The sequence below is a fragment of the Delphinapterus leucas genome, chromosome 4 (assembly GCF_059928025.1).
Source record: "Delphinapterus leucas isolate spDelLeu-1000000601 "Yukka" chromosome 4, BTC_Dleu_Yukka2, whole genome shotgun sequence".
NCBI classification, from domain to species: Eukaryota; Metazoa; Chordata; class Mammalia; order Artiodactyla; family Monodontidae; genus Delphinapterus; species Delphinapterus leucas.
Genome location: NC_143132.1, coordinates 3,297,014 through 3,426,077, shown reverse-complemented (window position 1 = coordinate 3,426,077; position 129,064 = coordinate 3,297,014). Strand labels below are relative to the sequence as shown.

Genomic DNA, 129,064 nt, shown 5'->3' with positions numbered 1-129,064 from the left:
GCAGTGGTGCCCCTTCAGATCTCCCTGGTCCTCTACTTACAGTCACATTGCCTTCTGCTTCTGACCTTCCTGTCTCCCTTTTGTAAATTCCCCTGGGATTACATTGAACCCACCCAATAATCCCAATAATCTGGGACTATCTCCCCATCTCGAGACCCATAACTTAATCCCACCTGCAAAGTCCCCTTTGCCATGTGATGTAACATAGTCACAGGTCCAGGGATTCGGATGTGCACAGCTCTGCGGCCGCTCAGTCTTCAGCCCACCCCACCCCCAGTCCTTCCAAGCACTTCCAGCTGCTTATACAGAGGCCAGGGTGTAAGGATTTGTGACATCCCCCCCTTGGTGCAGGTCTTATTCAGCTTCTCTTTTTCTCCCTTTGATCAAGTGGAGGGGGGGAGGGGAGCTTTGCAAATGGAGGCAGTGGGTCCTGCCCTGACTAACAGGAAGGAAAAACCAGAGAGCCCCCAAGCCCACCAGGCACAGTGAAGTATCCAGAGATGGTGTATCCAACGGTGCTCTGACTTTGAAGAAGCTGGTCCAGGCAGTCAAGGGGGCGCCCCCAGCGATGTCCTCTCACCCCAACCGTGCTGAAGAAACAGAAAAAGTCCTCCAAGTGCTCAGAGGGAGGGCACAGTCGTGGTTGGATGTGCTACACCGGCACCTCGCAATCCCTCTGCACTCTCTCCTGGGTATCCCAGTGCCACACAGACCTTCCTAATCACGATGATGATAAAAACTTCACAAATCAAGCAAATGGGGTTTACATAGTGGTCACTGCTCTGGGGTGGCCCACAAGATGTCCAGGTTCACCCTCTCAGGGGGGAGGCTTCTGGGTCTCACGCCCCTGGGTGATGAAGGAGGCAGACAACGACCTCGTCTTCACTGGGCTGCTGATGGGGGTTTACACGGGACGACGAGATGGGTTTGAATCTCGGAGCTTGAAGTCAAGTGTGCAAGAAACACTGATTTCTTTGTATTCTCTAATTCTTCTGACTAGCCCCCCACTTCTGCTGCAAAGATAGAAAAGCCCACTTCTGTCATTCTCGGCTTCCAGAATGACCCTCACTGTGTGGGGCGTCCTTGGGCACAGAGCTGTCCTGCGGAGGGGCAAGGATGGAGGTGCCTTTGGAAGCTTTTCATTATTTGGTGTAAGTTTTCAACTCTATGAACTAATAAGGAACCAAAAAAGAAGGAAAGAGGGCTTCCCTGGTGGCGCAGTGGTTGAGAGTCCACCTGCCGATGCAGGGAAGGTGCCCTGGTCCGGGAACATCCCACATGCCGCGGAGCGGCGGGGCCCGTGAGCCATGGCCGCTGAGCCTGTGCGTCCGGAGCCTGTGCTCCGCAACGGGAGAGGCCACAACAGTGAGAGGCCCGCGTACCGCAAAAAAAAAAAAAAAAAAAAGAAGGAAAGAAACATTTCTGAGCACTCTCCTCTTTCCTCTTTCCTTTGGCCCTGCTGGTCCTCAGGTGTTTACAAGCCTAGTCTGAGCCCTGCTGACGTCATCTGGAAATAGATGTCCTGTGCCCACTGGCGCCCACCTCCGATCCCGCCCACATTATCTCTTTGATTCCCTCACCTGTGAGCTCGAAAACACAAACCTGGAAAGGGGCCCTCCACCGTGTTTTGCTTGCTGCCCCCCACACGGTGGAGGTTAACGTTGTTTAATAACTTTGCGGCACAGTGACTGGGGCTTCTCCTGGCCAGTACTTGGCTCCTTTGGAAGATGAGAGGAGGCTGAAAGCGGGGGGAGGAGCTGGCCTTGGGCTGGGCTGCAAAGGAATTGAGGGGCCTGAGCTCATGCCTGTGACAGAGAAGCCCTCAGCCACAGGTCTGGGGCCACCCATCCCTGCAAATGCTGCTAAGTTTCTCTAAGAAAGAGCCGTCATAATTTTCCACTGAAGCAAGTCTTATTTTAGCACCAAATTTGAGATGCTTTAGGTATGAGTCATGTTGGTGAATTTTATGCGTTGAATCATGTCCCCCTAAATTTTATAAGCTGAAGTCCTAACCCACAGCACTTCAGAATGTGACTTCTATTGGAGATGGGTCTTTAAAGAGGTGATAAAACTACAATGAGCTCATTGGGGTGGGGCCCTAATCCAAGATGACTGGAGTCCTTATAAGAAGAGGAGATTAGGACACAGACATACAGAGGGACAATCATGTGAGGACACGGGGAGAAGAAGGCCATCTACATGCCCAGGAGAGAGGCCTCAGAGGGACCAGCCCTGCCCACACCTCAGTCTTGAACTTCAAACCTCCAGAGTATAAGACTAAAATAAACAACGTTTTTTTGAGCCACCCAGCCTGTGGCACTTTGTCAAGGCAGCCCCAAGACTCTGTTACAGAGCATAAAAAACATTGATACAAACACCAAACATGGATACTTCTGAAGGGCTGGTTACTGGCCAGGGCACGCAGCTCAGCGCAAGGCCCATAATAAATGTCACCATCAACCGAGCCTGTTTAAAGCGTCCAGATCCATACACGACCCCTCCTGACTTTTTCTGTACTTATTTTCAGTTAACATAAAAATCTAACTCCCTGTGGGCAGGTCTTGTGAGGAGTAAAGACCAGAACCTTGGTCACCTAAAGGTCCTCCCTCCCTGGCCTTGGGGAAGAATGAGGTGCAGGGACATTTGTGCTGACCCCCTCTTCCCACCCCAGTTATTTCTGGGAGCCCTCTGGGGAGCACGAGTGCTCGGGAAGGGATCTGTGGGACACTGCCCTTCTCAGCCCCCAAGATCAAGAGCCCCTAGTGGCTTTGCCATCCTACCGTCTAGAGAAAGGCACCCACCTAGGGTCACGGCCCACGCTCCCAGAACCTCCTACACAGAGCCAGGCTGGGGGTCTCATCCTCTCCAAGTCCCTTTGTCACCCGGTCTCGGGGGCTCACAAAGGCCTACAAACAGCCCTAACTGCTTCTCCCACTCCATCAGACCCCCAGATCAGTCCAAGGAGCGTGGCAGAGGAAGTGGGGAACAGAGGCGTCCCTCCTACCCACGTGCAGAGACCCTGCACCCTCTGGCCACGCATCAAAAGCCAGTTGTCAGTACTTACAGATGCTAGGACCATAAGCCTGGAACCCCAAGAAATGGACTGAAATCCTCGTACTCCAGGAAGAGAATTCAGCAACATGGCTGAGCTCATGGGTAAGTTCAAACATCAATAGCTTTTGTTTAGGGCCACATCCTTAGGAGATACGACACAGAGAATGTCCCGTTTGCATGGCCATGACAGCACAACATGAAACACCTAGGAATACACTTACAGGACTCATGAGAATTTAACATACCACCGAGGGGCACAGAAAAAGGCTGGAATGGTTGGAAAGGCATGCCATTTTCCCCCATAGAAAGCAAGACTCAACATCACAAGGATGCCATCTCCTAAATTCATCCACAGGGTGATCACAATCAAATTCAAATCATGAAAATGACTTTTGAGGGAGAAACGAGTAGATTCTGAAGTTCATGAGGAAAAACAAACTTCCAGGAGGAATAACTAACAAAATCCAAAAGGGAGTGTTGGGATAACGAGGGGAATTAACCCCAACAGATATTAAACACAATATATTTTATTTTATTTTATTTTTTGCAGTACGTGGGCCTCTCACTGTTGTGGCCTCTCCCGTTGCAGAGCACAGGCTCCGGACGCGCAGGCTTAGCGGCCATGGCTCACGCGCCCAGCCGCTCCACAGCATGTGGGAGCTTCCCGGACCGGGGCACGAACCCACGTCCCCTGCGTCGGCAGGCGGACTCTCAACCACTGCGCCACCAGGGAAGCCCCTTAAACACATTATAAAGCTACTGTAGTTAAAACAGTGTGGCAGAAGCGCTGGATTTTAGGCAGAGCAATCAGAGGTATAAATAGAAAGGCAGGAATCAGCTCTGAAATATAGGCGTTTATGTATGTTAAACTGGGTAATGGAATGACTGGGTGGTGGGGCGGAAGATGATTAAGTCAGTGATGTTGGGACAACAGGGTCGCCATCCGGGGAAGAGAAGGTTGGAGTTGTCCCTCACTCATTGCAAGGAAAAAAAAAACAAAAAACAAAGGTTTAAATGTACAAAGTAAAATTGTAAAAGTACTGGAAGACACCATGTGAGAACTTTTTATGTGAGGACTTTTTAAAAGTATCTCAGAGTGGGGGGAAGGCCTTTGTAACCATGACACAGAAATCTGGAACTATAAAAGGAAAAATAGATAAATTCAACTAAAATATTCTTCAAATCTGCTTTAAAAAGCACCTTAAACAAAATTTAAAAGTACAAGCTGGGAAAGTACAAAATTTAAAAGTACTACAAGCGTAACCCTACCCCCAGCCCACCCAGCCTCCTCCCTCTGCACCGCAGGGACCCCGATGCCCTTAGCCATGCTCTGCCTCGCTCTGCTGTTTGCTGTCACTTATTTGTGTAGACATTGCTTATTTCAAAGGGTGCAACGGTGACCACGTGCCAAGTTCACCGCAAGCCCAGGACCTGGGCAGGGAGTGGCACCCCGTCACCTCTGTGACAGTGATTCACCTGCGAACCTGCTCCGTTTACGTGGTCCAGGGTTTCCCAACCTCGGCACTGTTGACACTGGGGAGGGATAATTGCTTCTTGTGGGGGCTGTCCTGTGCATTGTGGGCATCCAGCAGCATCCTTGGTCTGGACCCAGTAAGATGCCAGAAGCACCCCTCCTCCCCATTATGATAACCAGAAACGTCTCTGGACATTGCCAAATGTGTCTGGGGGAGCAAAATTACCCACCCCAGTTGAGAACCACTGATGTATCCCCTTCCCAGAGATGCCGAGAGCCCTGTCCCCAGGCGATGACACATGAAGTCACCCGGGCTCCCCAGGACCCACACACGTGTGCGGGTGGAACCCCTGCTGGGTACACGTGCTATTATGGAGAAAAATGCCTTAACCAATAGGTCCCTATCTTGAGCTGAGCAGCTTGTGTTGCTCTGAAGGGCAGGGCTTTGTGCATTACAGGACAGAGGAAGCCCGGGGGTACCTGTGAACAGCTGTGTGAGCCTGGGGGGCTGCACGGAGGGGTGGCCGAGACCAGCAGGGGAGAGCTCTGTCAAGTGGGTCTTTCTGTCCAGGTGGCCGAGACCTGGTGACAACCCAGCCTTGTTTCTAGACTTTTAGTCCATTTGACCGAGTCCCCCAACCAAATTCTAGAACTTGAAAGTCTGTTTTTGTTTTTTTTTAATTTTTACTTTATATTGGAGTATAGTTGATTTACAATGTTGTGTTAGTTTCAGGTGTACAGCCAAGTGATTCAGTTATACATGTACATATATCTATTCTTTTTCAGACTCTTCTCCCATATAGGTTGTTACGGAGTATTGAGTCCCCTGTGCTATACAGTAGATCCTCATTAATTTATCTATTTTATATATAGTAGTTATGTATATTAATCCCAACCTCCTAATTTATTCCACCCCCCACCTTTCCCCTTTGGTAACCATCAGTTTGTTTCCTAAGTCTGTTTGTTTTGTAAATAAGCTCCTTTGTATCATTTTTTTAGATTCCACGTATAAGTGATACTATATGAAAGTCTGCCATGAACGCCCAATGGCTGTAGAGTCTTCGGACACAGTGCATGGTCCCAAACCAGAGTAATCTTCTCAATCCCTATCCCGTACTTCCTCCCTCCCCCAGACCCCAAGGGCCAGCAGACAATGGATACACACAAAACTAATAGAATTGAAAGAAATAGTTTCCAATAATGAAGGAGACATTAATTATTCAACGTCACCACCAGCATTGTCCAGAGGAATTAAATTGGGTTTGGGAGACCTGGGTTTGAGCTCCAATTCTGTCTTTTACTCATGTGACCTCGGGTACCATTTCTGTATGTTTTGCGTGCGCCACTGTGACCTGGCATTGACACTTCAGGAGGAAGTGTCACCCTCTTAGCAGTGAGCACTGGGGGGCTGAGCTGGGGTGTCTGTGGCGTTTGCCAATTTCCATGATGCAAATGCTCCTCCCACCGTGGTTGATTCTGAGCCATCAACGTTTTAACAGTCGATTTACAAAATGCCTGAGAATTTCAAAAGCCGCTCTCCTGAGCTGGTGTGAGCCGGCTCCAGCCCACCACTGCTCTGTGGGGAGAGGTCAGGGTCAGTGAGAGGGGCTTCGACTGGCCTGTGGGCACCATCGCAGCCATGTGCTTCGGGCTGGTGCCCACTTCCTGCTAAAGAAAACAAGCCTCCTTCACAAAGAGGGGGACGGGCAGGAGGAGGGAGCCAGAACAGGAGCGTGAGGAGACTATGGCCCTGGGCTGGGAGGAAAGACTTGGCAGAAGAGCCGGGCCAGGGGGTATCAAGTGAGATGCTGTGTGCTGGGCTCTGGACAGACGTTTGGCTCCTAGGATCCCACCAAGGTTGTGTCTCTTCCGGGTTCCGGGTCCAACCAGAGACTCTGGTGCCTGGACCCTGCCTGGAGGGAGCCCCACCGCTTGCCTGTACCCAGTCTCCCTGTTCAACTGGGCACCACCTGCTTCCACCCCCTCCTGGCCTGCTGTCCCCCCACACACACACACACGAGAAAACCACACACTTCCTCCAAGGCAAGACAAAGCCTGCACACTCCACGCACTGAGTAAAGTCTGGAGGGTGGAGATGGCAAACTACCAAAGCTGAACTTGACTTTTAGAGATGTCACAGATTTTACAGGCTTCTCCATCACAAAGGGTAGTAGGAACTCAGCTGTGTCGAAAGGTCTTTGCAAGTCTCCGCAGAAAATTTCCAGAATCTTTAGCTTCTCATCCCTGTTTGGTTCCAAGTAAATGCCACTTCCAGTTGTTGAATACCATTTGCTTCTAAAACTGAAGCCCCCCAAAAAGCTAAGAATTAGACACACACACACATACACACACATGATCTCCTCAGTGGAGCAAAGACGTTCTTGAAGAAATCATTCCAAAAATGAATGATCTGGAAATGTCAGATTTCTCCTTCTCCCTCCAAAAGTGTTTCTTTCAACTGGTAACTCATTATCTTTCATTCTGTTCCACTCACAATAAGGTGAGAATCTGTTAGTGCAATAAGCCAAAGTGTTTTCCCAAGAAGCTACAGCACATAAATCCCAAAGGAGAAATGCTCTGAGTGAGCTGCAGGTAGGCTCTCCCCCAAAACCCTTCCCAGAAAGGCAGTCCAGCTGATTTTAGTGGTTGATTCTGGAAAGTACACGTTTTACTGCCTTCAGTGATACTTGGACCATTTTGCTCTCCTTGCTCAGGGTGCTGACAGAAGGGCGGACCCTCTACCCTGGCTCACGTCGACATTATTAAAAACCGGGGGTCCCAGAGCTTATTATCTGGGAAAACACAAGCAGTCTTTGAGGAAAAGCAAGGAACCCTGAATAAACCATCTATCAACTTGCTTCTCAAACATGCAGTGGGATGGGCATCACCTGGGAGTGTGCTAGAAGTGCAGAGTCTCGGGCCCCTCACTCACCTGCTGGGTCAGAAGCTGCATTTTGACTCAGTCCCCAGCGGGTCTGCATGAAGTGAACGTGAAGAGGTGCTGTCTGCCTTGAAGAAAATATATTATGTCATGTGCCATGAGAAGATGAAAAGGGACACAGCAGAGAAGGGAACACAGTGATGGTGACACAGCATTTGTGATAGAAATGTGCCACCATCCCCACGTCCTGACCCTCTGAGGTCCCAGTTGGCTGCTCTAACATCTTCCTAACTAGTCCTCTCCCTTTGTTTATTCCTTAAGATAAGTGAACCCAAAGAGGATGTGGTGCATGTACACAATGGAATACTACTCAGCCACGAAAAAGAATGAAATCATGTCATTTGCAGCAACGAGGATGGACCTGGAGATGATCGTACTAAGTGAAGTGAGTCAGACAGAGAAAGACAGATGTCACGTGATATCACTTATATGCAGAATGTAAAAAAAAATGATAGAAATGAACTTATTTACAGAACAGAAAGAGACTCACAGACACAGAAAACAAACGTATGGTTACCAAAGGGGTGGAGGGATAAATAAGGAGTTTAGGATTACTAGATACACACTACTATACATAAAATAGATAAACAACAAGGACCCACTGTGTAGCACGGGGAACTATATTCAATATCTTGTAATAACCCGTAATGGAAAAGAATCTGAAAAGAATGTATGTGTAACTGAATCACTTTGCTGTACACCTGAAACTAACACAACACTGTAAACCAACTTGACTTCAATAAAAATAAAAGATAAGTGAACCCAGATTTTCCCACTAAGCTTTCTTCCGCCCTTAAGACCTCCTCGGAAGCCTCAGAGCTTATGTGAGATGAACATGGGCATCATCTACGTGGGCAGCTGGAGGCCCTGGAGACAGAAACTTAGACTCAGTCCCCGCCGTGCACAGGACATGCATGGGTAAGCGAGCGATGGGACATCATCGGGGCGTGCGGGGGTCTGGGGAGCCCCAAGGAGACCGCCTCACCTGATCAAGTCTGAATGGGCACATCTCCAGTGTCCATTCACTGTTACATAAACGTCATCCCGGTCGTGTCCTCTGGCTCTGCAGCCCAGCCCCACCGAGGAGGCCTGAGCAGCAGCGGAAAGATAGCCAACCACGGGGCTGGGAGAAAACACTGGTCACTTCGTATGAGCTAGAGATGAAACGAAGCTCAAAAAGAGAGCCGGCCCCCAAATTGAACCCCGGTGAACTGAGTACTGCTGTCCACCCCAGGGGTTATAAAGAAAGAAAAATGGACCAAGCAGTCCTTGTTCACAGCAGACTGGTTCTCGACTCAGGATGTAAACCCAACCTGGTCCTGGGCCCTGCTGGGTGGATGGACTCATCTTTCAGGAGCAGTGCAGGGGACAGGGGCTTGGTTATCACACCTGACAGTCGCCTGTAGAGGCTCAGGAAGAAGGACACACTGGAATCTGTGGGCTGGATGGGTGGATGAGCTGGGCCAGGCCTGCTCCGGGGCTGGAGCGCTCACCCTGGGCTCTCACCCTGCAACAATCCAGGCCTCCAGCCACCCTGCCAGCAGGCGCAGGGGACAAGGGAGGGAAGCAGAGCTACAGCCCGGCCAGGACATCATCTGGGGAGGACATAAATCATCTTGCCACGTCTATGCTTCTTGAGTTTCCTGTTCCATCTCGCTTGTATAGAGCATGGAGCAGGACACCGGAGCTGGGGAACCTCTGTGGACTGTTTGCAGTCATGATTGGCGTGGGTGACGTCAGAGCACGTGAAGTGGCCCAATCTGGGCATTAGGTCACGGTGGTGCAGAGGAGCTAAAAGGAGCACAAGTTTCAAGTCAGAGAACTCTGAGTTAAGCCCACACTTGACACTCACCTACTTTGTGACCTGGAGTCATTTAATTCTCTAAACTTCTATTTTCTCACCCAAAAAATGGACATATGTTAGTACCTCCTTCATAGGATTGCTGTGAGGTGAAGCTAACCAATGTTCTTTACATAAAATAGTTAGCATAATGCCTAGAACACAGTGATCTCAATTTGTGTTGGAAGCTCTGTTATTTTTTATATCGCAGCTTCGATTACCAATAAAACCACTCAGGTTTTTTTCTAGATTCCCTCCTCCACTCTGGCCCTGTGAGCCTAGATGTGGAGTGTTTAAGGGATATTTACATGGGGTATTGTGAACCGAGAGGGAAGCAGGACCTAGAACTTGAGAAAATTGATTTAAATCAATTTTTCTATGCACTTGGATTTAAAAGAATTATATACAAAAAGGTAAAGTAGTAATTTGTTGTAATCAGAAAGTTAGAGCAATTTAGAAGAGAAAATGGCTCCTGAAAAGAGCAAGATGACAAATAACAGTAGCTTCTACAGAATGCTTTTTATTTTCTTGAATCATTTTCTATTCTTTCAGTTTATGCTTTTAACACTTTATAAGAGGATGAGTAATACCAGCTCAGTATTAGTGAAAGGGTGTGGCTTTTCAAGTCACATACCTCATAAGTGATGGAGCCCAGGTGAGAAGAGTTGGGTACAGGTTTAGAAACATTTGGATCCAGTATCAAAAGTGAAATTGGGTCGTGGAAGTAATTGCTATGGCACTTGCCTTCTCACCATGAACAATGAGAAGGCTCATCAAATATATGAAACAGGTTTTTTTCAGATGTTGGACAATGGGCTGTGCAGCAATTGTCCATCTTACTGACTGAAGAGAGGGTTTCCAGGTCAGAGTACAGAGAGCAAGAACCTAGGTAAGCCCAGTAGGCTGCCTGAGTAGATGAGGAGGGGTGAGAGTTTGTAGAGACAAGGCAGCAGGGATTCACCAGTACCAGAAAAGAGGGTGGCACAGAGGGAGCTCTAGGGACATGTGCATGGTAAACTTCAATTATTCAGCAGAGCACTTACTTAAGTCAAATTTCTTGAGATGAAAACTACAAACCCTCAGCCAAGAATCTCAACAAACTCCAAGCACAAGAAATATAATGAAAATTACATGAGAAAAAATATAATCAGATCGTTCAAAACCAGGAATTAGGAGAAATCTTAAAAGCAGAGAGAGTGAAAATATACAGAACAGACAGAGACACAAATTTAAGAATAACAGCAGACTTTTTGTCAGAAACAATACAGGTAATGTGGAGCAGCATCTTTAAGTACCGAAGGAAAAAGCTGCCAACATAGAGTTCTATACCCAGGGAACATGTGCGTCAAAAATAAAAGTGAAACGGAAACTTCTTCAAATATAAAAAGCTAAAGAAATATATCACCAGCAAACTCACAGGACAGGAAATCTTAAGAAAATTCTTCATCAGAAGGAAAATGATGCCAGATGGAAATCTGAATGTACACAAAGGAATAAGGAGCATCTACAACGTTAACTGCATGGATAAGTGCATAATATTTATTCTTATTGTTATTTTAAGAGACTATGGGATATATAAACAAAAATAATAACAATGTAGGATGGGGTTTATAATATCTGTAAATTAAAATATAAGACAACAATAGCCTGGGAACAGGGAAATAGGGTTCTTATACTACACAAGAACTGATATACTATTGCTTGAAAGCAGAGTGTGAAGAACTAAATACGTGTACTATAGACCCTAAAACAATGACTAAAAGAGAAGACAAAGATTTATATCTAATGATCCAAGAACAGAGATAAAGGGAACCATGAAAACAATCTAAAAGAAGACAAAAAGGGGGGGAGAGGGTAATAAAATGACAGTTGGTATTTAAACCTAGTCATATCGATGATACCATCAAACATCTGTAGTCTAAACATACCCATTAAACAGCATAGCTCAACAGAGAAGGTAAATAATCAAGACCTAACTGTGTGCTACCTACGTGAAACCCCTTTCGCCTATTTTAAAAAATTATTAGAAGTAGAAGAATGGAGAAAGACATACCCTGCTAACTCTATTCAGAATAAAGCTGGAATGGCTATATTGATGTTAAACATTTCAGAGCAAAGATTATGGCAACCCCAAAGATTTGTACTACAGGTAACAGAGCTTCAAAAACCGATAGAACTGCAACTGTGGAAAAATCCACAATTCTAGTCATGGATTTCAATCTCTCTCATAATAATTGATAAAAACTAGTAGACAGAAAATAAGTAAGTACATAGAATTTGGCAACACTATCAACCAACTTGGCCTAATCAATATTTATAGAACACTCCACCAAGCAACAGCAGAATTCACGTCTTTTTCAAGTGTGCATATGGGCCATTTACTAAGATAGACCATACTCTAGGCTAAAAAACAAGTCTTGGTAAGTTTAATAAAAGTACTCAAGTCATTAAATGTTTGTTTTCTTACCAAAAAGGAATTAAATGGAAATTGATAACAGGAAAATATCTAGAATATTTGGAAACTAAATAACACATCTCTAAATAACGCATGGATTAAAGATGAAATCAAAAGGGTAAACGGAAAGTTTTGAACTGAGGTAAAATGAGAATATGTGGTATCAGAACTTGTTAGATGTCATTAAGGCACGATTTGGAAAGAAATTTATAGCACATTAAATGTCATTCTTAGAAGAGAAGTAAAGTCTAAAAGCTATGAGCTTAGCTTCCACCCTAAAAACTAGAAATATAACAGCAAATTAAGCCCAACATAAGCCAAAGAAAGGAAATGATATAGATCCAAGGATTTATCAATGAAATAGAAAACAGAAAAACTAATAGAATCAATGAAAACAAAAGCTGGCTCTTCGAACACATTCAAGAAAAGGTATAAGCCTCCAACAGACTAACCAGAGGGAAAAAGAGAGAGAGAAAAGACAAATTACCACTATCAGGAGAGGTGACATCACTACTGAGTTGGCAGATACTAAAAGACAACATTATGGGGCTTCCCTGGTGGCGCAGTGGTTGAGAATCTGCCTGCTAATGCAGGGGACACAGGTTCGAGCCCTGGTCTGGGAAGATCCCACATGCCGCAGAGCAACTAGGCCCGTGAGCCACAACTACTGAGCCTGCGCGTCTGGAGCCTGTGCTCCACAACAAGAGAGGCCGCGATAGTGAGAGGCCCGCGCACCGCGATGAAGAATGGCCCCGACTTGCCGCAACTAGAGAAAGCCCTCGCACAGAAACGAAGACGCAGCACAGCAAAAATAAATAAAATAAATTAATAAAACTCCTACCCCCAACATCTTCTAAAAAAAAAAAGACAACATTATGAACAACTTTGTGCCAACAATTTCCAAAACTTAAATAGAAAATTTCTTAAAGACGCAAACTGTCGAAGCTCAACCAAGAAAAAAGAATCTGAACAGTCTTATACCTAATAACAAAATTGAATTTGTAGTTAAAAACCTTTCCACAAAGAAAAGTACAGGTCCAGAAGACTTCACTGGTGAATTCTACCAAACAATGAAGGAAGAAATAATACCAGTTCTAAACAAACCCTTCCAGAAAATTGAAGAGAAGGGAACGCTCACCAACATAGTCTATGAAGCCAGCATTACCTTGATAACAAAACTAGAGAAAGACATTTCAAATCAGAAAACTACAAATAAATATCCCTCATAAGCATAGTTGCAAAACGTGTTAACAAAATTTTAGCAAATCAAATATAACAATATATAAAAAAGGTGATATATCCTGACCAAGTGAGGTTCACCCCAGAAACTGGGTTTATCCCTTTGTTGATGTCCTTATACCCTATTGTTATTCAGTCTAACTTTGCCAGAACCTCTCCCAGCTTTGTATGTGATTTGAGCAGTCATTCAACATAAATTTAATCAATTCCATGAAATCCTACATCTTTTGCAAGATTCAAATTTTCATGTTGCCATCTGTTGGTAATAGACTTGTATTGTACTGTGGAAAATTTGACAATCAGAAAAACTGATTGCCAGAAGTGTGGGCATGATGGTCAAGGACAGAAAGATGCCAGCACTGACCAGGGCTGGGTGCTGAGTGAGGATGCATTCTGGAAGTGGCCGGTGCAGTGGCAAATACGGTCAAGGAAGCCAGACCCCTTTTGCTTCACTGTGTAACAGGGGGTCCTAGGAATAAGCATCCCACTCTAAGCCCCACCTCCAACACGCTACCTGGCAAGCAGCTGGCTTTCAGGAAGTATTTGTTGAATGAATGAATTGAAAATTATGAGACATGGCACAAAGAAAAACAAAAGAGTGCTAGGAGATAGGACATTAGGAGGGGCCTAAAAGAGATTGGGTCAAAGAAGGCCTTTGTGAAGAGGTGAAAGGTAAGGGTGGTGTGAAATAATAGAAAATATATAAATTGGTCTCTGCTCCTGGCACAGAGCTCCTGAAACCCTAGTCATTTCCTAGGTGATAAGACAAGGTGAACTTGTTGACAGTTTGTCAACAATTAAGACAATTAGAATTTGTTCTTATATTTGGTCTTTGACCGCAGAGCTCCTAAATCCCTTGGAATTTCCTGGGTGATAGGAGTGTCTTTTGTTCTAATGAGGTGACTCTGGGCTCCTGAATGGGGGCTGGTCTCACCAGAAAGACCAAGCCATGATTAGAACCTTGGAATTTTCAGCGCCTTCTCCTCAACATTCTCCAGAGATGGGACAGGGGCTGGAAATGGAGTTAATAATTGATCATGCCCTTGTGAGGAAGCCTCCATAAAATCCCAACAGTATGAGGTTTGAGGGGCTTCCAGTTTGTGCATTTGGAGGGTGATGCACCCCAATTCCATGGGGACAGAAGCTTCTGCACTCAGGAACCTCCCAGACCTCGCCTTTGTACCTCTTCATCTGGGTGTTCATCCGAATCCCCTATCTCATCCTTTAATAAACTGGTAAATGTAAATAAGTGTTTCCCTGAGTTCTATGAGCTGTTCTTGCAAATTACTGCATCCAAAAGGGAGGCAGTCATGGGAACCTCCGATTTGTAGCCAAGTCGGACAGAAGTTGTGGGTCGCCTGGGGACCCACTCCTTGCCATTGGCATCTGAGGTGTGTGTGGGGCAGTCTTGTGGGACTGAGCCCTTAGCCTGTGGGATCCGATGCCATCTCCAGGTAGGTAGTGTCAGAACTGAGTTCAGTCGTAGGACACCAGCTGGGGTCACAGAAGTGCCGGGTGTGGAGAAACCCACACAGCTGTGTCAGAAGTGCTGTGAGTGTGGCAGTCATGGAGAGTAAAGGAGAAATGCAGGAGGTAGATGGAGCTTTTCCTAACACGTGTGGCTTTAGAGGGGGCGTGGCAGGGTCTGAAGGGTCAAGATTCAGCGGGTACAAAGCAGAGACGGGAGACTCAGACTCCGCTGGTGAGGTACCCCGGTGGCGTTTGTCTCTGTAACTCGCATGATGGCAGAGGAGACAGGGAACAAGCACGTTGCACCCTCTGAACCAGCCCCGCACCCCTGGGTTCACACGCTGCCCGAGGAGAGTGGCTGAAAGATCATGCAGCATCCGGGGTCTGCAACCTTGCTGGAGGGTTTCCAGAATTCCTGTTTTTTAGGTACAGAAATAGATGCTTTTTGCTGGTGAGATTCCATTACTGTAGACATCCAGCAGCAGCTCCATTCACCCTCCATGCCTCTCTTTCTACAATCCTTTCCACCCTCTTTCCCTTCTCTGCTTCCTGCTCATTCACAGCAGCCTTGCTGGAGGCCCTCCTCTTCCCCTGTCCCCCTGCCTGCCCACCCCAAACTGGGACCAAACCAAATCAACAACCAGGAACCAGTGTGCAGGCACCTGGCAGGAGAGCCCGGGAAGCTGGACCCCCGGCTAGAGAGGAGGGGTGAGCCAGCATCCAAACCACCCTTCTGGGTTGGCGGAGAGAAGAATGGGTGGAGTGGAGGGGCTTCTCTGAGGTGGGCTCCCAGACACCTCACTCGGGAAGGCAATTATGCAGGGAAGGGCCCCGGGATGGGCTCCAGCAGAGGGGGCAGCTCTGAGGAGGTGCCCTGGGCTGAGGCCCAGGACGCCAGAACCCACGGAGCTGGCCGAGGCCGGGGACAGCCCCGGGTGTCAGAAATCCTGAAATATGAATCACTCACATCTTGAGATCAAGATGAACGTCTTACTCATTTCATTTATGGTAAAGACATTTGGTGAACAAAACTCTCCTCTACCCAGCATCACGCACTGAAGGTTCCGAATTCAGTAAGCTCCTTCCAGACCTAGCCCGCCTGCAGATAACAGGAGGTAAACTCTGGGGAAGTCACCAAACAACTACCTGATGCCAATGGAGTGAACAAAAACTGGCCAGGACCTGACAGAGAGCTGACACCTGGAGAAGGGATATAAGGGTGAGCTTCCGTGATTATAACTTTAGCCTGGGGCAGTGGTAGCCACACAGAGTGACTAGATGCCGATAGAAAAGGGCACCTCTCTGATCTGAAGAGCTAGAGGACCGGGCTCAGGGCCACCACAGCTGCTGGAAAGTGAGCAGAAAATCCAGGAGCAGAAAAAGCCAGAAAGGAGGAGCTTCAACTTCTGTGGATAAATCTGCCCAAATTAGATCATCAGAATTTCAAACTTCTTCTTGTCAAGGACACTGTCAAGAAAAGAGGCAGGGCTTCCCTGGTGGTGCAGTGGTTGAGAGTCCGCCTGCCGATGCAGGGGACACGGGTTCGTGCCCCGGTCCGGGAAGATCCCACGTGCCGCGGAGCGGCTGGGCCCGTGAGCCACGGCCGCTGAGCCTGCGCGTCTGGAGCCTGTGCTCCGCAACGGGAGAGGCCACAGCAGTGAGAGGCCCGCGTACAGAAAAAAAAAAGAAAAGAGGCCAGCCACAGACGGAAAGCAAACGTGTGTCTGATGAAGGAATTACATCCGGAAGAGATCAAGAACTTCCACAAATCAAAAAATAAGACAAGCCAGTTAAAAACTAGAAAAAATATTGAACATTTCACAAAGAATGTTATGTAAATATCCAATAAGCACACGAATAAATGATGAGTCGTTAATATTAGCTAAAAAGGACATTAAGGGGAAAATTGATGAAATTTACATAAGGAGTGGGGATTGGGGGAATCATACCAAATTACATCAAGGTGAAGTTTCCTGATTTGGATAATTATACTGTGGTTATGTAAGAGAATGTCCTTGTTTCTAAAAAATACACTGAAAAACTTAGACATATCTTACATTCAAATGGTTCTGAAGAAATAGTGTATATATATACTATATATGTATGTATACTATATACACATGTATATAGTATACATACATATATAGTATATATACAAATAATAGTATATAATATCCTATTATATTATTAATATACTATTATAGTATATAATATATACTATATATAATATATATAATAGTGTGTATATATATATATGAAATAGTATGTGTATAGATATATATAGTATATCTATAGTATATATACTATACTATAGTATATATAGTATAGATACTATATAGATACTATACATATTATTCTCTTTTTCTGTCTCTAAAGCAAATGGGGCAAAGATGTAAGTAAGTAAGTAATTGCTGAGCCTGGTTAAGGAGTATAGGGGAGTTCCTTTTACTGTTCTTGCAATGTTTTTGTAAATTTGAAAATACATAAAAATAAATTATAAAAACACTGAGGAAGATGTAATGAAATTTTCAAGGACTAACAGAGTTGTGCCCAAAGGACCAGAAGCTAGCATGAAGAGCTACCACTGGCCAAAGCTGTGTCTGTTTCAGCATGATAAAGAATAAGAATTGTAGTGGATTAAAACACATGGAGTCAATGAAAATCCAGGAGTCCATGATGACTGCTCAAAAAAGAGAGGTCCAGAACAAACTAATCTGTTACCATTTGAAGCACTTATTGAACTAATGTCTTGCTTTTAAAATTGGTAATTCAAAGGAAGGAATTAAGTATTTACCCTGTCTTCCCAGGAGGACTGTATTTCATGGGAAACAAATAAATGCACATTTTACAGCCTAATAAATGCAGAAGGAATGGTAGTTAGAAAAATCATTTTTTTAAACCATAATCGTAGTGGGCTGAATAGTGGCCCCAAAGATAGCAGGTCCTAAACACTGGAACCTGTGAATGTTACCTCATTCGGAAAAAGGATCTCTGCAGATGTGATTAAAGATTTTGAGATTATCCTAGATCATCCAGGAGAGCCCTAAACCTAATCACACGTGTCCTTGTAAGAGAGACAGAGGGAGGTTTGATACAGATGTGAAAGGAGGCATCGACGCGGTGACATGGCCACGAGTCAAGGGACATGGGAGCCACCAGAAGCTTGAGCGGCAGGAAGGATCCTCCCCCGGAGTCTCTGAGGGAACGCGGCCCTGCCGAGACCTCAGTTTTGAATGTCTGACCTCCAGAACTGTGGGAGAATAAGTTTTAGTTGTTTAGAGCCACCCAGTTTGTGGTAATTTGTACAGCAGCCCTAGGAAACCAAGACAATAATGAAATTAACTCAGACAAAGGTTATCCACTAGTGTTGAAACTGTCAGGTAAGTGACTGTGGGGAACTGGACGGGCACACAGAGCCAGAATCACACCAGGCACACAACTTTGAGCAGCAAAGGGGACCAGAGAGGTATCGGCCACTGTGCGAGACCAGGGTCAACCACGACGGCGGGTCAACCAGGTTCACCACACCTTCTGCTTAATGAAGTGGGGAGTACACACGACCACAAACGGTGAATCATCACGCCTTTAGCTGTAACTTCTAGAACATAAGAAACACGGGGACAGAAGAACAAGCTAAGAGAATCCAGACACATGGAGAAGGTCAGATATTCTGCCAGGGAGTGGCTCAGTTTCTTCAAAACCAGTGTTGCTAAAAAAACATTATAAAAAACAAAACCAAAAAACCCCAGCGATGTGAGAGGGACTGTACAAAATAGAGTGTGAAGGGCAGAGGGGATTTATCGTGAATTCAGCTCACCAGCCTGGGCCCTTCCAAGACCCTGACTGTGCGTTCACGTGGTGACTTTTTTTGTGTAGTTGCAGAAGCGAAGTATTTTACCCATAATCGCCTGCGTCCTCCGTCTCTTTTCTCCCGGCTCATTCAGACACGTCCTCACGCTGGGGTCACCTGAACAATCAGGGGCATTTTTGGAATCCATCTAAGGGAGCACTGAGTGAGCTGAATTGAGGATAGACTTAGGGGTTTGGGTTTGGTAGAATATATGTATCTGTCTGTGACAGGTTTGCAGTAACTTCCACGTGTAGTCCGGTCATTGCTAGCTGTTCTGGAAAGGCTTCCAGAAACACTCCTGCCAGCCATTTGGATAACTTACCCAGGCTTCTGACACCCCAGGGCGTGGGGTCAAAGGTCAAGTCTCAGTCTGAACTTGTCTGGTGAGTCCAGCACCATAGGTGTGGGAGTGGAGAAGGAGTACAGGCTCCAGGCTGTGGGAAAGTATTTCAATCACCAGATGTGCAAAGCTGTAAGGGAGGCTCCTCCTGACGCCAGATCAACAGAGTATCTCCTGTGGGGAATATGATGGTACAACGCATACAATGTTGTTGTTGTTTTTATTGAAGTATTGGTAATGTACAATGTTGTGCTAGTTTCAAGTGTATAGCAAACTGACTCAGTGATATATATCTACATATATATATATATATGTTCTTTTTCAGATTCTTTTCCTTTGTAGGTTATTACAAAATATTGACTATGGTTGCCTGTGCTATACAGTAGGTCCTTGTTGTTTACCTATTTTATATATAGTAGTGTATGTATGTTAATCGCAGCGTATACAGTTTTTGAGGGACTCACATGCAGTGGGGTTTATCACAGTGCTTGTTTGAAATGCCAAGCTGGAGCAATTTCGTGAGTAGCAACATGCCCGCAGGGGAAGATAAGCGTTTTGTGCCCCTCGACCGTTGGTATTTCATAAACCACGCTCAAGGAACAACTAATTTTCTTGCTAATGTCCCTATAGAAAACCTTACAAAATTACTGTCGTAAGAAGAGGCAATCAAAGAACATGCCAGCGAAAAAATTGTAGGAAAAGAAACACTAGAGAATTGTATTAGGCAATGAATTAGTAGCAGTAGTCTGACAGTTTTCTAGTTGTGCTATATGTGGATTTGTCACCTTTTAGCTTATAATCATTTTGAAATTTCTCATTCTGAATAAATATTTGCTTCATGTAATTTTATACCCATAGTGCTGTGTGCTTTTTCTTACAGAGGCCCCACGTTCAGGGGCATAACCACCAGATGCAGTGCATGACCCGGGGGTGGGCAGACCGGCTCCCAAGGACATTTTGGGGTGAACTGGAGACCCTTGCCCTCTGAGTGACTCTGGGAACAGGGGAGGATGGGTGAAGCCGAGCTGGAGAAATGGGAGGCGGGGGCTCCTCCGGAGTTCATGATTTCAGAGCAGCGGGGCCTGAACTGGTGCTGGGAGAGAAAGGCGGGGCCAGGAGGGACCAACGCAGGCAGACCTCAGAGAGACTGCAGGTTTGGTTCCAGATGACAGCAATAAAGCGAACATTGAGGTAAAGCTAGTCACGTGAATTTTTTGGTTTCCCTGTGTATATAAAAGTTACGTTTACACTATACTGCAGTCTATTAAGTGTGCAATAGCCCTAGAAAAACAATTTATGTTGGTGGGAATGTAAATTGGTACAAACATTATGGAGAACAGTACGGAGTTTCCTTAGAAAACTAAAATTAGCAATCCCACACCTGGGCGTATATCCGGAGAAAACCATAATTTGAGAAGATACATGCACCCCAGTGTCCACTGCAGCACTATTTACGATACCCTGGACATGGAAGCAACCTAAATGTCCATCAACAGAGGAATGGATAAAGAAGATGTGGTACATATATACAACGGAATATTACTCAACCATAAAAAAAGAACGAATAATGCCGTTTGCAGCAACATGGATGGACCTAGAGATTGTCATACTGAGTGAAGTAAGCCAGACAGAGAAAGACAAATATGATATGCTTATATCTGGAATCGAAAAAAACTGGTACAAATGAACTTATTTACAGAACAGAAATAGAGTCACAGAGGTGAAAAACAAACGTATGGTTACTGGGGGGAAGGTGGGGGAGAGGGGCAGGGAGGGATAAATTGGGAGGTTGGGATTGACATATACACACCACTACATATAAAACAGATAACTAATAAGGTTGCCGATTATAGCACAGGGAACCAGGGTCAACCATGTAGAGCACAGGGAACTCTACTCCATACTCTGTAATGAGCTATATGGGAAAAGAATATAAAAAAGAGTGGATACATGTATGTGTATAACTGACTCACTTTGCTGTACAGCAGAAACGAACACAACATTGTAAATCAACTCTACTCCAATAAAATTTTTCAAAAATAAAAATCAGTGTACATACCTTCATTTTAAAATATTTTATTGCTAAAAATTGCTAACCGTCATCTGAGCCTTCCACGAGTCAAAATCTTGTTGCTGGTGGAGGGTCTTTCTTGGGTGTTGATGGCTGCTGGCTGGTCGGGGTGGTGGCTGCTGAAGTTTGGAGCAGCTGTGGCAGTTTTTAAAATAAGACCCCAATGAAGTTTGCCACGTCAATTGACTCTTCCTTTCACGAATGATTTCTCTGTAGCAGCAGTGCTGTGTGATAGCATTTTGCCCGCAGTAGAACTTCTTTCAAAGTTGGAGTCAATCCCCTCAAATCCTGCAGCTGCCTTATCAACTAAGTTTATGTAACATTCTAAATCCTTTGTTGTCGTTTCAACAGTCTGCACAGCATCTTCACCAGGAGTAAGATTCCATCTCAAGGAACCACTTTCTTTGCTCATCCATAAGAAGCAACTCCTCAGTCGATTAAGTTCTATCATGAAATTGCAGCAATTCAGTCGATCTTCAGGCTCCACTTCTAATTCTACTTCTCTTGCTGTTTCCACCACATCTGCAGTTGCTTCCTCCATGAGGTCTCGAACCCCTCAAAGTCATCCATGAGGGCTGGAATCAACTTCTTCCAAACTCCTGTTAATGTTGATGCTTTGACCTCTTCCCATGAATCACGAATGTTACGAATGGCATCTAGAATGGTGAACCCTTTCCAGAAGGTTTTCGATTTACTTTGCCCAGATCCATCAGAGGAACTACCATCTATGGCAACTACAGCCTTCCGAAATGTATTTCTTAAATAGTAAGACTTGAAAGCTGAAATTACTCCTTAATCCATGGACTGCAGAGTGGATGTTGTGTTAGTAGTCATGAAAACAACACTAATCTCACTGTACATCTCCATCAGAGCTCTCGGGTGACCAGGTGCCTTGTCAATGAGCAGTAATATTTTGAAAGGAATCTTTTTCTCTGAGCAGTAGGTCTCAACAGTGGGCTTAAAATATTCGGTAACCCGTGTTGTAAACAGATGTGCTGTCATCCAGGTTTTGTCGTTGCATTTACAGAGCACAGGCAGAGTAGACTTAGCATAATTCTTAAGGGTCTTAGGATTTTCAGAATGTTAAATGAGCAATGGCTTCAACTGCAAGTCACTAACTGCATTAGCCCCTAACGAGAGAGTCAGCCTGTCCTCTGAAGCTTTGAAGCCAGTCACTGACTTCTCCTCTCTAGCTATGAAACTCCTAGATGGCATCTTCTTCCAATGCAGGCTGTTTTGGCTACGCTGGATAACAGATGTAGCCACCTTCACTAATTATTTAGCTAGACCTTCTGGATAACTTGCTGCAGCTTCCACATCAGCACTTGCTGCTTTATCTCCTACTTCTATGTCAGGAGACGGCTTCTTCCTTAAACCTCACGAACCAACCTCTGCTGGCTTCAAACTTTTCCTCTGCAGCTTCCTCACCTCTTTTAGCCTTCACAGAATTGAAGAGAGTTAGGGCCTGGCTCTAGGTTAGGCTCTGGCTTAAGGGAATATTGTGGCTGGTTTGATCTTCTATCCAGACAAGTAAAACTTTCTCCATACCGGCAATAAAGCTGTCTCGCTTTCTCATCATTCGTGTGTTCACTGGGGCAGCACTTTTAATCTCCTCCAAGAACTTTTCCTTTGCATCCACAACTTGGCTGTTTGGTGCAAGAGATCTAGCTTTTGGTCTGTCTCGGCTTTCAACATGGCTTCCTCACTAAGCGTCATCATTTCTAGCTTTTGATTTAAAGCGAGAGACATGTGACTCTTATTTCTCTTGAACACATAGAGGCCACCGTAGGGTTATTAAATGGCCTAATTTCAATATTGTTGTGTCTCAGGGAACAGGGAGGCCCAAAGAGAGGGAGAGATGGGACAACAGCCGGTCAGTGGAGCAGTCAGAACACACACAACATTGATCCATTTAGTTGGCCATCTTATATGGGTGCAGCTCATGGTGTCTCAAAACAATGGCAATAGTCATGTCAAAGATCACTGATCACTGGAATTATCACTCAGCCATAAAAAAAGAATGAAATCATGCCATTGGTAGCAATGGATGGACCTAGAGCTTATCATACTAAGTGAAGTAAGTCAGACAGAGAACGACAGATATCATAGGATATCACTTATATGTGGAATCCAAAAAAATAAGATACAAATGAATTTATTTACAAAACAGAAACAGACTCCTCACGGACATACAAAACAAACTTATGGTTGCCAAAGGGGAAAGGTCGGGGGAGGGATAAATTAGGAGTTTGGGCTTAGCAGATACACACTGCTATATATAAAACAGGTAACCAACAAGGACCTACTGTACAGCACAGGGAACCATACTCAATATTTTGTAATATATATATATATATATATATATATCTCTGAATCACTTTGCTGTACCCCTGAAACTGACATGATATTGTAAATCAACTCTACTTCATTTAAAAAAAAAAAGATCACAGACCACCACAACAAATATAAAAATAATGAAAAAGTTGGAAATATTGTGAGAATTACCAAAACGTGACCCAGAGACGTGAGGTGAGCAAATGCTCTTGGAAAGATGGTGCCAATAGACTTGCTTGACACAGGGTTGCCCCAAACCTTCAATCTGTAAAAAAACACAGTATCTAAAGCAAAACACAATAAAACAAGGTGGGCCCGTACTCAAGGAACTTGGAGGTGACGTAGGTGTCAGCCCCCAGCCCACCAGGAGGCCTGAAGAGCGTACACACAGGCCAAAGCCATCTCTGCGGTCAGCCCTGCCCCTCAGCCTTTTGCAGGGACCTCCCGGCAGGGAGCCCCAAAGCCCACCCTGAGATGCCGAAGGTGCAGAACGGATGGGAGTGCCCCCTCCGGCGGCACCTGAGGGTTTCTTACCCAAGCCTGACATGTATTTGTTACGTTGTGTTTTATGAGCATTGCACACAGGAATTCTTATTTTCTAGGTGTTTTCCTGGCTCGCTTGAGGGTAATTTGAGAGAGGGACTTCACTATCTAGTCACCCAGCTAACTTAGCCAGAATCCATTTCCATTAACCATCTTCAGCAGAGTTACAGTCATATGATGTTTTTCTTTCTCCTAGGAGAAAACAGCACTAAAAAAATCATGGCAAAATAACCTGGTAACTTTTTTTTTTGGCTGCGTTGGGTCTTCATTGCTGCACACGGCCTTTCCCTAGTTGCGGCTAGCAGGGGCTGGTGGCTTCTCCTGTTGCGGAGCACGGGCTCTAGGCGCGCGGGCTTCATTAGTTGTGGTGCACGGGCTCAGTAGTTGTGGCGCACAGGCTTAGTCGCTCGGCAGCATGTGGGATCTTCCTGGACCAGGGTTCAAACCCGTGTCCCCTGCATTGGCAGGCGGATTCTTTACCACTGTGCCACCAGGGAAGCCCCAACCAGGTAACTTTTAAAGAACTGGGAGCAGAGGCTATTTCATAAACAAAGGATAATGAAGAAATTTATTTGCAATTGTAAAACATCTTAACAAACAATTAAGTAAGAAAGATTAGTGATAGATGAGTAATAACTACCCTGGTAACAGACGCATCTTTAAGACTCAACCTCCTACCACTCGGGCTTTTGCTTCATCTTAATCCAGCAGCTCTGGCTGTCTGGCTTCCTCTTCTTCAAAACTAACGTTTCCTGGGAAGAAAAGGGAAATGTGAGTGTATTACCTTTTTTCTATTTAAAAATGCATGATTTGCTAGCAGATCTTTTGCAATAGGTATTATAAATATTAAACATTTCTATTTATCAGGCAAAATCATAGAACGTTAAATTTTATCTTATACAGGCTTTTATAGTTTTTCTTTTGGTACCAGTAATAAACTAAGCAAAAGGTTTATTCGGAGTAAATGCTAAGACAAAGAACATCCGTGTAAGTGAGAGTAAGGTCCAGCATTATCTTTTGCCTGCGCGCACTCGTCAGTGAATAAAATTGCTGGACTATAATTTATAAGTAACACTGTTGAAACTCTGATCTCTGTGGAAGCTGTACTCCACGCTTCCCACCCTCCTCCCACACCCCCGTAGGAGCATTTGTGGGTATTAATGCTGAAAAATTAAATGGTAAAAGGGTTTAAATTTTGAAGGTGTTTGCTGTATATTATCATACACGCATCATTATAAAGCGTTATAAAGGTGAAAAACATGTAGTTAAATGAAGCCATGGGATCAATCGACTGGGACTTGCAGCCCGAGGCATGCCGTATTGGTGAAATGCAGACTAGCAAGGACCGAGTTAGAGAGAACATGCATCGCACGGCTGTCCCTACCAGGACGCCTAAGAAGGAGCGACATTCCCAGGGCAGGTCCTCTGAAATGTCCCATCCCTCAGGCCTGGCCCAAGGACGGCCTCGGTCAAAGGCAGAGAAAACCCTGAGCCCACCCCGGCGTGCCTGGTGCCTCCTTCCCTCCCGCCCTCCTGGCCCCCAGAGCTCAGGCTCACCCTGGTCTAAGCTGTCGTAGGGGAATTCCTCTCCGTCCTCCCTGCTGGCATCTCCCTCCTCCTCTCCAGGATGCACTGAATCTAATTCCCCCTCTGACATGTCATCGGTCAGAGGCTGGACCTCCTCCGCCGGCTCTCCCCCGCCTGAGATGGAACAAAGGGAACCGGTATCAGCAGACGCCTTTCCACACCCACCCTGCTGACAGCAGTGCCCGCTTCTCCATCAGGGAACCACCCCCTAACTCAGAGTCACAGCTCCACCCAGGCCTGGCATCTGCTCCCTCATCCCCATCACAGTGATAGGTTCAGGGATGGGCATCACTGCTCTGAAGCGCTAATTCCCAAGGGCTTTTTATTTTAAGTATACAATATATATCCCAAGGGTTTTGATGAGCATTTGGAGAGAGAAGCTCTCTGTTCCCTAGGGTTCTTGAGCGGATTGGGTGGCAATCTGATAAAGTCACTGGGCTTTGGTCGCCAAAGGGAAGAGGATGCTGGCAAGCAGAGCCAGTGCACAGGAGAGAGGAGATCCAAGCGCGGAGCCCTGATCCAGTCACACCTGAGGCTCTCTCCCCGCCACCGCTCCAGTTGTATGAACCAATGAATTAGTATCAGTATTTTTTCCACTTAGGCCAATTGGAACTGGTCTTCAATCACTTGCAACAGAAGGGCTCCTGCCCAGTGTAACCTACCTTCGATACTCCACAGCCCCCTGAGGACTTCTTAGGAAGCCCCCTGTGAGAGTCACAGAGAAACGCTGTCCAGATCCCCTTTAGGAAGGACCTGTCATCCCAGCTGCTGTCGGAGCCTTGCCCAGGTCACACCCACGGCCAATCACTGACCAAGGGGAGGGACTCAGAGCCTGCTTCCCGGGGAGCCCTACTCCATCTGCCCCCCAGGGCCTCCATATACCCTCAGCTCCTGGGGCCTCGCCCTGGCTTGGTCCATCCGCAGCTGGCTGCTCCTGGGGGCGGGGCGGGGTCCACAAGGCCAATTCTGTGATTTTGGTCACTTTCCATTTTGGAACGACAGTTACCAGTGTCTCCTCCTCATCCTCTTCTCCTCTTTCCTAAGTTAAAAAATGTAACTTGACCAACATGCATGGGACATTTAAAGTGAGGGGAGACGGGACAGGTTTTGAATTGCATTGGGGCATTTTTATAACAGGATTCAGTGATCAGAGTAATTGCCAACTCTCCACAGTATAATCCAAGGGCTGAAAATGAATCTTGAAAGAACGAGGATGAGACACGAAGGTGAGGGCAACACAGTTCCTGTACTCATTCCGCTGAGGGCACAAAAGGCTTTCAAACGCTTCCCAGTTAAGAAATGACCAGGACTAAGTGCCCTTTGCAGCCGCTCAGCCACATTTCAGCTCTAAGATTCTTTAAACGTAACAAAACAAACACTGAAACTGAGCAGGACCTCGTGGGGCTCCTGGACACCAAAGCCTTTGTGTCCCCCGTTTCTTGTTTTAGGGAATAGGCCCCAGCCTCCATGACCTTCCCTGAGTTCCAAAGGGCAGGTTCAAGCCGTTACTAATCAGGAAAGGGAGGGGATGTAGAGATAAGAGGGGAGGAACCAAGAAACAGTGGTGCAGCCTTGGGGCAGGGTCCTCGTTCTGCCTCAAGGGATACACAAAACAATGTCTTTGAGCTCTTCTGCAGAACTAAAACCCCCAAGAAATGGAAGATGTTCGTTTGAAGATGTGCATTTGATGAAACTGGAATGTTTCATCACTCCTTGAAGAAACATTGTTCATTCCAGAGAGAAGGTCACAGTTTGATAACCTTGAGAAGCTCATCAAGAGACCACCTGAGGCCAGATTAAAGGAGCGCAGGCCCTGCACACACCCTGATCCTTGTCAGCAACCCCACCCTTGAACCATTGCTATGAAATTCCTCACCAAATTCCACCAGGTTGGGACACACAGTTTTGAGGGCATTAGCCCACTGTGTCCCCCTTTGCCTGGCAAAGCAATAAAGCCGTTCTTTTCTGCTTCACCCAAAAGTCTGTCTCTCAGATTTGACTCAGCACAGGTGTACAGAGGCCGAGTTTCGGTATCAACATCACTGTGAGAAAAAGCCTAAAGACACCCAAAGACATCCATGGAATGACATGGAAGGGCATAAGCCCTGAAGCTCTAGTCTCAAGGATTATGGAGAGAAAAGTAAAATGCAGTGAAAGTAGACAAAGTTCATCAGTGCCAAATGTGGAAGAATTTATAATAATGAATAATTCCAACAAAGGTTAACAGCCAACACGTGGCAATCTTACCAAGCATATTGGTCTACTTCTCAGTTTTGTAACTATCACAAAACTCCAAAGGTTGAACATCAATCTATAAATATGGAAAAGAGATGACAATACCTGTGACAAAGAGTGACAGACCCCTGCCTGTTACTTCCGTTGAGTCACTCAGAAGTACACTGCTCTCCTCCATGTCCAAATGCCTGAGTTTCTCCAGGACAGTGGTGCTCAAACTTGAACTGCACCAGAATCCCGTGGAGGGGCTGTTGGAGTCCAGATCGCTGGCCCCAGCCTGAGTTTCTGATTCAGGAAGAATGGGGTGGGGCCCAAAACTCTTCATTTCAAACAGACTCCCAGGTAGGGCCAGAGCTGCACGCAGGGACTGCGCTTTGAGAACCGCCCCCAAGGGTGTCTGCTCTCTCATTGGCTCCTGTGTGATCATGTGATCTCCCCCCCCCTTCAGGTGCTCACTCCTCCAGCTGCTGGGCGTGTTGGCAGCTGGTTGCTCATAACAGAGTTCCTGCCAGGAACTGCCCTCCATCAAAGGAGGCCGCATTGTCCAGGTTTCATGCCCCTGTCCACGGGCAGCCCACAGCCGGTGACTGGTCCACATGTGGGTCACAGGTCCTGGCCTCCATTCAGGACACTTTGAAGGGTCATCCCATTTCAGAGCTCCCATGGGGTCCCGTCAGAACCCAGCTTCCCCTTCTGCCCAATCCCCTTTCCTATACTCCCTTAGGGCAATTGGTCCCGCCGCAGATCTGTAGGATCAGTATCACCGAGCAGCTCGTTTGCCTATGAACGTAGGAGTGATATAGACTCTGCAACCTACCACATCTGTTAAGCGATATTCCCCGTGCTGTTCACAGCCAATATCAAACACGTATTTTCCAGGGCCAACGGGCTACGAGCAAAGAGAAACCAAGAAATACTTCACTCTTGAGCATCAACACCCAGTAGAAAGTACAAAATGCTTTATAAATGTGACTTTCATAAAACCTACCCCAAATCATGGAACTGGGGAAAATTCAGTATGGATTAAAGATGCTTTTGTGAACTAATGGCTAATGGAATGCAAAGTATAGGCCCCCTTTTGTTTGTTTTAAAAAAAAACTTTAACTACATTTTATCTCTTTATAAAAGTAATGTATTTATGACAAAAATTTCACTTAGTTGACCCACACAGTCAAACTAGCTAAAAATAGTACTATTGATATTTTTAAAAATTTTATCTAACTATATAGTTGATTTACAATATTGTGTTAGAACTACTAATATTTTGATGTAGTCTCTGTAACCTTATTTCTAATACAGAGATTTTTTTTTTAAAATAAAAATCTGACCGTAACTACACGTGCTGACTCTTGTTCTATCTTTACTTAGAAATAGGGCATGAATGACCTCCCATATCACAGATATTCTTCCATAACATCAGTTGTCAACCTGGTATGTTATTTCATCAAAGAATTATAATCTGTTTTACTCACCTACTATTGTTGATATTTGGCATACTGATACTTTGGCAAAAAATGCTATGGTAAACATATTCTGAGTTAAATCTTTAGGTCCACCCTTGGCATTTTCCTCGGGGTAAATTTACAGAAGTTGAATTTCTGGATAAAAGTATGTGTTTTATATATATATATTTAAACCAGAATAAGGCTCTAATAATTTTCTTTCCCACAACAGCACTTAAGAGCCTCTCGTCCACAAACCCATATTTTTTCTGGGCTTAACATTTGTTATACTTTTTTATATATATGTAAAAAACAGGACCTCATCATTTGAAGTCACACCTTTTAAGTTATTAGCAAGGCTGAATTTCTTTTCAACATTTTTGAAATTTAAATCACGTTGATTAAGTGCTTTACAAATTAAATGTTACAAATATCTCAACCCCTTTTGTCAGATATCTTTTACATTTTCTTTATGGTGCTCTCTAATCTATATTGGCTTATTTTTATCAAGTGAAATCTTTTGGGTTTTCCTTTCTATTTTTGTATAGAAAGTCCTCTTCCTCATTCCAAAGGTCATAAATACTTATTCTTCTATCTGTGACTTTCTTGTTTGCATTTAAATCTTTATTTCTTCTAGTAAGTATCTTCATCTACATGCTGGAGGACAAACTTTGGTTTTATTTTTTCTCCCAAATGGTCATCAAGCTGTCCTAGCACTATTTCTTTTTTTTCCTTTTTTTTGTGGTACGCAGGCCTCTCACTGTTGTGGCCTCTCCCGTTGCGGAGCACAGGCTCCGGACGCGCAGGCTCAGCGGCCACGGCTCACGGGCCCAGCCGCTCCGCGGCATGTGGGATCTTCCCGGACCGGGGCACGAACCCGCCCCACCAAAGGACTTCTCCCCACCATTCCTTTTAACTGGAAATGACATCCTTTCAAGTGCTAAATTATTTTATATACTTCGATCTGTCTGTGGACTCTCTAACCTGCTTCACTGATCTATATTTCTCTATCCTAGTATCACACTGTTTTCATTATTGAAGATTTATAGTGCGCTTTCATAACTTGTCAGCAAGGATGTGAACAGGTAATTGTCTGAAGGAAGAAAGTCAAACCAGCAATAAAAGTGTGTAAAGGTGCTGGGCCTCACCAGGAATCGGGGAATTCCGCATTAAAACTATGAGATAACATTTTTTACCCACGAGATTTGAAAAGAAAATGTTAAAGACTAATACTATCCAAGGTTGATGGAAGAAGTGATGGAGAGACTCCCATATCCTGCTGACCAGAGTATAAACTGGCTTAGCTTTTCAGGACAATTAGAGTATCCATCATCATTTAAGGTATCAGTACTTGTAGATTTGCAATTCCAGTAACTAACCTACATAAAAACTTCTGAATACACAAAAAGATAGCTTTTTCGGGGGTACATTTTTGTGTCCTGATATAGTGTGGTTCTATTTATGTAATTAAAATCCCCATGCTGTAACTCTGTATAAGCTGTACGTGTGAGTCTGTGCCTTTGCGATGCTTGAGGTGGGCAGGCGGGATCCAGAGTCTGGGCGTTTCACGGTTGGAACTACGCTCTGGCACAACTTTAAAGTCTTTTTCTAACTAGCAGAACAAAGCCCCACTCTGCTCTTACTCCTCGGATGAGTCTAGGTTCGCAGCATTCATTGGTTCCTCCCAGTTAACTCGTATCAAATTCTCTTTCTTCCACCCACCTCCGTGTGCCGAGAAAGATCTCATGAGATTTTGCTGGGAGTGACGTATTCCATGTACAGATTTGAGGAGAACGTGCCTACACTTACAAAGACTAAAAGCAGAGTCTGCGATTAGGGCGTGAATTATATGGAAATGAAAACTGAGTTTTAAGGGTCTGAGGCTACTTTATTAAATCAGTTAGATGTTCCTCTGTCAAACTCTTAACACCTTTCATTTGCTCAGCAAACTCTTTCTTCGGGGAAAGTTTCTGCTCAACCCCTGATCAAGGCTACATGGCAAATGCGGGGTGGTAGGTAGGTTCCAAATTATTCAGGGTTTCTCTGCATCCCATCAGGGCTCGGGCAACAAGGACAGGTAAGGCCACAGAGTCCTCCAAACAGAAATGACCCATCACGGGTACTGCGAACCGGAAACCTTCAGACCCAAGGCCTCCAGTTCCACCACCACCTGGAGCAGGTGGGTGGGCATGGGGCTCCAGGGAGGACCTGGTGGGTCTTCCTCCCTGCGGCTCCGGCTGTGGGCCTCCCGGGGGAAAGAAAGTCAAAACCCCCACAGGCTCAACTGCAGGAAATGCTCAGTCGTTCCAGACAAATATGTATTTCATATCCGATTTACTCATAAGACCAAGGTCAAGATGCCCCCAGTGCTATAATGATTCCCACTGCTGGGAGAGAGCATGGATGTTACTGAGATGCAGAGAAACTGGCTGAGCTTCCCCTGCCCCCGCCCTGCCCTCTGTGGGTATCAGTGAGGCTCGGAGCTCAGCACAGCTGCCCTGTTTCCCTATCTGGAGGGGGTGGGAGGGTTTGCCTGGGTTTGTCCTATTTTCTGCTCACACATTTACACAGGCTCGGGGAGGAGGGTGTTGCTTATTTCATTGGCAAACATCGCTGCCCGTTGACTTACATTTTTGTTCAAGAACTTGCCCTGGTACCTGTGGTTCAGGTGGATGAGCTCGGCCGTGCCCTTCTGCTGGCCGTTCACCCAGGTACCCACGTACTTGCTGCCCGTCTCCGCGTAGAAGTAGGTGCCTTGCCCGTGCCTGGTGAAGATGAGGACCGCGATGCACTCGGTTCCGTTGCAGTGAAAACCCCTCCAGGTTTATGAGACACACATTTGGTTTGGTTTTTTTTTTATGCGGTACGCGAGCCTCTCACTGCTGTGGCCTCTCCCGTTGCGGAGCACAGGCTCCGGACGCGCAGGCTCAGCGGCCATGGCTCACGGGCCCAGCGGCTCCACGGCATGTGGGATCCTCCCGGACGGGGGCACGAACCCATGTCCCCTGCATCGGCAGGCGGACTCTCAACCACTGCGCCACCAGGGAAGCCCTGAGACACACATTTGAATCAAGGGGGGGCCTAGGCTGAGGTGGGCTCACAAGTGGCTTCCATATCTGGGCCCAATCGAAGCACACCTCCTGCTCATGGCCCCAGCTGAGAGCAGGCATCCCTGCTGGACAGCGGCGGCCTCCCGCCTATCAGCTGGCTGGCTCGGGGAAAAGGCAGGGCTCCTGGGAGCTGCAACTCAGCGCCCAGAAGGTTCTCCTGTGCCCTCCGTGGCCTGGGGCCCTTGGGTGGGTTCCCGGGAACCTGCAGCCGTGCAGCAGTACATTGCTCCCACGCTGGCCTGAAAGCCATGAACCATGGGGCAGAGCTGGCCAGTGGGCTCTCCGGTCATGATTCTGTTGCTTAGTCACCGTCATGTGCTCATGACGTGAACTGATCTGCGGGCCCAGGGGGAGAACCGAACCTTTGGTGAGCAAACCACTCCCCGGTGTAGCTGTCATTGTTGATGTAGCAGTACACGCCGTGGCCATGCCTCAGGTCGTCCGCCCACTCCCCTGGAAGGGCCACACAAAAGCAGGGGTCAGGAGGAAACAGCTCCGCCCTTCACCGCTGCCCCTGCCCACTCTGACCCCCCTCCATCCCTGCCTCTCGGCCGGACCGATGGACACCTGGAGTGGGGAGCCGGCGGAGGGAGGCTGAGCCGGGCCTCTGGGGGGACGGGCTGGCAGGTGTATGTACTGGGCCACTGTCGCCTGCATGTGCTAACAGCGGCTTTTTCCCACTTGGCCGGCGGCACAGCAAGGCTTCAAGCCAGGGTTTGCTGCCCTATGGACAGTGGCCCCAGCTCCACACCCCTGCTGCCTCGCGTGCGTTCAGTGACCCAGCAACAACTTGGAGCCTCGGTGGTCTATTCTCAGCCACTTGCCGGCATTTCAGTCTGTTTCCCACCTCGCACCTGCTCCGGCGCCTGGGGCCGCCCCCCCCGCACACCTGTGTTGAGCATCCTCGCCAAGTGGCCGCGAGCCGGTCTGCGCCCCTTTCGGCCAAAGCAGCGGCGAAGAAGTCCCATGTTAACTTGGGCTTTGGGCTGGAAGACTGTGGACTTACTGAGCTAAAATGAGTACTTAGCCTCCGAACTCAGAGAGGAAATCCCTGGGCAGTGACTGCGCCCTGCACCCATTAAGGTACAAAACCATAAGGAGACACGACAACTTACAACTGCCTCCAAAGGCGTTTTATATGTTAGCTAATAACCTTCACAGTAAAAATTCCTTCAACCCCCTACTCTGAGTGCATATATATGTATCTCCACATATGCATATATCTTCTCATACATCACATATATAATATATATAAATATGTATGTTGTTCAAATTAGATTAACATCTACGCTGAAATCAAAATGACAATAATGAGATTAGGTTCATCAGAATCTGGAAAGAATTAAATCCTAAATTAGATTGTGTCAAGTCGATTTAAAAAGCAGATGGGTCTGGAGCCAGGCTTCTAAGATTTATGAAACAAAACCAAAGAGAAATTCCATCTCTAGTAGGAACAGCAGTGACACTGTCCACCCAGGTGTCGGATTCCAGCAGAAGCCCTGTTTGATGATGCCTCGGTTCTGGTTTTATGTGGCCACCAGACCCGCAGCTCCAGCCCACACCCTCAGAGGGTGGAATCCGTTGTAAGAAGCGCTGCTATCACACAAGCTACACTGTGGCCCACCGACATTTACTGAACACATACGATCCGTCAGGTCTGGTTCTGAGCATCTCACGTGTGTTCACTCATCTGATCCTCGCACTGCAGGGGAGAAGGCTGAGGCAGGGAGGGATGGGGTCCCCTGAACTAGGTCACACCTACTGTCACACCAGTTCCAGGGTTGGGCTCACAGACCTTTTTGGAAATCTGATGAAAACTAGATTAACTTCCCAGAAAAGCAGCCCCGAACATAACCTTTGCACACCGTTGGCGAGGCTCACAACCCACCCCTGCTCGTCTCTCTCCCTGGGTTAGGAACGGCCTTCACCGGTCTTTGGGGTGAGACGTCACACTGTCGTCACACCAGGTGACAATGGTGGGTGGGGCGGCAGTGCGGTTCTTGGAAATAAGGGGACAAGAGTCTTCCTGAGCCACATAACATTGGCACGTAACGCACTGCGGCAGAGGTAAGAACGCCACTTTAACGAGGCAGAACGCCTCCCAGATCAGAAGCCTTCAGTGAAGGAACCACCATCTAAACCAACCGGGTGTTCATCAGAAGAGGGGCTGGTCAGAAATGGAAGACAGCAAGAACAGTTCCAAGGAGACTCTACCACTGAGCACCAGTTGACCAGGGTCCAACCCACCCCCCGAGGTCCATGCTCGCCCAGCAACCTCTCTCAGCGCATGGGCCCCCAGGAGGGAATGTGCGGGCCACAGGGACAGTCACATGTCCCCCTGTGGATCAGTTCACTAATTACAAGGCTCTCTGGTTTCTGCATCAACCCTGTGAACACAGGAACATAGATCGTATTTGTTGAATGACTGGGGAACTTGAAGCTTTCATGTGTGTCTCAGCATCCCCAGAGAAGTTCCATCCCCAAGTCCTCCACAACACGGAAGTCTGCTTTGTGGTAATACTTTACCTTCATATCTTGATCCGTCTGGATAGATAAAAGTGCCTCGACCGTGTTTTTTATTTTTAACATATTCTCCAATGTACCGTGCACCACTTTTAAATTTGTAGGTCCCCTGAAACACATTGATTATATAATTCATATCAATCCTGAATTTAATCATTGCTAACAGAGTATTAAATTGGGTAAACCACCCACTCAAGCCACTGATTCTGACCTGGCCGTGCCTTTTACCATGTTCGTATTTCCCTTCATACGTGTCCCCATTGGGCAGTCTCGCTTTCCCATGACCATGCCGCTCACCGGCCTCGTTCCGCTCCCCTTCGTATTCCTGGACCGAAGAAAACAAGATGATCACAGTTACCATTTATTAAGCACTAACCAGGGATCTCCCTGGTGGTCCAGTGGGTAAGACTCTGGGCTCCCAAAGCAGGGGACCCGGGTTTGAACCCTGGTTGGGGGACTAGATCCTGCATGCTGCAAGGAAGATTCCACGTGCTGAAACGAAGACCCAGCGCAGCCAAAATAAATTTTTTAAAACATGAATAAAATAAATAAAAGCACTAACTATGTGTTAGGCATTTTATAAATAGTATTCCATTGCATCCTCCCAATCCTTGGCCTTGTCTTACAGGTGAGGTAGGTACCACACCTGGGTGACATGGAGCATCCGTCCAGGGTCACACAGCTGGCACCTGTCCATTGTGGGACTTTCACTCTCTCCCTCCAATGTATTATGATAATCCTTTAAGCTGTAAACAAAACTGACCATTTTGAGGAAAATGCGAGGTGCGCCAAGTTGTGTTCTTTATAGGAACACGTCTGAAGTAGCATTTGCGGGTGGAACGTGTCCTAAACCCACCTTCCTCCAATAATACAGAACTTAAAATGCAAATCATCCCTGGGGTGTCTGTGGCCTGAAGACAGCTTTGACCTTCAAGGAAGCTCTGATGGTGGGAGAGGGGCAGGGGGAGCTGGGGAATAAACTGGGCTCAGTTGTCAACTTGGGTCTCCCAACTCAATTTAGTTTATCTTATTTTTAAACTCCTTATCAAGAGACTTAAGGTTCAAACCCTCATAGCTAAGATCGATAATTAATCTATCTTAAAAGTAAATCAATAAAAAACATAATACAAGCTTGTTGCTTCCCTATTTTCTCGATCCTTCATCAAATAAACATTTCTCAAGCACCTAATACATGAGTGTAGGGTGCAAATAATGAATAATGAAACGGCGAGGGCATAGAGCAATGACCTGACATGGCGCTGGATCTGGATAGACATTACACACAAGCTCAGACACATTAAGTCAAGGGCTTCAGAAACAAACATTTTTGCAGTTCTTGTGCTTTTCTAGCACTGTTTGGCTCAGAAATTCATGCTCAGATTATAACGCAGAATTTTATAACCTTACAAACTTGTTTCAGGGTTAGTCTAAGTCAAAGTGTACAAAAGGCTCCTCCTGCCACCCCAAAGACCTCTCAATACACCCAGTACTGAGACGCTGGGGTGCCTGAATAGGAAGAGAACCCTTGAAAATGACCCCAACTGTGAATCGAACCTGAAAATAATGGACGCTAAAAAGTTACAGATCGGTAGGGCCATTTGAGGGGATGAACTAGAAAGCTTACTGGGAAGGTGATGTAGCTTGGGTTCCCCAGAAGCAGACCTTGGAGAGAGATTTTTTTTTTTTAAGTGCTCCCAGGAGAAACCAGCAAAGGGGGTGCGAAAACAGACGTGAAAGAGGCGGCTGCCAAGCATGGGTGATGTCAGGTGATGTCCCAGACTCAGCCTCATTGCACAGGGCGTTCTGGAGTGTCGATCACGGCAGTTTGTCCTGTCTTTTAGCACTAGCTGCTGGCTGTCCCGGGATGCGTACATCCCAGGCACTTCCGCCGCTCCCTACTGGCCAGGTGGCTCCAGTGCACAGATGTGCTTGTCTTCAGCAGCAAATCAGGCAGAAGCTGGAAGATGGGTGTGCAGAGCTAGTAAAAAAAGGTCTGAGCAAGCACATCTATCTCAGCAGGGGTGCTAGATTTTTCAGGTAATTCTGAAACTATTTCAACTCTGTACCCTGCACACACACAGTGGATGAGGTTCCCAACCTGCCAGCCAGGCAATAGTCACCCTCTGGCTTCAGGCAGCACAAATATGCCCACATGGAGCCCAGCTCACATCACTGAATGTGCATCCCTTACCTCCTCTCCGCTGTCTAAACCAGGAAATATTTCCAACGACCCGGGTCATTTCCAACAAGAGTGAAGAAAGCACATGTGATTACAGGCCTGTATGGTAATACTTCAGGAAGCCTTCGCTGAGCCTGGGACCTCCTTAGCATTTCTTGAAGGCTGCCAGGAAGCAGCTTTCCTCCATCTTCCTTTAATCCTGAGGAGCCAGGCTCCATTACAGAAATAGTTTCAGAATAATATACAAAAATACATTCAAGAATAGTATGGTAGCTTGGGATGACCCAGCCATCCAAGGAAACTGCCTCGATGAAGGGTGACAGCAGGGAAGAGGACGCTTCCAAAGCCTTGGATTTGGAAATCTTTGCCTTTAACGATAGGAGGAATTGGTGGAGGGGGGAGCGAGAAGCGATTCGGCAGGCGGACGTCATAACGTTTCACCTTTCACAGCCATCTTGCAGGACGCAGCGCCCGCTGTGGCCTGCGTGGTCCTTGCTCTTGGCTGGGCCTCCCAGTGGGACTGTGGCTGGCCTCCAGGCCACCCCACTCTCCGAAACCGGCTTCCAAGGGTCCGCGCACCCCTGGGAGCTCCCCCCCTTACCCGGAGATCTCACCCCAAGATATTTCTCTCCCTCCTCCTCCAACTCTTCCGAGCCCAGGTCCGACATGATCCCGCCCCAGTCTGGATCCCGGCTGCCGCCTGAGCCTTTCTAGGCGGTAGGTACCAGCTGCCTGCACCGCGTCCGTCGTCGCCACGGAGACGCGGCCAGGCCCGCCTTCCTCCCAACTGGGGCGTAGAAGCCGAAAGGTGGGGGTAGGAGTCACTGTTAACCATCGCATGCTGTCATAGCAACGGGATGCATCCACCAATCGCCGCTTGGGACGGGAGAGAGGCGGGGCCTGGGGCGGGAAGGCATAGGGAGAAGCCAATGGCAGCCTTCGAGGGCTGTCACAGCAACGAGAAGGGGAGCCTCGGCCAATCGTCGCGCAAGAGGAGGGAGGGGGCGGGGCCTGAGGCGTACTGGGTACCCACCTGCTCGCTAACCTGGACACCACGTGGCTTGCCCCCTTTAACCAGCTGCTGGGTGATGCTGCAACGAGGAGGGGTGCAGGAAGCGCGTCGGGCCAGTTCTCTTGAGGCCTTCACCCCTGCCTAGGGCTGGGCACTGCCCCTTCCCAGCCCCGGCCACTGGTTCCTCGGATCCCTCGGCAGGCCCTCTTCACCTTTCTGAGCTCTCTTCTGATCTTTCGGTGTTGGCGGTCCACAGAGATGTGTTCTTCGAGATCTTTTCTTGTGTTTGTAAACATCTCCTCCTGACTCAAGGAGTCAGCTCCGACCTATTAGCAGATGCAATCTACCCTGATGCCCGTCAGGGTTTGACGTCTCTCCTCCACCCTAGGTGTGAGTCCAGCCCCCTGGGGTTCCCATATGGAGCTCGCTCCCTCACACACGCCTAGACAGTCACTCACACGCGCACACATACACCTGCACATTGACACTCACTCCTACTGGTTAATGGGCCCCTCCTCCTAGCTCCCCTCCGGTCATCTGACCCTCGGCCTGCCCAGGGCCCCTCATGATCTCCTTCCCAACTCGTCTGTCACCAGCCCTGATCCCAGCCTGTAAGTTCTAGCAGTGGTCTCTAATTCAGCCTCTCTATCTCCAGCCTTTGGTACTCTTCGCCACCTCACGTTCCTCCTCTACTCTGAAGCCCAAATGCAAATCAACCTTATCCACTGGCGTTCAGTCCCTCCATGTTCAAGCCCTAAGTCATCCTCTCAGCCTCACGGTCCACCATCCCCTTCCTATACTGCTTTAGATGCTTCAGACAAAAGAAAACCACAGGCACTTGCCCCAGTACATCCTTCACTTCCCCACTTCTATGCCTCTGCCTGTGCCAGACTCTCTCCCTGGAAAGTCTTCCTTCCTCCAGCCTTGCCTATCAAAAGTCATAGCCGTTCATCAAAGACTGGATAAGAGACCACTTCCAGAAAAAGCTCCAAATTCATGGTAAGGGTGCCCTCGTGGAGGAAAAGGGGAATGGGGCTTAGAGAAAGAGGAGAGGACCTCAGCTCTGTATCATCTATCTGGCTGTCATCCATCCATCTACCTATATATTTTAAAGGTCTGAGTGTGACAACATGCAAAATTTAATTTTAAGCAGTGAGTTTTTATTAGTATATAATAACCATATTTCTCTGTATTTTTAACTTTTTGCTCTAAATGTTGGACACCTCCCTCCTGCAGTTTCCATTGACCATTCAAGTTAGCTGTGCTCACTGTCTCTCTCTTAATTCCCATCGTACCTTTAGCCATCTTCATCAAATACACAAGACAAGTTCTGTCTCATGTGACAGTCATCTGGGTGCTTGTCTGATTTCTGGGTATCAGGAGCCATGCCGCCCTCATCTTCGTTTCCCCCTCAGCACCTCATGTTTTGCACACAGTGGATGCTCAACCAAGCCAAGGAAATCCAGTCCATATGGGCCTTTAGATCCCCTGGTGACATGGAAATGTTTTTCCTTTATCACTTTTACTTAAAAGAATCTCTATTTTGTGTGTGGAAGTAAACAAAGACCACCCAATGAGAACAAGCAAAGACTATTTTTTCGCGGCTTGCTATAGCAAGGGACTCAGCCACCATCACTTGCATTTCGGCAGAGACTCAAAGGCAGGCAGAGGAGTGGGAAAGCTTTATAGTGGGAAAAAGGAAGCGGGTTGGTGCCCTGACTGCAGGCTGTGGGTGTGGGAAAGCTGCCAGAGGGCTCACGAGAACCGAGACATCCCGTGTGTTTGGTTACAGTAAAAATTCAGCTTTCTCTGGTTGGTCCTAAGGGGGAAGGGGGGGCAAAAATTAGGGTGCCTCTCAGTTATAATCAAGTCCTGGCCATTTGGAGCCAATTGTTAAAGGGGTTATTGTTTGTTACTGGATCAGCTAGTAGAGCTAGCGACTGACTTCCTGCCGGTCTGGCCTACAGTAGGCTGGCTTCTTGCGATGGCTACTGTAGATAGTGGGTTGGTTTCCTGGGCTTTGTTGCTGCAACTTGTGGGTCAGAGTTCTATTTCTATATATGGTTTGGCCATCGTACATTTGTATATCCAATTTTAATGTGTTTTTGCAAATTATACAAATAACTGTGTTTCATCTTAAATCTAAATATTGTATGGTGCTCTTAGTTGCTTTTGAGATTTAATACCTTCAACAATAATAATAACCCCAACTTTTTATTTATTTAAATCTAATATTTAAGTATTTTAAAAATTGATCTAAATGGAGGGAAAGCAGGTCTTAAAGTCATCATCATTTAGTGGAAATATTACTCCCCTAGAGCCAGAATGCCCAATGTCAAATTCTGGGTTCCCATGGCCTATTAGCTTTGGTGACCTCAGGCAACTCACCTGCCCTGAGCCTCAGTTTCCTATTCTGTAAACTGAGGGGAATAAACCCTTCCAAACTCGAAGAGCTGCCCTGGGGATCAAAAATGGTACTTTATTAATGTATTGTTATTTATTATGATAGCTATATAATGCCATCAGTGAAGATCTAACAAAGAAATCACATATCATTAATAGAAAGTTCTCCTCGCACCCACCCACCCTCCTCCCAGGTGTGTCGTGTGCTGTTGCTGGGGGATGGGGAGATGGGGGAGGGTAGCAGTGCCTGAGAAAACACAAAGGCCAACTCCATGAGGTGAATAGCTGAATAATCAACAGATCTTCCAGAAGACACATAGCATGCCAACGTTTCCCTCTGAAACAACAGCATAATGGAAGGTTGCAACCTTAACCGCATCTCAGGCCCAAATCCATCACTTACCGAAAAAAGAAACAATGAACAGGCAAATTAACACACAAGACCCTACAATTATATTGTTTGTTAGTTGCAAAGATAAAAAGATTGTAAACACCCCAAATTAACAGTTTTTCTTGTGGGAAAAAGTGGGGACTTTAGAAGGACCGATGACTATGATTTTCTTCTTTATACTTGTCAGTTGCCACATTTACTACAGTGGGGTGTGTCTTTTTATAATAATACCTCAAAATATTTTAAATGTTAGAGATCTGGAATGGTAATACAATCAAGAATATGCAACCAGATGTTAGCTTTTTTGCATATAAAAATAAATGTCAGGAATTCAATTTTCAAATTTTCTCTAAAAATGCCAGTGAGTAATGTTTGCTAAGTTCTGACTCTGCGCTGGCAGTGTTTGAAGAGTTTTATATATGAATTATCTTAACAAATCCTCACTGTCATTTCTCCATTGTACAGCTAAGGAAACGGAGCCACAGAGAGGTGCAGCTGGGTGCCTAGCCACTGAATTATTAGATCCTAAAATTTACAACTGGATTTATGGCTTATGCAAATTAGTCAGAATCCTCCCCACCCACCAAATCTTTCAGTCAATCTATAGTAATTTCTTTACCCTGCAGGTTTAACAATCGTCCAAATAAGGCAAGATCGGGTAAACATCAGGACCGGCCTCCCAGCCTCCTGCAGCACAGAGCCCAGAAACTCCTTCCAGAAAGAGGCTGCTCCCCGCTCACGGCAGGTAGAAAGCCCCACCTACGCTCTCCCTATGAGACCTGCGTAGTCCAGAAAGACCTCATTCGGCCAGCCTGATGCCGGGCAGCCCCAAACTCCCTGACCCTTAAGCCCCACGTGACACGCAAGTACTTGGTGATCACAGAAGCAGCGATTTCAAAATCCGAAGGCCTGCGAAACTGTGGCATAGCTCATCCTCCTTTCCCGGAGACAAAAAGGTGAGGCCTCACTAGGAGGAGTTTCTTCACTGGAAAAAGGAGGAAATCCTACTTCTCAACCTTGACAGGGAGGCACTTCCCCTACACCCCCAGCCGGCCGGCCCTTCCCATCACCCCCCGGGAGTGGGTTCCCATCCTCTCCCCTCCCCCCTCCCCCCCACCGCAGGGAGCGTGCGCAGATGAGCCCTCCGTGTAGAAGGGAGGGGCGAGGCGGCAGGGCTTCAGGTGAGCCGAGGAGGTGAAGGACCACGGTTCCTCCCAGCTCCATTCCCCCAGGCAGAAATTATCTTCTTGCTTTTCTTAAATATAAATGAGACCCTCCTCTCTCTACATCACCCACCCCCGCCAAAAGAAGGGGTGAAGGAAACCCGATCCGTGGTTCTGCCCAGAGGGGCTGGGGATAGTGGCTTCGGCTTCTATGGTGGGACCACCCCGGGGGAGGAATGGTGGTGGTGACTTGGAGGCCTCCTGGGGGTCCGCTTCCCGTGTTCCACAGCTTTCTGACCCACCTCCGAGCTGGGTCGGGGCTGCCTGGCGGTTGCCATGGCGACTGGCTGAGGCCCTGAGCCTGTCCCTTCTGGACCGTGGAGGACAAGGCAGAGGGGAGTCGGCAAAGTGCAAACAGGGTTGTTTCTGTGTTTGTTTACAAACTGCTCAGATAAAAAGCAGGGACTTTCAACAAAATGAATTCAGGCCCATCTTCAGTGTGGAAATCTGTGGTTGTTTATTAAAATACTTGTGTTCTTGAGAATGGAACTATTTTATATATATATATATATGCACATTTATAAACATACACTTTTAGGTATATCTATAGGTAGATATAAAAACACAGGCCTTGTAACTTCTTTTTTAAAATGGAGTTTTTATGGCATTTAGTGGGTAGGAGTCAGACCCAGGTTTGAAATCCTACCTCTGTTTGCTTCTTTCTGAAGTCAATTTACCCATCTGTAAAACGGAGGTAATAGTTCACTGCCCTTTTAGGGCTGTTGTGAGGTCTAAATAAGATGTTTATAATGAGCTTAGCACGGGCCTAGCACACAATAAAACACCTAGTAAGTATTAGCTATTACTAATAATTGTATTATTGTTACTCAGCACTTAGTAAATGTTAGCTATTATTGTTAATAATTACACTGTGGTTACTCACATAGTAACCAAGCACGTTCTGTCTATCCATGGGTCTTTGGGGAAGTTCTGACGTCAGGTTGTCTTGGTCATTTTCAATTGTGTCTTCCCGGAGAGCATCAAACTGCCAAAGATGGTTCAATCAGGTAATCGTGACAATCAGAAGTTAGTCTGTGAAAAACAGATTATGTTTAATGCTTATATCCATTAGCACTGATACACATGAGGATGGGAAGAGACCGAAGTTTCTAGAAAGATATTGACGAGTAGATTCTTAGGTAAAAGGAACTCTTTTAACTGTTTGACGTTATGTCTCTTATATAAGTGACAACTGACAAGGAGGAAATAAACAGATACACACACACACACACACACACACCCCTACACACCTACGTGAGGTATGCGGTTTCATGGAAGGATATTGAGAATGCTGTAGTCCAGAAAGGAAGTAAATTCTTTTCCATCCAGGTAGTGGGATTATTCAGTAATTCAGCAGCAGCAGTGGGCGGACGGGTTCATGCAGTCAGGCAGGGTGGAGCCAGGAGACATCAGGAAGTTGGGCCAGCTCGAGTTTATGTTAGGCAGCAACTTGAGGGCACAGACTGTGCTCACCTGCGCTCACCTGTGCTCCCCTCACCACCACCACCCCCATAGCAGTGCCCGGCACATAGTAAGCTCTCAATCAAAGAAGCTTGTGATCGTGGTGTTAGGTAGCATTTTGTAACAGAGTTGTACTTTATGCAACACTTGGGAAAGAAAAAAAAAGGTAAAGTATATCAATTTCTCATTCTTTTTTTCTTCTATCTTGTTTTTTTTATTCTCCTTAAATCAGATTCCATTTTCCAGGGGCTCTCTCAGTATGTCAGTTAAATAACTATGGCTTAGTGTGTGCTGGGGCCCTGGTCATATACTAGGGGTTATGAGGAAATGAGGGAAGAAAAAGTACAGACCCATTTGGGGCAAGTTTGACATTAATCCATGCTATTTAAAAAATTACCAAAACTATGATATCTGATGGCTACATGTTAGTGCCTCAACCTAGAATGGACGTCCTTTCCGACTAGTGGATAGGAAGGTTGCTTCTATGTTTGACATTACCTGTCACCTTGCTCTGGCCAGTGGTAGAGGTGGTGGGAGATCCCATGGTACAAGGGGCTGCACCTTCTAGGCCTAAGGATGGATCAGTCTCTCTGAGCAAGGAGCAGGTGGGGAGGCTGCAGGCCGCTCTTCCCAGAGTCGGGCTCACCCTACCCAACCTTCAGGAGGTCGTAAGGACCAAATAAGACGGTGAGGATGAGAATGCTCTGGAAATGGCAGATGCTGGAGAAATGTAATGTGTAAGTTGAACTCACATTTTTAATTCACTGATTGTACAATATTTGACGCATACAAAAGAATACATATTCATATGTGTCAGTGATGTAGCAAAGTCACACACAAATACCTGGGAACCTACTTCCCCAAATAAAGAAATGAATGAAGAAATAAAGAGAATCACCACGGACATCTGAGTGCAGAGATCTCTGTCCACACCTCAAATCCGACTCTGTAGAATTTGGTTATAGAGAATGAAGAGTTACTGGGCCGGTGGGAAGGAACCTTAAGACTAAATACCTACTACCACATTGCCTTTTAGAACGGCCGGCCTGGGCCTGCTCTCTCCAGCAGAGTGACCGATTCCTGCTGCTGCCTGGTCTGCTGTAAGTCATTTCTCTTCTTTGCTAATTTGCTGGGCAAAACAGCGTCTCCTGGTGCCTTTACTTTGTACTTCCTTGATTATTTGTGAAGATAAGCACTTTTCCCTAAGGCTCATTCTCCATCTACGTTAGCTGTTGTTAACTATTTAGATCACTTTTCTCCAGGACACCCTCAGAGATCTGTGTATGTCAGTTCTCTCTTTCTGAAATGCAAGACCTACCTGGGTCTTGTTTCTCTACCTGGGGGATAGTTCTTCAACTTTACCCAGATGTCACCTCCTGGGGACGCCTTTGCTGGCTGCTTCAGGCCCCTCTGACCACCCCTCTGGCTGTGCCTGTTGCCCTCCTTGCATAGTTGTGACTTGTGTTTCAGGGTCAGCCTCCCTAAGGGCCCCAGGGCCTTGACCCCTGCAGTCTAGCGCAGAGCCTAGGCTCGGATTCTTAAAAATTACTAAACGCTCTTGGCAAATTGGGGAAATACAGTAAAGTACAAAGAAGAAAGTAAAGAGGACCACTAACCCCACCTCCCAGAGAGAGGTGCCACTGCTGGCATCTGGTGCGCGTCCTCCCAGGCTTTTTGAATGGGTATATATATATATAATGTGTGTACTTAAATGAAGTCGTTTTATTTATCACTTGCCATTATCACTTACCATTATGGGGTGACAGGTCCCAACTTCTTCAAAAGTGTTTAAAAGACTGAAAAGTATGTCACCTTAAGGATATACCAAAATTATCTTGACTCAATCAAGATTTGATAAAAGAATGAATGGGAATGTTTAATACAAGTTTGAAGGATGTAGGGGGCGTTACCTAAGGAAATTGTACTCCATTGTGTTACTAAGAAAATACCGTTTCAGGTGTCTTTTCTGGGTACCTCATTCCCCCCTGCTCTGGGATGACCCCCAAAAGCCCTTTCCCAGCTCTGGGTGCTGGCCTCTCCTCTATGCCTCTGGCGTACCTGCTTGTCTGTATGTACAGGCCCAGAGGGAGCTTTAAAGTACAGTCCCTTGGTTTACAACACATATTTTACCAAACCACACCTAGGCTGAAGAGTATCGAGCCTTGCTGAAGACCTTATAAAAATATTCCAACTTGGTTATCCTATTTATCTGCACTAGCTCAGCTGAGGGGTGACTCCCTAGTTGACGGACCGGCTTCCTATTTCCCTTTCCCTGACCTGCTATGACCTTATAGGCTTAAAACTAGGAGGAATTTACAGCGCATGGGCTCGGGCAACACGTGAGCCCCAGAGGGGAGCTCCACTGCCAGGAACACTTGGCTGATGGAAGCAACAGTCCCTGCATTCGGTGCAAGCCTCTCTAGCAGCCCCGCTGGAGTCAGGGTCCAGCTACGCCCAAGGCACTCAGGCATCCTCCAGCGACCACTCCCCTCACCCCAATACAGAAGAAAAGCAAGAAAGCTCTCAATTAGGAAAAACTGCCAGGGCCCTAGAAGCAGGGACCTCTGCCCACCGCCCACCTGTCTTACACGAGCAGTTCGCCAAGGACCGCCCTCGCAAATGGTAGTTGCCTCAAGTGTTAGGTGTTATCATAGGACTTACAAAGCTCCTCTCCCCCAAATGCGTCCCAACTCGGGTATCACGGGGTCTAAAATCCTACCGCTAACAAGCCATTGCCTAGGCTAAGCACATCGTTCTATCTTTTTTTTTTTTTTAACATTAACGTTTATTTTTATTCTGTTTGAAAATACACGGCTTTGTCCTTTTTGTGCCTCTTCTCACAGCCCAGAGGCAACTGCTTTCCACTCTTAGCCTTTTCTCCACGTTTCTAAAGACAATGAGTACGCCGCGACTTTACTGTCCAGCTTAGACCTCTTGCTCTGCAGACGAGATCTAGCTCTCTGACATCCCCGAGGATAGTTCTAAGTGCTGTTAAGGCTGCTGCCTGGGCTTTTCCCATCCAGGAGGAGAGACTTGGGTGGGGACAGAAGGGGTGACTCACAGAATACGTGAGTCAGCTAGGGTCGAATCAAGAGATCTGTAGCCCGAGGCCGCCAGAGGCCTGGCCATCTCCTCTCTGGGCCCCTGGGGACCCAGCAGACCTGCTCCTCCATTCTTGGTCAGGCTACGGCTCCTTGGTGTGTGGACTCTTGTCTGCCTGGAATACAAGATGTGCTTCTAGTGGGAGGCTCTTCATTCGGTTCTTTACCAACAACATTAGCAATGGAACCAAAAATCTCCCCGGCTCACCGGTTGAGCGCCCCATACTGCTAAAATTCTTGCTTTTTGATCAGTGGAGATAAAATGAAACTCCTTCACGGTCAGGAAACACGTTCTGTTTCCTTATCTCTCTGATAATATTTCATGCTTTTCTGCTTTCTAAGCTGGTGGCATTTTCACGAGCTCTGAAGCCCAGTATCCTCAAAGCTCCCTACAGGGAGCCATCGGCCCGCTTCCGCCCTCCGCAGGCAATGTCTGCTCCTCCCTGGATGCACACACCTCGTGGTTTTCCTGCAGTGACAGAGCTTCTAGGCAGAAGGTCCTTTTTTCCAGTCTTATTTCTCCTTGCAATGCCCACTACTAGCACAGAGCTTGTTTTGCACATAGTAGGTTTGCATTCCTAGTGCCTCTCTACCATGGCTGACCCAACCCTCCAGCAGGTGTCAGAGTTACCTCTTTCTTAAGACCAGGGAAAAGGAGTGAGTCTTCCCTGCGAGTTGGGGGCCGTGAAAGCCGACCCTTCCAAGTGGAGCTGTCCAACTGTCTGTCCTCTCTCAGCGCCGCTGGGGCTCACGGACACGCTTGCACCACCTCTCAGATGGGCGCTGAGAGAAGTTCATTGTCTCATGACCTTCCGTCTTGTCTCCGGGCCACACCTGCTGTCCCCTCCCCAGGGTTCCCAATGGTTCCCAGGAACCCTCTCCATTTCCCCAAAACACCTCCCTCTTCACTTTCACAACTGACTCCCTTCTGCGACAAAGGGGACAGAGGGAGGAACCCTCCCCTCGTACCTGCCCACCGGCAAAGTGACGGCTCTCTGCCCTTTTTCCATCGTCTCTTCTCCAACCCGAGGCTCATTCCTCCTCACATATTCTGGATTCCTTGTCTTTCCGCCTCTGGAAGGACGTGTCATTCAAGCACGCAGCTCCCTTTCCTGGACGTGTCCACACCCACCCTCCCTTCTGGCTGCTCTGGGACCTGGGCCTCCCGTGAGAAGGGGCTAATTTCCAGGTCTGGGGCAGGAGGTGCATGGGATGAGCTTGTGAGGACATCTTGTCACCCTAGAAAGCAAGGACACTATCAAAGGTACCCGGGTCACGTCAGAAGGACTCACTGGCCAATGCGATTCAACAAGGAGAGTAACTGGAATGGATGCAAATAGAGCAACTGTGGCTCAGCCCACTCGTGCGGAGAATAAAAAAGCAAAACAAAGGAAAACTCATGGCTAACTTTTGAAGAACAGTAGAAAGCCAACTCATTATTTTGACAAGTGGCAAATAAAGGAATTCCACGTGTATCCTGCCTCTCCTATATGAACCGTGCTGCAGAGTTAACTAAGTAACTGATGAGGGGAAGTTTCTCTTTATAGAAGTAGGCTAGCAAATAAAAAAGAAACAATGAAATTATGATGTCCATTTCACAACTATGAATTCTACTTCTAATGAATTAATGAACTTAGGCAAGGAACGTCTAAATACGGCAGATGACCAGATACCAGATGCCTCACTGGCTTGAATCGTCCCGAATCTGATCAAGCCTCGGGAGCTCCTTGCCAATTTCAGGTAGTACACAGGAAGCACATAAAGAATATGTTCGACCATATCACAACGATGGGGTCAGCACAATGCAAAGCGTAGGAGACTCTGCAGGAAGAACGGCCTGGCCTCCGTGACAACAGCAAGAAATTGCTTAGGACAAAGATGCAGGGGAATCTCCAGATGGAGAGATCTAGGAGACACATCAGACAATACATGTGTGGACTGTTTGGGTCCCCATCCGAACATAAACTGACAGAGTGAGACCGTTTATAGGGCACTCAGGGGAGTGAGAACATGGGCTGGGGATTTGATGCTATTATGGAATCATTCTTGCTTGGGGAGCCCTCATGATGGTAGAGTGATTATGTTGAAAACTGTATCTTTTAGAGATACACACTGAAACTTTACAGGTGAAATATAACGTCTGGGATTTTCTGCAAAATATCCTGGGGCAGGAAGTGGGTCAAGACAGAGGAAACAAAATCGGTGGCGCATTGATGAAGCCAGGCAGTGGGTACCTGGAGCTTCGTTCTAATGTTCTCTCGACTTCTGTCTACGCTTGAAAATGCCCATGCACTTCCCTGGTGGTCCAGTGGGTAAGACTCCGCACTCCCAACGCAGGGGGCCCGGGTTCGATCCCTGGAGGGAGAACTAGATCCCCCATGCACGCCGCAACTAAGACCCGGCACAGCCTAAATAAAGAAAGAAATATTAAAAAAAAGAAAGAAAGAAAGAAAGAAAAGAAAGAAAGAAAAGAAAGGAAGGAAGGAAGGAAGGAAGGAAGGAAGGAAGAAAGGAAAGAAAGAAGGAAAGAAAGGAAAGAAAGAAGGAAAGAAAGAAAGAAAGAAAGAAAGAAAGAGAAAGAAAGAAAAGAAAGAAAGAAAGGAAAGAAAGAAAGAAAGAAAGAAAGAAAATGTCCTTGTGTTTAAGAAATGTCCTGCCTCCCCCTGAGTCCTTCTCCAGCTTTGGGCCCTTCACTTCTCCGCAGCGCAGCCAACCTTCCTGAAATGGTTTTCTGCTCTCCTTCCTCACCCCCACCCAGGCCTCTGCCACCCCCCACCCAGGAAGCTTCATGACCTCCAGGGTAAGGCCAGTAGACAATGACTTCCTTGCAGCCTCCAGCTCCACACCCACTCCCTCCCCATCAGCAAACACTGCCTTGCTGGGGCTTCCTGGACATCACACTCTGGCTTTTCCCTCTGCTCCATCCACAGCTTCCAGGCCCTCCTCCCTGCCTGGCCCTTAGATACTGGCACCCCTGGGGGCTCAGCCCTAGTCTCCGGCCCCAGGCAAGCTTTCTCCTCCCCTGCTGTCTGTACCAGGCCTCTCTCACCCACCTAGGATTCTTCCAGAGACTCCAGACTCACACATCCAACCCCAGTTAACAGCCCCACTGAGACACCCCACGGGAACCAAACGCTCAACAAGTATAAATTAATTCCTTGCCCGCACCCTGCCCCTCAAGTCTGTCTGTCCTTCGTCTGTTGCCTCGCTCCATGAAGATCCCGCCATCCAGCTCGCTGCCCAAGCCAGACAACTGGGTGTCATCCCAGCTCTGTCTTCTTTCTCTCACCTCTTGAGCCTTCCTTAAGTCTGTGCTCCCAGACAACCATCCTCGGGCCGGATTGCTGCCAGGGTCCTCAGCCTCCCCCCTCCCTTTCCCTGCTCCGTCCTCGCTCCCCATACCAGCCTGCGGGCTTGTGTCCACGCTGTACCCCCTCTGCACAGACCATGTCCCTTCTCTTCCCCGAGCGCTTGGCCAACTCCTTGTATGCTGCTGAGATGTCACCTCCTGTGACCATCAAGTCTGGGTCAGGTGACCCTCTTTTGCACCCCGTGTCCCCTACTGCACTGTGTGACACAGTGCTGTGATGATTGCTGGTGACCTGTCGTCTGACCTCTCCACTAGCTGGGAGCTCTTGGCGGGGAAGGACCACATCTGTCCTGGGCTGCACTGCGTCAGGGGGGCTCCCCCGGCCTCCGCCCCCCTCCTAGATCAGGGCAGTTGGAGGGCAGGAGGGGAAGTGGGGCTGCGGACTCCCTGCTTCTTCCCTGCTGCTGCTTCTCTACCAAAGTGCCACCCTGGCCCAGGGGGTCCCTCTACAGCCTTAGCGCCCTGGGTTCCAGTAATGGCTCACTCCCCTGGCCTCTTCAGGCCTCGGGTGCCAACTTCCTGCTGCCTCTGGCCTGGGAGTGCCTTCTCCACCACCTGCTCAGACTTATTTAGCCTCGTAGTGGGTTAAATAATGTCCCCCTCCGTTCCCGCCCTGCCCCGCCCCACAAACTCATGTCCCTCCCTGAAGCTCTGAACATGGCCTTACTTGGGAATAGGATCATTGCGGATACAGTCAGTTCCGTTGAAGTCCTCCCGGAGTAGGGTACAGCCTAAATCCAACATGACTGGTGTCCTTACAAGAGGGGGGGACACAGAGACACAGACACACGGAGAGGTGATGTGAACGCACACAGGCCAGGTGACGACGGAGGCCTATTAGAGCGATGCACCTACAAGCTAAGAAACACCCAGGATTGCCAGCGACGCCACAAGCTGAGAGAAGGGCAAGCTGAGAGAAGGGCACGAAACCCATTCTCCCCTGGAGGCTTCAGAAGGAGCACGGCCCGCCAGCATCTTGATCTAGACCTGTGGCCTCCAGACCTGTGAGACCATAAACATCCATTGTCTTAAGGCCCCCAGGTCTTTGTTATGGCCGCCCCAGGACATGAACTCAAGTCCCTTCCGCTCTTGCCGCAAGCCTCTTGCTCTGTGGATTCTGCAAAGGCAAGGCCCCAGTTGACTGAGGCCTCAATGCCTGGCACGCTCTGGCCCCGGTAGGCACCCAAGACACACCTGTCGGATAAGAGTGAATGTGCTTCTCATTTGGTCTGTTCCACTTGTTCTGGAATAAAAATCAAAATAAATTCAAAGCAAGCGTGGAAGTCTCAAGTTAAAGCAGAGGCCCGGCCAGGCAGGTGTGTTGAGCGGGCGGCCCCAGGTCTGGGCACCCTGGACTCATCTCTCTGGAAGCCTGGCCATGGGCTGTGGCAGCGGCAGCCTGAGGGCACACCTCCACCGGTCCCCACGCTATGTCATGAGTTCGAAAAGCTGGATATGAAAAGTTCAACTGGGTTAGAAATTCATTTATTGATTCGCACAAGAAATGTCAACATTACACCTAGAAAGAAAAGGAAGAGTGTCAGATTCTTAAAAATAATTTCAACTTTTGTGAAATTTGTGTGATTGTAAAAAAGACTTTAAAGTTATCATCTACCTGCGCCAAGAAAGAGTCTCCAGGGTGACATCCCAGCTGTGCCCCGTCCTGAGCTTATGTGCAGTCATTTCAAGCATAACACCTAATATGATCATCAAAGCAATCACACGTTTTCGTTTCAAAATGTGAACCGTTTTTTTGGAGATTTCATACAAATTTACTAACTTCCCTAATCCATTTTTAGGTGTTTCTTACCATCATACGAAAGATTAATATAGAAACTAATATTTTCTAAAAGATTAATATTTTAATCTTTGTAAAATTCATAGATGAATATTTTCGGCAAGTATTATATAGACCACCTGAGGTCTGTCTGGTTTTCCCCAGTGTGCCATACAAACATCGTCATTTTCTAGGCGAGAAATGGTGTGGAAACGTGGAGCATCCCTGTGCTGAGTCCTTCCGCACCTGTTCATGCAGTTGGCAAACGTGGATGAGACCTTCTGAGTAGGGCAAGGCCCTGAGAACCCCTCCAGTCCCAGGCTAGGGGCCAGGAGATAGATTTAGAAATAACCAGTACCAGTTTGGTGTGCTAAGTCAGGAGCAAGAGGTAACTACAGTGCCCTGGGAAAGCAGTGAAGATGGCCTGAGAGAACAGACAAACACCTGACCTGGGTCTCGAAGTCTGAGCTCACTAGGAAGAGCCGGGGTCTGGAGGGCTAAGGCAGAAATAGCCACTCAACGTGTGAGAAAGTCCTGGAAACTAGAAGAGCGGTCCTGAGCTTTGGTCGTGAAGTCGAGAGTGGGTTAGGGTCTTGTTTTCCAGCTACTAAGGACTGAGGCTCTTTCCTGATCCGGAGGGGGATCTCGAAGGGTTCTCATCAGGAACGCCAGGGTCCCATCTGCTTTAGGAGGGCAATTTGAAGGGCTGGAGGAGTGGATTTGGGTGGGGAGAGCTTGCAGGCAGGGAAGCTGATGCTCAGGGAGAGAGGAGGAGCCCGGAGCAGAGCCTGGGGTGGGTGCAGAGCAGGGTGATCTGGAGAGAGAGGTGTGCCAGGCTGGGCAGGCTTGCATCACCATGAATGGAGAGTTAGGGAAGGGAGGGAGGAGGACTGTGAGAGAGGAGGTCTGTGGAAAGAGACCTCGCCAGGGGGAGGGAGAAATCAGGAGGCGCGGGCCACCTCCCTTGCAGGATGAGGGGCCAGCAGCCATCCTGCGGCTGAACCCCAGGGCTACAGTGAGGCTGGCCAGTCTCCTTCCTGCACTGAGAACGCTTCTCAAAGGCCTACAGAAGCGATGCATTTGACACCCAACTTAGCCAACGGGAAAGGATAGCAGGGTGTCCCCAAGCACAGGCCTGGCAGGGGAGGTGGGTACCTGCCAGGAGGCTGTGTGCACTCTCCTTCTGACCTCTTTGGGCAGTTACTGCCAGGCCTTGGATTGGTTTTATTTATTTATTTATTAACATCTTTATTGGAGTATAATTGCTTTACAATGGTGTTAGTTTCTGCTTTATAACAAAGTGAATCAGCTATGTGTATACATATATCCCCATATCCCCTCCCTCTTGCGTCTCCCTCCCACCCTCCCTATCCCACCCCTCTAGGTGGTCACAAAGCACCAAGCTGATCTCCCTGTGCGATGCGGCTCCTTCCCACTAGCTATCTATTTTACATTTGGTAGTGTGTATATCCATGCCACTCTCTCACTTCGTCCCAGCTTACCCTTGCCTGTCCCTGTGTCAAGTCCATTCTCTACGTCAGCGTCTTTATTCCTGCTTGGATTGGTTTTAACTTTAAGCATTGTTTTAACAAGGGGGAGACTTCTTCCTGCAATTTCTTCTGCAAAACATGCTTTCTGCCCCACTGGGCCCTTCCAGGGAGGTGATTTCCTGGGAGCTGGGCACCTGGGCTGGATTTAGATGCCATGTGTCTACCGCGGGTGCTTTGCAGGTACCCCAGGAAAATAATCAGGCTTGTGGGGGGCGGTGCCCGGTCACTTTCTGGCAAGAAGTGAGCATGGGATTCGCAGAACACTGTTCCTGGGTGAGGTGGGAAGCCTGTTATGGCACCGGGGGAGGGTCCGTCTGGTTCAGGTGACTGAGACCCAATGAGGTTCTCCAGCACAGCCACGTGAGGGGCGTGTCACACACACACACACACACACAGGTGTGATCAAAGATGGTTCACCACAGCCGATCGTGGGCCCCATTTTCACTTAATACGAGGCTAGTCTCATGAGTCTGACCCCTGAGAGGAGGTAATAAGAATAATGTCCAGGAGACCAAGGCTGGCCCCCTTTAGTGCCGGTCCTTTCTCGGGAAGCCCGGCTCCGCTGCTGTCGGGGAGGACTTACCTTGAGGACAAAGGGTCCTTGGGGAGCTCTTCTTTGGTCAGTTTCGAACTCAAGCCCGGGCGCCCGCAGGCAGGTGCAAGGAGCGGGGACCGCGGGGAGGAGTCCTGAGCGGCGGTGGCCCGGGGTCTCCTCGTGGCGGCGTCCCCGCCCGGCCTCCCCCGGGCTGGCTGGGCCTCTGGGTGCGCTCCGGGGCCGCGGGAGGACCGGCGAGGGGATGAGTCGGAGGGGGAGGGGCCGAGCCGCCGCCGCCGCCGCCGCCACCGCCCGGCCGGGCGCCCCGCTGCCTCAGGAAAGTGAAAGGGCCGCCGGGGCCTCCGCGCGCCGCCCCAGGAAGTCGCGAGCAGGAAGCGCCGGCGGCGCCCGGGCCGGGCAGCGGGGCGCGGGCCTGGGGGCGCAGGTGAGACGCGGGGACCGGGAGGGGGCCGGTGGGGAGCGGGCGGCGCGGGGACCCCCCTCCCCACCGCCCGCGCCGGCCGGGCCGCGGGACTCGGGCGCCGCGGCCGAGCGACACCTGCCAGCGCGGGCGACGGGCGGGGAGGCCGGGGGTCCCTGCGCCGGGCGCGCGTCTTTGTGCTCGTCCGGGGCGGAGGCGTCCGGTGGGCCCCGGGCCCGGGGCGGCCCTTGCAGCGGGCGGGGGCGGGGCTGGAGGAGCGGCCGGGCGCCCCCGGACCCGGCGAGCGGACCCCGGAGGAGCCGGTGCCGGGCCGGCAGCCGCCCACCGGAGCCCCGGGCGGGGGCGAGCCCAGCCGTCCTCCGGGCCTTTTCCCCGGCCGGGCAGCCGCGGTGACAGCCCAGCCCGGGGCTCGAGAGGGGAGCCCCGCGCGGGGTGGGCGGCGCGGCGGGACGTGGGTGTGCCCGCCAGTCCTCCTCCGAGACGGGCCGCCGGGGAGGAGCCGACGCCAAAGCCGGCGGGAGGCTCGGAGCGCCGGCTCCCTGGGCCTTCGGCTTGTTCGTCTGAGCAGCTGGTTCCCGGAGCCGGTGAGCCTCCTGGAGGGATTTTACTGGACTCAAAGCCCCGGAAAATCACCCGGCTTCGGGGCCCCAACCGTCAGGCTCTTTTTTCCAACACCCCCCAGCCGCCGGCCCTCCCAGCCTCTGCAGCCACGCTGCTGATCCTGGGGACCTGGCGACCTAGGACTGCGACCAGGATCCTGGAAGGCCCCTCTGCACACCGCCAGGTTTGAATTTCTCCGGGTGGAATTCCAAAGCCCGCCTTCCCTTTATTCTCCCTGAGCTTTCTGTCTGGAAAGTGCCCACCTGCCCTTGAATCTGAATTGTGTGAGGATGTTCGAGTTGGTAACTAGATTAGATCTCCCCCTCCCCCCATGGCTCCTTCTTTAATGTCCTTTAAGGTCAACCTTGAGAACCCAGGGCTCTAGATCTTCAGTGTCTCACCATGTGGTTTTGGAACGGTATTTGCAGGTTCTGTGTTGTACCCGCCACCTTGAGGTTCTGTTTGTTGGTGGGAGAAAGTGGTACAGGTAGAGGATTCCTTTTTGTATTTAAGCCCAGGAAAGAAATACTGGCTATTGTCATTAATTTTTAATATTGCTTACAGCCTTTAAAGCACAGACCATACAAAGTGTTTTCTCTGAAAAGGAAGTTGTGTTTCTCTTTCTCTTTCTCTCTCTCTCTCTCTCTCTCTCTCTCCTAAAAGAAAAATGTCTAAAAACTTGTTTGGGGAACATGCATTCCCCCCGCCCCCTGCATTTGCCTTAAAATAAGATCTACTTTGAAAAACCTTGCCTTTAAGTAGATTCTTTAAGATGCGCCTGGGGCTGCTTTGATTACTGACCACAGCGCTTCAGTTGTGGGAAGACCCTTTCAGTGTTATGCGCATCATTGCTTTTGAGACTCATTTTCGTCTCCAGCGAGTACGGAACTGTTCCCCAGGTAGTGTTTCTGAGGGTTGGGCTCCAGAATGTGTATTGCCCTCAGGTCATCCCATTTTATAGTTACGTAGTTTATAGACTAGGTTGGGCACTTCCGGAACATGGGTATAAAAATGTGTATTTTAGATTGTAAGAGAGATGCTCTAATGGGGTGTTTCTGAAGTTGCTGTCTTTAACAGTAGAATGAAACTGGGTATTCTGACACTTTTCCCTACTGGAGTGGTGACTTCCAAGGGTGCCTATTAAGAGCCGTTTTTTTTTAAGTATGTTTTCTTTTTTATGTGCTTGGATTATGTGCCAAAAACGGGGCTTAAACCAAGTGATCTGCTCCAGTTCTGCCGCCCTGTCTTTGGAGGAGACCTGCCCAGAGGAAGCAGGTTGGAGGGAGGAGGGCACTGAGGGAAACTGGACCAACCTGAATTTGCCCCACAGCGTCCATCCAACCCAGATCAGCCTCCGGGCCTCTTCCTCAACACGGCAGTGGGGCTCACAGGAGAGCACGGAATTTGTCACTGATGACCTTGGCGGTCTTGACCGGCTGTCGCTGGAATGATTTTCAGTGGGCACCGTCCAGGCTTTGGAGGAAGGGGCCTCATTAAATAGAGCTCTTAATGTTCTACGTGTAAAATCTCTATGTTTACACATCTTAATTGCACTTACGGTGAAAACTTATAGCGCTTGAGTTCACCCATTTTACAGAGGTAAGAACCATGGTTTTAAAAGGAAATCAAGATTTTTTTTTTCCTGCTGACTTTTCCAATGTCTTCTGGATTTCTTTTTTTTTTAACATTACAGGTTTTACCAGAATTGAATTGAGGTTCATTGATTAGTCGATGTAATAGATGGCCATAGAATATTTCCAGATGAGCTGTAGGTACCTAGAGAAGCAGCATCTGGACAGAGGAGGAAAGTTGACTCTGACCATCCATTTCCAGGTGCTGTAAAACTTAGACCAAATCCTTTACTCTAAAGGAATCACTCAAAGATTGTTTCTCAAAGTATATTTAGGCCCAAACAGGAGTCCACTCATTCTGAGGAGAATTTTAGTAAAACGGTTTTTTTAAATCTAGAGATTTGAGCAAAAACATTGCGAAGCATCTGTGGAGCTTGGTTCAGCGCATCTCCTGACCGCTCGCTCTGTGCTGGGTTCTGAACCAGGGGATGGGGACCAGGTGGCTGCCTGCAGCGCTGGGCCTTCCTCCCTGATTTCTACTGAGAGCGATACCAGCTGCTGTTTACTGAGCATCTCCTCCACACCGGGCTCTGTGCTGAGAGCTGTCCATGGATCACTCATTTCATCTCTATAACAACCCGAAGTAGCTGCCATCATCCCTGTTTCTTAGCTGGGGAAGGCGAGGGAGTAGACAGTTGGTGGCGTGCCTGGGATTACCCAGCCCAGGGTCAGCTGTCGGGGCAGGTGGCACTCTGGTGGGATGAAGAGCTGCGGCTGTGACATAGTTAGGTCCCCGGTGGGGTGTGGGTGTAGGCCGAGTGGCCAGGCTGGCTGTCCAGAGCAAAGCTGTAGTTCCCCTGGCTGGAGCAGAGGGGCCTCAGTGCCTCACTGAGAGGAGATGGGGGGAGTGGGGAGGGTGTGAGAGCTTGGCAAGGTGCATTTTGAAAACTCATTCTGGAGGGAGAGCGGGAATGAACGTGGGGAAACTCTTTTAATTGGGAAGACAGGCACTGAGGAATAGTTTAGGTCTTCTAAATCGGAACTATTTGCTATTACTTATCTGTTCTCTCAAGGAAGTTGTTTAAAGACACTGAATACGTTTCAGCTTTAACTCGAGATAAATGTTTAGTCAAAAGTAGCTTTCTTGAACAGCGTTATATAACCTGTGACTTCTCGATAAGCATTAAGGTAGAACAGTGCATGCTTCTGCATGCACTGTGTGTCTTAATGCATGGGCCCCAAAGCTTCCTTGTCACCGAACATTGGAGAAAAACTGAAGAATGGCACGAGTCGTGAGGTTGGCTTTGGGACAGGAGACCAGGCCTCCCTGCGCCTTCCTTCCCGTCTGGCTCTGCCTTCAGCCCTGACCGCAGAATGGGGCCGTTTTCCAAGGCCTCTGAGGTGACCACAGGTGTGAGAAATGAGGTGGCACAGACGAGCTGAAGTTCATTCCCACGGCATTACGTGCATTTAGACTCCATTGCAGAGCCCCAGTCAAATGATGGGCTTCATGACCTGCCACCTTGTCCAGGCCTATGTTCCTCTCTGTTACTGTGGCTCACACGTAGCCCGGGACACAGCTTGGGGGAATGGAGCACGGCCAGTTCCCTGGCACCCTGGTGACTGAGCACCTGGTGCGACCACTGGGTACATATGGGTCTCCTGTGAGTATAAATGTTAGCTCTGTAGAGCACTGTGATAGAGAGTGAGTGAGCAGGGTGACCTCAGGAGGGCTTCCAGATAAAGAGGAGTTCAGTGGTTCTTTCTTTTATTTTTTCTTTCCACTGTCCATCTGTTTATTATTTGTTTTTTTTTTAACATCTTTATTGGAGTATAATTGCTTTACAATGGTGTGTTAGTTTCTGCTTTATAACAAAGTGAATCAGTTATACATATACATATGTTCCCATATGTCTTCCCTCTTGCGTCTCCCTCCCTCCCACCCTCCCTATCCCACCCCTCCAGGCGGTCACAAAACACCGATCTGATCTCCCTGTGCTATGCGGCTGCTTCCCACTAGCTATCGATTTTATGTTTGGTAGTGTATATATGCCTATGCCACTCTCTCACTTTGTCACAGCTTACCCTTCCCCCTCCCCATATCCTCAAGTCCATGCTCTAGTAGGTCTGTGTCTTTATTCCCGTCTTACCCCTAGGTACTTCATGACCTTTATTTTTTTTTTCTTAGATTCCATGTATATGTGTTAGCATACAGTATTTGTTTTTCTCTTTCTGACTTACTTCACTCTGTATGACAGACTCTAGGTCCATCCACCTCACTACAAATAACTCAATTTCGTTTCTTTTTATGGCTGAGTAATATTCCATTGTATATATGTGCCACATCTTTATCCAATCGTCTGTCGATGGACACTTAGGCTGCTTCCATGTCCTGGCTATTGTAAATAGAGCTGCAATGAACATTTTGGTACATGACTCTTTTTTGAATTATGGTTTTCTCAGGGTATATGCCCAGTAGTGGGATTGCTGGGTCGTATGGTAGTTCTATTTTTAGTATTTTTAAGGAACCTCCATACTGTTCTCCATAGTGGCTGTACCAATTCACATTCCCACCAGTAGTGCAAGAATGTTCCCTTTTCTCCACACCCTCTCCAGCATTTATTGTTTCTAGATTTTTTGATGATGACCATTCTGACCGGTGTGAGATGATATCTCATTGTAGTTTTGATTTGCATTTCTCTAATGATCAATGATGTTGAGCATTCTTTCATGTGTTTGTTGGCAATCTGTATATCTTCTTTGGAGAAATGTCTATTTAGGTCTTCTGCCCATTTTTGGATTGGGTTTGTTTTTTTGTTATTGAGCTGCTTATAAATTTTAGAGATTAATCCTTTGTCAGTTGCTTCATTTGCAAATATTTTCTCCCATTCTGAGGGTTGTCTTTTGGTCTTGTTTATGGTTTCCTTTGCTGTGCAAAAGCTTTGAAGTTTCATTAGGTCCCATTTGTTTATTTTTGGTTTTATTTCCATTCCTCTAGGAGGTGGGTCAAAAAGGATCTTGCTGTGATTTATGTCATAGAGCATTCTGCATATGTTTTCCTCTAAGGGTTTGATAGTGTCTGGCCTTACATTTAGGTTTTTAATCCATTTTGAGTTTATTTTTGTGTATGATGTTAGGGAGTGTTCTAATTTCATACTTTTACATGTACCTGTCCAGTTTTCCCAGCACCACTTATTGAAGAGGCTGTCTTTTCTCCACTGTATATTCTTCCCTCCTTTATCAAAGATAAGGTGACCATATGTGCGTGGGTTTATCTCTGGGCTTTCTATCCTGTTCCATTGATCTATCTTTCTATTTTTGTGCCAGTACCATACTGTCTTGATTTCTGTAGCTTTGTAATATAGTCTGAAGTCAGGGAGCCTGATTCCTCCAGCTCCGTTTTTCGTTCTCAAGATTGCTTTGGCTATTCCGGGTCTTTTGTGTTTCCATACAAATTGTGAAATTTTTTGTTCTAGTTCTGTGAAAAATGCCAGTGGTAGTTTGATAGGGATTGCATTGAATCTGTAGTAGAGTACAGATTCTGGGTAGTAGAGTCATTTTCACAATGTTGATTCTTCCAATCCAAGAACAGGGTATATCTCTCCATTTATTTGTATCACCTTTAATTTCTTTCATCAGTGTCTTATAATTTTCTGCATACAGGTCTTTTGTCTCCTTAGGTAGGTTTATTCCTAGATATTTTATTCTTTTTGTTGCAGTGGTAAGTGGGAGTGTTTTCTTAATTTCACTCTCAGATTTTTCATCATTAGTGTATAAAAATGCCAGAGATTTCTGTGCATTAATTTTGTATCCTGCTACTTTACCAAATTCATTGATTAGCTCTAGTACTTTTCTGGTAGCATCTTTAGGATTCTGTATGTATAGTATCATGTCATCTGCAAACAGTGACAGCTTTACTTCTTCTTTTCCAATTTGGATTCCTTTTATTTCTTTTTCTTCTCTGATTGCTGTGGCTAAAACTTCCAAAACTATGTTGAATAATAGTGGTGAGAGTGGACAACCTTGTCTTGTTCCTGATCTTAGTGGAAATGGTTTCAGTTTTTCACCATTGAGGACGATGTTGGCTGTGGGTTTGTCATATATGCCCTTTATTATGTTGAGGAAACTTCCCTCTATGCTTACTTTCTGGAGGGTTTTTATCATAAGTGGGTGTTGAATTTTGTCGAAAGCTTTCTCTGCATCTATTGAGATGATCATATGGTTTTTCTCCTTCAATTTGTTAATATGGTGTATCACGTTGATTGATTTGCGTATATTGAAGAATCCTTGCATTCCTGGAATAAACCCCACTTGATCATGGTGTATGATCCTTTTAATGTGCTGTTGGATTCTGTTTGCTAGTATTTTGTTGAGGATTTTTGCATCTATGTTCATCAGTGATGTTGGCCTGTAGTTTTCTTTCTTTGTGACATCTTTGTTTGGTTTTGGTATCAGGGTGATGGTGGCCTCGTAGAATGAGTTTGGGAGTGTTCCTCCCTCTGCTTTATTTTGGAAGAGTTTGAGAAGGACAGGTGTTAGCTCTTCTGTAATCAGTGGTTCTTTCTTACACATCATGTGAAGTTCATTTCAGTGACCTTTGAACAAGCTGCCCCCCATCCCACCCGAGGATGGATGCTCTACCCCTACCTGGTGGCTCTCGTGGTGGGAGCGCCCTGTTGCAGGGAAGTCCAGCTCTGCTGTGGGCTGAGTGACCACACCACGTGCAGTTACTTCTGCCAGGGCCTCCGACGGTGCCATTGTCAGAACACTTGACTTTTCCACCCCTCCTTCTCCTTGTAGAGAGCCGAGCCTCTGCTGGAAGGAAGAGGGGAGGCGAGACCCCACAGGACACCCCTGCATGCTTCCCAGGGTTAAGAACCTATTTATGAAGCATCTTATTTCGTGACCGAAGCTCCACGGTCAGTGAGACGTAAATGGCCCCACTTCCCCCCGGCATTCGCTTCATCGTCTCGTTCTCCAGGGATCAGTGGTAAGTCCTTGGGCACGGTGGCCCCCTGCCCCCAGTTTCATGATAAAACGCATGTGGATGACCAGCCTCCCTATAACTGTTGAATGGTTTATTGGTGGTGGAAACGGTGACCAGGGACACGGCTGAGCTGTCCATCTTTGGTTCTGACAGTGACAGACAGACTGAAAACCTTCGAGGTTTTCAGTGGTTTCTGGTCCACTGAAGATAATCCTGGCCCCCACCCACAGAAAGATGATCACTGACTACTGGCAGGATAATAACAGGGCCGTGGGTGAAATGAATATATTAACTCTGAGCTTAGTGAGTGGCCTCGCTGGGTCAGGACTTTCAGAGAGAAAATGAAATCCGAGCAAGTTACACGCAGATCGCTCTGTGTTCTGAGGGCGCCTGGTGTGCTCTGAGAAGCTTTCTCACAGGAGATTCGTGAATCCCACACTCCTTGGAGCAGGCGGATGGTGAGGGCGGAGTGCAGAGCTGGGCTGTCTAGTCTCTAACCCACACTCTCAGTGGGTTTTCTCCCCTGCTGATCTCTGTTGGGAAGGAAGAATTGTTCCTCTACCCTCATAGGTTGAATGATTGGGGGCATGTGAATTAAACTGACAGAAAAACAGATTCACAAGAGAAAAGACAGATTTAACCACGTATGTGTGGGAGTTCACAGAAAAACGTGACTCCAGGGGGCCTTAGCATTTGGGGATTGTATACCATCTTAATAGGGGAAGAGGGGCAAGAGAAGGGCGCTTTTGGGAGAACAGGTAACTTTTTGGAAAGGTAAATGTGCCCTTAGGAGACAGGCTGAGAGCTAGGATACCGTTGTGCCAATGTCTGTTTAGGTGTGATGTGGGCACATCCCGTTTCTGGCATTAAGACTCAGTCTTTCCTGGCTGCTCCCAGGGGAGGATCTATGACAGCTGACTTCTTTCTCAGAGGCTCTGCTTTTACGCAGATAAGCGATTTCAGGACTCACATGTCTTCTGCTCAAAATAACATTGATGCTGCAGTAGCGTGTTCTGAATCCCCTCAGCTCCGTCTCACCGGCGCACTCTTGGCCTCCGCACCTTTTGCAGCTTCTCAGGCCCAGGCTGGTGGGTGGAGCGCCCACAGGATCTCAGGTGTGACTTCAGACATCTGGCTCTTTCCACAGCAGTTCGCTTGTCCACTCGTCTCCCGTCTACTGCTAATCTAGCCACAAGTGGTTCCCTTTTATTTAGCGGGTGTTTATCTTTCCCTTGTTTTGAAACTTTATTTTGATACAATTTCAAACTCACAGAAGAAAATAAGAATGTTACCAGGAGCTCCCGTAGAACTCTTATAATCACAAATTCTATCTTTTTTTTTTAAGGTTGAGACATACAGAGATAGAAAGGTGCTTCTCACACTTTAGTGTGCCTGGGAATCACCTGAAACATGTTAAAATGCAGATTCTGACTCAGTAGATCTGGGTGGTGACTGAGAGTCTTCATTTCCCAGGTGATGCGGTGCTTTGCGTCCATAGACCACACTGTGAGTTGCAAGGAGATAGCATATCTGTCTTCATTTCTATTCCATCTCTACCTCAAACTTGCTCTTTGACCTTGAAAGGTTATTTAACCTTTCTAGATCTCAGCTTCCTTAGCTGTAAAAGAAGAGAATTAGCTTTTCTTCTAACATTCCTGGGAAGGACATTTTTTCTGTTTTTCTACCCAGCATGCGTTGCCTCTTCCTAACAGCACTTTGATTTCCTTTGGAGAATTGACTTCCCTCCTTTGTGTGCAGGTGTGATAGGTAGGTGAGTCTCAGGATTTTCCATCCCGTTATGGCAGCCCCGTGACCTTCCGCCATAGCCCAGGTCCAGCAGGAGGCAGGAGAGGACCTAAGGTGGGCTACGGGCCTCTCTCTCCTGGGACTTTCTGTCTTGAGTTGAGTGAACCTAGGGCAGAGGAAATGGTGAATCGCCTCTGGTCCAGCCGTGGGGGGCCAGGTTCAACTGGCAGACAAATTCTTAACATTTGTCCTCATTTGCTTCTCCCCCTACTTTCTCTCATCTGTGTGTGTGTGTGTGTGTGTGTAGATGTACTTGTACACACACACACATTTTTTCCTGAACCATTTGAAAGCAAGTTAAAGACATTATGCCCTTTTATTTCTAAATACTTCAGTATGTATTTCCTGTGAACAAGACATTTTCATATAACTGCACACAAAGATCAAAATAAGCAAGTTTAACACAGATATAATGCTATTATCTAATCTACAGTCCATACTCAAAATTATATCAAATGTCCAATAATGTCTTTTATAGATTTTTTTTCCCTGGGCCAGGATCTCGCCTGGGGCCACACTTTGCATTTAGTTGTCCTGTGGGTTTAGTCTTCTTTAATTTGGAACTGTTTCTTGGCCTTCCTTTGTCTTTCCTGAGCTTGCCATTTATGAAGGATACAAGCCATTTCTTTTATAGACTGTCCCTTGTTTTGTGTGTGTCTGGCATTTCTTCATGGTTAGGTTCAGATTATGCATCTTTGTCAGGAATAACACAGAAGAGAGACAGCTTCTCGCTGATGGTAAAGGAGTTACGAATATTGGTGGCGGGGGGGGGAGGAGGCACAGAATGAACCATGTGGTGTTCGGTTGGAATTAAAGATATCAAGAAGAACTGGAGAGGAAGTAGGGGGAGAAATGGGTGTGTGTGTGTGTGATGTGTGTGTATGTAGTGGGTGCGTGGGTGTGTTGTGTATGTATGGGGGGGGGTCGTGTGTGCGTGTATGTAAAATGCCCTCTCTCTGCCCGCTGAGGGGCCCTGGGAACAGTAACACCCCGCAGCAGTGAGCACACCCGGTGCTGGATCTCAGTTTCTCTGTAACGTTTTCCACTGAAGGAGCCAGTCAGGCATCCTTGGAGGCTGGGTCAGCACTGGGCAGGGAAAGTGAGATGAACCTGGAATATCTTGTGCCAAGAAATAAGGAAGTGCTTAAAAATGAAGGGGCGCCCACTGGCCCAATCTGGGATGAGATTTGAAATAAACGATACCGGTAATGGATTATAGCCCATTGAATAAAACAAGTATCCAGTGAGTCCATCCTGCTGTAACTAAATAACGCATAAGGGGAGGAAGGAAAGCTCCTTCCTGCAGTACAATGCCAGCCGCTAAGTAGAGCAGGAGTGTCCAAGCTGGAGCATCGCCACCTGAAACCATCAGGGCCGCTTGGATTAGGCAAGGATCATCAATGGACACACACGACGGGGGGAAGGTTGGAGGAACAGGATATCTATGTAACCTCAAAGTACGTACCCACAGACTCCTTATTGACTGCTAGAGGGAAAAACTAGCTCCTCTGAGGGGCGACCACGCAGAAAGCCCCTAAACCAAGCGGTCAGTGATAACATTACTGACGTCGTGGCCCTCCTTTAGGGTGCTCTGGAGAGACACAGTATGCCTCGTTTCCTTGTTCCTAAATTAGGGATGTCTTCTTACTAATTTCTGTGCCAAACGATACTGTTCAGTGACTCTCCTCTAAAGAACTTTTTACTTATTTGCATATGACCGAGATAAATAACACTCAGATAAGGAAACAATATTCTCCCTTGAGTCTCTGAATTGTCTGGGAATGCCTGCGGCATTCTAGAGCATTGCTGAGGAAGCTTTGAAGGTGCCTTGCTGAGATAGGCTTTTTTTGCTAGAAACTTGGGGTTAACCCAAACACTATTCTTGTAGTATTGGTGGATACAGAGAATGCTATCTATTGTTACAGAAAGCAGGTGGAACACTGATGAAGTAAAGGTTTAAATCATTCGTTTTTAATTGTATTTGCTTAATATTCATAAGCCTAAATGTAACACAAAGCAGAAATTAAAGTATCGGATTATATTCGTTTCCTGACGCTGCTATAACAAGTCCACAAACTGGGTGGCTTAAAAGAACAGAAACTGGGGCTTCCCTGGTGGCGCAGTGGTTGGGAGTCCGCCTGCCGATGCAGGGCACACGGGTTCGTGCCCCGGTCTGGGAAGATCCCACATGCCGCGGAGCGGCTGGGCCCGTGAGCCATGGCCGCTGAGCCTGCGCGTCCGGAGCCTGTGCTCCGCAACGGGAGAGGCCACAACAGTGAGAGGCTCGCGTACCGCAAAAAAAAAAAAAGAACAGAAATTAATTTTCTCGTGGTTCTGGAAGGCAGACGTCTGAGATCAAGGTGTCGGTAGGGCTGTACTCCCATGGAAGGCTCAAGGGAAGCACGCTTCCTTGCCTCTTCCCGTTTCTGGCGGCTGCTGGCGGTCCTAGTTTTCCTTGTCCAGCTCTACCTGCATCACCACGTGGCCTTCCTCCCTGTCTGTCTCTGTGTCTCCCCCTGGCCTTTTATAAGTACACGGAGCTGGATTTAGGATCTTAGTGGATTTTACGTCGTACGTGAGTTAAGTATGACCTCAACGTAACTAATTACATCTGCAAGACCCGATTTCCAAATGAGGCCACATTCTAAGATTTATGGTGGACATCAATTTTGGGGGGGACAGTATTCAACCCACTGCAAGATGGATAAAAGGAAACAAATATTATCCAAAGTCCTTGCTTCACAAGTGATAAAGGAAGAGGGTGGACGAGGATAGAATTACAAAATGAGAAAGGGCTTCTGGAGGATTGTTTAATCCCCATAACCCAGGATAACCCTGCAGAAGTAAAAAGTCTGCTCGCTCGCCCGGACGGGGGTATTGCCATGGCCGCTAGGAAGGCACCAACCCCACAGTGGTTTAAAAGTGACCAGTGGGGCTGTGTTTAGGCCTTCCAGAAGTGGAAAGCTCAGCCTCTAGCTGCTGGGTCTTCCCCTCTCCTCAAATCCTACGTAATAAGATGAGGAAAGAGAGAGGAAGGATTTGAAAACAGAGGGAGTAGAGTTGGCCTGATACTGGCGAAATGAAAGATCGGGTTCCTCTTTAGGAGACATACATTCTGTGTGTGTCTAGGAAACTCCCGGTTTGCAGGGTAGGTTGACCCTTTGCCCTGATTCTGCAGAGCAGGTTCCCTCCAAGAACCCTGCTAACTGGCAGGCCGGTACTCTTCCCAAAGGGGCTGATTCATCAAGGTGTTTCACCTCCACCCAAAACTGAACTGAAAATGTCTGGAGGCAGGTTCTCCACTCTGTAGCCCTCGGTGTTCTCGGGGCTTCCACGGCTGTGCTCCAGCGTGTGGCATCCCCCAGCACGGGGCGGTCATGGGAACTACTTCCGCCCCTGCAGGCTCTGGGCAGGTGAGCATCCCATGTAAGACCGCCCGCTAGACAAGAAGGCGAGGACCCGGGAATGGCTGCTGGGTTCCAATAACCTGGACAGCTTGACAGCCTAGGAATGAATGCAGGTGTGTTAGGGCCCCAGGGGTCTTCAGACCTGATTGAGGCATGTGGACGAGCTTGTTATTTCGGGGTTTATTTATTCTATTTAATAAATATATTAAATGCACTTAATAAAACTAGAATATTTATAAGTGGAATGTTCTGGGTAGAGAGTGGAGACCATGAACCTGAGGCCCATTTTCTTTTTAAGTTTATTTATTTTATTTTTGGCTGCGTTGGGTCTTTGTTGCTGTGCACGGGCTTTCTCTATTTGCGGCGAGTGGGGGCTACTCTTCGTTGTGGTGTGTGGGCTTCTCATTGCGGTGGCTTCTCTTGTTGCGGAGCATGGGCTCTAGGCACGCGGGCTTCAGTAGTTGTGGCACGAGGGCTCAGTAGTTGTGGCTTGCGGGCTCAGTAGTTGTGGCTCGTGGGCTCTAGAGCACAGGCTCAGTAGTTGTGGCGCACGGGCTCAGTTGCTCCGCGACATGTGGGATCTTCCCGGACCAGGGCTCGAACCCGTGTCGCTGCATTGGCAGGTGGATTCTTAACCACTGCGCCACCAGGGAAGCCCCCCCAAGGCCCATTTAAGTAGACCTGCTCTTTCCAAATCCTTGTGAGCTGGGTGATGATGAAATTCAGAGTCTCCTGGCCGATGGCACACCTGTAAGCTGGTTGTATGTAGCATCCTTGAGGGCTCCAAATCCTCTCAGACTCTGATTTGGGAAGGGCTGGAGGTAACTCAGACTGAGAATATTTTCTCACTCCTTGTGGAGATGGGAAAAGGGAGCTCTGTACCCAGAAGGGGGCCGATCGGGGTTCCCCCACAGTCCACACTAGCCCTAGCAAGTGGGCATCAAGCAACCAATGAGTCTAGCTATGGGCTGGAAATTCGGGTGTTGAAAGTTCCAGGGGCCTAGAACCTGCATAAGCTGGTGCAGAGGAGCAGGGGGTGGGATGCGGAGAGGTTCCAGCAAGGAATTGAGAGACCTCCACCCCCTACCAAAACGGATGACTTTCAGAAACACAAGGACAAAAGCCTAGACTTTTGTCACAGGTCCACTGTACTTGCATAGTCTGTGTTCTTTGCGATAGACGACACACTTACTTGGTTATAGTTTCACTTTTTTCCTACCTGCTCATTGGCAGGGGCTCAAAGAGCAAAGAATCCTAGAAAAACCATCAGTAAATGTTTCCTTGATGAAGTCGGTGTGGCGTGCCCTCGCTAAGCGCAGGTGTTCCAGAGGTTGACAGTTTGAGTCCCACGGTACTACCAAGCCTTTTTTCCCACCTGAAATATGACCTTTTGTTTAAAAGCTGGCAATATTTGTTTGACTCCTGCCTTTTCTGGTGGCCAGGGAGCCAGACACCCTCAGGAGTCTTCGTGTTAGTTAGTCCAGAAAGCTACCCTTGAGAAGTAAATCACAACATTGGAAATGTGGGTGGGAGACAGGAGGAAGGCCCTCTCCTCATCGAGGGCCTTGAATGAACCGCCTCCCCAGGGGCCGTGGCCCCCCTGCAGCCCCTGTCTGTTCTGTTGCCCCTGCCTCCGCCTTGGGTCATTACGGGTTTAAGCCCGCACGCAGTTGGAAGGTCATTGGCCTTTGCAGACCAGAACAGGACGGGTTCTTCAGGGTTAGGGGCCCCAAGAACTTTTTCCTCCTGACCCGTTGTCTTCCCCGAAGGGCCGCTTTTCTATAGGGTGGTTCAAACACTTAGAACCACATTTAGACCTGAATGAACTTTCGTCTTCTTGCTAAAGTATCTTCTTGTCTGTAGTCTCCATACACCTCAGCACTTCCTCTCGAACTGCTTTTCTCATAAACCAAGCACAACAGCAGGGCTTTGGGCCACTAGTTTTTATGCCATTGGCCTTATTCATAGCTTGTCAGCGTCACTGAGTTGTTCTCACTGAGGCCGGTGAAATAGTTATATTTCTGCCTTGCTGTGTCCTTCTAAAAAGTAAAAAATAAATATGATCTTAAATGCCCAGGGTAGCAGGCTTATAAGTCGCTTGCAGTTGGTTTCATTACAAACTAAATCATCCTTCCTTTTTGTCTGCTTTGTAAACCCATGTGTACATCTGTGTCCCAGGTTTCTCTTTGGTTAGTTTTTCTCATGATGGTTTAAAATAGTCTCAATTAACAAAGTAAAAGTGGCACATTTTTAAAATATTGTAGTGCTGTTCTAAACAGGATTGATCTTTGATGTAGGACTGAATAAAAAACATACAGCATAAGGAAATTTAAGAATACCGTTGTAATGGATTCTTAATGCACCTTTTTTTTTTAATTGAAGTATGGTTGATTTACAACGTTGTGTTTAATTTCTGCTGTACAGCAAAGTGATTCGTGTATATGTTCGTTATACGTATATATGTTCGTTTTCATATTCTTTTCCATTATGGATTATCACAGGATATTGACTATAGTTGCCTGTGCTCTACAGTAGGACCTTGTTGTCTATCCATTCTCTATGTAGTAGTTTGCATCTACTGATCCCAAACTCCCAGTCCAGCCCTCCCGTCAGCTTCCCTCCCCCTTGGCAACCACAAGTCTGTTCTCTATGTCTGTGAGTCTGTTTCTGTTTTGCAGATAGGTTCATTTGTATCGTATTTTAGATTCCACATATAAGTGATATCATATGGTATTTGTCTTTCTCTTTCTGACTTACTTCACTTCGTATGATAATCTCTAGGCCCATCCATGTTGCTGCCGATGGCGTGATTCCATTCTGTCTTACGAATGAGTAACATTCCATTGCATGCATGCACCACATCTCGTTTATCCATTCCTCTGTCGATGGGCGTTGAGGCTGTTTCCATGTCTTGGCTGTTGTAACTAGTGCTGCTATGAACAAACATAAGGCGCATGTATCTTTTCAAATTACGGTTTTGTCTGGGTGTATGCCCAGGAGTGGGGTTGCTGGATCATACGGCATCTTCTATTATTTTATGTCATCCCTGCCACTGTTTTGTGTTTCAGGTACAGAGCCTTCATTTTTATTTTGACATTTTTGCTGTATGCAAGTTTTCACTTATCTCGAAAGCCTATCAGCATAGTTAAGGTAAGAAATCATTAAAAGCACCCGATGTCATTTCCTGCCTGTAATCTCTGTAAGGAACTAGTGAGCCGGTTGGGGGGAAGGGGAGTTTGGGGGAGAGCAGTAAGATAAATGGAGAAAATGGATTGTTGAGAAGCAAGGTACTTTGCTGCTTTGGTTTTTAGTTTCTCTTTTCTGAAACGAATAGCTTTAAAATGGTTTTGGGATTTATAATTTCAGAGGTAGTATACTTCCGGTTATATTCGTTGACAGTCGCAGAATTCTAAAGCTTAATTAAGTATCTGTTCTGTCTCGTGTGAACTTTCCCCCCGAATAGATCCAGTCTAAAAATGTTCCCCAAATTGCTTCTACGGTCATTAGGCTTTGATCCTAAGTCTGGCAGTGGTGGTGTTTCTCCATTATTCCTAGAACACCGAGTTCCTGTGTGAGTGGGTGGGCAGGAAGTCATTAAGCAGGCATTTAACTCGACTTGGGGAAAAGAAGATTAAAGGAGACAGACCTACGTAGTAGCCAGTTGTAACCTGGGAAAAAGCAGAGTCGTTTTCTTACCCTCACTGGAATGACATCCTTTTGCCTGCAGACTGTCAGCTGGCTTGAATGGCTGCTGAGCCTTTATTATAGAAGGGACGAGGAAATCGTCCAGGGCCAAAGGTAGTTCATTTACAGCCCGACTACCCCTCCGTCACTTTCTCCTCATTGGCCGGGACGCAGGTCCAGGACTGTGATTCCACTGACCTTTGTAGTCCTGCCTCCTCTGCTCCCCGGGTCGGGGGGAGGAGGGGCCGACTGCTGGACAGCTGTCCCCTCGGGCTCCCGGCCGGTGGCAGAGGCAGTGCCGAGGCTGTTGCTTCTCTGGACGGTTCTGTGTTCCCTGGTCTCCAGCAACTCCCAGTGGGCGTGAAACATCATCCATCTACTCCAAGGATCCTAAAATTCCTCCTTGACCCCTAGTAAGCAGGAATTTCCCCGGCCCTTCAGGTCGCTTGCAAACTTCTCCCTTTTTTAATGTATGAAGTTTGAATAACTATGGCAGTCTTTGCAGACCTTTTATAATGCAGTTTTCAAAACAGAGAAAAGGATGGGACAGGAGAGGGTGGGCCGTCATCCACTTGACCAGTGTCTCTAATATCAGTACCAAGGACCTACCCGCCCCTGTCAACTTAAATACTACTAATTCCTGTCTTCCTGGTTAGGGAAATACACATATGGCTCAAGAGAAAGGCAAGTTATGAAAAGGGAAGAGACCGTGGAAGGGACCTTAGAGAGTGCCTAGAACTGAAGGAGCCAGCGGGGTCGGGAGCCTTCCTGCGGCTCCGATGGATCCTGCAAGGCCGGGCGAGGATCCTGGGGCCAGTCCTGGCCTGCTGGGGGCGTCGCGGTGCAGCAGCAGCCTGACAGGCGCGGGGCCCGTGTTGGGACCGAGGCAGCATGCTGAGGAGGGCTGGCCACTGGAGGGTCTCCTTCTGGTGGCCACGAGGGTCCCCATTTAGCCAGGAAGGGATGCGGCATTGTTCCAGGCCACTCTCGCGGCTTCCCCGTCGGGGGCTTGGGGCTTAGTGATGAGGGGTCCGGCTCTTAGTTAAGTTTTCATCAGTCACGGTGACTGCCACTGGCTGACCCCGCGCCTGACAAGGTGCGCGCCTCCCTTATTTAATCTCATCGTCACGGCAGTCCTGTGGGTGTCCTTTTGAGGAAACTGAGTCTCAGAAGCCTAATTCCTCTGTGCAGGCCAGGGCCACCTCAGGGGAATTCCACGGGGTCGGGCTGACTCCAGGGTCCCTGCCCTTACCCTGCCTGCCACAGGGTCTCTAGGGCAGGTGTAAGAAGCTGGGTACAGTCGCAGCATCACGCCCAGATTTTCTTCAACACGCAGATTGTCTGACTCAGCACCTTAGACGTGCCTGGATGTGTGGATTGGCCTAACGCAGAACCCCGGGGATTCTTTGCCTTCTGAGATAGATAAGATGTCACACTACATACGATAACTTACTTTGCAATGCCTTTATTTAGCTAAATGTGCTTTATTTAGCTCATCTTATTTATAAAACTAGAAGTAGTAATGGTGCTGTTGACCCAAGGAACAGCCTGAATTATCTATAACCTATATTTATTAGCACATTATGAGCAAAACAAAATTAAAATATATATTTGCGTACCTGGAATTGATCACCAGGGGTGATGAATCATAAAATGATTCATATTCTTTAATGTCACTTACAGGGACGTGACATGTCGTGGTGGCATGAGGCTACTCTGTTTAGACTTAGTTTAACCACTGATGAAACCTTTCATTTTTCTCTGATTTTAGTATATGGCAAAAAGGAAAAATAAGTGATAGTGATGAAAGCAGGGCTGGGAGGAGGTGGGGTTACAACCCCGCTGTCTTCTGAGAGCTGCTCCCGTGCTAGCCCTGCCTCTTAACTGGAGGCCGATGGACAGGTGGGGCCTGCACACTGCCCGAGGGACACTCTGGGGGGCTCTTCCCTGGCCCCCCACCCCCGGGCTGGGCCAGAACAAAAGCCTGAAAGCAGAGGGTTCTTGGGGAGAGCCTGAGCTGCAGGGGATCCAAGGTCCCCGAGGGGAGCCATCACATTGATCGGTCTGAGTGTGAATGTCCAGCCCTCTCTGCACACACGGGACCCAGGAAAAGAAAGCCGTGAAATCCTCAGTGGCGGACAGAAAACAAAGCCTGAAAGGCTGGAAGTGCGCACCTTGGCTTTGGGTGGGAAACTTGCTATCTGGAAAGTTCTACCGTTCCCAGTATTCGTATTTAAGTAGGACACAACTCCAATGAAAATCTCAGCAATGTCTTTTTTAACTGAATAAAATAGTCTTAGAGTTTATGTGAAAAGAATGACCAAGAATTAATTACCAAGGGAAGTGTGGAAAAGGGAACATTTTTTAAGCCACTATAATCCAATTATTATGGTATTGCATGAGGATAGACAAAGAGGCCAGTAGAAAAATATAGAAAATACTGTGGAAACATACAGTAGAATGGCTGACAGAGGTGATGGGAAAAGTGTAGTTCATCTAATAAATGGTGTTGGCACAACTGCAGATTCATCTGGAAGAAATAAAGCTGAACCCCTATCTTATAAAGAATAGATGGATGGGTTAAAGATTTAAATGTAAAAATCCAAGAACAAGATGATGTCCCTCTTAGGGGTATGAGGTTGGGAAATCCAAAGGAATGACGGACGGAGGGGGTGAAGAGGCAGTTCACAGACAAGGGATATAGGGATATACCACTTTATACCCACAAAGTGGCAAAACATCTAAAAGAGTAATAGCCCCTGTTGCTGGCCGTGATGGCGGGAGAAGACTTTCAGGTACGGGCGATAGAGATGTGAAGTGTTACGGCCTTTTGGAAAGCATCTGGGCAACACCTGTTGACATTAAAAATGCTCGTCCTTCAGTCCTGCGTCTGGGAACCTTGTCCATAAGAATGAAAGCGCCAGCCCTTAGGAGTATTTGCATCTTTTTTGTAGCATTGTCTGCAACTTTTTTTTAAAGGAAAAAAACCCCACAAAAACCTGGCTATTATGTGAACTTAATCAGCAGCTGAAAGTTTGAATAAATTATGGCGCATCCATATTCTGATATGTGCACCTACTCAAAAGAATTAATTGGAGCCAAACCAGTTGACTCAGAAAGATTCCCAGCAGGTATTTTTGAGTCAGAAGAGTCAAGGTGGACATAAGTCCGTGTAGAATGATCCCATTTAAAAAAAAAAAGACAGTGACCCAAAAGCTTCCCTATGTATTTCTGTACACCTTTGTGAGTGGGTGTACCTTTGCATATGCAGGTGTGTGTGTCTGGTCCATTTTCACGTGGCTCCTGTGCACTGACCACCTCCTGGGTGCTGGGGCCCAGGTTGTCTGTTCTTCCTGTTTTGAGCGCTGTCTCATCCACTCTTGCTGCTGTAACAGAATACCATCGACTGGGTGGCTGTAGCCAGCAGACATTTGTTGCTCACAGTTCTGAAGGCTGGACGTCCCAGATCAGGGTGGGTGCAGCGCGGTCAGTTTCTGGTGAGGGCCCTCTTCCAGCTTGCAGACGGCCGCTTCCCTGTAGCTTCACTTGGTGGAAGGTTGAGGAGGTCTCTGGGGTCCGTTTAAAAGAGCACTAATCCCATTTATGAGGGCTCCACCCTCATGAACTAATCACCTGCTAAAGGCCCTACCTCCTAGTACCGTCACCCAGGGGTTAGGTTTCAACACGTGAATTTGGTGGGAACACCAGCATTCAGAGCATAGCAGGCACCAGAGCTTTCATTTCGCTTCTAGGACTTCTTTTGCATAATGCTGTGGAGAGTCCTTTTAACCGAGAGCTTTATAAAAGGAGTCTAAAGGACTAGTTAAAATAAATGGACCCACACAACCTAATGAACCCTAGAAAATTTACTAAACATATACACTCTGTATAGATTATGTACACACTCACATGGACACACGCGTGCACGTACGTGCACACACAGGACACTCCGTGTGTCGTTCAGAGGTGAAGTGAAGCTGACGCAACCCCCCTCCTCCTGATGAGGCCCGAATCCCCGGCTCTCAGTCTCCTGCCCCTCTCAGCATCTTCTGGACCCCTTCCCCACTCCCACAGGCAATGAGCAGCTCGCTGTAGCCTTGGCCAGAGAACCGAAGAGCCCATGTTTTTGGAATGAATGAGCGCATCAAGAGTTTCTCAGGGTGAAGCTGCTCAAGTTCAGAGTTTAGCGCGTAGAGTCTTCATTAATGTACATTTATATACATACATTGGTGCCTAAGTGACTGCACGGGCCGGTGTGTGTGGAGCTTATGGGGAACATGTCTGCTGCAGCTCCAGCTGCCCAGTGCTGGGGGTGGAGGGCGCTAGAGAGGGGAATCTGTAGGTGGGAGGCAAGTGCACACCCCCGTGTCTCTGCCCCTGCCCCCCACATGGTGCTTCGTGACATCATGGCTGTTTTCTGCATCCTTCCATCATGTCCACACCTGTCTTCTCTCACTCCCCACCCGTCCACCCCCCCCACCCACCTTCCAGTCACAATGGCGTCTTGCGGTTTATTGTGTTGTTGCCGTTCCTTTGTGTATTACACAGACATTTCTAAACACTTATGAGCCCCATGCACCTGGAATGTTCCATTCTGCTCTTCCCCCTTGGCGTTTCACAGCCGTATTTCTCGGCTGCCACATTGTCTTTTGAATGATCGACTTTTAATCACTGCCTGGTGTATTCTGATTAATTTTATGTGTTATCTGTTGAAAGGCACATGTGTAAGAAATTTGCAAAGGAGACTGCTTTTATGAAAGCAAAGGACTAGCTCCCCACCCCCAAAATGATTTTATAACCTGGTAAGAATCAGTTCACCTGGTGAGTTTTCTTTCTGACAAACTAAGTTTATCTTAGTTTCGTTAATCCTTCATTTTCCTGCAAACACCAGGTTTGGGGAATGAAACTCATTGGAAAGTTAAAATATGGCAGCGTCTTACTGAAGGCTAACACGTGGTCATTTAATATCCTCAGAACTCTTTATGCTCAAGTAATGTCAAGCCTTTTATTGCTTTTGCTTCAGCTTCTCAGCGGGGTGGGCTAGAGATTGCATTTCTCATATGAAGGAGGAGGGCTGGGGAGAGAAGGGAGCTGAATGAGATTAGGGCCAGCTGGAGGCCCTGGGGTGCCCCTGTGTGGGTGGACCCCAAACACACAGCTGCCAGTCGCTGAGCCTTTCTGGGCGAGGGACCCGGAGAGGAGCTCTCTGCACACACCTCCACATGCTCGTCTTTACAGCAGCGCCGACGGGCCGCGCTGTGCCGGCTTCTTAAGAGGCCGTGGGGAGTCCCCGTGAGTCGGCCGAGGTTGGAAAACGGGACAGCTGCACCAGGATCCCGGCTCGGAGCCCGTCTCCGTGACCGGCACCTCTCATCCCGGGACAAACCAAAACAGAAAACCTCTTCTGCTTGTTAATGAAACGAAAAGGGATGATTTCTAATCCTTTATATCCCCCGTGCATGGTGAAGGAGGATGTGGACCTGCCAGTGGGAGCCACGTCCATCACGGTCCTCTTCCCGGGCTTCCATGTAAGGCGTGTGTTAGGAACCCCACGCCAGCCCCGCTCGAGGGTCCCCCTCAGCCCATGGGGGTCCTTGCATCCTGCCTGTGGCTCCCTTATTGAAAGGTGAATAGACAGCATCAGTGGTGCCTGCAGGCCCGGCTGGCTTCCAAGAGAAGCAGCAGAGAAAGGTGGGCGGACACACCTGACTTCTGAAGGCAAAGAGGAGAAGGAAATGATCACATCAGGCGGGTGGGGAAGTGCTGACAATCCAGCTTTATGCAGAGAGGCAGGGCTCCCCTGTGTCCCCGTCCCAAATTCACAGCCACGTCCACAGTTTCTCAGGCGGGCAGGGAAGGGGCTCCGAGGATCCCAGGATGACAGCACCCGGCCTCCACCACCGGGGAGTGGGAGCTCGGCTGAGGAAAGCTGTCTGCAAAGTGTTACTTTGAGTTTGGAAAGCGGAACCTTGGCTAGTTTTAGCGGAACCTTGTGTTTAAATTACAGCAGAGCAGCCCAGCGATGATTACAAAGCCATGTAACCAGAGTGGCTGGGTCCCGTGTGCCAGGCCAGGTCTCGGGGGCATGTGTCCGTGTAAAATCAGGTGTCCCACCGTGGCTGACCACAGCCCTAGCAAGGTGGCCTTTTAAAGGAGATCAGCCTCTTTAGTGACCCCTCCTGAAGAGGCGGGGTACCCACAAAGCGAAGGTGGTGGACAGGCCTCCTGGCTGCCCCCCGCACCTGGTGGGCTGGGGTGCAGCTCCCTGCCCGCTGCCCTGTGTCTTGACCCCGGGGTAGATGCTCCTTCTGGGGCCCGGCTTCCTCACAGCCCCCCAGGCCCAGCCTCTCTCAGGTCACAGCTCACTAAAGGACGCCCCTTCAGGACCTCTGCTCCCCCTGAGGGCCACCTCCTTGACCTTGAGGACGCCTCCTTTCTGCCCTCGCTCACACCTGATGGATTGGTTCATCTGAGCCCCGTGTAGCGGAAACCCCAGAAAGCACACAGCAAGGGAGAAGTGGGAGCCGGGGGCCACCTGGGAGGGGACATGTGGTGGCACCGCAGGCGCATGGAGTCCTGTCTGCTGCCCCTTGTGTTTTAAGGAACAAGTCACCTGTTACTCAGGTCCCCATAACAGGACGGCCCCGGCTGCCCTGCAGCACTTTTCTGGAAGTGTGGATGCCTCCTTAAGGAGCACCTTGAGCTAGTTTTGGGCGGGGGTTGGGGGGTTGACATGTGATTTGCACATAGTGAAGTGCACAGATCTGCGGTGTCTAGCCTAGCAAATATTTACACGCTCACCCGGGAAATCACCCAGGTTAAGGTCTGGTCCCCGTCACTGTTGCCCTTCCCTAGGTGATGAATGTCACCTGGACTTATTCATTTCCCTCCTCCGGAGCTTCGTAAACAGAGTCCTCCCATTTGTGCTCCTTTGTGTCAGGCTTATTTTGTTTCGAGATTCATCCTCGTCCTTGTGTGGACCTGTAACTTGTAGTCAGTGATATCAATCCAGCAGGATGAATCCATTCTTCCGTTCTGGGCAGGTGGGCCCCCATGCTGCCCGGCTGCTCTGAGCAGTCGTCTCTGGGTGGCCCGGTACAGGCTGTGTCGGCTGTGTCTGTGCGAGACGGCCGCTAGGGAGCTGGAGGAACCGTCCTCATTGGCAGGCACTCAGTGGGTCCCCTAGACACACCGCCCCAGAGGTGCCGTATCCCCCTAGAACGCAGTCACCCTAGGACAGCTGTAAGGAGAGGGGTGGCTGAGCCCCACCTGAGTGCACTCTCTCTCTCTCTCTCTGCCTTCTGTCCTCCCCATGGATGTCCCAGGGTGAGCTGCACAGCTACTGCACGGCTTCATATGAAGGGGAGGTCGGATTCCACAGCCAGAGCCCAAAAGCCGGGGACACCCCCGCTCAGCAGCTCCCAGACAACGGGACCGACTGTGGCTGGGCCCCATTTGGTGAGTTCTCCGTCTGTGCCCTTGCTTTCGTCCCGTGGCTGAAGCTGGCCATCCCTGCGGGCCTCCTCCACAGGTGGCAGTCCCCGAGCTGGCTGGCTGATCTCAGCAGTGGTGATGATGCTGTCAGATGCAGCTGCGCCTCCAGGTGCAAACTAACCTCTCCTCCCAGCAAACCAGCCTCGCACCTTCAGCTGCTGCACGTTTCCCGTGCGCGTGTGCAGGGGTGTCGCTCAGTGGTCAGATCTGCTGCAGGTCATCTGCAGGTTGCATTTGTCCAAGCTGGAAGTTAGGACTTACAGAGCGTAAGCTGTGGGTGGAGAGAAGAGAGCAATCTCAGAGCTGTGGTGTGGGGCTGTCCTGGGGGGCCCGAACCAAAGCCGGGGTAACATGTGAAACAGAACAGAACCCACAAGCTCACCGCCAGCAATGGGGATTTGACCTGATGGGAGTAACGTTTATGTAGCGATTATTGGAAACATGGTGACTTGATTTCCAGTTGCTGTATTTTCTGTGTTCCCTTCTGAGGACGCCGCCCAGACGTAGAGAGCAGAGGTCTCGTACGTCATTGTACCTCTCCCGGACGTAAATTGGTGTTTAGTGAAAAGTAAACAATACCCTCCTTTTCCTGTTGCTTTTTGCCCCACGTAGATCAGGACAACTTCCAGCAGCTGCTCGGCGCCCTGGACTACTCCTTCCTGTGTGCGTACGCTGTTGGCATGTACCTGAGGTAGGTCTGGCTAAGACTGCAAGACCCAGGTGGTCCGCTGGGTGCAGAGCGCAGCTCAGGTACGGCTGAAGACGCGGCCCCGCCCGCAGGTGGCTGGTCCTCCGGTCTCTCCTCAGAGACAAGTGTGAGGTGGAAGCCACCACACGGCCCGGGTGTCCTGCAGATCGGGCAGACTGTCTTCGGACGGCTTTCCTGGCCCCGGGGTTGGATGCACCGTGAGCCCTGCCGGGACCCGGTCTCTCAGGAGCAGGGCCCTGGCAGCTCCCCACCCGGTGAGCATGGCAGAGCCTCCTCTGGTTTCAGGGGCCGCCGTCTCTTTCCTAACCCCGCCTGGTATCAGAGCAGTTCACACAGCGGGTGCTTGGCGTGTCCACCTGGATGGCCCACTAGGCCGGAACAGCCTCCCCTGAGTGCCAGAGGCCGTCCTGCCTGGCGGTGGGAGGTGTGGACCCCAGAGGCACGTTGCTGGGATTCGATCCCGGCTTGACGGCCCGCTTGGGTGGCTTTGGACGAGTTACCGCACCTCCTTGGGCCTCAGTTTCCCCTTCGCAAAATGGGGGAAACAGTAGTTCTTAACTCACAGGAGTGTGGTGAGGTTTAACTGAGTTAATATGTGCAGAATGCTCAGAACAGGGCCTGGCCCGTGCTGTGTTCCCAGTGCCTGTTACATACGATCGTTAGCCCATTCTTTTTTTTTTTTTTTTTTTGCGGTACGCGGGCCTCTCACTGTTGTGGCCTCTCCCGTTGCGGGGCACAGGCTCCGGACGCGCAGGCTCAGCGGCCATGGCTCACGGGCCCAGCCGCTCCGCGGCATGTGGGATCTTCCTGGACCGGGGCACGAACCCGTGTCCCCTGCATCGGCAGGCGGACTCTCAACCGCTGCGCCACCAGGGAAGCCCTTGACAGTGACTTTTGTTAGAAATAGAAAGTCTTAAAAGGTGTTGCCAGTTTCTGGTTAATAAATGCTCCATTGAAAAATGATTGTGATTAAAATTTACTGGAAATCGGAGTGCCTTCAAGTTCTAAAAGCTCAGAGCGTGAAAGCATCCAGCAAGGAATCGCTGGGTCATTTACATTATGGGTGTGTTTGTTTTCTCACATTTGTCTTTCTTTTTTCTCTGTCCCCAGTGGCATAATAGGGGAGCGCCTGCCCATTAGGTATTACCTGACTTTCGGAATGGTGGCCAGTGGTGCTTTTACTGCCCTGTTTGGGGTAGGGTATTTCTACAACATCCACAGTTTTGGATTCTACGTGGTGACCCAGGTAAGGTCTGGTCCACGGCTCATCATGTATGGGATTTCCATGATGAGCCAGACGGGGTGTTAATGTCACGGGTCCCAGGCTCTGCCAGGAGAGAACATGGCAGGTGGTGGGAGTGGGCGCAGAACTGCGTCCTGGCTGAGGTCAGGGTCAGCGCTGGCACATCCAGCCCCTTTTCTCTCCTCTGCTCTGAAATTCCAGCAGCCGTGAAGTGTTTCTTAGTTTCAGGAGTTGCCGCCTAAAGAATCCTATTTTTCGGTACCCCAGCAGGGGGCTTGAGGCATGAAGCCCTTCTGAGTCCTTCTGCCTTAATTTAGGTGCATTTGAGATGTTCTGTCTTGTGTCAGACTTGACCGCTCTGGGGTTGGGGGGATGAGGGGCGTGGTGAGGGGAGGAGGTTGAGGGGACTTGGGGATTGTCAGGGGCAGTCAGCGGGGGGGCGGGGGGTGGAGGGGGCGGGGGAAAGGCGAGGGCCTAAGGGTGCTGCAGGGGAGTGAGGGCCAGCCCTTCCCGCGGGGCTCAGTGCTTCCAGGAACTCTTGGATCTGCCCCTCCCCACAGCCCTGTGGATAATATTGGCTAGAAATGGAAAATGACTTGAAACAATGATGCTCAGCTTCCGAGGCTCTCCAGACACAGCCCAGGGAGATGTGGCAAGGTCATCAGGGCAAATCGTATGTAATTTGCTTTTAAAATTTTCACCATAGGACCTGAAAGAGTTTGGCTCTTTTCATTACCAAAGCGATGCCCACTTTATGGTGATACAGAAAATCAGAGAGAAGGAAAAAACCTATTTCCCAGAGTCCCAGCACGTTCCTGGAGGGAAGGCTGAGCTGGCTGGCCCTGAGGCCAGACCAGGGGCTCCCAGTCGGCCTCTGGAAGCTGGTCCTTCCCCGCGGCAGTTGGAGGAGGTGGCCCCTGAGACTAAAGCAGAGCCAGTTGCTGATACACTTCCTAAATCCCTTCTTCAAACAAAAGCTCGGGGCGCTCTTGGCAAGTTGGAGAAATCATTTCTCTAGGCACTAGTCAAGGTTCTGCTCCCTTCGGTGGTTAGCAACAGTACCTTCTTCGTGATATAAGAAGGGAAAACGTGCAATTTACAAGCCACCCTTATGGTATCATCACAGTTCTATAAAAAGGAGAGGGTTTTCTCTTTGCATAAAGTTTTAGCTTGGAAAGAGAACGGACAGCTCGGCCCCAAGCTGTTGAGGTAGTTCATCCCCGAGCAAGAGATTTTCTTTTCTTTTTTTTTCCTCTGCTTTAAAATTTTCACAATAGGCACGTACGACTCTCGTGGTAAGATATACGCGTATATTGTTAAAATACACGTCTGGCTGTCGAGGCTCACATCGAATCGCGTTCTGCCCCTTCCTTTTGTGAGAGTCCCCGCTGGGTGCCCAAACCCCTGAGGCCAGGCTCCCGGGTGTGGGTGTCCCCCCTCAGCGGGCTCTTCCTTTGCCCTCTGTCACAGATCGTCAACGGACTGGTACAGACCACCGGCTGGCCCAGCGTCGTCACCTGCCTCGGCAACTGGTTTGGAAAAGGGAGGTAAGGAAGCAGCCCTGCTTCCAGCAGCGTTGATTTTCAGAAGATTCTGATGAAAACCAGACCGCTTTCTGTTTAGTTTTTCTTTAGATTCATTACAGAAAAAAACACGTCAGTCTACTATATGAAATAAGATGACTGAAACCTCTGGGTCTTGAGGGTCTAAAATTCAGGCAGGCCTCTGTTTCAGGAGATGCCACCCCCGTTGCGGGCAGGGTGGAGTCTGGGTCATCTGCGCAGCCAGCCAGCAGCCCGGGCCTCACCTGGCCTCCTGGGAAGCTGGGAGAAATGCAGTCAGGGCCTTGCCCCAGGCCTTTCGAAGCAGAAGCTACATTTTCACAGGACTGAAAGGCACAGGGAAGTGTGACCTGTCCAGGTCACCCAGGGCCCGGTAGCAGAGCTGTACCCAGCCTCCGGTGACCTCACTGCGGTCAGATTCCATCGTAACGTCTGTGTGACAGGCAGCACGGCCGGGCCCACAGTTAGGAAGTGGTCGAAGATGCAGGACAAGATGGGGAAAAACTAAAGCAGGAAACTCACTCCTCCAGCCTTACTTAGCCTCGTTCATCTGGCAGGTTCTTCAACGTGAACTTTGGTTAATGGGGTATTTCATCAAATGATCGTATTTAGATTGCAAAGGCACAAATTTAAATTTGGGGCCTTCCAAGAATTCTAGGAAAAGGCCTCTTTCTTCTTTTAGCCATAGAATGAATAAGCTCAGAGACATGTAATTATGCAGCCGGAGGTAAGTGAAGATACTGTCCTCCTGTAAACGCCCCTGGTCCCAAGCCTTGCAGGGGTGGTGTGTCGCACTGCCTGTTTACTTCTCCACCAGCTCTTACGCTGTGCAGGCACTGTTGTAACCTCACGTACTGATCCGTGTAAGCCCCGAGACATCATCTGCCCCCTTGTGTTTTGCTGTGTTGCAGGCGAGGTTTGATCATGGGGGTCTGGAATTCCCACACGTCTGTGGGCAACATTCTGGGGTCCTTGATCGCTGGCTACTGGGTGTCCACGTGCTGGGGCCTGTCCTTCGTCGTGCCTGGGGCCATCGTGGCAGCCATGGGGATAGTGTGCTTTCTCTTTCTCATTGAACGTAAGTACCGGTGGGTGATGACCTCTCCCCGGGAGGGCTCTGCGGGGTTGCGGGGGGTGCGGCGAGTTTAGGAGAAGAGGCTGCTACTGCTTCATCCCAGGCGGGGATGGGGTTGTCCGGCTCTCCTTTTGCCAGGAAGACTTCCTTCTTAGGTATAGGCTTCCCTGATGAGCCGTTGCTCTCCTGGTCTTGCTGGATTTTCTGCTGTTTCCTGATTTCTGGAGTAACCAGTGTTGACACTCCTCCCGCCCTGTCCTCTGGCCCCACGGCACTGGGCATGCGTGGTCTTCTGCCACGCTGCTCGCTGCCCAGCCCACGTGGCTGCACCTGCTCACGCCAGTCCTGCTGCCACAAACTGAAATGGGCCTCACCAGCTTGTTTGCCTTCTGATAAGATATAGCCTTGTCAATGTTTTCAAACCATGACATGACTTAAGATCATATACCTTAATTAGGTAGTGTTGTACCAGAAAATCCAAGCCTTTGTTCCATCCTAGACTCAATCCCAGGCTTTTGTTTTGACTGAATTTTCAATTAATTTTTTGAATAGAAATCGGCAGGACGAGCATTGCTAACAATTACACTAATGATAGAGAAGCAGGTACTGCTTTAGCTGGTTCGCGTCAGGGTGCTCTAAGCCCACGAGCTATTCTGATGCGTTGTATTTCGCGTTTGCCTCTTTGATTTGTCTTAAAGCAAAATGAGATCGTGTGGCACTAGATGGCTCCCACTGTCAGCTCCCAGGTAGGGATGCTCCGGAGTCAGATGACCTCATCCCTGGGAAGCGCTAACTGTAGCTTCAGCTTTGTGTTCGGAGTTGCCGGTTTTATCTTCCAAAAGGTTAAGGCGCTGTGAAGTCTCTCACTCTTTTTGCTTGTTGCTAATGCTAACCTTTTCATTTTTAAAATAACCGCCATTTAGTGGAGCACACGTGAGGTTCTCAGGCCAGCGTTGTGCTGTCAGTGAAGAAGGAAGCCAAGGTTAGATGAGGAATCAGACGCCCCCCTCCCCTGGGTGTGAGCAGAGGGCACGGGGTTGCTCAGCTTCCATCTTCACCGTTTTCTCCAGGGGCCCAGTAAGCTTTTAGCAACATCTCGAAGTGGCCCAAACAAGTGAATTGTTAAACAGATGGGGGCGCGGGGGGCGGGGGGAGGGTGGGTATTGTGACTTCATTGCCGACATGCCGACCTGTGGCACCAACTGTCGCTTGTGTGTCACCGGAGTTCCAGGAAGGATCATCGTGTCACCTGGACTCTCCAGGGGCTGCTTCCACACTGTCACCTGGACAAGGATGCGCTTCCTCTATGTTAGTGCAGGGACACCCCCCACCCCCGCCCCTGCGTGCCTTCGGCCCGAGGTCGAGAGTCCACGGTGGCTTTTATTCTCTTCCTCAACTGATAAAGGGGCGGCTCTGGGGAAAGGGGCGGAGTGACAAGGAGCGGAGGGCATGGCAGTGGACGGGAACTTGTTTGCTGGCCCGGCCAGGGCTCTCAGCGCCAACACCATTCAGCTCAGTCATCCTGGGCGGGGCAGGATTTCGAGGAACACGGAAGCCCTGGTTTGGTCGTTTATAATAAAATGAGAGCATCCTCGCACTGAGCCGCCGCTCCTGTAGCTTCCAAGGGGGCGCGAGGCTGGGGGGCTCTCCTGGAGCTGCTTTCCACCGCTGACCATTCTCTCACCCCCTCTCCTGTTTCCATGGTGACCGTGGGGCTCTGCCTCCCTCCCTCCCAACCCCGCCCCCGCCCCGCCCCGCCCCGCCCCGCCCCGGCCCACTCTGGGATGAGATGCACTCGCTCAGCTTCCCCCAGGCCCGTAAGGTGTTCCTGGGAGATGTACTGGTACTGACTCGGGACAGATGAGCACTCGTGCCCCCTCCTTGACCTGTGCGGAGGCGGCCCCAGCGGGCACTGAGGACGGACGGGGCCCTGGGGGGCCACGGGCCGCCGGGAGCGCGCTGTGGGCTGAAGTCCGGGCCACAGAAGCCGTTCTCCCCTCCTCCCTCAGCCCATCGCATTCCCCTGGGCCGTGTTGGTTCTTTTCACCTGGAGTCTTAGCCTTTAGCTGTTAGGTGTCCAAGGTAAACATGGTCAGGGTTGTGCAGGATCGTCCGTTGAGTTCCGTGCCCCCGTTCTTCATGAGGCCGCCAAAGATTTCCTCCCACTGGGCCTCCTTTCCTGCCCTCACCCCTGCGCTTCCCTCCCGCTGTCCCCATGGCTGGGGCAGGGCTGTCTGGTGTCCCGCGAGCATCGCTCAGTCACCTGGTCCTCGCTCTCTCCGCCGTGGGCCGGTCACCTGTCGCCGGGACTGGCCGGCTTTGTCCGACTGCCCGCGGCTGCTGCTTTCCTTGCCTGGCCTCCACCCAGCTCACCAGGGCCCAGCTTGTGCGGCCGGGGGCACCTTCCGGACTTGGCGTTCCTCCTCCTTCTCGCTGAACGTCTTCCTCTTGAGCTCGGGCTCTGGAGGCACTGCTCTGCGCACACGACTTGGACAGGACGCCCGCCGACCGTGCCTCTCACACTTCCCTCTGGGGGCAGCTCCTGCAGCCGGCCTCACGGGAGGAGGCGTTTCTGTGGCCCCCTAACCCTCCCACGCTGGGACCCGGCACCCAGGGCCCCGTGTCCACGAGTGGCTCAGCGAACGGAGAGAAGCCGGTTCGCAGGCTCGGACACCCTTACTCCTCCTTGCGCAGCCCGAGCCGGGCCCTTGTGAACAAGGCCTCTCCTCCAGGGCCCGACGTCGCCTGTCAGCCTGAGTCCACCGCAGGCACAGGCCTGTTGCTCTAACAGAGACCCTCCACGGCGGAACGAGAATCAGACCGCCGGGCCCTCTCTGCTGAGAGGATTGGTACCTGTACTCCCCCTGGTAACAAGGAGGTGGTGTCCGTATGAGTGATGATGAAAGCCAGCTGCAAGCAGTGACCAGCAAGTCCTGTGTCCAAGGGCAGAACACTGCAGAGAGGAGAGACCGGATCCACGTGCATCTCGGTGGCTTACTTCTGCTCCCTCCCGGTCCCTAATCCCCTACTGCAGGGTGGGCGGGAAAGCCCCAGGAGCGCCCCTTCTCGTGACCAGCAGCTAGGGACCGGCTCGGCCCTGTTCCCCCTTCCTGCCGGGGCTGGGCCCAAGGGACAGGGCACCTCATCCACAGGCCCCTCCAGGGCTGCCTGGGAAGCTGCCCTCAGATGTGTCCCAGTCAAGGGTCACTGGTACTAATGTCCTGCAGGGTGAAAGCCCAGGAAAAGCCATGATGTCCTGGGGACCAGCCACACCCCATCGAGACTGACCCTGGGGCTCACAGCACAGCTGGGGAAAGCCACGGGCTGGGGAACTGCTGATGTCCCTGCACACCCCCAGGGCCATCGGGACCATCAGGGCTCCCCAGGCCCACCCTCCACAGAGGTCAGCGGGGAGGAGCCTCCAGCCCAGGAGCACATGTGGTCCAGGGGCCCCTCCGCGGTGTCACCCTCTGCATCTCGCGGGAGGGAACGCCGCTGTGGGAAGCTTACAGCCCTGTGGCTCAGTTTGTGTTTCAGGGCGGTTAAACTGTCTCACCAAAAATTATAAAAGAAGACCCGGGTTCTGGGTGATGGGGAAGGAGCAAAGCTGTTAAAAGACAGCTGTCTAGATTCTCAAGGAGTGGAGTTTGCTTGCCAGGGCTACTCGTGGCCCTAAGCCCGGCTCTCCTTCCCGGGTCACACCAGCGTGATCTTAAAGTACGAAGATGAAAAAAGCCTCGCTTCTGGTTCTGTTCACTTCCACATGTCCTTCCCTCTGTCGACAAAAAGTTAAGCAGTGGATCTAAGAAAAAAATGGGACATTTTATTCAAGCCAAATTTGAGGATTGTAACCCAGGAAGAGCATCTCAGAAAGCTCTGAGGACTGTTCCGCCCATTAGAAGTCAAGACACGGTTATATAAGGTTTTTGAGACAGAGGGATTATTGACAGTTTACATAATCCAGGTCTAAGTGGCATCGTGGTGGGTCATGTGGTCCCTTACAGGATCAGTAAGGAATGTTATCTTTAAGGAGTTGTCCTGTGGATGCTGGGAGAATGTTGCTCCTCTAGGCTGCACAGGTATTCCTGCTCGTGGGGGAGGTTTGGTTGATGCCTCATGTGGATACATGGTGCACGGTGCGGGGGCAGAGGACGCCAAAGGGCAGAGAAGCATTTTGATGTGTACATGTTTCTTGTCCTGCCATAAAACGTGAATTTTATTTCACACCTCCTTGCATTTAGGTAAAAGGCATTTTGTTCTATTTCAAGGTAGATGTTCTGTGCCCGCTAATTTTCCTTCTAGTTAATTCCATAACATTAAACGACTCATCCCAAACGTTATTCAGAACCCCGCTACTCTGATCTGCTGGTCATGTTTTTCTAGTTCCTTCTGGTACTTATGTCCTTTACATGTACCTTACACGGCTCGTCACCATAGTGTATTTAAGGTCTGTTTATTTTTATTTGTAAACTATTTTCCATATTGTAAAGCAGCCTTCATATTCGTGACGATTTGCATTTGTCGGTGCTGGTTTCGTACTCTCCCGGCTTCAGCGCGTGGGGATCAGGCAGTCACGGGGCCCGAGTGAGGGAAGGGGCGCTTGTGGGTTCTTGCGGGGGTGGCTGAGCTGCGCCCTCACCCCACCAAACGTGCTGCCTCGTGCATTGTCTTTTTTCTGAAATTGTTGCTAATGTGGTAAAAGCATCAGAGGGTGCCTTGCTTTGGTTTACGTTCTCGTGTCGGAGGAAGCAGCCAGCCCTGGTTCACCCTGTTCCGTGTTTGGTGTTTCAGATCCGAAGGACGTCGCCTGCTCTTCCTCCCCGGCCATGGTAAGGACGTGCTCCCTGCTTCTCGTGTCTTCAATGTGCTGTGATGATGACTGTCGCCAGCCTGGCCCTGTCTGTCCTGTCAGTGGGCAGCAAAGTATGGACAGAGGTCCTGCCCTCAAAATACGGGCAGTTTTAGAAAAAGATTAATCATAATGATAACAACCAAAACCAGACGAGAAGCTTGGTGCGGTCTGGGTTAGGGACTCAGAGAGCAACCGGGAGCTGGGGACCGGCCGGGCCTCACGAGGAGCGGGGACATCATACTTTTCCTGGGCGGGTGTGACTACAGGCTGACGCAAAGCTAAGCTGGCTGAGGTCACTTGAACCTGGCGTCCACACCTGGCAGGTGGCCCGTTAGGACCGCCCAGCACCAGGACCACGTTCCCTGGGTCATTGTCACTGCTCACCGCCCCTGACCTGCTCACGCCCAGCTGGTGAGCGACGTCTTCGCGGCCCTGGAAGGGCGCTTGCCCCGCCGGCGTCCGCAGAGGTCTCTGTCTACCCCCAGGTAACTGTAACTCTGGGAGCTGCCCAGGCCAGCTCCCCGCCCCTGGCCTTCGGCTTGCCCTCTCTCCTCTGTCGCTCCCAGCAGGGGTGTCGCCCTCGCACCCGGTTTCCTGCTTAACCTTAGAGTAGACCCCCCGAGTCGTGCTCCCTGACTTCCCTCTCCCGGCTCCCCTCCTGTCCTCTGGCCTCCACCGCTCTGCCAAAGCCACCCGCCAGGGCCCCCAGCAGCACGGTCTGGCCGCATGTGGTCAGCGCTCTGGCCTCACCCCTGACCTGTCACCAGCGTGCGATGCGGTGGTCTCCTGCCTCCATGAGATGCTCCCTTTGGGGGCTTGTAACACGCTCTCCTGCTTCTCTGGTAACATGCAGAGCGCTTTGCTGGCCCTACTCTGCCAGACCCCCAAACGTGGGAGCCCCCCAGCCCGGTCCTTGGCCCCTTCTCCCCTCGTTCCTGCTCTCACCGTAGGAGATCCTGCGCGGGCCTGGGGCTTTCAGCATCCTCACGGCACCTCTGTGTGCGTTGATGTGCAGTCCCCAGCATGGTCCTCTGCCCTGAGCTCCGTGGTCATAGGACACACTGCCCACCCGACATCCCCACAGAGGCCTCTGGGTGTCTTCCCAGACTTAGCACGACCAGAATGTTCTCTTTATTTCACCCCATAAACTTGCTAGGCCCCTGGCATTCCCCGTGTCAGTCAGAGAACCGCTGTCCGCCTGTCGGACAGGCTGGATCCAGAGGACTCGTCCCAACTCCTCCTTCCATCAGCCCCGTGGCCTATCCATCACCAGGCCCGCCAGCTCTGTGTGTGTGTGTGTGTGTGTGTGTGTGTGTGTGTGCGCGCGCGCGCGCGCACGTGCACATGTGTGTATGGAGTCATCCTTGTGCACAGCTTCAGACGTACGGGAAAGCATACCTGTGCTAGAGGCGTTCCTGCACTTGTGTGTGTGACCTGGGGCCCAAGCTGTGTCATCTTCCCCCGCTGAATCCTCCCTGACAGCTCACTGAGCCTCCCCAGGGTGCATGGGGCAGGGTGGCCCACGGAGCTGGGGTTCCTCTTCCTCTTTCTTCCTCTCAGGGGTCAGTCAGAGGGAGAGATTGGACTGATTTCTGGGGGCGTTTCATCAGCTTCTGCCGCAGCCCCGAAGTTCCCTTTCCCACAGGAACTCTCCTCACTTCCTGTGGGGCCCTGGAGAGACCGGTGTCACAGGGCCTTCTCGAGGGGCCCCAGGGCCTGGGGAAGTGAGGGCAGGCTGGGCTGGTTCTCTGTCTGCTCTGTCCCTTTGCACCTCCCCCTTATCATAAGCAGAGCTTCTGTGCAAAGCCGGATGCACTTGCAAGACATCTCACAGGCGCTGACTTCTAAGTAGAGCCGTGTCCTGGGGATTTCTCATCTGAAAGTGTTATTTTCAGCATCAAGTTCTTCTCCTTTCCAGTTCTTTAAAGTTTTCATTATGGAAATTTTAAAACACGTAAAAAGGTAAAAAGAATAGTATCATGAACCCGCATGTGCCCATCACCCTGCCAGTCTTATTTCATCAGTACCCCTTCTAATACTCCCTCCGTCTCCTCATGATTTATTTTGTAAGCAAATACCAATCATATTATTTTGTCTCCAACTATTTCAGTATATGTTTCTAAACTCTAAGGACTCTTTTATTAAAAACAAACAAGCATCAAAAAACATTACTGGGGCTTCCCTGGTGGCGCAGTGGTTGAGAGGCTGCCTGCCGATGCAGGGGACACGGGTTCGTGCCCCGGTCCGGGAAGATCCCACATGCCGTGGAGCAGCTAGGCCCGTGAGCCATGGCCACTGAGCCTGGACGTCCAGAGCCTGTGCTCTGCAACGGGAGAGGCCACAACAGTGAGAGGCCCACGTACCGCAAAAAAAAAAAAAAAAAAGATTACTATACCATTAGCACACCTAGAGACCAACAGTAAAGAATAGAAAAAAAAAAAAATAGAGATAATCAATTAAGCCTGACAACTGAAAAAACACACAACCTACAAGTTGTGAGTAATGTTTATTCAGGGACCTTACTGAGGACTGTAGCCCAGGAGACAGCCTCTCCGTAGCTCTGAGGAACTGTTCCAAAGAGGTAAGGTAGGAGCCAGGATATATGGGAGCTTTTGCTGGAAAAAAAGCCATGTAGTCAGACATCGAAAGATTACTGTTAATCACAAAAAACAGACATCTCAAGTTAATGATTTTATTGCTTGTCTCTGTACGGGAAGATGCAGGGGTCTGGGCTCATTGAAATTATTCCTTAGATATGCATCTTAAGGATCTAGGGCCAGTATCCAGTTTCTCTCCTTCCTGAATTCCCCTCAGGGCACACAGTTGGGAGGGGCTGAGGTGGGGACTGCAGTGGCTGATAGCTTGGTGGCAGCAACATTCTTTGTTTACTGAAACGGCAGACCACATTTTTTGTCCACAAGCCAAAATTTGTTCTTCGAAAAGATCAACAAAATTGACAATCCTTTAGACTGACCAGGAAAAAAAGATTCAAATTACCAATCTCTGGAATGAGAGAGGGGACGTTACTGCCAACTTCACAGAAAGAAAAAGAATTATAAAGGAATACTATGAACAAGTGTATGGTAACAAGTTAGATAACTTAGAATAAATGGGAAAATTCCTAGAAAGATGTAAACTACCAAAACTGACTCAAGAGATAGAAAATCTGAATACACCTATAACAAGGAAAGAAACTGAATTATTAATTTAAAAATTGACTGCAAAGAAAATCCCAGGACTAGATGGCTTCATTGGTGAATTCTATCAGACATTTAAAGAAAAATTAGCACCAACTATTCACAAACTCTTCCAAAAAATAGGAGAACACTCCCCATTCACTCTCTGAGGTATTATCCTGATAACGTAAGGAGACATCACAAGAAAACTAGAGACCAAGCTCTCTTATGAATGTACATGCAAAACACAACAAAATACGAATCCAGCAACATATAAAAAGGATTAAATATCACAATCAAATGGGATGTATTCCAGGAATATATAGTTGGTTTAGCATCTGAAAATCAATTAATGTAATACTCCACACGAATAGAATACAGGACAAAAACCATAGGGTCCTTTCAGTAGAAGCAGAAAAAGCATTCGACAAAATCCAACACCCCTTCGTAATGAAACACTCAACAAACTAGGAATAGAAAGGAACTGCCTCAACCAGATAAAGACTATTAAAAGCCACCGCTAACGTCATACTTAATGGTGAAAGCTTGGATGCTTTCCCCGTAACGTCAGGCACAAGACAAAAGATACCTGCTCTCACCATTTCTACTTAACGTTGTACAGGAGGTTCTAGCCAGAGCATTAGGCAAGAAAGTGAAATAAAAGACATGCAGATTGGACAAGAAGAAGTAAATGTGTCTCTTTTTGCAGATGACATGATCTTGTATATAGAAAATCCCAAGGAATCCACCAAAAACCTATTCGAGCTAATTAAAAAATTAGCAAGGTTGCAGGATACAAGATCAGTATATAAAAATCAATTCTATTTCTATACATTAGCCATGAACAATCCAAAAATGAAAATAAAAAAACTTCATTAACAGCAGCATCAAAAGGAATAAAATACTCAGGAATAAATTTAACCAAGGAAGTACAAGACTGATACACTGCAAAATACAAAACATTGTTGAAAGAAGTTAAAGAAGACCTAAATAAACGAACAGGCACCCTGTGTTCACTGACAGGAAGATTTAATACTGTCAAGATGGCAGTATTGCCCAAAATTGACAAGCCGATCCTTGATTTCATATGAAAATTTAAGGAATCCAGAGAGGCCAAAGGAATCCTGAAAAAGAACAAAGTTCCCAATTTCAAAACTTATTACAAAGCTGCAGTATTCAAGACTCTGTATTCCTATCGTAAGGGTAGACATACAGATCAATGGAATAGAACTGAATTCAGAAATTAAACCCTCATACTTATGGTCAGTTTTTTGACAAGGCGCTAGGACCATTCAGTGGGGAAAGGATAATCTTTTTAACATGTGGTGCTGGGACAGCTGGGTATCCACAGGCAAAGAGTGAATTGGGAACTGTTTGTCACGGCGTACGCAACATTTAAATGCATCAAAGACCTAAATGTGAGAGCTAAAACTATAAAACTCCTAGAAGAAAATATAGGAGGACATCTTCATGACCTTGGATTAAGCAAAGCCTTCTTAGATATGACACCAAAAGCACAAGGGGTGGAAGGAAAAATAGATAAATTGGACTTCACTGAATTTAAAACTTTTATGCTTCAAAGGGTACCATCAAGAAAGTGAAAATACAACCCAAAGAATGGGAGGCAATATGTGCAAATCATATATCTGATGAAAGACTTGTATCTAGAATGCATAAAGAACACTTAGAACTCGGTAATAAAAAGACAAGCTAGTTTAAAAGGGGGCAAAGGATCTGAAGAGACATTTTGCCAGAGAAGATAAATAAATGGCCAGTAAGCACATGAAAAGGTGTTTAGCATCATTGGCCATCGGGGAAGTGTAATCAAAATCACAATGAGATACCACTTCAGACCCACTAAGATGGCTAGAATCAAAAAGAGATAATAATAAACCGGAACCCTCATGCACTGCTGGCGGGGCTGTTAAAACGGCGCAACCACTTTGGAAAACAGTCTGGCAATTCCTCAAAAGGTTAAGCATAGAGTCACCCTATGACCCGGCAATTTCACTCCTCGGTATATCCAAGAGAAATTAAAACATACGTTCATTGTACAGACACACGCACACACACACACACACACACACCCGTGGCCCCAGCGGTCGAGCTCTGTCTTGTCCGGCAAGCCATGCTCTCCTTCTATATGGAGGGTGTTTTCTTCCTTCTGAATCGATCTGCTGTTGTAGGAAGGGACTCTGTTTTTCACTGGTTAGAGGAAAAGTCGTTTAGAAATGTCAGAGCCGTTAAGGAGAGTTAAGTTGCCTTCATCGGCAGTTTTACGTTTCTTTATTCCTCGGTCTTGGATTATTCTTCAGGAAAGGATTTGATTTTCACCCTCCGTTATCGGAGGGTCTGGAGCCTAGAGATTAAACTGATTAGCCTTTGTTTTGTTTTAATCATTTGTCTTATTTTCCCTTGATAGCATTTTTGTGAAGGAAGATATTTCGTGTCCTTGCTGCAGTGAGTTTAGGTGTAATTTCTGTCCATTGATTCGGTAATTGCTCTAATTACATTGTTTTCCTCCCAGCATCCAAAAAGCTACGAGAACGGCACGCACAGATTTCGGCTGCAGAAGCAAGCGCTAACCGAGGAGAGGAACAAACCTCTGGTGAGTTGCACGTGAGGCCGCTTGGCAGGAAGGCAGAGTCCTGCCTCAGCGACATGTGTCACAGACATCCAGGGGCTTGTATTTCTTCAGTTTGCCTTTGTTAGTTTGTGAATCCAATTTGTAAGCGATTCATTCATCCGACAGCTGTCTGCAGCATTCAGGGCTGCAGCACCGGTGCCATGGACATCAGTCCCAGTGTCCTGTGGAACTCACATCCTGGGGTGGGACGAGTGTGGGGTAGAGAGAAAACTAGCAGCAGACAGAGCCACCCAGAGAACTGAGCAGGCACTAATTCAGGCCTGCTGTTGGGAGCTTCCCGAAGCTGGTGGCTTTGCGTGGAGCTGTCAAGGAGGTGAGGAGTGAGTCTGCACACACGTGGCCCAAGGGGGTTTCAGGTGGAGAGAGCGTAGGTGGTCTGGGAGTAATAAGAGTGACCCGAAGGCAATATAGAAAGTCGACTTGCAGCCCTCCGCCCCTTCACTGCCCCTCCGTTATACAGAAGGGGAAGTTGAGGCACGGAGATGCTCAGTTCCCTGCCTGGTCCCCTTCACAAGTGGGGAGGCCAGGATGCAGTCCAGGGCTCTTCCCCAGCGCTGGGCTCACCCTACCCTCTCCTTTCAAGATGCAGTCAGCCTCCGTATCCACAGATGCGAACCCGCCCATGCAAGGGCTGACTGTACTAGGCCGTTGTACGTGAGGGACTTGAGCCAGATTTTGGTCTCCGCGGGGGATCCCTGGGACCAACCCCCTACAGGTCCCGGGTACCAAGGGATGACTGTCCTTCCAAGAAATTCCTCCCATTGCTTCTGCCTAGCTGACCACATGGAGCCGCAAGGGCATTTTAGGTTTGGTTTTAATTCTTGAAAGTATAAGTTATCCTCTTTTCTTTTTAAATCAGTTAGCTTAAAGGATAAATGTACTAAACAGGCTTCTTACTTTTTTTTCTTTAGTGCCCAAGGAAGTTATTTCTGGTGGTTGAAATAATGGAAGAGGGGAAAATGGTGTCTCATACATCTTGGTTCTTAGATCTTAGTGAAATTCAACTGAAATGCTTTAAAATCTCTACTCACTTCTGAGTTTGCATCAGAAGCAGGCGTCTTAGATTGGGCTGCTGTAACAAAAATACCCTAGACTGGGTGGCTTAAACAGTAAACATTTATTTCTCGCATTTCAAACATTTGTTTCTGGAGGCTGGGAAGTCCCAGATCAAGGCACCAGCAGGTCTGATGTCTGGTGAGAGGCTTCTTCCTGGCTGGTAGGCAGCCGCCTTCTCTGTGGATCCTCAGGTGAAAGAGCAGGGAGAGAAGCAAGTTCTCTGCGGTCTCTTCCTATAAGGGTATTGATCCCATCATGCGGGCTCCACCCACATGGCCTCATTACCTAAGACCCCACCTCCTAATACCATCACATTAGAGATGGGGGTTCAACATACAGATTTTGGGGGAACACAAATGTCAGTCCATAGCATCAGGTCTTAATCAATGTCCAAATGGCTATAATTCGTCCCCGTTTGTTACTGAAGACTTATCTTTTCCCTGAGGCAAGAGCCAGGCCCTGTGTTCTCATGTAGTTACTGACCAGTAGAGCTAGCTCTGTCTTCTGAGCATAACTTCCCTCTTCCTTTTTTCTGTTCCTTGTATTAAAGTCTATTTACTAACATGTCACCAAAGAGACAGTTACATATTTAGAGGCCCCCGTAGGTCCTGTTTCAGGCCCGGCCACGCCACAGGCTGACTTTGATGTGGACATGACCGGGCAGGTGTTGGCCGCAGTGGACGGGTGTCCCCTTTCAGCTGGCCCCTGCGTGCTAACCAGGCTTTATTTGGTCCCCACCCTTCCGTAGCGTGGAGAGCTCACGTGCTGGAGGTGGCTCTTGGGTCAGCAGGCAGGATGTCCTACACGTTTGGCAAGACACACTGGTGTCACCTTTCCCAGAGTGACCTGGCTCAGATCCACGGGCTCGGAGTGGAGCCTTAACCCAGGACCCTGATCACCACTGCTTTTCACCTGGGACTGCTTAATTCTCTTCTATGCCAGGCATGGTTCTTAGACTTCGTGAGGAGATATGTAAAGAAGGGGGTGGGCAAGGAAGAGAATGTGAACAAAGAGAAAGAGGCTCCGGGGTCTCTTGCCACGCGGCAGACCTGCGTCCAGCCTTCGTGGGTGTTTATCATGTCGTCTTGGGGATGTCGACCTCTGTCGTCTTTGTAGTCACATGTCCTCCATGTCATCCTTGGCTTCTCTGAGGGTCTTTCTTTATTTTTTTCTTTTTAAATTCTTTCCATTTTGTGTTCTTATTTTTTGTTTTTGTTTATCTTTTTTAAAATTTTATTTTCATTGACATATAGTTGAATTACGACGTCGTGTTAGTTTCTGCTGCACAGCAAAGTGACTCAGTTATACATACATATATATTCTTTTTCATTTTCTTTTCTATTATGGTTTATCACAGGATATTGACCAGAGTACCCTGTGCTCTACAGGAGGACCTTGTCGTTTATCCATTCTCTATATACCAGTTTCCACCTGCTAACCCCAACCTCCCAGTCCACCCCTCTCCCACCCCTCTGAGGGCCTTTTTGATTGGCTGTGGCTCAGCGGCCACTTCAAGACCGCTGAGTGGGTGTTTTGATGCTGAAGGTTTCTCCACCCAGCGCGCCAGTGCGACTCCATCTGAGGCCAGCACGCGGTGAGGCAGGGCTAAGCCGTCGTTCGTGCAAACTCCCCGTGTGCCTTTGCTCTCATCACACGGAGCCCTTTCACTCTGTGCATGTATAAACCTCAGAGGAGGGTCCCCAGCTGAATAAGCCCCCAGCCCACTGAGGGCTCCCCATCCCAGCAGATCCCCCGGGGGCTCCAGGCACACCGCTTCCCCTGCCCTGTCCTCCCAGCAGGTCTCTGTTGGCTCCGAGGAAGAGGCAGCCTTGCTCTCCTGATTTGCTTTGGAAAACCCGCCATGACCTCACGCATCCCACTGTCTCCTCCAGACACTGCAAAAGACTGGACTTGGGTGGCTGGGACGGCCCCCACCCCCCAGACTGTGCATAAAGGATGAGCAGGTGTGGGCAGGAGGCCCATCCTCAACGAAGACAGGGCCTTCCCTGCCTGCCTGAGGGGCTGCTCGTGGCTTAGAGCAGAGGGGCTGGACCAAGGCTTTAAACCAGCCCAGTTTACAGAGCAAGGAAGGGCCAGGTGCTGACCCAGGGCTGTGACCTGGTGGGTTTCTGTGCTGGACCTGCAATTACTACTGTCCTGGCTGAGCAGAGTCTTTTCACTTTATTTTTTCCCTTTATCTGGCTGTATTTCATGGTCTACCAGTCAGACCACTTAGTGTTAAAAAAGTCTGTCCTGTGGTTCTCAGCCTTGACTACACATCGGGCTCTCCTGGGGCCTGCCCCTGAGACTGCTGTATTCCGTCTGAGGTGCAGCCTGGGCACTGGGGTCTCCCAGAGCCCCCAGGAGATGCCAGCGTTGAGAACTACAGATTTCGTCTCCTACACTGGACAGCCGGCGTAATTCACGAGAGAAAACTTTATTTCCAAACGCAAATCATAATTCTCTGTTTTCATATACCTTTGCGGAATGGTCGTCAGGAGGATGTTCTGCGTCCTGAAACATCAGAGCACGTGGTTACCTGCGACCATGTTCACCAAAGGCCGGTTCTCAATGCCTGAGTCATGGTGGGCGCCGGGCTTCTCGGTGATGAAGCCCTTGCTGCCCGAGAGCTGAGGTGCCGCGTGCTCAGTGCCCATAGGGCTGCAGTTGCTGTAACCTGCCAGCCCGTTTCCCAATTTCTGTCTTTCACCGGAAGAGAATTCTAATATCAAGAGTGGGATACCGCAATGCATTGTCATTTTTTTCTAATTTAACTGCATTTTTTAATCTAACTCGTGTAGATTATAGTGAGATAAGTACAATAAAACCTATTTGGTTTTGTGGTAAGTCCAATATACATAGAAACATTGCTTTTTCAATCCTTGACCTGTATAGTGCCCTCATGAAGGACACTTTTAGATCATCCTTGTTCTGACTTGATATCCCCCCCAGAGTTGAGGACCACAGTTCTTTGTTTTAATGAAGATAACCTTTTTTTTTTTTTCTTTTTCTTTTTGCGGTACGCGGGCCTCTCACTGTTGTGGCCTCTCCCGTTGCGGAGCACAGGCTCTGGACGCGTAGGCTCAGCGGGCATGACTCACGGGCCCAGCCGCTCCGCGGCATGTGGGATCTTCCCAGACCGGGGCATGAACCCACGTCCCCTGCGTCGGCAGGCGGACTCTGAACCACTGCGCCACCAGGGAAGCCCTAATGAAGATAAACTTTGTCCTTTAGGGATATCTGGAATTAGAATTTATGAAATAGTGGGATTGGTTTATGAATTTTAAAATAATATTGTTTTTGATCATGTATGTCCTTTGTGAACTCCTTAAAAAAATACAGGATCATGGAAAGAATTTATCGACATTTCATACAAATTACATGTAATTCTACCGTTCAATGATAACCATTGTCGGTTTAGAATTTAGCTTCTTTCTTCCTATAAATAGATCCTTTAGTTATCTACTTACATAGGTACATATTTAAACATTCTTTGAGATCATAATGAAAATGTGCTTTTGAATGATGTCTTATTACTTAATGTATCGTAAGCACCTTCCTATGTCATCAAATCTCACAAACTTTTTTTTTACAAGTGCAAGATATTTATATGGATGTACTTTAGCAATTTTTCTCAATGATGGTGTGACATTAATTTTATCATATAAGTATTTTTCCACTTCCCAAATTATTTTTCACAGAGTCCTAGAATTGTTGGGTCAAAGGATAGGATTTTGTGTGTTTTTAGTTAGTATTTCCCAAAACCACGTGAATGTTAATGGTCATAAAGCAATGGCCACAGTGCGGGTGTTATCCAAGGCGTTCCCCAAGACCTTTAGTGGAGCAGCTTACCACACCTCAACCAAATAGACTACCTGGTGACACCTTTTCTTTTCTTTTCTTTTCTTTTATCTTTTCAACGGGATCTGTCTCCAGGACCCAGAGATGCAGTGCTTACTGCTGTCGGATGGAAAGCGCTCCGGCCACCAGAACCACGTGGTCATTCTCCCTGCAGACGGTGGCGGCGGCGGCATCGCGGCCATCAGCTTCGTAGGGGCCTTGAAAATTCCTGTGAGTACACCTGTCCAGGAGAGTTTCAAAAGGGGGCATTTATGCTTACTATGAACAGAAACTGGCCTGTTGATAACCAAGCTTAAAAAGAGAAATCCGTGATTCTCTGGATCACGTAATCCATAAATTAGAAATCCATAGCATGAATCAGAAGTTGCAGACAGGTCAGCTCAGGAATGAATAAGGGTGCAGAGTTGTGTTAGCCTCTTAATAGTTTATAAAATATATTATATATGTATATTATGTATACGAAATTCATGGGCTCCCTCAGCAGAGCATCTGGGGAGCCGTTCAGAGGACTCTGAGGAGCTGTGTTCTGCTAACGGGGAGCCGTGGAGGGTGCTGAAGACAGAGCCAGGAACAGAGGCAGGATGAGAGGAGAGAGCACACCCCACCCTGCCCCTGGGGGCCGGCATGGACGACCCCATGGGCCACACTCAGAAACACCTGGGCTCCTGCCCTTGGGTCCTATTCAGGGGAACAGACATGGGTCTCATACAGCAAGAGCGCTTCCCTCACGCTGGCCTCGGGGAAAACCAGCAGAGAGAACCAGAAGCTCCGTAGTGACCGTGTGGGAGCTGGAAACTAAACAGCACACCCAGAGCCTTAGAATCATGGCCCAGAAATGAAAGAACTGAGAACTTCGGCTTTAGAACAGAAACTTCTGCCAGCGCCCAGATGAAACTGGGCTGTGGAGGACCCTGTTGCCGTTCTCCTGCCAGAAGAGAATGTTGAAGGCCAGGCCTGGACATCTCTGTGGGCTGGCCAGAGGACATGCTGGTTCTAACTTAAAAAGTTATCTTTTAAATGTTGCTAATAACAACAAGTAACTTTTCTGTTGTACCTTATTGTGTAGCCACCTCAAATACTTCTGCTAAAAAGTAGGGTGCACGCTGTAAATAGAAGTGGGGTGGCGGAGAGAAGAGGCTTCAGAGCCCTGGCCTGGCCCGGCCCGGCCCTGCTGCAGATGAGCTGGGTGTGCCTGGCAAGGGTGTTAGCCACTCTGGGCCTCCATTTCCTCACTGTAATACAGGCTCAGGACCTGAATTACTACTTAATGCTGTTCTGGGGATCAAATGAGGTCATTAACTACACAGTAAGCACAATGCCAGGCACATGGTAAGCATGCAGTACCCCACCCACACACACCCTCATACTGGGTCTGACTGTGAAAGCATAGCTTGCTTAATTTCAAAGGCACTGCCATGAATTGCATATTGTGTGCTTTGCCTAGTTTCGAGGGATGTTCGTAACTATGCAGTATAACCTGGGAGGAGCAGGGGAGGGAGTCAGTACCTTAGTGTTACCCGATTTCTCACTCAGATTTCCCAAGTGATATCTGGACTTACCGTCTCACAAGGGCCACCTCTTTGTAAACGCAGACATAAGATGGAACACAAGCAAGCATTTCACAGTAGCCGTGAGACTCCAAACCTCAGTGTCCTCACTGAGATCTACGTCTCCCTTTTGGGTGTTAACCAAACTCCAGTTCTGCTGCTTGCCCTCGAAAATCAATACTCGAGAGGCAAGTGTTGGTTAGAACGGAAAGTCGCTTTAACCAGAAAAGCTGACAACCAGGGAGAAGGCGGACTCATGTCCCCAAAACTACCTCCAAAGACTCTGCTCGGCCATGAACGTTTTTAAAGAGAAAAGGAGAAGAAATCTCAGTTACTCATTGAGATAAGGGGTCAGAGTTGTCACCATCCCCCAGTGTGTGCAGGCTTGTTGACTTCTTGTGATCTTTCTTTAGATGCTATCTTGTTCACACAATTTGTTCACAGGCTTACGGACAGGGAAGCTAAGGAAGAGATCAGGTCATCCATTGATGTTAATTACTTATTCTTCATTTTTACTTCTTTGATCTAGGAAAGAACCAACAGGTTAGGCAAGGTATCGTGTAATCAAAAGATTTGACAGGTGTGCTTAGGCCAGAGACGCGTAGACCATGGGGGTGCCTGGTTTAAGGTTAGTTACAGTACAGCTCTGCTAAAGTGACGAGAGAAGGGGCATCTCCCGCAGAGAGCTCTTTCCTTCCAAAAGCTGCTGACAGATCCCCCTTGTCAGAACATCATCCCATTTCTGTGGGTTCATGGGGGAAGGTCCATCTTCTATAACTTCTTCATGCTGACATAGGATGCCATATTCTCAGAGTGGGAGAAGTTGACATGGGGCACCTCCTTGCTGACAATTTTAGTTCCCTGCTTATGTGCGTGGGCAGAACAAGCTACAGTTATTGGGTTGGCCCAAAAGTTCGTTCAGGATTTTCCATGACACCTTATGGAAAGACCCAAATGAATTTTTTGGTCAACCCAATATTTTGATGCCCACAAAGACAGAGATTATTATGTGCAACAGTGTTAATGCCGTTCTCTTGAGGCCAGTCCTCGGAACTGTGCTAACCGTAGATCCAGTACTGCTGAAGGTGAAGCAGCTTTGTCATGGCTACCGTCTGCTCCTCACGCAGTCAGCTTTTTCCTCTGGTGGCAGTTACAGTATCTGTAAAACAACTCGGGAATGTGCGTCACACACTGAAAGATTCTGTGACTCTGTTATCCTGGTTACTAACGGCTCAAGCCTATTCCCTTGTGACTCAGGGAGGCCTGGGAGACTTCAGCTTCTCTACAGACAAGAGGCAGGGGCATGGAGGGGCCTTTGTACTTGGACGGGGAGGGGGCGTTGCAGGGTTCTGGCACCCAGGGTTGCAGGGTGTTTCCCCCAACACGCACTGGCTTGCTTAGTGCCAGGCAGGCGCAGGTAGCCTGTGTATCTTACAGGATGGTCGGAATCGTTTGTGCTGCGTGTTTCCAGATCTCTGTCCTTTGCAGTGATCTCAGTTTTAGGGGGAAAAGAAGTAGCCAGTAAAGACTCAGTAACTAGATGGCGCTGCACGACATCTGCGCCCTCTGAGAACCCCCCAATAGCTAAGCTTCAGAGAGAGGCGGCGTGAGAATTAAACCAGTAGCATTTTTGTTGGCTCCGATCTCACGTAAAGACATTGAATTGCAGCCTTGAAAGGTCAGAGTCCGTATCGGTCGGTTCTCCAGTTACCTCACACCCTCCACAGCAGTACAGTATCCGTGCATCTGGAGGTGCTAAAAGCGGACCCAGGATGCGGGCTGCGTTTATGGGAATGAAGTGCTGTGTAATTCTACTGCAGCAAACCTGCCGAGCCCACTTTCGGGGTGAACCCCTGCTCTCTCCCTCTTTCAGGGCGTGATAGAGTTCTCTCTGTGTCTACTGTTTGCCAAGTTGGTCAGCTATACTTTCCTCTTCTGGCTTCCACTGTACATCACAAATGTAGGTGAGTACCTGTTGCTAGCATCACAGCTGGGAAGTTCTGTGCAGGGTCTGTGATCGGGACTCCCTTTTGTCCATTGGTGTCTGTCTACAGTCTTGGAAAGGAAAGGGATGCATGATGCTTTTGAATCAAACAACATGATTAGTAGAAATGTACAGACAAAAAGAATTCAGACAGCAACGTTCCATTGCCATAATGATAACCTGTATGGGGTTTAAAGGGTTGACAGGGTATATCCCGGCTGTGGCTACAAATTCCATGGGGTTCTTCCTGTCTGGGGCAGCATACTTTTAATGTAGGCTGCATCGGACTTTGGGTCACAGCAGCTGGTGAACAGGAGCAGAGGCCTGAGGGATCTGAGATAAGAAAGGCTGAGTAACTGGCCTGGAAATTGCTTCCTGGAGATGAGCTCTAATTCTGGGGAGCAGACAGTTTGTCTCACATTTCCAGTCCAGCAGGGACTGAAGCCGGAGATCCTGACAGAGCAGATTCGCCCCGCAGTGACGCCCACTCCCTGTCCCGTGCGCGACCACACGGGAAGATGGGCAGGGACCAGCAGCTCCTCCGGGGAGAGGTCCTATGCAGGGGCTGCAGCCACGGCTAAATGGGGACAGGGATGGTCAAGGAGGGCCCCACGCTCTGGGCCCCGGGGTCAGGGAGTGTGAGGACAAAGCGAAGAAACCAGGGTCCCCCGGAGGAGCGGGCTCTAGCGAACGTGAAAAGAGGAGACATTTGGGACATGGGGGCTCCAGAGTACAGACCAGTAACTCCTGGCAGTGTCGTAGGACCAGCAGAGGTGGATGTGAGCCCGAGGCCGGAGGGCTGAGTTTCTCGGGGATGGAGGTTGTGGAGGCGGCGAGGGGACCACCCTCTGTTAGCAGGGACCCCGTCAAGGCGGGGCTTCGGAGCTTCCTTCCCGGGCCAGCGACCTCCACTCGTTACCGCAGGCAAGGCGCACACGGTGTAGACACGTGGGTGCCTGATAGGCCGGCCCTGCACCTTCCACCCCAGCGGTCTCCTGTGACTGCGAAGGGCTCACATCATGAGTTACCGGCGTTTACCGTCCGAGGGATTGTTTGAAAAGAGCAGAGTTCCCGGTATGTGCCGTTTGGGCCTCTAGGAAGGGCAGGACCTGATTCACAGTCCGGAGGCTCCCAAACCTCCAGGCGCTGACCAGCCAGAATCGAGCTTGAAGCTCAGGCTTTGTGCTAAGTCCAGCGACAGATCCCGAGCCGAGCGTGAGGGCACCTCGGTCTCCTCCTCTGGAGGAGAAGGTTCCAGCCGCCCCTGGCCTGAAAGCTGGGGGTCCTATGGTCCATGTCCAGGGCGCTCTTGCGGCCAGCCCCTTCCCCAGGTGGTGCCCCACAGGCCCTGCCTCGCCTTCGGGCCGTGTCTGACTTCACGGCTGCCCCGAGGGGGACCCAGAGCAAAGGCTGGGTGTTGCTTTGACTGAGCCAGGGGAATCCTCCCCTTTCGGTGAAGAGTGTTCGGTTTCCATCCTTTCTGTGTGTCTGCGCACAGAGTGGACTCTTTCTTCCTTCTCCTCTGTAATTACTGCCTTGACACTAATCTGATAATGGATCTAACTGCTACCTGGTTTAAATCATGCTTCTGAAACAAAAGAGTGTCGTGTGAGGCTCGCACGCTGCTGCGATGTGCTTGCGGTGACGCTCTGCTGTCACGTTAATAGATCACCTCGATGTCAAGAAGGCCGGGGAGCTCTCCACCTTGTTTGATGTTGGCGGGATCTTCGGTGAGTTCATTTTTGTTCTACTTTGACTGAAGCCTTCACCGCCGCGGCGCCGCGTGAACACCCGTGGCCCGCGCGCTCTTGGAGCGGACTTCCAACCGGGAGGCCCCCGAGCCGGGCCTCTGAGGGCAGGTCCCTCCCCATCCTGGGCCGTAAGCGGTGCTCCCTGGGGACCAGGGCACGCCTCATATGGGCGACAGACGGGCGGTGTCAGGACCCTCACAGGCAAAGGGGCTTTGAGGCCCGCCTGAAAGCCGACCCCTAGACCTAGGTGCCCTCGGGTCACGGGTCAGCAGCGCTGACGCGGCTTCCTGCTCACGGGCTGTGGAAACGGGTCTAGAGAGGAGGTCGTTCTCTTCTTGCCGCTGCTGCAACACGGGTCCTGCTTCCTCTCCACGGGGTCCTGCCCTGGCCACACACGCCCCTCAGGACCCTCCCTCACCCTTGCAGGTGGGATCCTGGCAGGTGTGATCTCCGATCGACTGGAGAAGAGGGCCTCCACCTGCGGCCTCATGCTCCTACTCGCAGCCCCGACGGTGAGACCAGCCCCCAACCTCGTCAGGGCACCTGCGCCTCTAGAAACAGCTTCTCTGTCTTCCCCGCAGCACACACGCCAGCTTCCCGGGCCCCCTCCTCTCAGGGCTCTGGTTTCTGGGAACGGCCATCACCTCAACCCCAATCAGAGCCCTGGTGTTCGGGACAGACAGCCTGGGAGGGGACACGGAGCTCAGGGGGAGCTGCCCCAGACCCAGGCGCCTCCCCTGGGAGCTCAGAGTGGGGCCACCCCCCTGGGTTCCCAGCTCACAAGCCTGGGGGCAGTTGGCCGAGCACTCTGGCTGCCTGTCTCTGGGTAGCCTGCCGGGGCGGCGTGGCCTTCCTTCCTTTCTAGGGGTTTCCACTGTCTGGTTAGCTGCCTGAGAATCACTTTTCAGAAATACACATTCCTGGGTAATCTCTCAGCTAGTCGTAGTAAACCTTTGTCTTTCTCTGGTTTTGACACCGTTCACAGCTCTACGTATTCTCTGCCATCAGCAAAATGGGTCTAGAAGCCACCATCGGTGAGTCTATGAGGCCTTTCTTTACTTTCACACACATTTTTTTTTTGTCCACACAGCCTTGTGAAATGAAACTTAAAAATCAACAAAGAAGCAGTTTGTGCGATGTAGCTACAATTGTCCCTGTGTCCCTCTTTGGGGGATTGGGGGGGGCAGATGGGAGGGGCCCATAGAGACTTCTGCTCCCGGACCTGAGGCCTCAGGTTTAAGGGCCAGCGTGGGAGGGTGCAGGCCCCTGGGCTGGGGCGGTGAGAAGCTCTGGGTGCCCAGTGCAGGAGGCACTCAGAGAAGCCGCACGTGCCCCGGAAGGCAGCAGGCGGGGCTGCAGCCCCAGCATCACAGCCCAGGGGCACCGTCCCCTCCTAGCTGCTCTGTCAGCTGCCATTCTGGGCACAGTTGCTATTTTTAACTTCCTGCAAGGAGCGCTATCAAATTATGGCTCTGACACTGAGTAACTACTTCTTCTGTTGTCACGTGACAGCAGTGGGGATTGGCAGGGATCCCGTTAAAAGTTATCCACAGGGCAGCTTCCTGATTCAAGGAGACCGTGGAGTTTCCTGGGACCCCTCGGTCCAGAAGCTTCCGCACAGAGGAATGTGAACCAGGGGATGGTCTGGGAAAGTGAGCCCAGGGGACAGGTTATGAGCTCGGTGGTCCCGCCCATGCGGAGCTGGGCTGTGCAGCTGTGGGTGCAGAGAGGAAGCCCTGTCTGCTGCAGACGAGGCTGTGGCTGGTGGTGGCATCCAGGCGCTCACCCGCGTCACGTCTGTGGTCCCGTCTGTGCCCGGGTGCCAGGGCTCTCAGTTCCTCTTGGCTTTTGACAACACTGCTGCCCATCATGTTTGAGCAGGCGGGGACCAGGTCCTCTGAACGGAGCTTGGATCTTTGGGAAGTGTGATTGGACTTAGTGACATCTCAGGGCAAGTTTGAAGGAAGGTGTTTGTGACGTTTGCCCCAGCAGTGGCCACTCCCCGCACCGGCCTGCGTCCCGACCCGTGTGTGATGCCGGGATGCCCACCTAGGAGTAGCTAAGACGGTAGAGGCTCTCCCGCAGGGCCCTGTTCTGCTGGCTGAACCCCCCCCTCCCGGTTTCTGTTTCCCGCAGCCATGCTGCTCCTCAGCGGGGCCCTGGTCAGCGGGCCGTACGCACTGATCACGACCGCCGTCTCCGCCGACCTGGTGAGTGAGGGCAGCTCAGCGCAGAGCCGGGGCCAGATGCTGCCCGGGGCGGCCGCCCTGTCCATCGTGACGCAGTGGTCTCTGTTAGTAAAATGGTCTGTTTCTATAAGCACTCTTTTGCAGATGACCAGTAAGGATGCCAAGAGTCTTCTGAAGCAAATAAGGGAACATGGCAGTCCCGTCCCATAAACAAGTGGGCTGAGATGGTCTGAGGCCCGAGGTCCGAAGCCAGCAACTGGCTCGCTCCTCTGAGCTGCCCTGGCAGCCCCGGAGGCTGGTGGCCGTGTGCCCCAGAGCCCCCCCTCGGGGCCTCAGCAGAGTCCAGCCCACCCCGGGTGCCCCCTCTGTGCCCAGCCCCCTGCTGGTCTTGGGGACTTTAGGGACAAGCCCAGTGGGGTCCTAGCTCTGGGAGGACATACTCCAGGCAGTAGGCCAACATGGTAAAGAAACGGTTCCGGTTTCTTTCACCGGGTGGTGAATGCCACGGCAGGGCCACCTAGGGCCTTGGAATCCACGGGGGCTCCTGACCAGTTCTCCCTGGAGGGGAGGCTTCTTACAGATAACATTTGACTGTCGACCTTAGGGGCCCTGAGAGAGCAGGGCTGTCTCATCCACCTGATAGGAAAGAGTCAATTTCGTGCAGTGGCCACGTGCGGACATCTGAAGGACACGCTGCACTGAAATACAAAATCCCCTGTTAGAAGGTAGTTTCCATAAATAAACGGGAGAGAAGAGGCAGGTGTCCTGCACAGAAGGGTTTATGCAGGTCCTCTGCCCTGGGGGAGGGAGAACACCTCCCCTTTCCTAAGGGGCAGGCTGTGCACAGGGATGTCCTCCCACAGAGGGCAGCGTGGGGAGGGGGAAATAGAGTAACTTCTCAGGGGAGAAACCTGACAGCCCCACCTCCACCAGGGGTCACCATCAACACCAGCAGGGATGCGTCATGTTGATGCACGGATGCCGGGTAAGAGGTGATGAGCACGGCCCTTCACGTCCGTGGTCCCCCTCCCAGAACCCACACCCTATCCAATCACAAGAAACAAGGAAAGTCCCAGAAATAAAGTCTGAGAAGCTGTCACAGCCACGAGGAGCCCCAGGAGACACAAGGACTAAATATTATTCAGTGTCCTGGGTGGGATCCTGGGACAGAGAGAGATTAAATTAGACACTAGGTAAAAGCCCAGGGGGTCTGAATACAGCGTAGATTTTCATGAGCACTGCATCGGCAGTGGGTCATTCATCATGATGAACACAGCCGAAAGGTGTAAGGTGTTAACACAGGGGAAAATGGGAGCAGGGTTTGCCACAATCTGCTCTCTCTTTGCAAATTTTCCGTGACTCTAAGACTATTCTAAAATTAAAAGCGTATTTAAAATCACGAGCAGTTCCCCAGAAGTGGTTTACAGACTTGTGGGCAGGGCGGCCGGGCGTCTCAGCCATCTGGTCCTGCATCCCCTCCCCCAGCCAGCTCCCTGGTGCCCTTGAACTTTCCTGCCAGCTCCAGTGACCCCCTCTTCACTTCGGCGTCTCTCAAGTCCTTTCTGCATCAGACCCAGAACCCACCAGCCTCCAGCTCACTCTCCCGTTTAGAAACCACAGCAAGCCCATGTCTCTGCAGTCCCCATGCCTGCTCCCGCGTCCCCTTCTCTTAGGGCCGCGGGCGGTGTGTCTGCCTGGCCCTCGGCCCTCGTAGAGCCACCAGTCTGCCCTCACGCACTGTCTTCAGCGTCCCAGGCTCTTTTCTTCCAGGCAGAACCAGAAGTCCTGTCCTGACAGGGGAGCAGAGAGCAGAAGAGGAAGGAGGGGGTGCTTTTCTCTTCCTCGTCGCCACGAGGGCTCAGGCTCCTGTCTGTGTGAGCACAGAAAATTCGGGAAGGGTGTACACCGGCCCAGCAGCGTGTTTGCCCTCATGGAGTTAGAGGGCGGAGGAGGGACTTTCGCAGATTCCAGAAGACATGGATTCTGGGGGATTAACTCGTCGTGTGTGTGCTTTATTTTATACTGTAGATGGTTGCGTACACACACAAGCACTTGTATTTTACAAGCTTTGGTTTATTTGTACAGTTTTAGGCTTCCAGGCACTATTTTTCCTGCTTTATGTTTTCCTTTTATTGTCCTCAGTTTGTGATTTTTTTCCCCCCAAACCTGTACGTGTGCTTTTTGAAAACTAGAGGTCCTGTTGGTTTTTCATTTAGGACTTGTGCCCCCTCCGTTGGTTTCTTGGGTCCTGCCCTGTTACCCGTCCCCGGGCACTTGCCACTAAGTAGACACTGCAGAGGTGTCTCACCCATGGCACAGAAAGCCCCAGGCAGACTCATGGACGCAGGCATTAGCACTGGCACAGCTTAGGGACCGGACGAACACCATTCATCTTTTCATTTTCCACGCTGGCCGATAAGGTGCCTCGGTGATTGTGCCGAGGAAAGATTTGCTTACTGAAGAGAATTCTAAGACCTTTTCCAAACTAGAATATACTTGGACAAGTATTTCTGATGAGTTCTTACTATTAAAAGCACTTGAAACTTTGCATCTTTTTCCAAGGTGAGATTGGGATGGAACAGAACTTAAATTTTCTGATGGAAGTACCCGTTTTGCTTTGCGAAGTGATTTGGGTGAATTGTCATAGAGGAAGTGTAGGTTTATTTCTGCCTCTGCTGTTGCTGGGACGTGTTTCACGTTTGTGTTTCCCTCTCTTCTAGGGGACTCATAAAAGTCTGAAGGGAAACTCCCACGCCCTGGCCACCGTGACCGCCATCATTGACGGAACTGGGTCTGTAGGTACGTGGATGCTTTTAGCCCATCATTGTGGCCCTAGGGGAGACACATCGTCACATCCTAGTTAACAGACGCCCAGGATTCCAGTTGCCTTGGTGATATCAGGATCAGCTGGCCTTCTTAAAATGTGAGCAGATCAAAAGCACGTGCAAACCCAGAGCAAACAGGTGGCTGGCCCTGCCTATCCTCTTTGGTCGGATGGTTCCAGAGGAGACCTGCGCACGTGGCTGGCAAAACAAGATTTCCTCGGTGTGAAAGGAGGGGGACCCAGGTTTTCTTCCAAGCTGGTGGTGGGCAGACTATGGCCCACGGGCCTCTGGGCCACTGAGTGTTTATCACAGTCGTTTCAAGGGAGATAGGATCTTATTTCAATATAAATAACAGGTGAACTGGTGGGTCCCGTGGCACACAAGACTCCGAGTGTTACCAGCCCCGTTAAGGATCTTGGAGAGAATGCAGTAGCATATTCTGGAGGGAAAAAGGAGCAACTCGCCACTCTGAGCTGGGCCGATGGGAGCTGGTAAACAGCAAGCCCGTCCTGATCCGTGAGTCAGAAGGCTGACAGCAAAGTCCATGACCTTTGTTGAGCCTCTTGGGAGGAGCACACAGACCGGGACCCCTTCCGCCAAGACCCCAGAGCTGCCTGCCCCGGGCTCCTGTGTCGGTGAGGGCCCCTTGCTGGAGACACGGGAACTGAAGCTGGGAGGTGGGCTGGAGTGGCCCCAATGGCTGCTGCAGAGGATCTCGGTTGCATCCTGATGTGTCACCTGCTGCCCCAGGCCCCTGAAGTAGGGGGACAATGAGAGAGAGGGCAGGCCAGGTGGGGAGGGGCCCTGGGGGGTCTGGACCACCCTTGTAGCAGTAAACCAAGCGCTTGCCGGACAAAAGCGGCTCTGTAAGCACAGTTCCACCCAATACTGGCCTCTCCATCGGCCCTCCTCGGTCCACCCTGTCTGGGACGTGCGGACCCCTCCCTGCCCAGGCTCAGGGCCTCTCCCCGCTGGCCCGCCCTCCTCTGGAGCACCGTCCACCTGTCTGCTCTGTACTGTCCTCTCTCCCTGCACCTGAATGGAAGCCCCAGGAGGACAGGAGTTTGTTTCGTTCTCGGTTGTACTCTGAGCCCCGGGACGGTGCCTGGGATGGAGCAGGCACTCAGTAAGTGGGTGAGGAAGGAATTGCCCGGTGGCTCTAAGACGGGAGATCGCAGGTGGGCCGGGCGGTCTCCCATCCAGGCTGTCGGGTTCGAAGAAGAGGGGCCGGGTAGCAGAGGCTACCTGCACGGCTCACTGGGACAGGGCCTCCGCAGTCCCTGCTCGTGCCGCACTGTGATAGTGACCTCACCACTCTGATGTCCTCGGTGAGAACATCCCCTCGGGGGCACCTCTTGGGAGCCGGGGTACAGGTCTGGGGTTAGGGAGGTAGGGCAGGGGGCCGTGCCGTGTGACGGGTGTCCGCGGTCTGCCAGCACGCCCCCCCGGGCTCACATGGCCCCTGAGAAGTTTCCCACAGCCTGGAAGATGCGCTGTCGGGAGACTCCTGGGCTGAGCACGGCTCTGAGGGGCTGTGTGACCCGGCCACATCCTCTCTACCTTCTGTCCACAGAGGCGTCTGTCTGAGTCAGTCCAGCGCCCACCGTGACACCCTTTTCTGAAAGCAAATTGGGAGCTTGGCCGGCAGCCCTGATTGCATTTTAAAGCAGAAGATGGGGGGTTAAAAAGAAGGAAATTATGAAGGAGCCTAAAGAACACATTTTTCTTGATCTTCTCAAAACAAGAGGGAAGCAGAAGTTCTTGGCCCCGGGTAGAGACTCTGCGTCTCTAATCGGGGGCAGGCTCTGAGCTGCAGGAGGAGCCAAAGCCCAGCTCTGGACACCTGTCACCCCTCACAGAAGGAGGGCAGAGGCTAACTCAGACCATCCCTCGCTGCAGGTCCTGCATCCTGGGTCTGGCTGAGCCTTGGACTCCAGGGGCTCTGGCAACCCCGGTGCACCGGGACAGAGGAGGTGGTCGCCATGGAAACGGCAGGCAGGCACGTCCACCACTGTGTCTCCCCCACTGTTTCTCTGCTTACGTGCTGCCCAAGTAGATGGAAGCAAAGCCAGGCTCAAGCAGAAATGCACACAGTTCCAGCAGAAATTCTGTTCACAAGGGCGTTCACCCTGATGTATTTATTAAATGTTGTAAATGTTGGTTCCAACGGAGACAGAGCTCGACTAATTGTGAACAAGCTGGTGCCTTCTCGCAATTCACCAGAGCCAGACGGTTGCAGGGACACCAGCTCATGTGTTTGGTGCGTTCACAGGGTTGAGAACTGCATCCCAGTGGGCTGCAAGGCTGGCTGTTTCTTTATGTTTATGCAGAGCGATTAGATAGAGCCCTGAATTGCTTCAAGTTAATTTTTATTTTCTCAAAGTAACACACAGTGTTACTTTAGAAACCAGACAGTAGTCTTAGAAACGTATATAATGCAAAATGACCGTCGCCCGCCCACGCCCCTCCGCCCCCTCTTTCTAGAAGCCATCACTTTCGACCATTCTTTCCAGTCTTCCCCACGTACACATTCACACGTTTCTTGATCCGTCACCTTTTGACCTTCTCTGCTGTCCTCCTGGTGAGGAAGCTGGGGACCCTGCTCCCCACGGCCCCTCCTCTCATCCTCCCCAGCCATCCTGAGTGCTTAACCTCACTCACTCTTGAGCCCAGAAATAAACTTTAACTATTACACCCTTAATATGCACGTTCTTGGTTTTCCGCAAAGTAACAAACGTCCTGTTTTCCTTTTTGTTTACTTTTCTGTCTCGGCTGTTCCTTCCTCTCCAGCATGGCCGGCAGCCTGTGAGGGGCCCTGCAGCCACGTGACCCCTGTGCTCTGCCTAGGACACGGCTCCCATCCCAGAGCTGCTTGTACTGCCCTCCTGCAAGCCCCTTTCATGTCTTGGCCACGGTGGACCCCTGTTTTCTAGACCCCGTGTTTACTTCTCCTCTTTGGTAGAAAGCGTCTCCTAGTAGCTTCCAAGGAATAGTTTGCAGGAGGCAGATTTGAGAGCTTGGGAGTCTGTGGGGTCTGGATTCAGTTCTCTCCCTTGGTGGATAGTCTGTCTGGGTATAGAATTCTAGCTGAGAGTCCTTTTTCTCCAGAATTCTAGTGTCTTCTAGCTCCCACTGTCACCACAGAGAAGCCCGTTGTCACCCTTAGCCCAGGCCTCCACCTCTGACCTCTGGTCTTTCCTCTTGGAGGCCCCCAGGCTCACTTTACCTCTGCAGCCTCTTTGCATCCCCCATGCCCTGGGCACCTGGGGCCCACCCAGTCTGGAAACACATGCCCTGCATCCCTGGGAAAGTGTGCTGTGTTTTCTCTTTGACAAGTCTCCTCTCCTGTTTTTGTCTTCCTAGAAAACCCATTAGTTGGATGTTTAACTTTCTGGATTCATCCTTCAATTTTCTTTTTTCCTTTTGCCTGACGATGTCTTTGTTCTCCTCTGCTTTCTCCGAGATGTTCTTGGCTTTCTTTTCCAACTTCCGTACTGAACTTTTTATTTCAGACATCACAATGTTATATTCATTAGTGTCATCCTGCCCTTTCAGTGCATCCTGTTCTTCTTGGATGCAGTGTTGTGAGATTGAATGCTGTGAAATTGCTGAAGCTGGATGGTTTTCAGACACAAAAGTGGGAGTTTCGCATGATTCAACTGCTTTTTCTGTTAGTTCTCCGAGGGTATGACATTTTCCGGGGAATGTTCTTCTCCACGGTTTCTTTATTTCCTCCAGATTCCCCCTCCTCCCGGCTTGTCTGCTTTCACGTTGAGGCTTTTTCCTCTACACGGGTGAACCTCGGCCATCCCATCATATATTCATATTTAAGACGGAGCCACTAAGAACTCGTCAGAAGCCCCTTTTGCACGGGGCGCATGTCAACTGCTGGTCTTTGGGGTCCGACTGGGGTCTGGAGGAGGAGACCCGCCCCCCCAGGACCCACAGGGGTGTGACCTCACGGCCAGCATTCTTGCCACTGGGAGGCAAGGTTAAGCTTCTGCTCTCCTGGGGTGTGGGTGTGGGGGGGGTGATCACTGAGTAGTGATGCTGAGGAGGAGAAACCTGGGATCAGAGGGGCCGGAGGGTCGTATCTAACCGTTCATTATAGAAGAGTCTCAGCCAGATCCCGTTTTCTCCTACCGCCCCTCCGCCCCTGCCTCGTGCACTTGGGCAGTCTGGCTCTGAGCTGGGAGTCCCCGGCCCCTTCTCGTGAGCAAGGAAAACCATGCCAGTCACGCCCTTTAAATCCCATCCTCAAAAGCAGTGCCTTCTCTCATCCACCCGTCTCCTTGTGGGTTTTCATTTTTTTTTAACTCAGTTATGGTTCATCCTGGGGTGTTCGGGAGGGAAGAGATAAACACGTGTGAACAATCCACGTTGACCTGGAGTCCTTCTGTGGCTTTCAAAAAACACAGTTGCTTCTCCGATTATAAAAGTAGTAAGCACTCTTTGTGAACACTTAACACTAGCACGTCTAACCTAGGAAAGGCCCTCATCAACCTCTCTCTCAGAGGTTAAAGCTCAGTCAGTAACTTGGTGGGAATTCTCCATGCTTCTTCCTGTTCCGAGCCACTGAGCCATCCTCCACGCGTTTCATAACTTATTCCAGTCTCTCTTAGGAAAGTAAACAGCTGTGGCAACAAACATTCTTAAACAGATATTTCTGGATATTTTGAGGAATATTTGCTTTCGTTTTATCGTTTTTTTTAAAATTATTTTGACATAATTTGAGACTTACAAAAAGGTTTCAAAAATAGTACAAAGAAATCACATTTGCTTTATCATTCCCTCCCTCCCTCCCTCTCTCTTTTCTCTGTCCCTGTACATACACACCCACACACGGGCGCATATGCATACACACATGAGTGTATACTTATGAATATACACGTGCATGTTTTTTCCCAAACCACTTAAGAGTAAATCGCAGACATGCTGCCCCTTTTACCAATAGCTATGTGTTCAGCGTGTATTCCCCCAAAACAAGGAATTCCTGGTATAACCACAGTACAATGATGAGAATCAGGAAGTTAACAGTGATACAGTATTAACATCTACCAACCTTATTCATATTTAACCAAATATTTTTATAGCATAAGAATGTCTAAGGTTGTGCATTAGGTTCTGACTACTTTATAATAATTTTTTAATGGGATTGTTGGGTCAAAAGAATGGATATTGTAAAGTGAAGACACATTTTTAGATTTGCCTCCAAAAAAAGCTTGGACCAATCCTGCCTTCACCAGTACAAGTACCAGGCTTTTTTATCCCTTATCAATCTGACAGGTGAGAGTGAAATTTTAACGTTTAATGTGGTTTTTCTTTTTTGGGGTCATGCTCCATGGCTTGCGGGATCTTAGTTCCCCAACCAGGGATCGAACCCACGCCCCCTGAAGTGGAAGCTTGACGTCTTAACCACTGGACCGCCAGGGAAGTCCCCTTAACGTGCTTTTTTAAGTTAGGAGTAAGGCATCGAGCACCTTCCTGTATATTTACTGGGCCTGGGTATTTTGGGTAGTCACATTCCAGAGTTTTCTGCGCACAGCACCACGTGTGTCCCTTTGCCTCGTTCCAGGAGCAGCGCTGGGCCCATTGCTGGCCGGGCTCCTCTCCCCGTCGGGATGGAGCAACGTGTTCTACATGCTGGTGTTTGCAGACGCCTGTGCTTTAGTGGTGAGTCATCTTGCTTTTCAGCCAAGCAGCTTTCACGAGTGTCTCTGTGGCTGTCAGCCACACACCGGGGGCACTTTTTCCTGCGGCTCTTGGCAGCGTTTGGGCCGGTGACAGACCCCTAAATGTTCGTGGTCCTAGGCCCTTTCTCTGGTTTAAACAGATGTCCGAAGCAGCAGCATGTGGTTTCCAGCAGGTTGGGAAAGAGGCTGAGAGGGGGCTCGTGTGTGCCTCGGGCGGGTTCTTGAGCCCCTCTGCTCCGAAGCATCCACCTGTGAAGTGGGCAGAATAACGGCACCAGGGACGGGATTTACTGTGGGGGTTAAAGGGGACGGTGCACTTAGCTGGCCTCCTACCCGGTGCCATGACTGCTCCCACACCCCTCCTGCCCCCAGTCGGCCGCACTGGGGAAGCAGCTGGTTCCCGCACCCAAACTGTTCTAGAGTTCAGAACAGGAGCCGGGGCCGCCCATGCAGCGCTGAGCACCGCGGTCTCTGCGCCCCGCGTCTGTCCCCTCCTGCACGCGAAGGTCGGAGGCTTTCCCCTGGATGGAGAAGGCCGGTCCCGACGGCACAGCCCTGCAGCGGCCACCTGCAGGAGTGGCCACCGCGCCTCCCCGACTGGTCACCCCGCGCAGGGGCCCAGACCTGAAGCCACCGTCTCCTCTCATGTCACCCGGAAAACCGAATGTTGATCCCATTACAAATGAGTTGAGGATCTTGGAAATATCAGCTCCATCAATTAAATGAAACCTTTATGTTTTCATTCCCGGAAGCCCTAAGACACGGCTCCCCCCATTTCATACAGAATCAAATACCAACTGTCAACTTATGAACGTGTTAGGTGTTAAAAGCAGCTCTTCAATTAAGTCCCCAGATCATTTCCGCCAAGTAGCAGTGAAACTTCCATCGTTATGGCTGTTTAAGGCTGAAAACACTTCAATTTCAGAAATACCAGGTAATATATACACTAAACTTCCTTTTAAAGCACAGCTAAACTCGTAAGAAAGGAAAGGATATCCCCAGGGCCCCAGAATGTAAAGATAACTAAAATAAGTACCCAGGCTGATGCTGGAGCAGCCAGGGTGAGTCGTCGGTCTCAGGAATTGAGGGGCTGGGTGGTTATGCCTCCCCTCCCACAGCCCTGGGACTAAGAGGCGCGGTGCTGGGCTGGCCCAGGATGCGGAGCTGGAAGTGGAGACCCCTCATCAAGCCCAGACCGTCGGGGGTCCCTGCGTGTAGTGAAAGCATGCACGTTTGCACACTGGTACAGAAGACAGCCAGGATGTGTGCCGTCTCAGCCCACACGCCAGACTGGGGGGAAGTCCTCCCTGAGAACTTTTAGCCATGGACCTGCTTACAGTCACCTTCCATTTTTTAACTTAGCATTATGTAAATATTATGTAACACCTACCAAAAATTAAGTAAAGTTGGTTCTAGGGTGGTGATGTACCTGGTTCTTCGGCAGAAGCAAATCCCAAACCATGTGAGAGGAACAAAGTTCACCCCCCGCCGCGTGGGGCCTCTAACACCCAGCTGCACGTGAGCTCACACTCCCAAATCAGGAAACAGTAGGGAACGGCCCGCTGCGATGCAGTGACAGGCACAACAAACAGACCCCCAAACGGCAGGTAAAAGGGTTATCGCATAAACCGTACAAATGAACACTTGTAACATTACTAAGATGATCATACTGAGTGAAGTAAGTCAGAAAGGGAAAGGCAAATACCATATGATATCACCTGTATGTGGAATCTAGAATATGGCACAAATGAACCTATCTGCAAAACAGAAACAAACTCACAGACATAGAGAACAGATTGTGGTGGCCAAGGGGAAGGGGGAGTGGGGGAGGGAAGGGTCGGGAGTTTGGGGTCAGCAGATGCCAACGATTATACAGAGGATGGATAAGCAACAAGGACCTACTGTAGCGCACAGGGAACTATATCCAACCTCCAGGGATAAACCGTAATGGAAAAGAATATGAAAAAAGAGCGTCTATATGTGCATAACGGAGCCACTTTGCCGTACAGCAGAGATTGGCACCACACTGTAAATCAACTAGACTCCAATTAAAAAAGATGAAAAAAGAAATTACTAAAGATGGCAAAGAAGGAACTGAATTCACGTGCGAAGAACAAGAACTAAAAAAGACGGAGCTGGTGACATACAGGTATAAGGAAATCATCCAGGATGAGCCCAGAAAGGGGAAGATGGAAAATACTAGGGAGCAGATAGAGATTGGAGGCTCAGAGGAGACGGCCCGGCACCGTCCAGCAGGAGTCCCAGAGGAAGAAACTGGAGAACCTGAGGTCGAAGCAGTCGTTGAAGAGAAAAGAGCTGGGAGTGGGGGGTGTGGGAGAGGATCCCAGCGGGTCTGCGGTCACCAGCAGACGGCAGACTGGCTTGGAAACCCCGACTCCAGTTACTTACAGGAAACACACCTGAAATGTCAGAAAGGGAAAACACATAACAGGCAAACAATAACTGCGAGGCCGAGGCACCGGCTAGGTTAGATGAGAGACTACAGCCAAAATCGCTGCAGGAGAGAGAGCGAGAAGGACAGCCAGCAGACGGCTCGGTGGTTCCACTGAGGACAGTCTTTTCAGCCTTAAAGATCAGACACGGGATTCCCTGGTGGCGCAGGGGTTGAGCGTCCGCCTGCCGATGCAGGGAACACGGGTTCGTGCCCCGGTCCGGGAGGATCCCACATGCCGCGGAGCGGCTGGGCCCGTGAGCCATGGCCGCTGAGCCTGCGCGTCCGGAGCCTGTGCTCCGCGATGGGAGAGGCCACAGCAGTGAGAGGCCCGCGTACCGCAAAAAAAAAAAAAAAGACCAGACATGCCTCTTCTCTTCTGGGGTCAGTAGGCCAGTTTCACCTCCTTCCACGTCTGAGGCTGGACCTCCACGAACCCGGCAGGTGACCCTGGGGGCCTGCGGACTGTCTGGCTGTGATCACACCTGGGGCCCTGCTCTCCGAGCCCCGGGCCTTCCCCTCTCCCTCTGACCCCCGTCACACGGGGCTGCAGCCACCTGGGCGGGCTCTGGGGCCAAGAGGCCCTCTCCCTGCTGGGCAGTGTACACAGACGGCTGCTTTTGTCACGTCTGAGAAGTTGGTGGGGCGACCAGCAGGCCCTGAGGCGGCAGGGCCGGGGCTCTCGCAGAAGTTACCCCATGAAACAGGGCTGCTCCAAGGATGGCCGGGCAGCCCTCCGGTGCTGCTGGCTGCGGACCCTCGCCTGGTCCTCCGTTACCCTGGTCTCCCCCAGTGTCACCGTGACCATGGGTCACCTTGTCCTCACTCTTTTTCCCATTTGGACACTTTATGACTGGACTGGTTTCATTTTAAACCAGATTCCTTCTGGCTGGAATCTGTCCTAAGGGCGTTATTCCCAGGAGCACGGCCTCCGCAGTGACACACGGGACTCGGTGCCCAGCAGCCCTGCCCTGGGACCCGGCCCGTGGGCAGCTGTGCGGGGCACTCCCACCACTCTGCTTGAGGCTTTTAAGTTCTTTACGTTCTGAGGAAGAGGTCCCTCCGTGGGCAGCCGGTCCCCAGCGCCCCACGGGAGAGCCGCAGACACGGTGAACTTGAGCGCCCGCTGGGTTGGGCTCCCGGGGGGCGGGGCTGCTCTGGCACCTTCCCGCTGCCAGCAGGGCACCACCCGCAGGGTCTCCCAGCAGTAACCGTGGCCTTGTCTTTGCTCTGGGTGCAGTTCCTTCTCCGCCTCATACACAAGGAGCTGAGCTGCCCGGGGTCGGCGACGGGAAACCAAGCTCTGTAAGTGCGCCCTGCCCCCTGCGCCCCTCAGCCTCTGAGCGCCAGCCCGGCCTGTCTGCCGCCACACCTGCTTCTCCTAGGAGACCACACCTCACCCGTGGTCCCTGGCACTGCACGCCTCATTCACGCTCATTTTTCCTTTCCTAATCAATACCTGGTGTGGGTACGATCCCGGCAACCTTTCCTCAAAATGGAGTGAAAAAATGTGAGGGAAATTTACCTCTTTTCTGCTCTTTGAGCTGCAGCTTTCGGACAAACATAGCAGCTCCCAGGCTCAGCCTGGCTCTGCTCCCCCTTCCTGTGTCCTCTCCCCTTTTCTGTCCCCAAGGCCTCAGGACAGGAAGGGAGAAGCTCCAGGCTCTGCGCTTTGGGCGTGAATTGAGCGCTGCAGGCTGGGAGACCAGCTGCTGTTTCACCCTCCTCTTGCAGGTTTAAGGAGCACTGACCCCTCGAGTCCCGTGGAGGGAGGCTGGGCCAGTCCTTCACAAACTGTCTTTCAAGGAAGAGTTCAAATAAAGGATCCTGTGTTGAAAAGAGTGATTTACCCTTGCCTTTTGCACATTCACCTGGGAAAGACACACAAGCCACTTTGAGAAATCCTGGTACTGTGTCAGCCGGGCCGTGGAGCTCCCCGGCAGTGGTGGAGCAGCTTGTGGGCGGTGCTGGCTGCCGCCCGCTGAGCCCCATGAGCTGGCACCTCGGGGCGCCGGGTGGCCCCTCCGCATCCTGAGTGGCAGCGGCCGGGACTGGTGTGCGGCACCCAGGGCAGCCTCGGTCTCTCTCAGGTATTTCAGCGCGGAATGTCGGAGTGGGTGGAGCTCAGATGGCAGGAACGTGCCGGGGGACAGTCAGGATGCTGCAGGCAGTCGGGGTGCGGACAGCAGAGACGCCTCTGCAAGGACAGAGCTGACATCTGCATCAAAACCAAGACAGAGCTCAGACCCATCATGTCACCCAAAAGATGTCCCCAGCACTTCCCCCTGCTCTGCACCCACCCGGAAACGGTCCAGGGTGGACTGCGGTGAAGCCGTCAAAGCCTGTGGACAGACTGGAGGACAGACGGCCGCCCCGGAACCCCGGGGGTTCCCGTCACCGGAGCCCCAAGGGCCCCGAAGCCACTGGCCCCGGGTGGGGTCGCGGGGAGGACGCGGCGAGGCCGGGCCCCCAGCCCAGCCCTCTGTCTCCCCCCATGACGCCACGCACAGACCTGGGCCTGTCCTTGGTGACACAGCACTGGAGCGGATTTATTTATTGAAATGGGTGATGTGTTACAGAAGCTTAGGGAACATACGTGGCATCTTGTCATTGATTCAGACAAGCTCCGATTGTTCTCTAACCGCTTGTTTCCTCGGGTGTTGCCTCTCGGTTGTTGACCTTTGAAATAAAATGTTTAAAAGAAAAACCAACTCAGGCAGAATGTTGGTTATTTCTGCTCACGTCTCCATTACATTCAAAAAAGAAAACTTCCAAATAGAGCTTCGTGCTCTTGGTTTTCTCAGGGTCGGACACAGTCCGTGGTTTTGCAGCTGGAAGCAGAGACCGTTTCCAGCAGAGAGGGGGTCACCTGCTTGCGGACAAGTCCCCAGTCTACACAGAAGGTCGTGCCCAGGCCCCAGCAAACCCAGCGGCTGGGTATTTTGTAAATCATGTGATGCAAGGAATACCCCAAGGTTTGTCCTTGACCATGAACTGTCACACCGGCAGGATCAGGGCTGCACTTGAAAACTGCACAGTTCAGGGCAGGCTTTCAGACGTCCTTCTCAGAACAGGCATCTTCTAAGGTGACACACGTCTTTGTCAGACAGGGTGCCGGGTGTTAACACCTGTGCACTGAAAGGCAGGCTGTCCCTGGGGCCATGGTCAGGGTCTGGCCATAGATCACGGCCGTCTTGTTGTCCCCGCTCTCCAGTGGCGGGCAGGCGAGGTGAGGGCCCTTCTGAACACACTGGTCCTCACAGGGAGCTTGCTTTTTTATTAACCAAAGTTATTTACACACTTAGAAAGTTTCCTCCTACTAAAGATAAAATTTCCATCAACACTAAGTGGATTCCATACAGCTTCGCACACACGGTTCACTCAGCCTCATCCTTCTGTCCCTCCGGCATCCCGTGTCTCACCCTCTGCCTCTGGCCCACCGTCCTTCTCATTCTCCCTCCGTGCCCTTGGCTGTAAGCATCCTTCTCGCCGGCCTCCAGGGATCGTGGTGGCCCTCCAGGGATTGTCTGTGCCCTGCAGGCTGCGGCCCCCTTGCTACCATACAGCCTCTGTCCTTTTTTCGTTACTAAATTGCATCAACAAGGGCAGGAAAAGACTCAGAGCTCCCGCCTCAGAGCACAGTTCTGTCTGGGGCCTGAGCTACTCAGATGCCCAGGTGAGGTCTTGAGTTGACCCAATTCAAGTTTGCACCTTCCCCAAAGAATAGCTACCCTCTGTTGTGGTTCAGCAACAGAAAGCTTTTTAGGAGGCGATCGTTGTTTTTCCCAACCCAGGGCACTAAGGTATTAGAAGAAAATCTTCCACAACCCACAGAGGAAGAGGGGCGGCCGTCCTGAGCCTGCAAAGGGACAGCAAACAACGCCCTTGGAGGGGAGAGTGGACCCCTTTAGAAAAGGAGGCTCACACACGGCTATTTTCTAAAGCAGCTTGGCTGAAGCATTCTCTCTCCATGAATGGAAGATTTCATCCTGACTTTTAAGGAAAAAAGTCTATGATTTCAGTATAAAAATACATCGTTTCATTCCGCGCAGTAGCTGGGATAATATCCTTCTGCAAGTAGCCAGCCGTGGTGCCTACATGCTTGTATTCGTGTGGAAATATAACTCCGCCCTTCTTGAATTTATATGTTGGTAAGATTTTCCTATTCAAATCCATAAGAAATGCCCAGGGTGATTGAAATGCAAGCTTGTGACAGGGGCAGTGAAGGAGCCAGGGGCAGGGCTACAGCCCTCCGATCACAAATGAAAGAGAAACTGGTCCTAGAAACTCGCCATAATAAAGAGCCCCCTCAAAGTCAAAAACCAGAACCCCCTCCGATCACCAGCTTGTAAAATCCAATAAAAATAAATTATTGGAAAAAATGAACTGGAAAAAGAACATGTCATAATTTTTTATCATTAGATTCAATACACATACAAGCACTCTGCCACATTGCTGTAGGAGTTTGTGAATGCTGCCTCCCCTCTCTGCTCACCCTTTTTAAAAACTTTTATTGGAGTAGAGTTGATTTACAACATCGCGTTAGTTGCAGGTGTACAGCAAAGTGATTCAGTTATACATGTACATACATTCATTCTTCAGGTTCTTTTCCCATATAGGTCATTACAGAATATTGAGTAGAGCTCCCTGTGCTCTACAGTAGGATCTTGTTGGCTGTCTATTTTATATATAGTCGTGTGTGTATGTGAATCCCAAACTCCTAATTCATCCCTCCCCCCACCCCCGCAACCCACGTTTCCCCTTCAGTAACCATCCATTTGTTTTCGAAAACTGCTCATCTTATCGTGACCTGTAACCAGTGACCCACCAGACACACCCGGAATAGGAGGGAAACTTGCAGGGCAGGGAGCTGCGTGGCTGCCCACCACCCCCACCCCCCCCGCCGGGGATGGGGGCTCCAGGGTGGATGGCTTGGAGGCTGGCTGTGGGGGTGCAGGGGCTGCTGTGAGTGACGCACACTGTGCGTCACGTGGAGTGTCCCCAAGGAGCCTCAGCAGCCTGGCTTCCGGGGCGCCCCAGGTCTGCCAGGCTGGGAAGTGCCGGCAGCTCCTCTGCTCACTGGCCGGGCTGGCAGGCTTCTGTTTCTCCAACCAGAGCCCAGTGTCAAACGAACACATGGGCCCCTTGTTCAAAAGTCAGAAGAAAGTGCTGTTCAAAGTACTAGAATATGAAACGTTTTCCCTCTTCCCTGGGAAGGGGCGGTAGGAGACAGGATCACGGGACCGCTGAGGATCCAGTCCTACAGCCCCTTAACACTGCCCCACCGGGCTTCACTACAAACCACAGATCCAGAGAGAACACCCTGCAGGACTCAACACAGCAACGGCAGAGCAGTAAACCCAAGCACAGGGCCCGTGGCTGCGGCGGCCGTGGCCCGTGAAGCCATCACGGCGAAGCCGCGACCCCACCCAGGCTTAGACAGGACCTGCAGGCCAGACGGGGAGCCCGGGGCCACAGTCAGCCGGAGGGGGCTCGCGTGCTCTCCCTGCCACTGTGCGGCCCCTGCACGTCGTGCAGCCCGTTCGGGTTAGGGTGGCCTGTGGGCGTCCTCCTCTAGGGTGTCTGAAAGGTCCCACCGCCCCCCGCCAGGAATGGACACGGGTTCTGGGCTCATCCTGTTACCGATCAGCGTTCTTGGCCTCCTTAACCAATAGAAGTTGATCAGAGGCCAGACAAGAAATTCAGGCAGGGCTTTACTGGGACCCCTGCTGCAGCAGGCGGGATCGGCAACAAACCCCAGGTTCCCTTGCTTGCCTGCTCCCCGAGGGCGGGGCGAGCTGTTCCTTACATGGGGTGAGGGGAGGGGTGTGTCCAGGGGTCAGGCCGGAGGGGCAACTTAGGTGGTCTGCCCACCCCTTAGGTGGCGGTGTGTGCAGGGGGCACGCGCAGTGCCCCACCTTTGCTCTTGGCTCTGCAGAAGTGGCACTTGGGTTTTGGTCTTTTTATATCTTGCTGTCATTAATTTGCCCCAGCTGTGCGTGCACGCGGTTATTTTTAGTCCCTTATACTTTCTTTGTATTTTGTTGCTTGAGAAGACGTTTGTCCAGGTGCAAGCCCCGCAGCAAAGGGTCCCGAGTCCCAGCCTGTCTCAGTCCTTCCAGGTGCTGGGCTGGCCTGCCTCTCCAGCTGAGCCAGTCAGTTCCTTTCAAGTCACCCTTTCACCAGTCAGCCTGGTGTCACTGTCCCCTGAAGGCTCAGACTTCCTGATATGCTTCTAAGGAAGCGTGGTTAAGTGTCCCCATCCCCGGCCTGTTCCCACCTGGCCGCTGCCGAGGGCGCTAACTGACTGGGGCCACTTTACCAAGGCCCATGAGAGCGGGGCCCCGAGGGCAGTGACACCGCCACGGGGAAGGGGTTCCACGCCAGGAGCTGGACTCCCCCACACCCCAAATAAAGCACAGGAGCTGGCACCCTAGACCCACACAAAGCCTGACCCTGACACTGGTGAGTCACCATCCCAGCTGAGATGCTTCCGTGACAAGGCAGGGGCGTCACCTCCAAACTCACTGTGAACCAAATGGGGACCTTGTGACATCTTGACGGAAGGTCCTGGCCCCACTGAGCCATTGCAGGGGGTACCCCGCTGGCAGAGCCGGGCCGTGTCCCGCAGCTCAGAAGGCGGGCAGGCTGCTAGAGGTTTGCCCCTTTAGATGGGCTCATCCCCCCTTTCCTTTTCAGTCGGATGTCTGGGTACCTGTGTCCTAAACACCATTTCCTCTCCTCTTCCCATTGGTTTTACTTATTGATGATTTCCCAACAGCACCAAATGGCTTACTGTCCGGCCGGGACACATCACACATGTGTGTTAAGTGTGCACGGGTCCACCAGTGTTTAAAATAGATCGATTTAGACTATTTTTACTACTTTGAGTCAAACTAAACCTACAACCAAAAACAGATAACCCTGGCCAAAACATATCTTTGTGTGTCGTAGTCAACGTGACTGAGGTCCCCGCGTGGGTTGCATTTGCACCAGAAAAGCCAGGTGCTTTGGGGGCCACAGAAGCAGGTGGCTTGCTCCAGAGGACTAGGGCTACAGCATTCTCTCCACAACGTGTCTGACCCCAAAAGGCTGAGGCCAGTACTGCCTTCCCTCTACCCCCTAAGCGAGAACCAGCCCCGTTCCAGGGGAGCCCCTCACCCCTTCATGTACAAGTGATCAATGATTGTAACTTCACAGCCATGTAGCAGGGATCCAGGGCAAAAGGTAGAAGGTTACTCCTATCCTGGAGAGGGCCCCGGGCCTCCCTGCCCTTCAAAGTCAACATTATTCTGACCTTTCACCAGTTTCCCTGTACTGCAGCAAGCGAGGGTGTGTTTCCTGTCGTGTGTCGGCGGCCCCCGGGCACCTGCGCTGGCCTCTTGAGAGCTTTTGCCCGTTTTCCTGTTGGGCTGCTGGCCTCTTTCTTTCTGCCCGGCAGAGTACCTCCTGGAGCTGGTCCCCGTCTCTGATGGCTGGTTTTCCGCTTGGCTTGTGTGTGTCTGTGTGTGTCATGTGTGGGTGTGCATGTGTAGTCCCCTACTGGTTCTGTGTGTCTGTTGGAACCCTGACCTGTACAATGTCTTCCTCTCTTGTCTTCAGGTTTTAAGGAGACATGTCTTATTTTTATAATCAGAACAAGTAATAAAGTTAATTTTGAAAGTAGGGGTAACACTAGAGAGAAAGTAAAGACCACTGTTGTGGGTTGTGGTCTCCCGGGCCAGCTGTGTTTCAGCACGTCCTCCCAGGGGCTGCAGCAGCGGCAGCAGGGCTGTGGAGCCTAGGACCCTGCCACAACCTCAGGGACATCAGATGTCACCAACTGCACAAGTGCTGCGTTCAGAACCCCCGGCCGGGTAGCCACACCCGTGAAGACACCTCTCGGGTGCCTGGAGTCATGACTTCAAACCCAATCAGTAGACCGGTGTCATTCTTTCATCCAACACACGTGTCTCCTGGTGCTGGAGAAAACCAGCGACAAGCAGGGTGAGTGCAGCCCCTGCCTTGTGGGGTTGATTCTGTGGGACATAGACCAGAGCAGCAGATAGACCAGCGGTGCTGCGTCGGGGGGCCAGTTCTAGGAGAAACTAAACCAGCGCGAGGGGACAGGAGGGAAGAGGTTATTTTACATCGGGTGGTCGTGTTTGAGGAAGGGGTAGTTGAGCAGAGGACTCAGTGACGGGATGGAGTGAGCCGTCCAGGGACCCGGGCAAGCTGGCAGGATGGTCAGTGGGCACCATCCACAGTGGGCACTGCCTTAACCAGGACTGGCAGGGCCAGGGAAGGAGGGAGGGAGGTGCAGGGGGAGCCAGGGAAGGGGGACGGGATCCCCGGTGGGTGAAGGGGCGGGTGGTAGGGGGACTGAGGGCCTGATGGAAGGACAGTGCTGCACGGTCCGGACGGGCAGAGGAGGTGGTCAGCGGGCCTCAGAGCAGAGACTCGGGAGGCCTGCCGATCCTGGCCACAGCAAGGCTGAGGCTGTGATGGCGGAAGTGGGGGCTGACGTGGGGGAGGCGGGCCGAGCTGGGTGAAGCGTAGCAGAGGCTCGATGTGGGCACAAATCACAAGCTCGGAGCTGACAGACGTCACTTGATGATGGAGGACCCTGAGACCCAAAGAGAGGCCCAGTGGAGACCAGCCCAGGCCTGCCGGCCACTGGTCTGAGCTTTGCCCACCATCCCTTATAAATGCCGAGTCCAGCAGACCTCTGATGGCCAGTACCCCTGGAGACGCCCTTGTCTTTACAGCACTCCTTCCAGCTACCGTGACTCATGCCTCCCAACCCATGGGACCGCCCACGCTCCAGGGGTCCCGGCCACTGACAGACCACCAGGGGCTCCCCCCCTCAGCCAAGGGGCTGGAGGGCTCACGGGACCTGCAAGCCTGAGGGTCTGAAAGGCCAAGACCCCTGTTATGTGTTTTCTTTTGTTCTGATTTAATAGAACCCAGATCTTTTGCTGCCACCAGAGGGCCTCCCTGCGCTGAGTCACAGAAGGACCTGTGGAAGTACGGCCACGTCCCTGGGGGGCTCCTCTGCAGGGGCTCCCTGGGCCCCCAGCCAAGCCCCCAGGCTTCCCTCAAGGGCTGGGTTTTCAGAGGGTCCCTTTGCTTCGCTGTCACATTTAATGTGGTACAGGAAACCGAAGGGCAGGTGTCAGATGGCCAGCCTGGCAAGGGGAAAGTTGGACCTGCAGGCGGTGGGGAGGGGGTGGGCCCAGTGCAGCCGGGGGAGGGGTGCGGAGGGGGCCTGGGAGGCAGAGGGATGGGGCCAGGGGAGGCACCGACCTTGTCAAGCTCAGCTCCACCGCGGGGGGGAAGCTCCATCACGTTCAGTCACCAGCCCCTCCTCCCAACACTCGTGAGGCCCCGTCTTCCCCTTCGTTTAATAAAATAACGAAGGGCCCTGAGGTCTAGACAGGTTGACTGCTCAAAGCTCCCTGAGCCAGGTTAGCATCCACGTTTCTGCCCGCAGCTCACCGTCCGTCCGTCCTTCCCCAGAGAGGCTGGAGCAAACCAGCAAAATCCTTGTGATTTTGTTTTATGGTCTTTTTTTTTTTAATACTTCTTATTAAGGGCATTTTCATGTCTACATGAAATTGACAAGATAACGTAATAAGCTCCACACTCCCGTCCCCGGCCTCAACAGCCATCCCGGCACGTTTCCTGTTTCCTCTCCACCTGTGCATTTTCATTTTCCTCTTATAATGTTATGTATCTTTAGGTAAAATCTGGAATCATATCATTGCACGCAAACACCTTCACTGGCTTCACCAGCCATTTGCTCAGCTCTCTTCTGTAGGAGCAAAGACCAGATGCTGATCTCCACTGTCCAGACAAAGTCACTGACGGCCCGAGAGCCTGAGCAACTTCCCACAGCACGTCCACAAGATTCAGAGCTGGGAGCCCTGGGGACACGGGTCCTGCTGGTGACCTGACCCCAAGGGCAAGGAGCGAGCCCCACCGACGTGGTGGTGTCACCTCTGCAGGTGACCACACATGTGCCACCTGGACCGAAGCAGAAGGGTGACGACACACGTGCCGAGTAACTAGGTCCTCCACTCACCTCGGCCACAAGATTTCAAAAATCCAATCGCCTGGGGTTGAAAAGGAAGAGAAATGAGTAAGAAACTCAAGATACCACTAAGTTCATTTTTAGAAACTGCAGCATGAAATGAGAAATGAGTGTCTCTAGAATACCAAGTAGGGGAAATGATAAACCGATACCTCCAAATCATACGAAATGCCAGGAAACCGTCCAAGTACCCGTGACTCAGAGGGGCCTGGGGGCGGGGTTTGATGGGACCGTGAACCACTGCAGGGCTTGTTGCAACTCAGCAAACAATCGATGGTGTTAACGACACCCTCCGGGGAAGATCAGCTCTCTCTCCACCAAAGCAAATGCAGCGCAAGGAACAGTGGTGGCTCAGTACTTCTAGGGCTCCCGAGTCAAGTGAGAACAAAACTTCAGGCCTGGGCTTCCCTGGTGGCTCAGTGATTGAGAGTCCGCCTGCCGATGCAGGGGACGCGGGTTCGTGCCCTGGTCCGGGAAGATCCCACGTGCCGCCGAGCAGCTGGGCCCGTGAGCCATGGCCGCTGAGCCTGCGCGTCCGGAGCCTGTGCTCCGCAACAGGAGAGGCCACAGCAGTGAGAGGCCCGCGTACCACAAAAAAAAAAAAAAAAAGAAAAACTTCAGGCCTGTTCCCTGAGCTAGTACCCATGGAGAGACCCCCAAAGGGCTTTCAGGTATATGGCCGGGTGTGTGCCAGGGTTTACCCAACCCCGAGAGCTGAGTCACCACACCTCAGACACCACCCTGTGTGCGGCCAGCACGACCCGGAGCAGGGGCTGGACCATGAAACCGTGTGTGCTCACCCTGACCACGCTGGCGAGCCCACCCGCAGGGCTCATCCTCCCAGCCCTGAAGCTACATCAAGCAGGCTTGTAATGCGTCTGTTCCCCTGGAGTCCCTAAAAGTCCTCCTGCTTCTTTAGTCCTCTGTGGCAGTTATTCGCATTTTCTGCCAAGTATTCTCGCGCCTTCCAAGCACACGCAGCCGTTGTGATGCCAGCCCCCTGCCTGTTTGGCCAACGTGTTGTGAGAGGGGTGACACGTGTCCCTTCTGGGCTGAAGCATTTAACTGCCCGAGTGTGACCCTCCAGAGCAGTTTTCCCTCTGCCCTTGTGGCTGGTGACGTTGAGATGCTGGCTGCCCTGTGAGCCTGGCTTAGATGTGAGCAGAGCCCCTGACAGGCCCAGGGGCGGGGTCCCCGCTGCGAAACCTACACAGCTGAGGGGCTAGCAGGAGGGCCGTGCAGAGACCATCATCAGAGGCGAGAAGAGGGTCATTCTTGGTGGGCTTGGTCACTCATTTAGTAAAACTGTCACCTGTGGCCCCTGGGAAGCAGGTCCTCCACCTTAGGACACCGTAGCTCTAGGGGACACGGTTGGAAATTGGGTTTTAGCGTGTGTGGGTTTAGTTGCTGTTGGAAAGACATTATACAAAAAGATGAGCTCAGAAAATAATTCTCTGGCTTGTAAGCGGGATGAAAGGCAGAGAGTCAACACATTTAGGAACTCGCAGGGCTGGAGAGAAGCTACTGATTCTCAAACCCCAACGGCAAAGTGGTGAAACCGAGAAATGCCTGAAGCAACAGCTGCATGAACCTTAGCCATTTCCAAGGGTGAAATCAGGGCATGGCCTCGCGTCCGTCCCTAAAACCTCTCCGTGGATCAAGGCGACTCCCAGGGAGTCATTCTATTCCAGGTGGACACAAGCAAAGAGAAGGTCGTGTCCCCCATGTCGGCTCGTAGGCTCAGAGACCACAGCCATCTCTGCACCATCGGGGTAAGAGGACGATCCCCCCAAGAGACTACAAACCAGGAGTAAAACAGCCATTGCCCATCATTTGCAGTAGCTACACTGCACGAAGTCGCTGTGAACCCAGAATTAGTGAAATCTGAACCGTTGCTCCAAAGGGGAAAAACACAGGGTCAGGGTCCTGCAAGCCTTTCATCAGTCAATGAGCCTCTTTGGTGACTAGACAGCTAATTTCATACCTGTTGTTGATTCTTTAACACTGAGCCCACGCCAGCAGCCCCATAACTCACTCCTGTAGCGAAGCTCATCTGACACATGTGTTTTCTCCGGGGAGGCACGTCCCAGCCTTCCTGCACTTAGGACACTAGACAGCCCTTCCCGCTGTGCTTGGGGCCATTGAAAAAGCAAAATCACCAGCAAAAAGCACAAAAATGTGAAAAACATGGCGCTAAATAGGCCCTGGAAAGAATGCTGGTTGCAGCACGAGCTGAAACAAGCAGGAGCCGCCCTGTCACCCTCAGCTGGGGGCTTGCACATCCGGCCACTCAGATCCTTTGCCTCCCTGTGCATGTCAGAAAAGGCCCCTAAATTCCTCGAGTATTGATTCGAGGTTACAAATAAATTTTCTCGAGTAGATGAATTTAAAAACAGAATCTGCAAATAACGAGGACCAGCTGTGGTTGAGACTGATGGGAACCTAAACATACCCTGTTCTCATAGGAGCAGACAGGCTAGGAAAGCAGCTCAGCCTCCCAGCAGGGCGGTTCCCCCATGTCCAGTTCAGACGTGACCGAAGACAGCAACAGCAAAGGGAAAACACCCAAGGGGCAGAGCCACAGCCAGAGCACGGTGGACGGGGCTCTTCCCACCCCACCGGGATTCCAGGATGGCACAGATCTGGGACTCCTGTGTGCCTGTCCTCCTGGCCCTGTCCAATGGGTGTGAGGATCTCTGTCATCCAAGCCCAGTTCCGACATTTTATATGGAATGTGGAGGGGCTAATTTGCCTTTTCATCCAGATCTCTGACCCCATGGGAACCGCTGGGCATCACCCCCAATGCAGAGACACACACACACACACACACACTACCCAGAGAGCCAGAGAGTTTTGTGCAGGACTGAAC

General features: G+C 50.0%; 2 protein-coding genes across 45 annotated transcripts; one reads left to right on the top strand and one right to left on the bottom strand.

Moving 5' to 3' along the window:
* Positions 1-22,557: 22,557 nt before the first annotated feature.
* Positions 22,558-37,355, bottom strand: RSPH1 (radial spoke head component 1). The gene is given in 11 exon segments (XM_089910209.1): positions 22,558-24,363; positions 25,169-25,312; positions 26,081-26,237; positions 28,251-28,322; positions 31,505-31,666; positions 32,107-32,115; positions 32,265-32,336; positions 32,338-32,438; positions 34,512-34,617; positions 34,720-34,833; positions 37,302-37,355. Coding segments are annotated over 11 exon segments (1,044 nt in total). The 3' UTR covers positions 22,558-24,310.
* A 5,616-nt stretch (positions 37,356-42,971) lies between these two features.
* Positions 42,972-119,127, top strand: SLC37A1 (solute carrier family 37 member 1). Of its 44 annotated transcripts, none has more exons than XM_089910165.1 (23): positions 43,070-43,247; positions 43,410-44,277; positions 60,924-61,113; positions 69,392-69,473; positions 77,333-77,465; positions 78,114-78,192; positions 79,321-79,456; positions 80,924-81,000; positions 81,927-82,093; positions 86,882-86,919; positions 92,646-92,726; positions 97,758-97,892; positions 101,103-101,193; positions 102,881-102,943; positions 103,391-103,476; positions 103,950-103,998; positions 105,101-105,174; positions 107,874-107,952; positions 109,878-110,238; positions 113,554-113,651; positions 114,456-114,605; positions 117,364-117,428; positions 118,214-118,577. In XM_089910165.1, exons 3-23 carry the CDS (start codon positions 61,058-61,060, stop codon positions 118,451-118,453), a joined length of 2,340 nt encoding a protein of 779 aa, XP_089766291.1. In that variant the 5' UTR covers positions 43,070-43,247; positions 43,410-44,277; positions 60,924-61,057; the 3' UTR covers positions 118,454-118,577. The 44 variants fall into 44 exon arrangements, with proteins under 44 accessions (XP_089766323.1, XP_089766331.1, XP_089766315.1 ...); XM_089910168.1 differs by lacking the exon at positions 43,070-43,247 and adding an exon at positions 43,326-43,343 and having other exon boundaries at positions 44,214-44,277; XM_089910166.1 differs by lacking the exon at positions 43,070-43,247 and having other exon boundaries at positions 43,350-43,914; positions 44,214-44,277.
* The last annotated feature ends 9,937 nt before the right edge of the window (positions 119,128-129,064 follow it).

Excerpts from the sequence above, each read along its gene's own strand:
- SLC37A1 (XM_089910161.1), top strand. The coding sequence starts at position 43,316 with ATGCAACACTTGGGAAAGAAAAAAAAAG. Across the intron at positions 82,094-86,881 it reads CTTTCTCTTTCTCATTGAAC|ATCCGAAGGACGTCGCCTGC; the intron begins GTAAGTACCGGT and ends TTGGTGTTTCAG. Across the intron at positions 114,606-117,363 it reads TTCAATTTCAGAAATACCAG|TTCCTTCTCCGCCTCATACA; the intron begins GTAATATATACA and ends CTCTGGGTGCAG.